The sequence below is a fragment of the Amphiura filiformis genome, chromosome 16 (genome assembly GCF_039555335.1).
Source record: "Amphiura filiformis chromosome 16, Afil_fr2py, whole genome shotgun sequence".
Classification (NCBI taxonomy): domain Eukaryota; kingdom Metazoa; phylum Echinodermata; class Ophiuroidea; order Amphilepidida; family Amphiuridae; genus Amphiura; species Amphiura filiformis.
The window spans coordinates 49,063,629-49,165,897 of NC_092643.1; the positions used below are offsets into that span (position 1 = coordinate 49,063,629).

Genomic DNA, 102,269 nt, shown 5'->3' on the forward strand with positions numbered 1-102,269 from the left:
CCAAATGAAGGAGCGCCCTCACATTACCCGGTACCCATGATATGGATTTATCTCAAAATGTCCAAATTTCAAGTTAGATCGTTTTACCAAATCAGGGCCGCCGGGGATACATCCTCCTTTGAATTTTTTTTTTACATTGAAATTGCACATTTTCGAAAAAACTTGGGTTAGGCCTACAGTTGTGAGGGGTGTCTTCAATCCGAAGAGCCAGGGGTGGTAAATGTTGCCATCAGCAAAAGGTAAATTTCTCGACATGAGAAAATGGTCTAGCGAGCGACGGTCCTGCCTTTTCTTTGGCCAAAGTTGGTAGGGCATATAGGCCTAGGCCTATGGATCTGAAATTTGGGGGTAAAGTAGGCCTAAATAATGGAAAGGGGGGACATAGGCCTATGGTAGGCCTTCTTTTTCTTTTTTTTTCTTTGACAATTACCGTAAAATGGGGTAACTTCGGTCAGCGGGGTAACTTTGGTCGGTCAAATATATTTTTTTAAATGGTCATATTTTCGTAGGCCTACAGCAATATTGTTTTTAGTCATATTTGGTGTCAATTTGTTAAGAAATATGTTTGGAAGAAATAATAGTCACTCATGTGTAATTTCCTTGAAATTTTCACAAAAAAAAGCGGGATTTTTGACCAAAAATCAGCATTTTTTTCTTTTTTTTCAGAAAAAATAAAAATCGATATTTGTGAGCAAGGATGTGTGTTTGATTAATTTTGCAAGGTGTCAAATGTCACAAAAAACAACAACTTGCCCATATTCAGCGAAGATCAATTTTTTTGATTTTTTTCCTTCATGGAATGTAATACTGTGACCAAAGTTGCCCCAAAGGCGGGGTAACTTTGGTCAGGTCATTTTGAACCCCTAGGGCACCCTTACAAAATTATTAAAAAATCTTTTTCAACTTCAAGGTGTAGAAGGGAACCCTAATGTCACAAAAAAGAGTTAATTAGAAATATAGGGCCTAATTGGTTTTGTTTGGAAGCAGTGGTTTAAAAACTCTGAAAAGTGCCCAAAGTTACCCCATTTTACGGTAGCTAATTTAGCTGGCCTGAAAGTTTTTGTAGGGCCTAACGGTCATGAAATTCTCGACCGCACCCAAAGACCTATTTCAGGGATCGTTCACAAACACTTGTAGGGGGGGGCTGATGCAAAAAAAAATGCACACATTTTCGGACCCCTCTCGGACCTAAAATCATTTTTAGCCCCGCCGCCCCTTTCGGCCATGAAAAATGTACGTCAACCCCATAGAAAATAGTGTAAACTCATGTTCTAAGAGAAAAATTGAGGTGATTTTTTAAAGGCCTCCCTATGAATTCTCAGCACCCCCTTCTTTTTTAAGGCCGTGTAAAATTAATATTTTGGTTCTCGTCCCTCCCTCCTCAATTTCTGGGATTTGTCAGATTTTTTTTTTTTTTTTTTAGATTTTTCAATTTTTTAGACTTTGGAATGATTTATGAAATCTTCATACATATAAATAAGTTTATTAGAGAACAAGCATCACTTCCAAGTCTTTTTGTGGTACTCTAGGGGGTTTATCCTTCAGAATCTAACATTTAAAAAAAAAAAAAAAGGGCCTCATCGTTTCCTCGAGCACTGTTGGAGAAGACCGAAAACTACTGACAATGCTAATTTTACATTGAAAAAAAAAAAAAAAAAAAAAAACACACCTCCCTCCCTCATCAATTCATGAAAATCCTCTGGACGAGAACCAAAACATTAATTTTATACGGCCTAATCAGGTCCCCTCTTTACAAGTGTTGAACGGTCCCTCATGTGGGCAATGTGGGTTTTCAAAAATAAATTTCATCTGACTGAAAAGTACTATTTAATAATAGCAATAAATTTAATCTAAACGTTGTATAATTTATCATTCATCTTCAACATCAAACAATTGTGATTTTCCGGTTTTTTCCCATATATAGGCCTATTTTTCCCATATATAGGCCTATTTTTGAAGAGAAATTTAAATAAGTTTTCATAAGATTATTTTTATATTAGCGCGCGGCGGAGTGATTTATGTAATTAGGTCTGCTAAGCGACCAGTGAAGAAATTTCGTACACAGAGCAGACTCACTTAGCGACACGATAATCTGAGAGCAGGACGACGTTACGGCAACGGGCAATAATTTTCTTCTTTTTTAGCACATTAACTCAGCAAAATGTTCAAAAATACATTTCAAAGTGGATTTTTATCAATATTATATTCAATAGGTAGTAAACCGCTGCAAATATGGGACAAAAAGGTGAGTTTTCAGCCTTTTCTTGCATTGTTGACATCGTATCTTGATCGTGCATGTGTATGCTATACAGTATACGCACATGTTGACACTTGTACTTTGCTTGGTAACACGGTAGAAATATCTTGGTTACAGGTTTAATTGATCGTTTTATGTGAATTTATATCCAACAAGAGGTATGTAAGGAGGTTCGAGTAACATAATATGCAACAATTTTGAAGTGAAATTGTTGTTAAGTAAGAAATGTCACCTTCTGTTTCCTTGACAACTGCAACTGGACTTGAATTTGAAGATCTTGGATTTCCAGAGGCAGAGCCTCACATGACTAGAGCCTGGTCCAACATCATGACAGACACGCTCATGCCATGGACAACATGGACAAAGCATATGGTTACTCACTTTAAAAAAAAAAAGATTTAGTCCGTCTCTTAGTATTACATGGCTTACTATGAATTTGCACACAATTCTCTTGGTCGACATGGTCGGGCTGACGTCACAAAGGCAAAGCCGGGGAAATAGGCTTGTAAAACCAGAGTGCGCTTGTGGTGCAGTTTCCCTTTCTCGAGCTGGTTGCTATGCGCGCGCTTGTGCGAAGGGGACAATGTTCCCGGATGTCCGACCGAGTGAATGGTTACGCATGATAATTGAGCACCATTGTTTTTTGGTCGATCAGCGTTGTTGAGTCAACTTCCTTTTTGGAGTAATGTTGCCTGTTTTGATCAGTGCTATAACATTACAATGCAATCGCTCGTTCTGACTGAACTTCTATACTTTACATGGTCATGACTTGTTTCATGCTTCGACGATTTCGGATGCTATGGCATGCCTCTAGCATGTCTAGCCTCCACAATTGTGAACTTGAGCAGTCGCTGAGCAAATTTGTGGCTAGACTTTTTCAAAAACAGCTTTTTATATATATCCGAAATGTTATAAAAATCAGTATGTGTATGTATGAATCCATTTGCGTAATGTAAATGTACACTTGCCATATTTGTAAGGGCAATCGGCAGTACTTGTACTTCCAAGATTTCACCACAAGCGTCACCATTATTGTGCATGATTTCAGCTATTGCATGATGGGTACTAATGAACAATAAGTCAGAGTTGTTAGTTGGTCGTGGCCAGATGCTGGATGGGAGACCGATATTGACTGTTCTGTTCAAAATTGGCAAAAGATACAATTGACTCATCAAAATAACTTTCATCCAAATTTCAACATTTAACAGAATGCAAAAAATAGAGTTCTCAAGTAACTTGAGGCCAACACCAGCAATCCAGCATGACCAGAGATGATTAAAACCACATGCTTCACCAAGAATCACGATGTCACACAGATCTGAATGAATGCATGTTAAAAACTTTTTTTCCCCATTCTTTTTACAGGTGCGGAATGGTCACATCAAGAGAATTACAGACAATGATATTCAGTCACTAGTTATAGAAATTTGTGGAACTAATGTTAGGTGAGTGAGTGGATTTTTTGTTGTTGACAAGTTTTCTTGATTTATTTGCAATTTTGTTGAGTTTTTACAGGTTTAAAATCAGTGTTGTTAATTTACCGGTAAATTAAAAATGGCGGTAAATTGCGGGTAAAAATTCAGAAGCGTATTTATTTCTGACTTTAAAAAGTTTCTGTTTTCACATTGTTCCCAATACAATTATTGCATTTGTTTACAAACCGTGAAACAACAAATTCTCGATCGTGAGAGGATGTTACGATGTACCTTCTGCATCAGCGTACTTTTCATAGAATAACACGATCGCGCGACCTGCATGACTTGACCTTGCCTAGCAACGACCGTGTGATTGGTCAATTTTTGGAAGCCGTGTTTGCGCTGTAAGCGCCGGTATTTGCGTAGTACATTCAGCGCAAATAGCCGTGCGTACCCAAGTTGGCTCTCATGAATCATGATCGAGAATTAATTATTTTGGCTATAGTATCTTAAAAGTCCTGTCCATCAAAATGGAGCAAGATTACACACATCCTCACAGGATTACTTCAATACTCTACATGTACTTTAGTCTTAACACATGTTGTAACCAAGCAGTTGCCCAACTGACACAACCGCAAAATGCACTAACATGGAACAGCTTCCTTGACCACATGTCACAGCCCATTGCCTCACTAAAATAACACTCATACCCAACGAACATCATCACACCCCGGCAAACATGTGCGCCTCAACACTCTCTCACAAATACCTTAACCTTTGACTTTTTCATGTGCCTTAAACTGTAGGCCTATGTTGCCGAAATTTCCAGACTGTGACATGTGATATAGTACATTTTAGAGTAGAGTAATCTTGTGTATAATTTTGGTTCATTTCTATTTGAATGAACACAGACTAACATAGTGTGGTGATTTTTTCGATACACTGCGCGCTATATATATAAGCGTGTGCGTTTTGTGGAAGTGAATTCAATATTCCATCAACTTGTGATTGGTTCGTATTTAATGGTAATGGTATCCAAGGTCATGCATTCATGTTGTAGTTTTAAATACACAATCTACGATCGTGGTTGTATTGCATACGGCTGTTGAAAGCTGTGTTCATTCAAGTGATTATTGAAATTTTGAGATTGAATAAGTCAGGGGTGTGATTTATCCTATTTTTCAGGATTTTTTATTAGTTTCAGGATTTTTCCTGAAAAGCTAATCACACCCCTGATAAGTGCTATTTTGAGATTTCTTGAATTTTGGCTATGCTGTCCAGTCCTGATTTTCATTACTGCAAAATACAATGTAGGCAAGCTTCAAATTCAGCAGTATGTACATTATACATGCTTTACTGTTTGATTGTGAAATGTGATGTGATCGAGCAAAATGAGTCGGATGTCGGGAATATTGATTTTGAGATATCTAGCCAATAATAGTAATTCAACTTCCTTTGTATTTTTATATTGTTCTGAGCCACACTAAACTGGCCATATTTCTGGAACCGTAAGTCTATATATTGTGATGGGGTTTTGAGCAAAATAAAGCGCTAAGAATGACTCATTTAACGAAATTGATAACCAAATTTTGATTTTGATCGGCATTAGACTCATTTTGCTTGATCGTATCACAAATGTGATGGATACAGCGAGAATGTTATTATTTACCAACTTTTACTATTTTTGTTTTCAATCAACAGTACAACATACATCAAATGTCCAGATCAGAAGAACAACAAACTAGGAATCAAATTACCCTTCCTAGTTATGATCATCAAGAACATGAAGAAATATTTCACATTTGAAGTGACGGTGCTTGACGATAAGAACGTAAGGAGGAGATTCAGGGCGAGTAACTATCAGAGCACAACGAGAGTAAAACCGTTTATCTGCACAATGCCTATGAGATTGGATGACGGATGGAATCAAATTCAGGTGAGTCAACAAGCTTTTATGAATCTGATTGTGCAGGGTTAGACTTATAAATGTGTGATTTATGGCAGCAAAAAACATGTCATTTTCTACACAAAAAAAAGCAAGAACCTGCGATAAGCTTAAAAATTCCATTTTATTGTTTGTGTTAAATGCCCCCCCCCTTCTAATAAATGCCCCCTCCAAGGCTTATATTAAGCAGGCACCCAGGCTTTTTTTACCCCATGGTTGCCCAGTTTTGGCTCCTGGTGTGTCCAATATTTTACACTACAAACTATAGGACCAGGAGCCATCTTTGGGACCAGGAGCTCATTTTAGCTCCTGGTCCAGGCATACTTAATATATTATAAGGCCTGGCCCCCTCCAATTTTTCAATGAAAAATTGACAAAAATGCAATTTTAAATTTCCATGCCATATCATATGAGTAAGCCTACAACTTGCATCATAATGTCAGTGACAATCGTTAAATTACATGGACTAAACCTTTTAAGGGGTTTTTGACTCAAACTTCCATCCAGTTCATTGTTTAAATGAAATTGCGTAAATATCATGTTCCACGCAATTCTGTGGGCGTCGCTTTCAGTAGTAGTTTTAGAATAGTCGTAAATCCCTCCTTTCTACAGGAGCACCATCAGGGATTTGAATGTTATTCAAAATAGTGGATATTTTGTCAAACATGTACATGTAGGTGGGCAGTTGGAAACATTTGTTTTATTTCTGTTTATTTCTGTTGTACAATGTACATGCTTCATTCAGTCTTCTAATATTTTGATATTCTTTATAGATAATAATTGTGCAAATTGTTTTTCTATCCTTCTGTGTGCAGTTCAACTTATCAGATTTCACAAGGCGTGCTTACGGTACCAACTACATTGAGACTATCAACGTACAGGTGAGTAGTAGCATGTTATCCTAGCCATCAATTGAACTTCCAACAACTTTAAAAAAAGGTTATTTCCAGCGGCCGAACTTCTTGGATGATACCGTAAAGATTTGCCTAATGGTGCACTTGGCCTCCTTTGCCTTGGGGTAAATTTCATGTGCAAATAGAGAGTTCCCTCCTCTGAAATCCCCAGCAAGAATTAAGGATCTGTGCCCTTATTTGCTGGTGGGAATTTTATGGGAGGGCACTTTTAGGTTGTGCATTAAATATCATGTCAAGTGAACCCATAGCGCCATTAGGCGAATCTTTAGGGTACACATATTCTTCTAGTTCTATCAGGCCCATGGCACCCTGTACAAAATGCATATACCGATTAGGAGTATAGTACAGCTGCTAAACTAAAGCAATGTGTACATACTTCCTGTTAAAAATGCTTTTTTTGGAACAAATCATAAGATTTTCCCTTCAGTCCACACACATCCTATATAATTTTCAAGGAATTCTGTCACCATAGCCGATAAAACCACCCTAATACTGTAAAAATATTTTAGAGGACAAAATTTTATGCCTCCACCATGAGACATACATACTGTTTTAAATTACCTTGCTCATCCAAATGATTTTAACCTTTTACATATTTCATTTTAATTATCAATGTTGTTTCCTCTTTGTAACCTTGACAGATCCATGCCAACTGCAGAATCCGACGGGTATACTTCAGTGACAGACTCTACTCAGAAGATGAACTCCCCGCAGAATTCAAATTGTACTTGCCAGTACAGAACAGAGGTGTAGCCCAGTACCAACAATGATAGACTTTTCTGTGTATATACAAATATATGAACCATATTTCTACAAGTCAGTGACATTTGACGAGATTATTGAAGACTTTTCAGGAGTTGGGTCACTTGACTTCTTTTAATGACAGTTGGACATAGAATTGCCACAAGTGTTGTTACGGTTATCATTTTTATACCAACTTGACTTGCATTTTGCATGTTGACACGTAACAACATCATGTATTTGAAATATTGTTTTTTTATCTACTAATTGATGAATAAATCTGACGTCAATGACTCGTCAACTTGAGTACATCTCACTCGAGAATAGCAATCAGTAATTGAATTTTAGAGGCGGGCTTTTAATATAAGCCTCCGTTTGTTGAACGTATGTTGGAACAAGTTGGTTGCTTCACTGTAAGTTAAACAGTTTTAAATAGATGTACCTTTTTACTCAGTAGCATTCATTTTCTGTTAAACTCAAAGAAGCTGTTTAAGTTACAGTGTAGCTGAATATCAACTCAGGTGTTACTTTGTTCAGCTTGTTATAGGTGAAGACATTGGGTATTCAATGGTGTATACGCACTGGGCGCAGCACCTAATCAAAGTGCATGTTGCATGACTGACATACCGTTGTCAATTTGCGAGAGTATTGATGTGCGCACTGCGCAATAACAAAAACCAAATAATTTTCCCCTGTTGATAGAAGTATATAAAACTCATGGTATTATGGTATGAGTTTTATAATGGTTGTGTTTAGAGATTGACAGTGTAACCCGCACCTGTGAAGGGGGTACTACACCCCTGCCCAATTTTGTGCCTATTTTTGCATTTTTCTCAAAAATTATAGTGCATTGATGACAAGTAAGATATGTATATTATAGGGGCAAGGACTACAACTATTGCACTGAAAATTTTATTTCAGCACAGACAACAGTTGTGGAGTTACAGTCAAAAATGAGGGAAACCACTATTTGATCAATAAATCAATAACTACTTGCCTTGAGTTGTTGATGCGCTATCATTTTTGAGAAAAATGCAAAAATAGGCACAAAATTGGCCAGGGGTGTAGTACCCCCTTTACAGTATAGATTGGACTCTTCCAGTTGAAATCCATACATCTATGGAAGATATGACCTTAATCTCCCGCACAGAGGGTGTGAATTTTAAATGAATTTACCTGAATGGACAACTGTATTTGAAATCTACACCCCCTGTGTGGGAGATTAATGTCATGTTTTCCTTAGGGGGTGTATGGATTTCAACTGGAATAAACCATAGATGGCATGCTGGGGTGAAACATCAAATCTTTGCCTTTTGTTGGTCAGGATTTGGTGTTCAATCTTTAAATATTGGATAAGAAAACTACAGGGAATGACATTCATGCAAACAAACAAATTAATCTGGGAACTAATATTGATCAGGAATTTGTTTTTACATTAACACATGATCCATGTACTGTAGTAGTGAAGACAAATCAGAAAATTATTTATTATGAAAATTGCTAAAAATGTGAGAGGTGTCTTCGGAATATTTAATTGGGTGCAAAATGTTTTTTTGTTTTTTCCAAATCCTTCAGTATATAATACTGCCCATAACTCTAGTAGGACAAGGAAGAAATATTCATCCTTGACTGAGATTTGAACCTGGGACCCCATCAGCAGTAAATACACCTGTCAGCAGTTAATAATACTAGTGATACGGTATTTGATTTTGGCAAAGATGCAAGACATGTGACATGTATGCATTTTGCGTGATCATCAATTTTTTTGACTTGGCTAACAGCTTGTATTTTGCAGTCAACCTCAAGTTTTACTCATAATTTGGTCAAAGCTTTGAAAATTTTTTTAATGAAATTGGATTTATGTATTCTTGATGAGACAAAATGGGTATTTAAAATAATTTATTATATTTGTTTCTGTTCTTGGCATTTTAGTTGTTTGTAATTGGGCAGGAACCATTGTTTAGGTCGGCTGAAACTAAGCCTTGTAAACTAAGTTACTATGTAGTTATGGTACCTCATTAAATGTATTCTGATATGAAGCAACATCTACATTTCTTTCTGCTATGACTTTCCTAATAAGTGCAAATGCAGGTATGCGTATTATAGGCAAAATATCCAATTCTCGATCATGAGAGCCAACTTGGGTACGCACAGTTATTTGCGTCGAGCGTATTACGCAAAGACCGGCGCTTACGGCGCACACAGCTTTTGACAATTGACCAATCACATGGTCGTTGCTAGGCAAGGTCAAGATTCGGTCATGAAAATTATGCTGACACAGAAGGTACATCCTCTCATGGTCGACAATTAGTTATTTTGCCTATAGTTAACAATTCTTCAGTGCTTTTACAACAATGACATCCAAGATGTGATATTTAGATACCATCTATGATCGTCAACTGTGTAGTTTCTCTTGGTCATACAAATGTTATGTAGCAACTTAATAAGCTTATTGAAATGTACAGATTACAGGCCTAAACTACTGTGTGCATTTAATCATGGGGTACTTTTGAAGTCCATGAAATAGCCAGTTTTGTATTCAAGGCACATTGTATCCGAGCTGTACATCCTTGGCAAAAGAATGCACTTACCATCTGCTACATGTGTGTAATTTTACACAATAGCTACATCTAGGATAAATACCAGATTCATCTCAAGTGGAGGTCACTTCAATTCACCCCCAAGTCAAACATTTTAGAAATATTCTCTGTATTCCTAAACCATGTGACTTGATGATTTGAAAGGACTCGTCCACTTGAGATGAGTCTGGTTATTTATTACTAGTTTTTATGTAAAAAGAGATATATTTAGCAGCGGACTTCCTTTTGATATGGATGTACACATAATGTACTAGATTGGGATTTGAAAATTTGTTATGAATCTTAACGTAAAAACTTAATGAGGATATCCCTATTTTAATTTACCATGTATATAATGAAAGATAATATGAAATGGGGGTTTGGTAATTTTAAGGAAAACTTAAGTCTAAACACTACCATGTGCTGAATCAGGATAGGTTTCTCGTACCACCGATATAGATTTTTCCATAGAATAGACTTGACAATTCATACCTTTTTCTCGTAGATTCTGTACATGTTTTTCGGTTGGTACCAGGGCCTTTTCCTGGATGTGTATATGTTATTATTATGTTCGTTCACACATTAATTTTGTATTATGTTGCATATTATTAATAATAATATTAAATTTTCTTGTAGATATTGTGTAATTTGTTATTTATTGATTCCAGTTAGGAAAGACTAGGGGAGCTCACATTTGTATTCTTTGGCCCAAGTTCCGTAGTGACATCAATGCTTTTCATGATTGCACTGCAATTTTTTTTTTTCAGAAAAAAAATTTGAACATAACTACCTGCATCAAAATTGTGGACAGATTTTGTTTTAAACACTATGTAATCTTAAATATGGAAAACTGCTTTGACATTCCTTCCCAAAGTATTTAGCAAAAACATTATAGTTCCATTTACAACATCATTTCCAGCTATTTAAAAAAAAGAGGCCATTGGCTTCAACATAACATTGCTGATGTGGTCGCCACAAACAACACCCAAATTTGACTTGGGACTTTCAAAATAATGCAGCCGAATTTGCCAAAACTATACTATTCACCAAGGTCCTTCAGCTGTGTCTGACTGCTCTTTCTAATTACTGTGTTAAAAGCTCTGTTGCGCGTTGCTACACAGCTTAAATTGGTGAATGACATGATTCAATTTGCCATTCAGAACCCCACTTCTGCGTTATGCTATAAACGGCACCAAATCGATACACCACTGAAGAACCTTGCTGAAAAATAAAGAACATTTAGCAAATTTGAAAAATTAAACAAATTTTTGAATTAATTTGAAAAGGCACCCGTTTAAATCAAATTCCGATTGAAACACTATGGAGCGATACAAATGCATATTTCTTATCAGATTCTGTAAGTGACACACAAATTGCTTGGTTTGTTTTCATGTGCTGTTCCAACATCTCTCCAGGTTGACAGTGTCATTACTGAGGGGGTTGAGATTCTGCTTTATTTCTGTAGAATGTAGTCAGAGCAAATTTGATGCGCATTTACATTAAATGCAAGGGTTTTGGGTCTTGACCGTTGACTGAAATAAGGAAGGAATATGGATAACTAGCAGATCTCTTCCTGGCCATGCTAACGATACAATAAAGCTATGAACTGCTTAGTGTGGACTTCAGGTATAGATATAGGTTACTTCAAATGTGTGCGAAATAACTCACTCTACGACAAACCCCGGGGCGACAAACGCTAGACCCAAGCGCTATTGACTGGCCAAAATAACCAAACATTGTGGCAGATTTTGGACAATAATTTGAATTTACAGCTGGCTAAGACCAATGTTGAATAAGAAAGAATGGACAGTTTACCAACCCAAAGTGTTACAATTAAACATGACAACAAATAAACACAAATCCCGACCGGCACACAACCCAACTTGAAAAAAAAAAGCAAGGGAATGTGCCGGCATGGGAATCGAACCCACAACCTTCCAATCTCTAGACGGATGCCTTATCCATTAGGCTACCAGCTCCCACTGATAAACGGTGATTCAAGCTAGGTCTAATGTTATAGCAGTCATGGTATACAATACACACAAACAAATATTACGCAAGTGCACAAGTGAAGGAGATCATGACTTAATTGTTTCCCCAGTATAATTTTAAGTAAAGTAGGTAATGGGGATACACATCCTGCACAAGAACAAATAAACACAATGGGGAACGATTGCTCGCTTCAAGTGTTGAATAATTATGTTGTGCAACAAACATATTAAAGCCATGTAGTATTCAAAATGATATTTTTTTTTGGCATATTTGTAATGTTTACACATGTCCCAACTTACAGTTTGATCTGCTCATAATCAGCGGGAATTGTTAGGCTTAAGGTTAAACAAAGTGTTGAAGGGCTTTACCTCCAGAAAAAATATATTATTACCTTATACGTAAGAAAATATGTCTACTTATCATGTGAAATAAAAAATCCGGAAAAATTTGTGAAAATATGTTTTTAGCCTATTTTTTTAGCTGTTATCAAGCACTATTATTCGATTTGTTTACAAGCGCCAAGCAACTGTCGTCTGGGAGAGTGATTGACATCTTTATTATTAGAGAAGAATGGAATCTGTATAGTTCATGAATATTCATGTAGTATTTACACAACCTGTATCCCAGCCATTTTTGCCTAGTTATCGTAATCGTTCATATAAGACGCCCATATGATCCATGGTGTTAAACTGATATTCAACAACTTTATATCTCTCGATCTTTGCGATCCGAAATATTGAATTTCAACTTTAGGCACATCTCTAGCAAGGTAATAAATACCTGTCACAAATAGAGGTCTTGAAATGTTACTTGCAACGTTAAAAATGTGAATAGAGAACAAATCGGGTTCAAACATGCTTCAAAAATATGAAGGTAATTGTCAACGCCTACTACCAGAATAGCCGGAAGAGGGCAGACTTCATAAGGGAGTGTTCATATATTTTAGTGGGGGACAAAGAATTTGGAACTTATTTCGGGAAATTTCCTGGGTTTTTGTTTTTGTTTTTTTATTTTATCTTCCTGTTCGGGTGTTTCGGTTGGCACATTTTCGGGGCATTTTCATGCACTTTACAGGAGTTTTTCGTGGTTTCTCTGTAGCTGCCGTGTGTACTTTTCCCCACGTAGGCCTACAGGGTATAAATCCCGGGGTATAAATAAATAAATGAATAATAACATATAAAAAAAAGAATCTGGAACTTCAACGTCAAAAAACAAGACAAATTGTACCCTGCTAAAAATATCAACCCATATCCTCTCTGAGAATAAAAATAATAAGACTCCAATCTCACCTGCAAAAAAATATTTGTTCGGGGGATAATTTGAGATAAGTTCGGGCCTATTTTATTGCGACAATTTTCAAAATCTATAAGGTGAAATGTGTCGTGGGGATGTGCGGCAGATTTGGGGTGCATTTTCAGCCATTTAGTTTAGACTCTGTTGTATTTTTAGCCATGATTTTATTGACCCTCAGTGTCATGAAAATTAGGTTCAAGAAGGGTATTTTCAATAATTTTCTCGAAAAAGTAAATATTTGCGAAAACTTTCAGTCCAAAAGTTGATACAATTTTGGGTCTGTTTTCTTCAAATTTGGTTTAAAATCGTACCGTAGTTTTTCGGAGTCACAGCCTCACATCCTTACCCAAACCAGCTTGAGAAGGTTCCCCGGTGTGTGCAAATTTGTAATTTATAGGCCTACACTCGTTATTTAAGCCTAAAATCAAAGTGTTAATACCATTAACACTGCCATGGCCCGTTTTGTCGTGATGACTGGCTTCCAAAATGTAGGCCTATTTTAAATTATAAATCTGGTCCCGCTAGAGGTGTGTTTTTACCCGCGGAGGTCTCTCCCTCGGGTTCGTGGATGTGCCACAGTTTTGGGGTAGGCCTACCTTTTCAACGACTATGATGGGTGGGTTTACAGCGAAGACCAACTTTTGGGCGCATTTTGGCAAAAGTGCCCTTAAAAAAGCGTCAAATTAGGCCAAATTTGGATGACTTTGATCCCCATGGTACAAATGTTTAGAAGAGACCCGCCCGAGGTGTTTTTATTTAAAAAAATGGTCGGGCCTGCTAAAAAACCTCCCGGAATCAAGCATGGGTAGGCCTACCAAAATGCCTTGAGACCCCCCCCAACCCAGCGCCGGGACCTACATGACATGATATTCTCCGCGAGTCCACCAGAAAATATAAATACTACTATAGCCTATTTGTCTGTATAAAGAGCTAGGCGTACCGGGATTTGCCGACTCCAATGTTCATTTTGAACCATTAATATTTGAGCCACGGCGCTCGGGAATGTGAAAAGCGGGGGGGTAGGAGCAACAAATGTAGGCGTGAGATTATACTACCTTGGCGTGAGACCGTGAGAAAGTGACCCAATGCGTGAGACTCACGGCCAATGCGTGAGAGTTGACAGCCCTGCTTGTAGGCCTACCGCGTATGTCTACCGTGATGACAGTAGCGTAGCTGCCGGGGGGGGGCAATTGCAAAAAGTGCCTATTTGGGCCCCCGCCCCCCAGTGCAAGGGAAAAAGAGGGAAAGGGGGGGAGAAAGAGGAAAAAGAGAGGAGAGGGTGAGAGGAGGGGCAGAATCCAAACGATATGCAATACAGCTCAATAGGCCTACCATATACGATTATGATAAGCCTGGCAAAATTGTCTATTTGGGCCCCCCCGCCCCCAGTGGGAAATTTGGTGGATATTTGGGCCCCTCCCCATAGGGCCTACAGTCTTGCCCCTCCTGGAAAAAATCCCAGCTACGCCGCTGCGTGATGATGTTGCAAAGTTGCGGAAGTTCATTCATAAATTTCCCATTTCCACTCGACAACAACAGACCAGCACGCAGCGCGCAGTAGCTAATCCCCGAGCTAATCAGAGACATGTGCGTTTCTCTTTCAACAGAAAATAATGTGACCATGTGACTGACACGATGTACGCTTCAAATAATTATGCTCTCGGCGTCAAAAGTTAAATGGAAAATATTTATAATGAACACTCCTTATTTAGCCACACCTTTCTCGTGTTGCCTGGTATATCAGCAAAATCCTACACTATCGCCTTCCCTTGGTAAAATCCTGATAAAAACTCGGGATATTGAAATTGAATTTCAGCGCCAGAACTTCCGTCATTTTAGCATAGGCTATGCAGTGGCGCCGCTGGGGGGGGGCAGTATTTCCCCCAATGTTTTTTCTTTCTCATCCAGTTTTTAGGCAAAATCCCCACAATTATGTAATTTTCCACTTTTTGCGGCAATTTCAAGTGCAATAAGTGCCCCGTCTCAAATTCACTTCCCCCCCGGGCCCCATGCCCGGAAAAAAATTCTGGTTCCGCCACTACGGGTATGGCCATAGCTAGGGGCGTCCCCCCGTTGCCCTTGGTTATGCTGGACGTATGAGAAATTTAGAGCTTGTTCAATTCCGCCAATTTTAGAAATTTTAAAGGTAGGCCTATATACAGTGTAGGCATGTATATAGCCTATAGAAAAACGGATCACAGTCAAATAAAATATAAAAATCGTAGGCCTAATAATTTTACTAATGGCATTTATTGAGCTGCTCACTTCTTGAAAATCCTATGGTTTAATATTGATATTATATAATTGAGCTCCTTGTCAAGCTCCTCAGTAGGCCTACACATAGGAGAGTGACTAACTGAGCTCCCGCTATTTTCAGAAATGAAGGCCTGGCCTATTAAATGAATAATTAGGATTGAGGCAGCCTTTTGTTTCATTTTACAGAACTTTTTAATCCCCAAAATTAGTGGGTTTTTTTAATGGGGAGTAGGCTTTTAAAACGAAATTCAAATTTGGCAATATTTTCCATTGCTTATTGAATTGATCTGCGTGAAAATGCCTAAACATGTGGCCAGAGCAGGATGACTGGTATAAAATCTTAACTTGTGAGAAAGGACGTAGGCCTATGGGGTTGTATGAGGCTGTGGATCACGAAATGCCCCTTTAATGTGTGCTAGGTAAAGTCAGTCTTCCTTTCGACCTGCCAAAATTTAATTTTATTCCCTCCCCCGGCCCCGGCTTGCCAAAAAATTGCTTTCTCGAAAGGCTGTGCAATCAGTACCGGTATTAGCCTACTAATTATAAGCCAAAATTTCCAAGCGACGTGCTAAAACTCGCTGGCATCCCGTCTCAGCCAGCCGAAAATCGCTTGTCCGCACCCCCTGGACTGCCAAATTTTTGTGGCCCCTCCCCTTGGCCTGCCAAAATGCCCCATCCCTTTGCATATAGCCTATATATAGGCATATGCCAATTTTTGGGATCCCCAATTTCCATACCCATACCCATACCTTAAATGGATTTCTAAATATCTACCTGTTGCAAGCGCAGCATTGGCGCTGGATTTTAAGCTAGAAAATACCTAAATATTTTAAAATCCAAACTCGGCAACACCACTTGCCCTCGGCAACACCACTTGGCAAATACAGCCCGTCGTAACAATGTCGTACGTAAACATGTGTTTTAAAAAGAAATGAGAGTGTCACTTCTGTCCAAAAAATTTCGAATTTTGGCCTTGAGCAGCGACAATCAGAGGTAAGAAAAACACAGTATGACGCAGCTTGAAATATAGAATCACTATATCAATTTTGAAGTTTGTACTTCAAAGCACAAGCCGAAACGAGGTGAAATGGTTCGAAAAAAAAATTGATTTCGCTGTATCTTTTTATCGCGAAACTAGACAATTTGGCAGCAGCGAGTCGGAAAAATAGCAAATATCTCAATTTTCTGCTATCGAAATGAAAATTTAAATAGCACCTGCATGCAGAAGAGGGTTTATAGAAATAATGTAGGTCAGAATTTTGTCTATGAAATCTTGCACGGAATTATTATTACTGGTTACAAAACGACATACAAGTGGAGGCCATTTTACTTCAAATTCGGCCAACATTTTAAGCTTACATAAAAATCGAGACAACCAATATCAAGAATGAATATGCACATTCTTTTATTGACTTGTTTGTAATGTGCGTCGAAGTTCCCAACAAAATCGCCACTTCCAATGAGAAATTATGGCCGTGTTCCCAAAAATCTTGATGCTCCGGATATTGAAAAAAATTTGAAATGTTTGAAAAGTACATTTCATTTTGAGCCAAGTGGAAAATTCAAGCATAATAATGACCCTTACACTTTCAGCTTTTAGACGTAGTTTGCGTTTTCTCTCTCCGATATTTATTTCCAGAAATAGATAAGTTTAAAGGGGGCTACGTGCATCCCATTTTGCTTCTGAAAATGGCAAAATTGTGTATAACCTTAATACCACTATGCCAAAAAAGGAGACCCATGTTTAATAAGAGTGATAAAGTTGACCTGTCTAGACTATAATGCATGTTAAATAAAGTAGATAAAAGTATAGGACTTGAATTGAATAATTTGTGATACTTCTGGTGAGGTGTCTCAAGACAGTTCTCAAAAGAAAGTATATTGATATTAATCCGCGATGTTATAAGGCCCGCCAATTACAAGCTGATCAAACTATACACCTTTATTGGTTTCAGCCAAATTCATTGTATTTTTAAAGGAGTATTTCGTGATCCTAGCATCCTCTTTTTATGACATTTTTCAGTACATATCCACGAAAAATGAATATTCCCAAAATTTCAGTTGATTCCGATTTTGCGTCTGCGAGTTATGCATGATTATGTGTATTACACTGCTCCATAGACAATACGTTGTAATTTCGTTCTGGTGCACCAGAACGAAATTCAAATTTCAAGCGATATCTTTGCTAAACGAATTAATCTGCAAGAAATATTTTGTACATAAACATTATGTAGCCAGAGTATTCCAATGATATAAAAATCTCAACTTTTTTTGAGAAAAGTGGGGGGATGAGGCTGTGGATCACGAAATGCCCTTTAAGACAAGAGCAAGTTTGAATAAAAAGTCATATCATGACTTTGAATCCCCACAGAACGCCACAGTTAGCAGCTAAGATAGGTTTCTTTTCATTTTACCCTATTACTTAAAATGACCAGAACAAAAGTTACTAATGTTTCATATATTTCACAAAAAGTTACCAAAGTAAAATTTGACCGAAATCATATATTAAGGGGGTACTACACCCCTGGCCAAGTTTATGCCTATTTTTTTAATTTTTTCAACAATTATAGCGCATTGGTGACAAGTAGGATATGTATTTTATAGGGGCAAGGACTACAACTACTGCACTGAAAATTAAGCAACTCAAGGCAAGTAGTTATTGATTTATTGATCAAATATTGGTTTTCCCTCATTTTTGACTGTAAAGTGCGCTTCAGACTCCAGTATTGTACGTACAATATTGTATGTACTGTATATATAAGTTATTTAATCTATTGCCATTCTATTTCCAGTAATGTTTAAGTTCTAACGAATGTTTGATGACGAAAAATCGATAATATGTTACATACAATATCTAGCAGAAATATATTATCGATTTTACGTCATCAAACATTCGTTAGAACTTAAACATTACTGGAAATAGAATGGCAATAGATTAAATAACGTATATATTGTACATACAATATTGTACGCATAATAAAAAAGTCTGTATACTGCTTAACTCCACAACTGTTGTCTGTGCTGAAATAAAATTTCCAGTGCAGTAGTTGTAGTCCTTGCCCCTATAATATACATATCTTACTTGGCACCAATGCGCTATAATTTTTGAAAAAAATGCAAAAATAGGCACAAAATTGGGCAGGGGTGTAGTACCCCCTTAAGGCTTTAAAGGTCCGTTCATACTACGCTGCACTTGCATTGCATTGTGTTCCCAACATAGCAATTACTTTTTGTCGCAACTTGTTGCATTTCCAAGTTAAAATGTATTTAACTTTATTATGATACCGCAATGCAGTATTTTTTGCATTATGATGAAGTGCATAAAGCAATTGCAGCGTAGTATGAACAGACCTTTACCCACACAAGTCACATCAAGGAAGAATACTTCGTATTGTCAGATTCAGAATGGCAAAATGGAATATAAGCCTTCAGAATGGTGGGCATCAGAATTTCATCCAATTATGTTCTCCGGTTGACCGCCGCGGCGGTTTCTGTTGTTCTAAACAATGGAAACCGGATGGAACCGGCTGTCAACAGCTGGTCGAGTTTTTATTTCATCCCCTAGTGCTAGTAATTATGCAGCTTAACGCTTTTTAAGGTTATGCTATGTCAATTTTATCAGAGGCGTGAATTGTAAATGGAATAGCGCCATCAAAGACCCGAGTAAATAAGAATAAGGGTGTCAATTTCTACATTTTTAAATGTTGAAAATTTTGAAATAGGACAAATGTGATGCGCTGAAGCAATATCAGTCCGATTCAGTCGGAATTAGGAAATATTGATTTTGAGATATAGCCAAACAAAGGTAATATTTCCTTTTGTTTTGGAAACTCTTTGATTGATCATATCCTTGGAACTGGTTGTTCAATTTTAATGGGGTTTTCTGGAAAATGCAGATATAAACACAGCACAAGAAATTATAAGTCCCCCTCTTAACATTTCGTCATAACATTGTAAGGTTTCGTTTTGTACCAATAAAACTAACTTTGAAATAATTATATGACTGTTTACTAAGTGTTGTGTGAAAATGAGATATTTCCATGACTTCAGGGCTGAGTGAGCCTAAATTGAAGGCAAAAACTGCCCTTTTCAAAAGTCACAAAGTAGGCCTATGCTTAAATCCCCTTGGTGCAGAGCTCAGCACTGCGAGTTGTAAGATGGTCAGTTTCATTCCTTGTCCCATTACGCCTTGCAGTTAACAAGCATAGGCCCACTTTGTGACTTTTGGAAAGGGCAGTTTTTGTCTTCAATTTGGGTTCATTCAGCCATGAAGTCATTGACATCTTTCATTTTCACACACTTAGTAAACAATCATAATTATTTCTAAGTCAGTTTTATTGGTACAAAGTTTAACTTTACGATGTTATGACGAAATTTTAAGAGGGGGACTTATTTCTTGTGATGTGTTTATATACATACTATAAGAAAGTGAAAATTTAATATTTCTGAGTTCCGACTGATTTTGCTTGCTCGCATCACAAATGTTCCTATATTATGTCCCATTTCCCGGTCCAGTTTGACTTTCATAATGGGGTAAATAATCAACAGCAGAGATGCCAAGTAAATAAAATCCAGTAATTGCATGGAAAGTCATGTTTTAGGAGTCTTTCAAAAGTTAAATAACCCCACAGCTACTTCCATGATACTAACATAAGCAAATAAACACACAGTAACAACATAATAAGGTCAAATTATTGACATGAATTCAAAATTGAGAATCCATGTTTTAGGTTTTTTTTAATATTAACATCAATACAAAGTAACACATGCAGGCTGGTCAGGTTCTTACAAACAAAATTTGGCAACATATTCCAGTTCATTGTTTTCTTCGTAATACTTGAAACAAATACTATGTTAGCACGTAATACTCTTTGCCACTGTGTAAACGTAATGATGAACTCAACCTTAAACTTGGAACTATGAATAAATTTGGGATTTGCATACTTCTGAATATGCCACAAAAATAGGACTGAAGATGTGGCTTTCTTTCAAGTTAAACCTTAGCATACATAGACAAAGACATTTCATTAGTGTTGGCTGCTATATAATTGTGTTGGTGTATACAACATGGCAATTATATTATACACAGCCAGATCCCTATTGCTGCTGCCTTATGGGTACTGTAGCTACACTTTCCCTTATTCTAGAGCACCAGTACAGCACCAGCCTGTGTACTGTACATGTGATTCTGATGTGTATACTCGCCCACACTAGAAGAAGCTGCATGGCAGTTGCCCTAATTTGGTAAGACTCAAAGATACACTTTTTACCTAGAGCTGTCCTGAAATTGTTTGAAAAGCTTTAGTGTCTTTTTTCTCTCAAAGTATCCAGCTCATAAACATGTATCATAAGTTAAATGTTTTCACCAAATTAGAGCTGAATATTTGCAGCACATCCTTAACTAGGTAAAAGGTCTATCTTTGAGTTAGATCATTTTACCAAATTAGGGCTCTCAGGGGGTGGCAGCAACAACAATCTGATATGTGTAGTCTATATGCTCCAAATTTCACAGGATCAAAAAGTAAAAAAATGTCAGTTAATCATGGTTTATTTAAACTGAAAACATTTTACTTTCACTTGCTTCCGTGATTCACATTGGTAGGCGTACCTACATGGAAATCAAGTTGTACCGAAATTCTTTCCCACAATAAAATGTGCGTATTCCAATAACAAAGCAGATGGATCAACCTCAGAGCTGTATCTATTGTTATTATTTCAGAATAAACTGACTTCTAGTAGAAACCACCGGAGCCATGTATTGTGATCTTTCAGCATATATTTGCACCCATGGGAGAATATGTACTACCTACCCTATCCTTACTTGTTATGAAAGCATCCCTGAATGTTTTTGAAATTTAAATACTGCAACAAAACATATAGAACTATCCAAAATAATATTAAGTTAAAAAACAAAAGGAGTAATTTTCAGATATAAGATGAGTAATATTAAACAATAATTTTGACCATATTCTTCTTCAACTCACAAAGCATCTTCCATTCAGTGTTTTTGAACAAATTATTACCTGTAGATTAGAAATTATAAAATCTACCATGTTTTATTACCCAGTTGTTTTTGGAGCAAATTAATAATAGTCTAATCTGATCCCTTTCAGACACCCTCTGAAGCAATCTACACTTTCAAAAGAACAAGGAATCACAAATGTGCCGAAAGGTGGCTGAAATCTAGCCCCATTTCTTTCTGGGCCAATTCCATGGTCATTAGACACCTGTTTTGTAAGCACTGAGGTATAGGCAGGGTTGTATGTAGCCACGATGGTCAGCGCTGGTCGGCAGTAACCAGTACTCGGCCCGACCGACCGACCAGTACTCAAGAGAATTATAGGTCTTGCCGACCAGCACTAAAATTACAAATTGTCCTCAAAACAGTTGTCAAATTTGGCACTCTGATTCAATTTTCTCTTAATTTTGGCTTAAAATTTGGCTTGCTACAAACCTAGGTATAGGATATTCATTTTTGAGGTTTTAATTGGTGAAATATTGCATGACATACCCCTCTATTTTTAAAGCATATATTGCGCACATTTTATGAAAAACAAAATGCTCCTCTTTTTTTACAACAAGACTAAAACTGAATGAAACCCAAGTAAAGGTAATAGTGCCATCAATTAACACACTCTCCATAGATGTACATGTAAACCATGATGTACACTCTTTTTACAAAATGCCCAGAAATTATAAACAAGCATGTTGTGTTTCATAAAATTTGCATGTTTTTCAAACAAAGGGGTATATCATGTCACTTGAATTAACAAGCCCTTGTCCTTTAAATCAGAAAATATGGTTTGAAACAAAAGTGAAGAGCGTATGTGTGAATCTCTACTAAAATAAATAATACTTTGGCTATCCCTTACAAACTTTTCTCATGCCCTCAATGGCCCAATTATGATCTCGCAGTATATGCCAACCTCCAGTCCATTTTCTCTATCCGTCCATTCATCCATTAATTTCAAACACCCTGATTGGTAGCATAATGAACACATTCACTTACAAGGCATTTACAAAACTGGTGGCTAACATAATATTTACACACAAAAACACAACTCAAAATATTGTCACGCATTATTTGTTGTAATTGTACAAAAAATGTTATGTGTTCCATTTTGTAGCTGGTGTTAAGAACTATCAATTGTTTCTTGATAGGAGGATACAGTATCAAAAGTTTAGGCTTACTAGTAAATAAACACTAAGAAATTGTCATTTATACAAAGCCTATCGAGAACAAAAAAATCATAGGTAGGATAAAATAATAAAACATATTACTTTGAAAAAAAAAATCATATTTAAAACGATCACATCCATCAGTAATATTTCACTAAATGGTTCTCATATTGTACATGGTTTTATAAAATAGAAACACTTCACAGGCAGCCACAAGATGGAACATGCAAGATCACATTATGGGCGATTCCAATTGAATTCCATACACCCCTATGGAAAACATGACCTTAATCTTTCAAAGAGTGTGAACACCCCCCTGTATGGGAGATTAATGTAGTCTTCCATAAGGGGTATGGATTTCAACTGGAATAGCCCACTGAATAATGAACATGTAGTACTTCTTCGATTTCCATTTCATTATAAAAGAAATAATGTAAGACTGGCTCGACTTTCTTTCCCCTTCGTTATCAACTTCTCATGAAACTTAAAAATGACACTTGTTATTAACACTTATTAGTCAGTAAACAGGCTATAAATAAACTGGTCCCAAAAAGTAACTTACCAGGTAAGAAATTCGTCTGTCAAGTTCAAACGACAAATCGTATTATACTGAATAGCATATGAGTGGAAGCGGTGTACATTTACGCCGAGTTTGACACCTCATTTGTCGCAAACAGATCAAAACTTTTGAAGTTATGCTCATTTGAACAAGCCTACTATCAAATTTGAAAGTTGCAGGTCCGCCCCAATGAATTCACACAATAAACAGACACATGAAAGGATGTTCACAAGAAGCAATAGGAAAGTTAGTCATGCAAAGAAGAAGAGGAGAGCACTGATTACACCTGTATACTGCCAACCATCTCAAGTGGTATGAGTGCAACTTTCATTCCAGTGGATAGGTTCGGTTAAATAAGCATAACTTCCAAAATACTCATCCGTTTGCAACAAATGAGGTGTAAAAATTCGCGTCAATTAACACTGCTTCCACTCATATCCCATTTAGTGTAACACAATTTGTCGTTTGAATTTGACAGACAAATTTCTTACCTGGTAAGTTTCTTTTTTGGAGCAGTTTATTAATGGGCAATATCCTAAGAGCCAAAGTAGATAATATTCTGAATGTTTTCGCTCATGTAACAGCTGTTTGTCGCTTCTGTCGCACAACTGCCTGTTTCTATGTACAGTCGTATAGTGCAGAATATTGCAGTGAAGAACTTAAACTGGAGAAATGGCAACGTGCAGCTGCTTAAGTGATGTGTTTGTCACAATGGGAAAAAACTTTTGCATATTCTGTTCCTTTAACTATACTTTGAGGACTCAGTGCAACAAAGCCTTATGTCCATTAGTTCCTCTAGGTAATATTGTGTATATATATATGCAATCATGCTTGTGAATAGCATTACCCAGGGGGAGCTAATGGAAGACGAGGCTTTGTAGCACTTGCAATGGACAGTAACAAAATATCAAAGAAACCCCCCCCCCCCCAATTTTCTTATCTCAAATTTCGAATGACTGCTCAAAATGATCTTGTGCTCAATGACCCAACCAATTAAAATTTGATTTAATACTGACAATTTAGTTGTGCAAGCCTGAGCATAATTCTTCCAAATGGTACAAAATAATAAAAGAACCATTTTCCTCCTGTTCTTAGCCTCATGCAATATTTACTTGAATACTTGTGTTTCATTCTGTTGAAACCTTCATCAACATATCTGCAACATTTAGAGCAAAAACAAAATGAGGCAAGGTCTGAACAGTTTACTGACTGAGTTTTCAAGTTCTATTCAACCAACTGCCATTCGTGACTTCATGATATGGGGTGCATTTTACTAACATTTACGATGCATCAAAAGTCCTTTAACCCATGAGAACTACCTGCCGATTGGCCAAAATAAACATTGTGTTCAATTTTGAACCAATCAAGGAGGGTATCAATAAGATCATCTGCAAATGCAAGTTTGACCATAAATAGTTTAAAGCCTAGTCCTAATTGGCAATTGAAATGAGCATTTCAAGTTATCAACCAATCAGAAATGCTGTTAGATGACCAGTAGTGTCCAGGGGGTTAACCCATGGTAACACCGACATGTAAAGCCTATGGAAGAGTTACAATGAGTTTGAGACTAACGATGGGTTTAGGAATGCACCCCTGGCTAGTAAGGGCCGCTAGGTTAATGCCTTTTCTTGCTAGCAGCTTAAGCCAATTTATAACTCTCTTGAATAATGAAAAATAATATGATCATAAAAGAAAAGCCATGTATCCCCCCCTGCAAGACACATGACAAGCCGTTTATAGTAATTAAACCACAGCGAGTCATGTACCATAACTCAAGTTACCATAGCAACTACCTGTCCATCACAATTTTAACATGAAAAACGTACGACAGACAGGAAATATCGTAGCTACCATTAAAACTTAAAATTCTGCCTGACAATAGAATGTACTGGTCTTGTCAGCCAATTCCCATTTTTCAAATATTTCTTCACGAAATAAAAATACATATCTCACCTATCTAATCAAAAAAACAAAGGAATCGTAACCTAAGATGGCATCAAGATAACAGAAATCTCCCAAAAGGTCACTTTATTAAAAATAAAGTCACCTTATGAGAATCAAAGTCCCATTATGAGAAATAAAGTCACTTTATGAGAAATAAAGTCATCTTATGAGAAATAAAGTCACTTTATGAGAAAGTTGATGCGTCCTAATCAATTTTAGGATTTTACAAAATGCAATATTTAAGCATTTTTGTTTAAAGGATACATGATAGGGCACACAAAACACAAGAGTTAACCACTAAGTAAATATAGATCAGATATGTGTGCTTACAATAAAGCAATTTTGCACCAAAATCAATGCTTTTTAATTTCGTTGCATAGCTACCTTCCAAGCCTACAACTCTTCAATCCAGCCTGTTTTAAATCTTGCCACACATGGCTATTTTATTTTTTGTACACAGCATGTTTATTTTTAGTCATCATCTACAAATCACACACTTGAAAGTTGCGCACAATTCCGTAGCGATGAGACAACTTTTCAATTGCGTTAAGATTTACAAATTATTGTAGAGCACTGACTTGCAAAGCTGTTATTTATTTTTCACCGTCACTGCCTTACGTTTATGGTTAATATTTTTTGTGATACAAATAACATTACATGTTTTTTATCTTTCATCATTTTTTTAATCACTGTGATAATAGTTTACAAATATGAAAAGTGTGGGTTATGTGATGCTACATTTTGGTTTAACCCCATGAGAACTACCTGCCGATCTAATATTGCCTCTGATTGGTCAATTACATGACATCTTCACTTTAATCACCAATCAGAATGGAGCTCTGCAAATAATTCACCCCATTTTTTTTGTGTGGTGAAATTATTCTAACAATGTTGCTGATTGGGCCAATTGATAATGAAAACTTCTTTTTGGCCAATTGCCAGGTAGTTTTCATGGGGTTAAAAGGGTCATTTGTGTTAACTTGTGAATTGTATGTAATCCAGCTTCAGTATCATATTTGTACAGCCCTCTGTGGCTATTCCTCTTGGAAATCTATACACCCCCTATGAAAAACATGACCTTACAACTTAATCCTTCCACACAGGGAGTAAGAATTTCAAACCGGTTACCTGAATGGATGACTCCATTTGAAATCTACACTCCCTGTGTGGAGAGCAAGGTCATGTTTTCCATAGGGGGTATATGAATTTCAACTGGAATAGCCCTGTCTAGCCTTCATGCAAGATTACGCCAAATGAGCCTATAGTCAAGACTTCATTGAGGGATTATATAATACAGGAGCAACATTATCCCTGTGTTGACAGGCAAATTCAGGAGTCTTACATGAAATACCATGAAGTACCTAAATTACATTCATCCGAATCATGCTTGCCTCAATTTGGGACACCTATATTCTGTTACTTTCTCAAGTGAAATCGATATAACCTCTACAGAAATTGCACAGTGCAACTTGTTTTTCATCCTATTCATAATAGCTAGATAAGATGCCATGTCAGTAAGTATCTCAGATAAGTAGATAGGCTTTCTCGACAGGAATTCATAAGAAGTTATAACATTTCTACAAGTACACCGCTAGTTATCACAGTACTGGTGCAGCAGGTTGAGCTTTCATCAGATACGTCTCTGTCTTCATCAGGACACATTGAAGTCTCTCATCTCTGACTTCATCAGGACACATTGAAGTCTGAGACACATCTGACAAAAGCTTGACCACTCACACAGGGACCAGCTGAACGGGTACTGTGATAATTGCTGCTGTACTCATAGAAATACTATATGTGACACGATCATGGGAAATGAGTCAGATGTCGCTTATATTGATTTTGAGATATTGGCAAAGAAAGTGTTAAAATTCTTTTGTTTTCTATTGTTTTCAGCGATTGATGTAACTTCGCAATGAAAAGTCTCATCAACATGGGGTTTTCAGTTTCTGAAAGCTATAAATGTCCTCTTTAGAAACATATGTAAAACTCATTTTCGACCAGGGTCGACTTGTGCTTCATTCCCCTTGATCCTGTCACATATAATCTCAGCTTCATTTACTGAAGTCTGTTACGCTGAATCTATTAATATCCCAGTATTATGATAAATGATCCCTTGAACTTGATTAGAAAGATAGTACTTAGAGATACACAGTGTAATTCATTTCACACTATTCAATTCATTGTACTTGGCAAAATCACTGGCGATACATTTTCATTTTGTGAAGGTTACAAAATAATGATGTCCACACTCGAGCAAAAGCATATATGACGACAGACAAGTTACTGGTACACCTTCATACTGTGTAGATGGTAGACTGTTACGAAGGAAAGTCACATACTATATCCCGACTCCTTCAATTATGAATTTACAGAAGCAGTTGCCGTAGTAGATCCAGGGGTAGAAATCATCATTGCCCGTGTCAAAATGTAGTGTTACAACTTAACGGCAACCATACGTGAATGTAAGGTTGCATGATTTACGTAGTAATAATGGGTTAAGTTAAGTACCATGCCTCAGCAACATCAAAATTCATTTCTAAGATAAAAGTAATCAACATATACTTTTCCTCCAATGTATTTTGTTTAAATTTCACTCTGGAATAGGCATTTGTATTGTTGTTTGGATAGTTTCATTTGAAACTGTTTTGTTGGGCTGGTTCCACTTTTAACTGAGAATTGTCAAAGCAGTGCTAATGATAATTTCCACACCTCACATTGAAACCAAAGTTTACAGTAGTTGTAGTAGATCCTATATTCACAGGCCATATCATTGATGCCAAATGTGTGATAACTTCTGCACTAGGTATAGTGCTTGCTTGTGGGTAGTACAGTAGAAGTGGCAAATAGCTGGTTTCTACATTTTATATCTTTTTATTTTAAGTCTACATGTATGTTATCGGCCAGGTGACCTACTGACCCGGCCTCATGGCGCTACTGGTGCTGCTGGACTTGGGTTGGGTAATGGGGATATTGTCTGCGGTGTGGGTGCTGTTATTACTGGCGATCCTGGGACGGCTGTCAGTATTTTCGTTTTATTGGTGGCTGTTTGAAAGAGAGAAAACAAACATATGATCAGCATTAAGCATCAACAATCTGCAAGGAAACCACTTCAGTAATGAAACATGACAGCACAGTTGCCGCAGAGTCAACTGCAACACCACATTGGTGAGCGATGTGTGTGTATGCTTTCACATCAGGTATTTTTCCTTCCTTTTTTTCCCCTGATACTGAACTACACTACTCAAATTATTTAAAGGATCAGGTTTTTCAAAACCTGATCATATTTAGGCAACTGAACACTTGCACTACCAAGTACTGAAGTCCCATGACACAGAAAATCACTTTCGTCAGGACCATGGGAACAGAAAAGAATGAAGCCATTTCAAGGTTGTCAATTTTTGATCCTTTAAATATTTTAAATGGGTAGTGTTGTTGAAATTCGTATCTCAGTCCAAGAACTGATTCTACGTGCATTACTAAATATTGTACATTAGGGCTCAACTGAAAAGACTTTTGTCTACCGATCCGATATCCGATCCAATATCGGTAAACAATTTTTTATTTTTTTTTATTTTGGTTTTCCATGCATAATATGTGATAGATGAAGAGGTAAACACACAGGTAACAATTTTTTTCAAATTGAATGTGAATGATCCTAGCACTTCAGAATAGGTCCAGTGATTCTCCAAACTTCCAAAGTAGCCCAAAATTAAAAACAAAAACCAAAAAAAAAAACCACCATTTTTTTATATTTATTTTACCGATATCCGATATCGCAAATATTGGGCCGATACGATATCCGATATGATATCCAATACGATTATCCGTTGAGCCCTAGTGTACATGAATAGTTGAGTGCCAGTCATAAAAACAATATTTGCACTTATATTTTGGGATGGGACTCATCTATTGGAGCATGCTGACAACCGCAGTGTGTAGTTCTTCACTTGCAGAGGTCAGCACTACAAGGAAGGATGGAAGGAATGTTGGATTGCTTTATATTGTGACACTCTCAGGATAGGAAATCACATTTTTTAATAATGTTACATCTTAGGCCATCTTAATTTAATAGTTTGTCTCAAAGCCCCAGTGCGCAATAATAAATTTGCCCGCTTTTTGCGCGTTATTACCGTTGAAGTTAATTTCATTTTTTTCCGCTGTTTTATTTTTTTCCAAATCCAAAAATACACATTTCAATCAAATTCTTCATCTCAATAAAATTCTTCATCTTGACTACAGTGAAACCTCTTTGGGAGATGAAAGGTGGTCTATTTCTGTCAAACAGCTCATCCTACAGATAAAAATAAAAGACCATTAAAAAAAATGAATTCCGCATTAGGTTTTCAACATGGGAAGGGCTTTGAGACAAACTATTAAATTAAGATGGCCTTTTTTTAATCACCAAATGTTTGGATATGTATGACCTGACACCCCCTGAAGTTGACTGATATAGTCCAGCAGACAGACTTTGGTACTTACGGTACTTACTTGTGGTGGTGTTGCTGCATTCCGCATTAGGTTTTAAACATGGGAAGGGCTTTGAGACAAACTATTAAATTAAGATGGCCTTATTTTAATCACCAAATGTTTGGATATGTATGACCTCACACCCCCTGAAGTTGACTGATATAGTCCAGCAGACAGACTTTGGTACTTACGGTACTTACTTGTGGTGGTGTTGCTGCTAACTGGCGCTGTTGTGACTGGATTACTCAGCACTGGAGGCATTGACCTATTCTGTTCCTTCACAACTGGGTCTGTAGAATAGAGCACATATTTAAGGTTAGCAACTATTTTAAACTATTATGATTTGGTAGTTCACAGCATCTTGCGAATGGCAGTGAGCTTTGGCAAAAATTGTGTTGATCATTTCATAGCGAGTGTGTAGAGGAAGTCAAATATCACAGATATAGTTTTGTAGGTCCTGTGGTTATTGAGTTATGTTGTAAAGAGGGCTGAAACAACAACACTTTTGTAAAAGGTAAATATAATTCATTAGCAATAAATCAAGCCAAGTTTTCAAAGTATATGATTTGTAGAATGAACTATTGCAAAACATCGAAGTGTTATTTTCCAATACACTTCTAGTGCCCGTTTCTATTCATCGTTATGTATTCTTCTCCCGTGCATTATTTTCGCGAACTACCCTTCACAGCCCAAATTATATAAACCTGCACGCTAAACAATGCATTATCTAAAACCTGCACGCTAAACAATAGATTCTAAATAATACGTGCACGCTCAAATACTAGAAATACTACTTTCACATAACCATATAGTAGAGTTAGGTGACACAGAGGTCACATAACTATATAATTGTCTGTTCGATATATATACCATCAAAAAAGTACGAATATACATTCTGTGGTGTTAAAATGGTATAGTTACAAACGGTGTTCTATAATAGGGTACAATTACCGAATAAGGTGCAACTCGCTAGACTTGAGTCCAGTCCTCGTTCACGGAGTTTAGGGTTAGGGTTGGGGTAGGGCGGGCAAGGGAGAAGACTAGTAGAGTTGCACCCTATTATGCAAATAACGTTGTCATACATTATGATTAATGACCTCAAATAAATCAAACATCAAATGAGAATAATCGAGCTTCTATTAATTAAAAAGGGCCAAAAACAGGTGGATCATAATTATACAAGATGACACCATTGCAAAATATTCAGCATTTTACAAATGAAATACATGTAGGGCTATATCTAAAATAACATAGCCGGGCCCGGAAACACACACTAGCGCATAATATCATGATCATGCTTTATAATACCATAGGCCTTCAAACACATGTGTTTGAAGGCCTATGATAATACTGAACAAATTGTTAAATCCCAATGTCGTGTGTTTTAATATAAGTAGATTTTAAAGTTCAAATTATAGAGCTATAAAGTCCAGTTGATATTCACCGTAGTACTAGTCGGACATCTAAATCGATTGTTTCCAGATGAACTGGTTTAGTGTTCAGTGCTCTAAATGATCACAACATAAAGTCAATTGGTTACAAACCATGCGTGAATAAGTTACTAAAGTATGACGTATGGCGCAATCGATACCATTGATAGCTAACTTATACAGGAATTGATTTTCTTTACCAGTTAAATGCTACGTAGCTGGTCAATCTCCTGACGGTGTTTTTAAAATGTAAGATATTTTCCTAATATTAAAACTAATATAATGAATGCAGCAATTAATATTGCCTATTGTTTTAATAGGCCTACACTCAAAGTGTATGACGGATAATGTATCGTGCAAATGCATTCGTCAAGATAATTGCACTTGCCATGGAGTTATTGCATTTAGCTCTTGAGCCTATCGGCTCTCGAGCTAAATGCAATAACTCCACGGCACGTGCGATTATCTTGACGAATGCATTGCACTCAGTTCATTATCCTTATCATAATATATTGATTTAGATAATGAAAATCAATTTTTTTTTTGGCTGCTTCGACCAACAATACATCGTGTGCCCTTAAACAACATGCTTATGATATTTGATCACAATACAGGAACTGCAACTATATATTGCCTTCATTATTAACACACAAAGATACATGCAGATACCACACACACACTGAACTGAAATTTATTTCAGCAATTTGAACCAAAAATAATTTAAGTAAATGAATGAATGAATGAATGAATGAATGAATTTAAAACAAAATATGATTACGATGCTGTTGTTCATTTGGCTTCCTCGAGGTAGTGGTGACATCAGTGCATGAACTCAAAGAACTTATTATTTAATTATATCATTCCGCCGAAGCCAAGCAAAGCTCTATAGTTACTCAGAGGATACTAAATTACAGGGATGCCAACCAAATATAATGGGACAGTTATATAGGAAGCGGTCTAATTTAAAAAGCAGATTTTCCCAACATACAGATATGTCATCACTGGTGCTATTTAAGGCTTCATGTGTACTTTGCAAACCAATACTGGTTTTATCAACATACAGGTATGTCGTCACTGGCGCTATTTAGGGTTTCATGTGCAAACCGATAATTGTTTTACCAACAATAAGATACAGGTATGTCATCATGTATGGCTTCACATACAAACCAATAATTGTTTTACCAACATACAGGTATGTCGTCACTGGCGCTATTTAGGGTTTCATGTGCAAACCGATAATTGTTTTACCAACAATAACATACAGGTATGTCATCATGTATGGCTTCACATACAAACCAATTATTGTTTTACCAACATACAGGTATGTCGTCACTGGCGCTATTTAGGGTTTCATGTGCAAACCGATAATTGTTTTACCAACAATAACATACAGGTATGTCATCATGTATGGCTTCACATACAAACCAATAATTGTTTTACCAACATACAGGTATGTCGTCACTGGCGCTATTTAGGGTTTCATGTGCAAACCGATAATTGTTTTACCAGGTATGTCATCATGTATGGCTTCACATACAAACCAATAATTGTTTTACCAACATACAGGTATGTAATCACTGGCGCTATTTAGGGCTTCATTTGCAAACCAATACTTAACTTATCAAGGCAGATCAGGTCAACCCTTAATCATAGAATTTCTTGACCAGGGGTTCTCAATTATATTTACTCACAGGCCATGAGGACCAAACAAATTTCAAAGACCTGTTTAATGGCCAAATACATCTATAATCAAATTAAGTAATTCTTGGCCAAACTGGAACATGCGCGTTGCGGTCATGTAGTGTACTAAGCGTGTACCACAGAGGTCGGTATACACAAGAGTCGCATTAGTGTACATGTTCACGTAACCACCTTCAACTCATTTGCATAAAATTGGATACCAGGATCGTATTCTGATTCGTCGTGCCTTCTAACCTGTTCTAATTAGCATACTTTTGGATACCTCCATATTTGGTATTACCTAATTAATTATTTATACCTCTATGTTGTTTACATAGTGACGCTATTAGAGCTGGTCACTTCACAAACATCCGACGAACGAACGCTTATAGTTTTCTTTCTATTACTGTTATATCGTGAAATACCATATAGCTGACGTGTTAGTCGAATATGATAGGAAAATATTTCTGGTGATGACCCCATGTTCACATTGGCTAAATAAGCTGTATTTTCGCTGGAAAGGGGCCGGGACGAGCCGGCCATTTTGTTTGCAAAACGCACGTTCTCCCCCCGCGCTACCCGGAAGTGGCAGCACCAGAACAAATGACGCCATTTATGGATTTCAGCCGAACGTTACGTTCACTGCCGTGCATCAGTATACGCATCAGCGTATCTAGGTTTTACTAAAGTAAAACATCTTTGGTGTGTACGCAGTGTAAGGCGTGTGTATATTTTCTTCTGTACCACCCTCTATTCGTGTGTGTTTATCGCGGAGCCACTAGCGTTCACAGTGTTCCAGTTTGGCCAAGAATTACTTAATTTGATTATAGTGTTGCTATGTTTACTGCTCAAAGGCCAACCACAATTGGTCTGCTGGCTGTATATGGCCTGCAGGCCGCCTAATGAGAACCACTGTCCTAGACACACAGATAAATACTTACAAAAGTAGGGATGTTCCATGGCTTCCCTGGCCGTGAGTCTTTCTTGGTGGTCATAGCGCAATAACTTGTCCAAGTAATCTAATGCTTCTGGGCTCACCAAATGCTGATTCTCACTGTGTACAAATCGCTCCCAACGTTTCCGTGAATGCCTGTAGATGGTTGACAAACAAATCACAAAGATGTTAGAAACTTAATAAAAATACAATGTAATGTGAATTTATAATGCGCAACATCTCCACCAGTGTTATATGCCTCTAAAAAGTTACATTGAAACTTTTTAGAGCATTTAAACAGGATATTAAGCAGGGAGTTTGATTCGGGATTAAAATAATTAAACAATTTTGTAAATTATGCAAATTAGCTCATTATAATATTCATATAATACACCCCACATGCATCATCCATTTAATATCAAACGCCACAGAAAGTTTAAAGGCAATCAACCAACCCATTAAACCCAAAAGGGTGATCGGTACCATAAAATCAGATCTCAAACCACCAGATGTTTGCTACCATTTAGCAATTCACAATTCAGTCAACTAGGGACCATTCAGTTGGTGTGATAAAGAGAGTCACCACAATAGAGCTGTAAGGGAGAGGATCCCAGGGGCAATGACAACTTCAAAAATTTCATCAGGTGAAGCTCCTCCATATGCTACATTTCACCAGTTTTTTCCAAACCATATGCCTTACCAGTTCTGTTAAAATATTGCTCAAGAGTTTTGAATTGTAATGCAAATGGATTACCTAGATAGCATATATTGCGATGCACGTCTAATGAAATATGAAGACCGCCAATTGCTAATTCTACACCAAGTCACATCACTATACGCCTTACCAGTTCCGAGAAATCATGCTCACAAGCTCGGATGGATTGAGTGACGGACTAACCACCAGGAAACATAATGCCTCCGGTGGAGGCATAAAAATAATAAACAAATATTAGTTTCATGAAACTTCATGCTGATAGAAACATGAATAGCAAAGTGCAAATAATAGTTTTCATGAAAGTTGAAGGAAAAAATTAAAAAGTTGTAGAAAATGTTCACAATAGTCCCAAACAAAAATGTTTGGTAGACTCATAACCGGTGCGATCTTACCTTTCCGATGTTGATTAAGATACTTCTTGCATCGATCCCGAGATGCGGAAAAACCAATAGTCATTTTGTCCCACATAAATGAATAAATAACAAAACCCCCGATCCCCGAGTGGACTCACCCATCCGGTGACGTCACACACGATAATCATCCCTTATCCGACTTGGGCAGCCCCTACTCGCCAAACTTGTAGGGGCGGCGGGTCGGGATAATCAACATCGAAAGGTAAGATCGCACCGGTTATGAGTCTACCAAACATTTTTGTTTGGGACTAGACTCAGTACACCGGTCGATCTTACCGCTTCCGATGTTGATTAAGATACTTCTTGCATCAACATCTTAAAGATCGAACTAGCAAGTAACCGACGGATGGAGGTACAAGATTGGCCAGCATCTGATAAGGATCGGGAGTGGGTAGCATGGTAATCGCGAGGTCAAACTATTTCCCCCGGCCGGAAACAGAAAGACTACGTGAACAGACAAAAACCCCTGAACTGAAAGTGCAGTGGTTAAGAATAGAAACACTGGTTCTTACCATGTTGGAATTCTGATTGTCCGCGAAAACACCTGATACCCAACCACCATGTTATCTCCCCAGAACAGCCCTGGTGAACTTATCGCCTGGTCGCTGGTTTACGCTTTTGTAGTAAACCGTGGAAAAGGACGACGGGTTCTTCCAGGACACAGCCTGACAAATCTCTTCAATGGGGACCCCCTATGGTAGGCCCACGATGATGAGATAGATCTGGTTGAGTGGGCCTTGGGGCGGCGTCTTTTTTACCGCCCCGAGTCCACTAACACCTGGACCAGCCACCGTGCCAGAGTCTGCTTAGCGGCTGGACCGTGCGGTTCTGCGTGGGTGATAAATAAGCGGTCATGAGCCCCTCTTAAGGTTTGTGTTCGGCCAAGGTAGTGCTGTAGCGCCCTCACCGGGCACCACAACCTGTCTTCGGCTATTGACGAACCCTGCCCAATACTGGGTAGGAAGAGGGGCGAGTGTCGGAATGTACTTCGCTCATTTTTTGCAAGGAAATCCGGGCGAAGAAACAGCGTCGCTCCGTTGTTAGTAAATACGGAGGCTGACTTTGAGACTGCGTGCAACTCCGAGCAGCGCCGTCCGGCCAACGCCAGAAGAAAGGCCGCCTTAAGAGTGACGTATTTAAGGGTCGCTTTTGACAGGGGCTCAAAAGGGGACCCTTAATATACTCCAAGACTGTGTTGAGGTCCCATGGAGGGACCACCTTCCTTTCGGGCGGGCGCTCGTTGAACATACCGTCGAGAAGAAGACTTAGGGACCCATCTGAATTGATAGTCGACCCGTCTTCAAATCCCCGATGAATCGAGAGAATGGCTGACTTATAGTTGGCTATCGTTGCCTGCTGAAGTCCTGACCTGAACTTTTCTGTCAGAAAATCTGCCACTAGAGGCACAGGGGCTCTAGTGGGAGATGTATTTCTCTCATCGCACCATGCGTAGTAGGGAGCCAAACGCTGACTATACGTGCGGAGGGTAGACTCGTCTACCCCGGCGATGAGAGAAGCAGCTTCTGATGAAAAGCCTCCCTCCGCCGCACGCTCCCTGATAAGGGCCATGCAGCTAACTGCAGGTGCTCTGGTGGTAGACGTGGTACCTCTCCTTCGTGCATCCGGAGTAGATTTGGTAACTCGGGGAGGACTCGCGGCTGTGCCGCTAGTAGAACCACCATCGGTCGAAACCACAGGTGCTTCGGCCAGAACGCTGCTATCAGAATCACGTTGCAATCCTCCCTCCCGATCTTGGTCACCACCCTTGCGAGCAGTGAGATCGGGGAAAGCGAAGCAGTCATTCCTCCCCAGTCTCACGGACAGAGCGCCCACGGCGAATGCCTGTGGGTCTGCGACCCTCGAGCAGTACACCGGCAGCTGATGATTTCGATGAGATGCGAACAAATCTATCGTGGGGTGGTACATCACCGCGAAGATCGCCTGGGCGACCTGCGGAGCAAGGGACCATTCTGTAGGTCCCGACACCTTTCCTCGTGACAGATCGTCCGCGAGGATGTTGGTGACTACCGCTATGTGCATCGCTCTCAACGTAATCTGCCTGGCCTTGCACCACCCTATCAGGCGTAGTGCGTGCAGGCACAACCGTGGTGACCTGGTGCCCCCTTGTCTGTTGAGGTAGGCCACCACGGTTGTGTTGTCTGTTTGGACAACGATATGAGATCCCACGATCACCTTCTCGAAATGCTGGAGAGTTCTCTCCACTGCCCAAAGTTCGAGAAGGTTGATATGGAACTCCGTCTCCGTGGCCGACCATAGGCCCGAGACTGAGTCCCCGTGGATGTGGCCCCCTCAGCCCAGCTTTGACGCGTCGGTCGTCACTACGTGACGCACCGCTGGTGCAGGAAACCTGACACCTTGAGTCAAATTGGGCTGATGGGTCCACCACCAGAGTTCCTCTCGCGCGATCTCCGTCTACCGTAGCGCAAAAGGCCTGTCCAAAGAGTAGCCCCTGTCCCACCGAGTCTGACTTCTTCATTGCTTCAGCAAAGTCGGAGCCGTAAGTTGACTGGAGGGACAGACAGGCATTCTCCGGCGGCGAGATGACATCCTATGGGCTAGGCCCATAGAACTCTCGTTGAGGTTAGCTGTTAGCACCGCTAACAGATTAACCTCGCGAAGAGTTCCGACGCTGCCCGTGGTCGTTCGCTACCTTCCTACCGAGGTGCTCGGCAAGCGTGGTAGCGACGCTAGAGACTCTGATAAGCGAGCGTGCTCGCTTAGATCGATGAGCTTTAGCTCCTCCTCCCACTGGGGGGAGAACGACCCGTGCGCCTTGGCCGCTAGCGGCAGGCGCTTGGCAACGTCTGGATCCATGTCAGGGACCCTGAGGTAGGTTTCAGTAGTCCTCCTGCGAAACACGCAGTGGAAGCGCAAGCACGCGGCGTCGAAGCTCCAGCGAGCCTGACAGCCCTACGAAACCTACCCTTGAGGTCCGCCGGGAATGCAAGTGCGGGCGACCCTTGTGTGGACGCGCTAGCTGGGCATCCTACTGAAAAGATGCCCTGGTCCTCCTGAACGGACTCCTCCTGAGAGAAAGCCAGGCCCAAACCTTGGGCCACACAGCTCATCACCTCAGCGGTGTCCGCAGGCAGACCATTGCTAGCGAGTTCCTCACGGGGAAGCGGGGGAAGGATACCTGAAGCTACCTGCACAGCCTCATCAGACTGTGAGTCGCTACTGGTTTCATCTTCCGACTCCTTTCCCTCGCCTTCAGACTCTGACTCACTCTCTGATGAGGAAGAGATCTGACGACGGGCATCTGAAGGTGGACAGGAGGTGTCGCCACCGTGTGGCTAGCCAACTGAACACCAGCAGAAGAGGGAGTACTCCGCCAGACCCCGAGATGCTAGCCATAGCACCCGGGATCCGCGACGCTCTCGCTGCTGTCGCCTAGCCATAGCAGCGCGCGGCCTACCTGAGCTGTATCAGGGTTAGCCACTCGCCGCCCAGCCTGGGTAACAGCTGGTGGTACTGCTTGCCCATCGCTAGGCGGCACTTGCCACGGTGCTAGACCGTGGAAGAAACCACCCTGCGGCGGATACCACGGGCATACCCTGTCGGTAGCTGACCCTGAAAGGATCCGCCACCAGGGAAACCCCATGGAACGGTAGTACCAGTACCGCCTCCCCCTGTTGCCACAGAGACTGTGGCAACCAGGACGAGTACTGCGGTACCTGCGTGGTTGTAGCGTAGGTGCCCGGTAGGGCTCCCGGCTGCGTACCACTGTACCCCTGCCTCACAGCGTTCCCCCGCTAGGGGATCAGGCCGTGTGTATGGGTACCCCGCTATACTGGCTGTCCCTTGGCTAAAAGGAGCTTGCCTAGTATCACGGGTAGCTGAGCGTGTATACCCTCGATCAGTCACCTCGCTACCTGAATAGGCAGTATCAATCAATGGAGCCATGCTCCGCTGAATAGATAGTGATCGATCATAAGAGGGTAATCGACCCATTGACTGTAATGGATCACCCACGCTCTGCTGGCTCTCGAGGACATAAGTGGGTTGTTGATCAGCCAGGCTGTTCAAACTACCTACCCTAACCTCTTGAGCCTCGCCCAAGGTCGCTGTGTGTGGCGGACCACTCACGGCAGCTATGGGCGCGTGCATAGTGGCTACCACTGAAGTCGAGCCGTAGCTCGCCTCGGTAGCTGCCACCGCTTGCACTTGGGTCGCTGTCCCGTGAGAGACTGCGAGCCCAACCCCGGTATAGCCGCTTAGCCAGTCCCGGAGGACAGCCGGCAGCCATTCCAAGGCCCAGGGTGTCACTCGGCGGTCCCGCCATGGAACGCTGCCGGGTGACAACCCCAGTTGGTTCTGCTAAGACGACACCCGGAGCGGTAGCCCCGGTATCGTCTCTGCTAAACCCATGCACGCGTTTCATTCGACCCTTGCGGGAACGAAAGCGTGCTGCGTGCGTGGATCAACCCAGGCAAGCCCGGGTTCCACTGGCACGCTGCGTGCGTGACCGCCGAGGCAAGCCCGGAGGTCCGTTCGCACGCTGTATGCTAGATTCAACCCAGGCAAGCCCGGGTACCCTTTTGGCATACTGTCCGTCGCCGGCTACTTCGCGGGTGCTAGACCCGCTGTTCGCCAGCAATAGACGGGTGTCCACCTGCAAGAAACTCGCTAGAGATCTCACTGGTAGACTGGTACTCGCCTGTTAGGGCAAGTACCGCCCTGCTGCCTGCTAGTTACTAGCTTAGACGTTAAGTCAGTGCTTTCGCTGGCTGCTAGGCCTTCGGGCTCGCTAGCAGTCCCCGGAGGGTCCGCCTGCTTGCCCGGGACCGGAGCCCCAGAGGTTACCTTTTAGCGTGGCCCTTGCCCGTCCGCTAGTACCTACCATATCAATCTTACCTGTAGGCTTCTGTTTCTTGGTCTTCGCTTTTCTGTCTGTGTCAAGACCCAAACGAGCGCTACTTTCTAAACCCTCGAAGTGGATGTCCGATAAGCCTATGCAAAAGGAAGCACACTTATTTGATTTAGAGCAATCCCTGTGGGTGTAGCAGAGTGGATGCGGGTCCCACTCTGCCACAAGGGAAGGGCATGATTGACAAGGCCTGGACATTGTAGTAATCGGGAGCGTATAGCACTACCCCCCCCGAACACAAGCTCAAGCCCAATAAACAGACCCACACGCACAGTGGCTGACGCTGATGTAGTGGTATGATATAAAAATATATGTACAAAGGGATGAAAAACTGAAAACCTTTTGGTATAGATTTGTCAGGCTGGTCCTTCGAAACCCACGAACTCTTAGCAGTAACTCGTCATCAGACGCGCACTGAAAGATATAACGATAGAGCACACCATAAACATAGCGATAATCACTCACCATACATGTATACACAGTACTGTACAAACATCTATTGTAACTTACTAGTCTGCTATAGTTGTTTTACGTGAGAACAAAAATAAAATGGCGTCCTAAGGGCGGCCATTTTGAAAACGTGTGTCCCGTATATGAACGGAAACACTCATACAAGCTAAGTTTTTGGATCGGTGTTGTCACTTTTCTAGCCGAAAAATGTCGTCAAAACTATCTCCCTAGCGTACTATACTGGTTGGTTTTTACCTCAGGTGTAACAAACAAACTGTATATCTCGTCCTTTGGTTCGTAATGATACTTAGCGTTGGTAAAGAAAAATCCACACGTCTATCTCATCTAGAAACCAAGGAGGATAAGGGATGATTATCGTGTGTGACGCCACCGGATGGGTGAGTCCACTGGGGATCGGGTTTTTTGTTATTTATTCATTTATGTGGGACAAAATGACTATTGGTTTTTCCGCATCTCGGGATCGATGCAAGAAGTATCTTAATCAACATCGGAAACGGTAAGATCGACCGGTGTACTGAGTCGGTATAATATGCAAACTTATCAAGAGAAATGGGCTAGTATTCCAGTTGAAATCCACACACCCCTTATGCAATATATTTCTTGTTTATGAATAAAACCAATAAATATTGAAAGACAAAAAAAATACATGACCACACATACATCTCCCACACAGGGAGTGTGAATTTCAAATGGGACTACCTGAATAGGTGAATCAATTTGAAATTCACACTTTCAAGGTCATGTCTTCCATAGGGAGCATGTGGATTTTGACTGGAATAGCCCAATGAGGCTAATGTTGCTAATATTGATTGAGTCATTGATAAAAACAGCTGATGCATTTTAATGGTTTACTTTTTTTTTAATGTCTAACATCATTGGCCAGGTTTGTGCAATAGCTAAATACCAGCAATTACTAAATGTTTATACTAGGATTTGGGCAGGTAAGCTTGTCCTTACATATCACAATGTTCTGTTAGACTGGTCAGGAAACTGGCCCGAGAAGACTACCATGGTGTTAACCTTCTGTCCAAGGAGACACTCACCTTCCTAATATATCATTGAATCTGGGGTCCAATTCTATCTGGTATTTGTCGAGGTACTCATATAGCTCGTCTGTACCCAGCACTTTGGCGATACGCACCAGCTGATCGTAGTTGTCATGACCATGGAAGAAAGGTTCTTTCCGGAATATCATGCTAGCCAACATGCACCCAAGGCTCCACATGTCCAGCGAGTAGTCGTACAACTGTGAAGGGGGCAAAATATCAAAATAATTAAAATATTAGTCTCTTACACAGCTAAGAATCTAAGTGAAAGGAATAGTTTAACACAGCATGCAAATGTTGATAGCAGACTATTAAGACTGGGAGTAATACTGGGGAAATCAAGTCCTGCTTGAAATTGTGATACTGATTACTGGGTACACAAACCAGCTGCCTGATACCTGAAGGGATATATTTACTTGCCCTGGACCAATCTGGGTGAAAAGTTTGCCTGAAAAGATATAAACCTGGTCCTTGTGGTCCCTAGCCACAAAATTATAAGAGGCCAGATATCAGTGCTACATATACACAACTGTTCGGAGACCATTAAAAAATAAGTGCATATTTCGCACTCCACTTTGACTTGGTCCCTGATGATACTTGTACCCCGGGTACCCGCCCATAAATTACATGTACCCAGGCACAAAATTACCCAAAAATCACAGCCTTACTGATTATTCATGTTCATTGAAATGAATTAAACAAATAAAAAGTTGTGGCAAGATTTTAAAATATTGGCTGCCATCCAGAACGTTTAGGATTAGGATATAAGCAGTAGGATTATGTCAGGAGTATTGTAGTGTTGAAATCAGCCCTCGAATTAAGGATCTGAAGGGGCACGGCAACTTTTTTAGGGCAAGTTGATAATTGCCGTGGATTTTCACTGAAAAGGCAAGGCAGCACGGCAATTTGTAATATTTCAAAAGGGCATCAAGGCAACTGTTGAAAATTTGAGAAGGGCACCAAGGCAATTTTTCAAAAGCGAATAGATGCATTACCGTCAGCTGAATTCGACACCAAAGTAAAATTCGACTCTCAACTTTACACTAAAACTAACCTGATTGCTTAAAAACCTGCTTTATAATACAGTTTAATTTACTTAAATTTTGCGATCCCTAGTTCTGAGCTGCAAAACTGACTCGAAATGTAGCGATGAAACAGCTGTAACTTTGGTAATAATATTGATCAAATTCGCCGGGATAAAAACTATTTCGTGCAAAACATATCTAGAGATGGGCTCACATGTACAAGATAAGACGATACCGGAAGGGTATCGCCATCGGTTTGCAATGGGAAGTCAATGTTTGATAATCGAGAGAACAATTGATTTGCCCAGCGCTCAGATTTTGTTCATGACACGAGGTCAAGGACGCTATAGTTACTAACAGCGTTTCTGATTGGTCGATAGTATGTTGAAGGTATTTCTCTGACCAATCGAGAAAATGAAATCAGATTTCTAGTAACCAGATAATGTATAAGCCGATGTGATTGGCTGAATATGTAAGCTTACGTAGGGGTAATGAATATTAATTCACAACAAACTATTGTGTATACTGTGATTGATAGCTGGGTTACGATGCTCAAAATAGCGATCGTGTTCAAGATTTTCGATTTAATTTTCCACAATTTTGCTGGGATTTAACCAGTACTTGTTAATGATTTTATAATGAAGGGGCAGGGCTGGCCGGCCAGGGCACCCACGGCAACTTCGTTTAGGGGCACGGCAAGTGACTGCCGTCGGTAAAGGACATATTTTGAGGGCATTGCGGCAATGGGGGTGGGCACCCACGGCAATATGCCGTCGGTGCCGTGGGTTAATTCGAGGGCTGGTTGAAATAAGGTAGGATTGAGATAAGAATTGTCAATAGAATGCCTAATTATTAAGATGTTACTTTTTACTTATTCCACACAACAAAATGGAATCTTTATTTATTCAAGGTTTATTCGCTAAGTGCTATTATTTGAAAGCAAAGGCTATTTAAAACATAATAAGTTACACAACTTGGAACACACAGGGGTGCACATGAACGGGTGGGCATACAATCATTCTCCAGTTTATAAAATACAAGTCATATTGACTCATCTGCCATTGTACTCACCTGATAATCGACAAGTAGTTCTGGACCTTTGAAGTACCTTGATGCTACTCTCACATTATATTCTTGACCTGGATGGTAGAACTCTGCTAAACCCCAATCAATTAGCCGTAGCTGTTAAATGAGTAACAAATTATATACATGCTTAAATACTGGGTATTACTTGATTTACACATAGATTTATGGCGAAGAATAGAAACTAGTACTTCCAAAACTTAAATACATCTACCGTATTCGTTCCAATAAGCGCCCATGTCCCAATAAGTGCCCACCCAGGGCATTTTCAATTTACTAAAGGGTACCATTAATGTTGAAGTGACAGATAGATGTCGATACAGTGAAATAGCTGCAGGACTACCGGTACAAGTCCTGCGTAAACTTGTAATACATTTTCTGCATCAGAAAAGATATTAGAATGTCTCAGGACCCTTATTGGAATGAATACGGTACATGAATCCATTGCATCTGATGGAAAACTAGACTAAAGTCAGACTATCTTCACTAATATCATGCACGATGCCAAGAAATTACCACTTCAAATAAGCATTATTACGCATATTTAGTGGAAATTTTGCATTTTTTCCAAGCTGAATGAACATTAAATTATTGGGCAAGTAAGATTAATAAAATGAATCAGATGGGTGCTTAACCCCAAAAGTTGAAATCTGTCGTCTGCAGGCAACCTCCGCATGGTGGAGAGAGTTAAGTGGACCTACCTTCCTATTTTCGTGATCTATCATAACATTATGTGGTTTGACATCTCGATGCATGATACCCATACTATGACTGTAGTCGAGTGCCTGATGGAAACAATACAGAAAATCAATGAAGTTTTTAATATTTGTTGTCAGTTTACAAGTGAAACATTTTATAATTCATGTAAGCATGTCTTACTAGCAAAATTAAAACAATGTATAAACACTTGTGTTTAATTTGTTATTGTAATAGGTTATTTACATCACATACATGCAAGTCTATAGAGAAAGTGGTCATTGAGTGTGCTATTCAATTGTAGCTTTAAAGTAAAAAACAAGCGTTTTGCTTTTCATAAAATTACTTTAACACATCTCTTAGATATGACATCCCGGCTAAAACAGAATTAAAGTTAATACAAACAGAAAAATTTGTTAATAAATTTGAAGTTAATTAAATACTGCTTGATAATTTACACTTGCTGGCAGAGAAGAATGGCGCTTGTTTACATTTTGAGAGAGTAAACAACTTAAACACAGAAGAGGGGTTCTGATTACCCGATTCAATCATCTGACAATCATAACAACAAACCGATAATCTGATTGACCAATTACATGTCAAAGCTCATACAACAACAAGCTCAGCATATGTTGCTCGTTAACAGGACGCTCATATCAATCAGAGAAAAAGACTGCCATACTTCTCTGATAGCTAGTGTAGATTGTACTTACTTTGAGTAGTTCAAATAAGTAGTATCTGATTTCATAGTCTGTTAATGTTTGGTACAGTTGCTGGAAAATAAATATAGCGAATTAGCGGTTTAACTACAAATGCATTCACAGAAAGTGATTGACCTGACTGAAATGAAAGTCATTAAATTAGGAACAATATATTTACATTGAAATTTATTTGAAACAGAAAACGAAGGAAAACAGATTCTTGATGATTAAAGTCATAATGTACAATTTTTTTAAAATGATTTCTTAATTTTTTTTTTTTCCCAACCTAATTTTTCGGTATATTTGTAATGTTCACTCATGACCCAACTTAATTGGAATCGGCTGAATTTGTTTGTTTGTAGGACAAATTTGAATTAATGCTGTAATTATGATATTAAATGAAATCCAAGCTCCAAAGTTAAGTAGCCAAGATAATAAGTGGGTTTCTTCAATTTTACCACATTATTTCGGTTTAAATTGGACAAAAAATTTCTGACAAGCTGTTACGAATATTATTTCATAATTTTTGGCAAAGAATAGCAATTTATATCACCGAAATTGTATATATTAGGCCTATGGCTATACATCTGATATTTACAATCACCTAGATTCACTGTCCTTCTTTCTATATTTAAAAATGTCTCTCTTCCTTTCCTTTCCATCTTAACATTACGTGGTTTGACACCTTGCCCCTTTCCTCATTCCCCATATCCTCATTCAGCTTTTCATTTTCATTTAAACATGTCATGTCAAAGCCCATTAAGATATAATTTGTGTATGATGCTTGATGCGATTGGAAACCTTTGGACCTCCTTCAAGTTACCATTCATTCATTTATATGTCTCTATATTTATGATGTTTGTATCAATTCCAGTGATTACGGCACATCAAATTTAAAACTGGTCAAGTCATGCAACTTACCTTGAAATCTGTGTTGTTGACATACTCAAATATAAGTGCCGGTGTCCGTGACTGAAAAAGGAAAACAAAACACGATGTCAGAATGTTTGAGGCAGTTTCAGCGTTCGAAATAGGGCAGGTCAGCCGGCCATTGGCCTGTAACTTTTTGGCCTGGCCGGTAACTTTTCTGACTGGCATCTAGTTGCCGGCCCGGCTGGCCGGTAACTTTTTAAGATGAAGCCCGGCTGGCCTGTAACTTTTTGAGGCATATTTCGAACACTGGGCAGTTTATACTACATGTATGCAGCGGTTACCTTGGCACTAGATTTATATGGATTTTTGGATGGCGGGTGCCTGTCTGTGCCAAGTTGTTAACTAGTAATCACCAATAAGACACTATGCTATAATAATAATCATCACTTAATCACATAATGCCTATTAAGTACTACACACAGACAGTAACAGCTGAGCTGTATATATGCCAATTTCTTGGAACCATGTGTTCAGACAGAATTAATTCTAATAATGACGAAGCCAGATCAAGTTTTTTCAGATTCAAACTCAACCATGCAACATACATATAGACTTCTCCAAGTCCACAGGCGCAGGCTGTCTGTAAAATGCATTTTCTTTCAGTTGATCATTTAAATAACAATCATATCCATTGCTAAGGACTATAGATCATTTTCTAGTATCAATAAATGCATACAACATAATTATATAGACCATCGTACAGTCATGCCTCTATAGCTGCCAAGCTGAAATGTGGGTGGCCTTTAGTGTGCGAGTACTAATTGGATCTTTTGTCACTGCTTTTAAGTACAGAATGTAATGTGCTTCATTGTATGGCATCACATCCAATTTGGACCTATAGAACTATCGGCGCCCGGTTAGGTACCGATGACTCTTAACATCACTCCACTGGTAGTGGTACATCTTCGGGCAACAATGTTGCTATAGGACCAAAAAAGATGTGCCAATAGATATGCCACTTACATGTGTACTTGTTGCCAAAAAACCTGAAAACTAAATAACCCAGTGAAAATGCCAGCGAAGTGAGAGAAGCGGCAATGACCGGTGGTTTAAATGCCCCTTTAATGTAACATGAACTTGAACATGAATTTGAACTTGAGCAGTTAACTCCCAAAACTTTTTTTCTTTTTTTTAAAGAGCTACTTACCACTGGATCTTTAACAATTGCCTGTAGATTGATGATGTTGGGTCCTCCTCGTAGGTTCTCCAAGATTTTGATTTCTCTTTTAATTTTCTTCTTTTTGACAGGCTGTAAAGATAGAAAAGAAAATATACAATTTCATATATGATTTAACTAGATGCGAGTACAAATCCCCAATGACATTCAATTCATCATTACAATTAAAAGCCAAAAAGATCGAAATCGGTAATACATGTGAATAAAAAAAAAATAACTTAAGGTGGTACTACACCCTTTGATAAATTTGTGACTATTTTTGCATTTTTCTCAAAAACTAATAAAACACTGGTAACAAAAGTTATGTATATTATAGGGGCAAGGAATCCAGTTACTACACTGGAATTTCAGTGACTCAAGACAAGTAGTTATTGATTTATTGATCAAATATTGGTTTTCCCTCATTTTTGACTGTAACTCCACAACTGTTGTCTGTGCTGAAATAAAATTTCCAGTGCAGTAGTTGTAGTCCTTGCCCCTATAATATACATATCATACTTGTCATCAATGCGCTATCATTTTTGAGAAAAATGCAAAAATAGGCACAAAATTGGCCAGGGGTGTAGTACCCCCTTAAGGTTACTCTTTATTCAGAAACTTACTCCAAATCCAAATCCGAGGGAAACAAATACAAAGTATTTTTGTGTTAAAATGACTTGTAATAATAAGTTATTGTGATAATTTCTCTAGTGCAACCTAGAAGCCTTCAACCAGGAATACAAATTTCAAAATATCAAGATGCAATCAAAACAAACTCAGTAACTAGCTCTACAAATGTAGCTCAGTACATATATTTCCTAGCCTACGTTCATTTACTTTGATACAATATTATTCTCTCATCTCAAGAAGTCCACACATTAATTCGATAAGATACAGCGATCTCACTTTGCATCTTCCTATAACAACACACAATCATTCTGACATTTTCATGATCTTTGCAGCAATTAATTCACTCGCTGCTATTTATGGCGCAGTAATTTTGTTATGTACACTGATGCAGCGTTTTCCATCATCTCAGTTGTGTGAAAGCCACAAACATGAATTATGTAGAAGCATTGCACACACATGTCATTATACTCAACATGAAGAGAAGAGTCATCTAGAATCATATGTTCTTGGGATAATTACATCGCTTGCAAAACAGTGTCTTTTGATAAATTTACCAGGAATCTAATAATATTAATATTAAACATGTATATGTACAGCTTAAGGTTGGAAATTGGAAATTAGACCCAAATATAAAATTTAGCCTGTTATTGCAAAACTCCATTTTATACTTGGAATTCTATGAAATGTTTCCTTAAAAACAGATAACTTTGGGCTCTAGTTTTCCATGTACATGTACAGCGTAAGGTGACTAAGGTCTATGGTTTGTGTTGTGTGTTGAATCAGAATGATCACAGTAAGTTAGACCAGAATATAAAATTTTGCCTGTTGTTGCAAAACTCTATTTTCTACTTTTTTTACTTATTCTGTGAAATATTTCCCAGAGATGCCAACATTAACATCCAGAAAATAGAAAGGATTCAAACAAAAGATCCAGTAGGGGAAGTTTTCAAAATTACATGCAACTTCAAAAAGGCACAAAACTTGCCACAAATAGGGAGGTTGCCAAATTTGGGTGTCAAAATGGACAAAATCTTGCTATAATTCACACTCTTCCTTGTTTTCATTTTCCTTTTCAGCTGTACAAGTATTTAAATCCAAAAGAATTATGTCATAAATTATGTGATGCTGATATCAATGTACATGTATAAAATTGTCTGTCATGTTTGTTAGTATCCATAAAATTAATAATATTTTCGTTTTAAAAAACAAATAAATCTGCGAGAAATTTGTTTGTACATGTAAACAATCTCGATTTTTTTTGGAGAAAAGTGGGGGGATGAGGCTGTGGATCAATACCCCTCTAATGAGCTTAAAATTGAGCTAATTCAAAAACTACCAATTTCAAATGTTCTAATTTAAGCCTATTTATAATTACTAGCGGGACACCCGCGCTACGCGCGGGTCCCCGCTAGATGAGTAAATGGGAGCGTTCACTAAAACAGGAGGAATTACTGAACAGGTAGAATCATTGAAAAGGTAAATTTTATTTATCTGAACCTGACCCTCTTTAAGCCTACGTTTCCATTTTAACTTCTTTCTTTCTTTTTAGTTTTTTCTACATGGGCCAATTTTGTTCCATTTAAAAAAAAATTCTGCTGCTATAAAGCTTCCGATTTTCCGTTACCATGTTTTTTTATTTATTCAACCCCGTTCCCGTTATTTTCTAAATCTGTCCTTTCTTACATTTCCATTTTAGCTTCTATTTTATTTGCTGCATAGCTTGTGATTTCCGCTTTCATGTTATTTATTTAATTCTGTCCTCAGTTTAATAGCTTTTTTATTTAAACTTCCTGATTTTATTATAGCTTTTTTTTTTTTTACATTTCCTGAAGAGCTTCTTTCTTTCCTTCTTTAGCCTATTTTATTCCCGGTTTCATTTTGTGACTAAGTATAACCCACTTACTCGTACAGCCTGTTTGTCCTCATTTTGTTTTCTTTTTTATTTATAGTAGGCCTACCTCTTCATGTTGTTTGTACTTTTTAACACACATCTGTTTCCCGTATTTATTACGCTACGGTCGTTCACCCGTAATATCATTCACTACGTGACTCTGCGTCGTTTACGCGTACCATGGTGTAGTGCTGCGTTACCCGCGCGCAATCGCTGCGCTACGCGAGCGGCTTGGCATTAGATACGCCCGTGTGACGCGCAGGCCTAGCTTAGTAACTGACTCCTGTTTTTGTTTACCTTGGATAGCAACGGACCACATTTTCACTGATTTTGAGGCCAATTCTTGACCGTTTTCAACCAAATAAAGTTTAAACACGTTCCCGTATATTCATCGATCTCCCATATGAATTTGGCGACATTTGGATCGAAACTGACGGAGCCTTTCCATGATACATAGATACATAGATAGATAGATACATACAACATTCCCCTATTTATAGTAAGACTAGCGGGATACCAGCGCTTCAGCTGGTCCCCGCTAGATGGGAGCGTTCACCATAACAGGAATAATTACTGAACAGGTAGAATCATTGAAAAGGTACATTTTATTTTTCTAAACCTGTCTCTTCTTACACTTTCTTTTTTTAGTTTCTTTTGCTTAGCTTGTGATTTTCCGTTTCCATGTTATTTATTTATTTAACCTCGCTCCCATTATTTTCTAAATCTGTTCTTTCTTACATTTCCCTTTAGCTTCTTTGTTTATTTGCTGCTTGTGATTTGCCGTTTCCATGTTTTTTATTTAATTCTGTTCTCATTATTTTAGCTTCTTTTTTCTTACATTTCCTGATTAGTTTCTTTCCTTCTTTGTTTCGTTCCCGTTTCATTTAGTTACTTTAACTCGTTAGCCTATTATTCGTACTTTTTTGTCCTCATTTTAATTTAATTTTTCTTTATAGTACCGCTTCATGTTGTTTATACAACAAACATCTTTTTTTTTTTTTTTTACGTCCTCTCATAGCGTGTTTGCGGACGTGTTTACCCGTTATCATAATCCTGTGACCCGTCCATGTACCTTTTTGTCCTTTATTTTTCCTTCTTTCCGTATTATCATGTCCACTGGTCTCTGGCTCGCAGTCGCGTGGCTCTGCGCCGTTTACCCGCCCATAGGGTATATTGCTGATCCATTGATTATCCTTTTCTGGTGCATTGTGGGATTGAAAAGGGGGCAAATCGATCGCTAATTTGCTCCCTTTTCTATCCCACAATGCACCAGAAAAGGATAATCAATGGATCAGCAATATACCTATTAATAATGCGATACGCACGCAGGCGCCGACGCTGCTTGACCAGCTGCAGTGACGCGTGAGGCTGACAACCGATTTTCATAACAAAAACCCGTTTTTACCCATATTTTCACTGTTTTTGCAGCCAATTCTTGACCGCTTTTCAACCAAATAAAGTTCAAACACGTTCCCGTATATTCATCGATCTCCCGTATGAATTTGGCGACATTTGGATCGAAACTGACGGAGCCTTTATAGGCATACATAGATAGATAGATAGATACATACAACATTCCCCTATTTATAGTAAGATGAGATTCAGAACTTGGCCCTTTAGGCAAAATATTCTTAATTACTACCTTGGCACGTAAATTAATGTCAGCTTAATTTGTTGTTTTGATCGTTAATTTAGAAGAGGAACTGTTGTTCAATTCTATGGCCAGTCATAACGTATCAGACTTTACCTCTTCTGTCTTGATTGAAGTGGATGTCCATTTATTTAAAAACAGGTTGAATCAGGCCTCAAATTTTTTTGGGGGGATACCTATTTTCAAGGTACTGGGCAAAGTCAAAGAAGGGCATTAAAGACCAACAAGTGACGATAAATGCCTTGAAAGATCCCAGGGGCACCAAGGCAGACCATCATTTTTGAAGAGCTCAATTGCAAAAAAAAAGGAAGGTTACAACAGAAACTGCTCTTTGTTCACTTGGTACCCCCGGGATTCGAACCTTAGACCTCTCGCATGCCAAGCACACAATCACCCACGGGTAGCCACAGGGGTTCCGCTGGCCCGGCCAGCGATTCCCCTGAGCATATAGCACTTCGGTGATTACGTCATCAGATCACCTGGGATTCATGCATGCGCAGTGGTTATCCTCATGGTATTTTGTGCAGGGTTCGCAGGTTTTTGCCGCAGGTGGAAAAAACCGTGGTTTTAACCGCTTATAAAAACAATTTTTGCCAGCAAAATGGCAAAAACTAAAAAGTGATTTATAGTTCAGTTTTTTCATCTCAAAACAAATTATTAAGTTACAAAAATCATTTCCCGAGTGTAACAAAGCCAGATTTTGTAATTATAAGCAATATATTAAGAAATTAAAGGCATGCGTTTTCATTCCTCAAGTGCATTTAACCGAAATGTGGCATATATCAGATTCAAAACTTTTTCATTTTAAGGACTTGATGAGACAGAAATTATGTTGAATGATTCATTAAAAGTTGTGTGCTGCTGTTTATGAGCTTTCTGTGTTATTTTGTAATATTTGAGTGACTATATGCGAGTTTTTGCCAAAAACAGGTTTTTGCCGGCAAAAACCGAACCCTGATTTTGTGTTATTTTTGGGAGTTAGGGTTAACACAGGCCTCAATATAGGAAAATACAAAAATAACGCTAACACCGGACACTGCTTTTTGCTATCGGAAGATGAACAAAGAAGTCACTTGGTACCCCAGGATTCGAACCTTATACCCCACGCATGCCAAGCACACGATCAGTCGATCACCCACGGGTAGCACAGGGGATTCCCTTAGCATATAGCACTTAAGGTGATTGTGTCATCGCATCACCTGGGATTCATCCATGCGCAGTGGTTATCCTTGTGGTATTTTCGGGAGTTAGGGTTAATATTATTTTACTAGATTTCCTGTATGGTAATATATTTGAAAAGAAAGAGAAAAACAATGTAACAAACAAACTAAACAGGAATAATATGAAATGCAATTCAAATTTGTATTATATCGCAAATTTAAAACAAAAATCAAAATGAATGGCAAGTTGTTTAAATTGTTTTCATCCTATTTCCTACCAGCATTTTATAGGAAAGATCTAAAGGCTATAGCATTCATGTGCACGTACCACTTCCTGGACTTAATTTATCTGTCACTTTGCTGGGATTACAATGTTGAGCATTGTGGGTTAAGTCACTAGTTTCCTTTCATCCATCAGATGCACTTTGACTTTGACAAGTGAGACATACACTGTACACACTATGGACCACAAGAGCATCATCCCAATGGCATAGTCCAATAACCTCAATTACATAATCATAGTGCAAAATTTGACCTCAAGTAGCAGATTATGAGTTTTTTGTACCTAAATCTTCAAAGGTCATTCAATGAATGTACAAATGTATTTGGGTTTAAGAACTGTTTCCCTGAGATGTAGATGAGCATGTTGTGGATCCTAGTGACAGCTCACAACCTTTGTTGCAAGCCAGATTCTGAATCATACTTATGTTCAGGGTTCGAATTCAGTCAATTTTTTTGCATAGCTGTTTGCGCTATGCAAAACACATGTTTGCATAGCAGTTTCCAAATTTTGCATCGCAGTTATTTTGCTATGCAAAAAAAATGTGTAGCATTTGGCGATGCAATATTGTGTTTGCGTAGCGAATCTACAACTTCTGTCATTGTCATCAAATCTCGGTTATCACTGCTGCCGCCAATATTGTATTCGCGCATCACACACATTTCCCAAACTCACCTTGTTGCTAATAAAATATTAAATATATCCAAGAAAATACAGGTGGTATGTGTTTATCATTTATTTATCATCAATAAATTCATGTTTGTGCTGGATTTTATGCTTAAAAGCCATCAGAATGCACGATTGTTTTCAAAAAGTCAAAATTTACGTGTAATATCAACATTGACATTTCCCACATCAATTATTCATGAGCTCATTATCGCGACGTAAAGTGCGTGTTTTGAAACCGATGCCCAGTAAACATATAAACAATTTTTTTATGCGCAGTTGGTATACAGCTTCAGGTCTTGAAACTACTTGAAAACATCTCCTAGCAACGGTCAGAGGTCAGGTTTTTTGCTGATAGCCGTTTATTTGACCGTTGTAATTTTGCTATTTCAAGAGCTTGACAGATTCGGGAACCACCAAAATTACCTGGGACTTTACATTGCTAGCTTGAGGGATATCCCCACGTGATTTGTGTCAAAATGCCAAAAACAAGAGAGTTAACCGAGTCCGAAAAAGGGCAAATTTCTGCCCTTTCGGAGGATGCGTTAGGGAACTTTTGAGGTAAATACGACGTGGAATTTAGCTCAAATTTATGTATAGCACTTTTAGCTATGCATTTTGGAAATGTGCATAGCAGTTGATGGAAATTGCATCGCATCGCAAAATTCAAATTCAACCGCTGCTTTTGTTTGATGAGCGTCTGAGCGTATGTGTGATGTGATCAAGCAAAATCAGTTGGAAGTTGGATATTGATTTGCAGATATAGCAAAACAAAGACGATAATTTCTTTTGTTGCATATTGTTTTGGAAACACTTTAATGCTGGTTTCATACTTTCTGCCGCTGAGCGGCATGACGCTTCATCATGCCGCTTGCACTTGTCTGCAAGCGGAGCAGCAGCGGCATGACTCTGAAAGTGACTCTTGCCACTAAGCACCGCTCCGAGTTGACTTGAATTCAACTCCCAGCGGTGTCGCCGCCACGGCAAAGCGATGGAGTGATCGATATATCGGCTTGCCACGACTGCGCAGTGAAGTAAAATCATCTTCAGAGCAGCAAAGCGGCAGGAAAGTATTAAACCAGCACAAGTGTTCATATCTTTGGAACTAAATGTTCAATTTCTGCAAAATGTAGCTATTAAGGGCTGGGGTATGAACGTTTGGACAGTATTTATTTTGGGACATCAGAGCACATCAGACATATCGAATTGCATTCTGAATGCGAAGAATGTCATTCTGATCAAATAATTTTGATTTTTGAAATTCGCAATTTAATACACATTTTATGGCAAATCATTAAAAATTGATATTTTTGATATTTAACAGTACTTGAAGTAAACTTTATAAATCTGATGATTTATACTTAAAGTGTATGTAGGTGGGATGAAAAACCCGACGATCAATTGATAATTTTGACCTTTCGTATTGAAGATATGGATTTTTTTCCCCAAAACACCAAAAAAAAAAATAGGTCTTTTTGGGAAAAAAATCCATATCTTCAATATGAAAGGTCAAAATTTTCAATTGACCGTCGGCTTTTCCTCCCTGCTACATACACTTTAAGAATATATCATTAGATTAATTATATAATTTACTTCGAGGACTGTTATATATCAAAAATTTGAAAAATATCAAATGAAAATTATTTGATATCAGAAAGACATGCTTCGTATTCATAATGCAATTCGATAGGTCCGAGGTGCTCTCATGTCCCACAAAAAATACTATCGAAACGCAATAAACGCTCATTTTAGATCCCTTAAGGGTGTGAGTGAGTCCCGGGAATTCGAGTCCCGCCCGAGAATGCTGTTACTTTTGCAATTTCGGGTACCCGGTTACCCGCCCCAAAAACGCGCCGGGTACCCGGGCACAAAATTACCCGAAAATCACACCCCTAGTAGCTATGCAAATGCTTTTATGTAAAAACTGAAAATTGAATATGCCCAACTTCAGACTGATTTTGCTTGATCACACCAGAAATATCCTTTCTCTTTGGCAGGGTTTTTTTGCAGGAGGAAAAATCATGGTTTTAAGGGGCATTTTGTAATCCACAGCCTCATCCTCCACTTCTCTCAAAAAAAATTGAGATTTTTATACCACTGTAAAGCTCTAGCTACATTGTACATTACATAATGGAAATGTACAAAAAATTTCTTGCAGATTAATCTGTTTATCAAAAACATGGTCAAAAATACATGCATCCCTTCTCTGTTGATCTACATGTACATGTATGATGAGAACTCAACAACAACAACAACAACAACAACAACAACAACAACAACAACAACAACAACAACAACAACCCAGGTATTTAGGATGCTATTCACAAGGTACCATAGTGTTTACAACGAATTACAAAGTTCTTAAAATAGAAGTCTTAAGATTTCCCTTGAATATTTCTGTAGATCCAGCAGTCCGAAGTTGTATCGGCAACTCTCTCGCTCTCTTTCCACCTTGAACTTTGTTTGATAAGAGTACTACACGTACATGTAGTCATGTAGACCCTTTCTTCTTCTCTGATCTACAGAATGTTTCTGGTTGATCTGCCTACAGTACTGGTGTGGGTATTCTGTTTATCTTGCAGCATTCTGCTGATAAGACTGTTTTATAATTAAATTAGCACATGCTTGGTGATCCAAGAAGGCTGTTCTTTATCTTGCAACAGAAAATATTCAGAAAGCTGGACCAGCAAATGTATTAAGGGTCAGTAGCTTTAACAGTCTCAATGGCCCAGATGACCATGACATGTGCAAGTACAAGCATGTGCGTAAAGTAGACAGCACTAAGTGAACGAATGTGAGTGTGGCACAAATGTGCGATGTCGTCACTCAATCTGCGTGTTTCTACTGGGGAACGGTTGGTGGGTAATGTGCTCAGTGGAAACAGATCGGTTCAGAGTGATGCGGTGTGGACACCCGGCAACCGTGATCCACCTCATGAGGTAGACCATGTGGTGTGACACCCGGTACTGGGTGTTGAACTTCTTTATGTACATTTCATGTATCACATCGTGACCTTAAAAGCAGCTTTTTTGGGGGGGGTCAGGAAAATATTTTCAGTACTTCCGGTACACACCACATGACCCTTATTTTAAGCATCTGTAGAAACGTGCTGGTTGTTGCCTGAATCGGATTGTGGGTTACCAGGTAATACCGGGTAAAAATACTGAGTGCTCAGTGTTAAACACGCAGATTGTAACCAATTGACACCAAATTGACATCCATCACATCAGTTTCACAAACCACATCCATTCACCTACAGTAGTGTGTTTATTGTATTTGGGTTCATGAGAGGATAGAGCCTTCTCTTTTGGCATGTTTGTACTGAGCACCTCACATTACTGCCCTTTCACCTTCACTCGAATTTTAAACCTCTCACCTTCATCGGGTCGTTTTTGTGACATTCAAGGTCAGATTTTGAATGCTCACACTGTATTGTAGTAGGCTATGAACTTCCAGTGTCACCTGCAAAACAAGGCTTTAGCCAGAGGGGTGTCCAGGTGTCATTTGGACACCCTGTTTTCAATTTGGACACCCTAAAATTCTTATTTTTATAATGGAGTGAATAGGAAGTGGACACCCTGATTTTTGACCATTTTGGACACCCTAAAGACACCCCTCTGGATAATGCCTTGCTGCAAAATTGTCACCCAAACTGTTTCTACTGCGAACACTACCGCGATCACCACTATTAACCACCTCAATAGATGGTTGACGGTAGAACTAGTTCTAGTTCCTTGAGGGGGGTGCGTGCTAAGTGCGCATTTCAGCAAGGCGGCCAACGAGGCGCGCAGCACCGGGGACTGGTGGCTGTTGTAAGCAGTGGCGTAGATTTCTTTTTGACATTGGGGGGGATGGGGTTGGAAAAAATTCTTGAAGTATAGTGAAAGCAGCACCTTTTGGCGACAGAATAAGTTAATGGTACATGTGCGCGCTAAGAAAGCAAAAAATTTTGCTATTTTTAAGCTAAACTGATGAAATATGGTGCAAAAGTGGAATAAATGCTGCAAGCCTTGCCAAAATTTGTACTTTTGGGGCTAAAATGGGCAAATATGAGGTTAATTTGGTCAGAAACTTATATTCAGGCGTCAACATTGGGGGGGATGATTGTATGGAGCATCCCCCTGGCAATATTGGGGGGATAAATCCCCCATCCCCCGGATCTACGCCTATGGTTGTAAGGTTAGAAAGGACCTGTCATGGTCCTCTATGCACTGAACAAGTGCTAGGTTAACGGATTCACTCGCATTACAGTGCATTCACCTTCACCCGATCGGTCTCTGCTGGGCCGTTACTGCACATTCCTCGCATCACCCCGAATTCACCCGCAACCGTTTGCTCAGTAGAAACACGTGTGCACGCTATTTGATCTACAAGCATGACGTACAGCAGAAAGAATTCAAAGAAATAACGAAATGAATCTGCACTCTACTCACCTTGAGAATTTTGATTACACACTTTTCATTATTGGTGATATTGACAGCTTCGAATACTTCACTGTATTTGCCCCTGCCTAGTTTTCTCACTATCTGATAATCGTCTTGTTGACTGTAAAACAAAAGCAAGACATTTCTGATTAAGTACCAGAATACTTAGATCTGAAAAAGAACCTTTTCTACTTTTTAATGAACTATGAACAATCCCGACATACTTGCCTCAAAAGCGAGACATAAAAAGACAATGAGAACAAGTGCACATATGAGGACTATAACTTAATAGTTACACTGAAAAAGTATTGGTACAATATGAAAGTTGCCATGATTTAGAAACCAAAATAGTATTGAGCAAATTGATTGAACTCATTGACTGCAGCATTTCATACTTCATATTTTGACACCTCATTTGTTGCTCTGCGATTCTGCATAGATTACTGGATGAGACAAATGATAACGCGCATGGCAGCTTTGAGATTTGGGTTTTAATTATGGTGGCCTTATCATGATACTGGATGACATTTATTATTTCAAATTTGTCACTTTGGAATCAATGTTTTTTAATCAATAAACAAAGTAGGCCTACTCAATAGGCCTACATGTAGATATCAAAAGAAAAATGAACATTTTCCCAAATTTGTCACTCAAATCTGCTTTGGATGCATTGTGTCTATCACAGTCATACATTTACCATCAATTTTGTACCACAAGATACTTTTTGAAATTATATCAGATATGTAGCAATAACACCCTATCCGATCACATGCATGACTAGACCATCTTTAGTTGGTTTCTCTGTTGTGGTAAACAAGAAGATAGTTGATAAGCACCAGTGTGCGATTTTGTTGCCTTCATGATGAATGTTTTTTAGTAGCACTCTGAGACAATACTGCCCTTTAATTGTGTAAATTGCCCTTTATAATCATGCTCAGTGCTGTACAGTGCGACCATTTTAGGCGCATTGGCGACAAGATTTTTGCTGATGGCGACTAAATATTCAATCCCTGGCGCCAATGGCGACCAACTGCTGAAGCTTTTAATCACCAAAAACAAAACACGTATGTAATGTAGCATTCAAGAGTACGAATGTATGCTATGAATATGCATTTATCATCATGTCTCAATGAGGAATTCCTGGAAAACATATAGGCCTACACTGTACATACTGCGTATGAAGTATGTAGCGTTCAATGGGAATATGTAGATCAGAGTACAGAAGCTATGAACATTCAACACAAGTGGCTGTTCAGTTTACGTTGGCACCTCAGATTTTTTACCTGGGAGCAAAATTTGGGCGCCTAAATTTATAAAGTTAGGAGCCATTGGCTCCTCAATCAGTTTTTGCACCGTACAGCACTGATCATGCTAATGGTGGTTGTTATTAGTTTACAACATGAAACTGAAAGAAAGATGCCATGATCCATCCAAAAACACAGGTGTATCATGGTACATGTAGGCTTCCCATTAGAGTGGCCGCGCGCATCCTTGCGTCTGGACTCTGGACGCATTTTTGAAAATTTGGACACATTTTTGATCGCTCTTCATGTAGGCCCTACCGTACGGTTTCTGTATCTTAAATCAAAAAAAAATTTTACACTCAAAACTGGTTGATGACAATCCTCGGTTTTAGGGGGTCTATTTATTTGGCATATTTTAGGGTTAGGGTTTAGTTAGCTTAGTTAGGGTGAAGGTTGGAATTAGGGTTAGGGCGAAGATTTTGGGTTAGGGTTAGCGTTTGGGACAAATAATTTAGACCCCTAAAACCGAGGAGTGCCCTGTTGATTACTGCTTCAAACTTGTCCGGCCTTGGTGACGGCTGCTTACTTTATTTTGTTGCATATCATGAACTATAATAGTAGAAATTCAAATTGAATGAACGCAGCTTTCAACAGCTGTACTCGATCCAACCGCAACCGTATATCTCATATTTCAAACTACAACGCGAACGCACGACCTTGGATACAATGCTAACAAATCACGAGTGCGTTGCCGTTGGCATGGTTGGATTCACTTCCGCGTTTGCTCACGCAGCTAGTCGCACATGCTGGCGTACATCGCGCAGTATACGCAAAAAGTCACGCTATTGAAAGCTGCGTTCATTCAATTGGAATTCCTACTTGAAATACATGTAGCGTGATTGAAATTCTATTTAGTCGTGGGTAGTTTTCCAACATCATGCATCATACATTGTGCACTTGACTTGTGGATTGCATGACATTCATCATGACCATCATGATGACAGGACACCGACACTGTGACATGAATAATTTCACCTTTTCTGTAAATCCCATAATAACTTTGGCCTGTGCTCTGCTCATCGGTACTGACACCGGCTGACGATATCATCAATGCCAATGGTCCAAACGCAAACAACATTGGCAAAGGCTTACATATCATGGCTTATGACATTTACTTTGTTTTAGCAAACACTGTTGCTGCGCATTTCAATGCTGTGAACAGTCAGAGGTGAAGTGAAGTGTGTCCGTGAAGGGGTCCCCAATTTGGGGCCCAAACATTACCAAACAGTAACACAAAAGCTTAAAATCAAAATGGGATTTACAAGGACAATGGTCATCACAAGAAGACAAACAAATCTTCTTACCCCCATTCTACTACATGGGATTCATAATCCCAATATTCTCTAGGTCTATGTGTATTAACATCAGCATAAACTCTTGCTCTACTCATTGCCATCTTCATATAATTTGAGTCCAACTGTTGTTTCCAACGTCTGTATGATGTATGAGTTTTAAGTGGACGTAAAAAATTGCTGTCAGAACTGCAAATCGCCCTGACCCCTACAAAAGGGCGAAAGGAAGTTGCACAAAGTACTCTGGAAAACACCGTTGCTTTTATATGTCTTACAAATTCTTGGAATAGTACTACAAAACCCAATCCGTCGGGATTGGGTTTTTGTTACACCGTCGTCAAACACAACAGCAAATGCAAGGTGACGAAACCGCTTGTGACAAATCCTGCCTCGTGCATGTAACTTCCATGAATGCCTGGCAAGAAAAGATTCACACCCAAATTCACATTGGCGTAAATGACCAGTTTTCCAATAGGTTATGTATTTTAAACCAAGCCGGAATGAAAAGCAGGAATTTCAAGAATACGATGAAACTATCCACGGGTTCATTTGTGTTGATTTAGTCGTTAACTTTGTGAATTTCTTGACACTATCCTTCACAGCCTGTCGTATTTCTCTTCGTTAAAATGGCGAAAAATGGCCGCACGATTCATCGACCACACCGAGTGTTTGTCGCCCTCTGTTGTTGAACTACTAATTACCGCATAATCCAAAAATAAAAATTCTTTTGAGTTGACCGTACATTGATAAAACATTGTTGACCGGTCAAGGGCAATAATATCATGAGGAACTTCGGTGTGAGGAACTAAAAACACTAGAGAAACGGGTTTAAACAAAAGAAATCACCTAAAATGGTTAAAAAAAGAAAAAAAACCTGACAGCATCAGCAGGAAAAAGCAAAACCAACTTGAGCAAAACCTATTTCAATTCAAAATCTCAATGCACTGATGCATTTATATCTGCAAATAAGATATAACCAAGTTCAAGTTGTTTTATTACTCTTTTGTGAAAATTATTATCATTTTTTAAATAATTATATATAGATGCTTAAAATAATTATCAAGCATATAAATTGCTTTTCATGTATCATCAGTCACGTTATTTTGTTTGTTTTTTTAAAATAAAAATTAATAGGCAGTTTATCATTTTAATAGCTAATTCAGAATGCTATCTACTGTAGATAGCTCAAATTGCCAAAAAATCCGGGGAAACGTATAGCGTACGGTATACGGGGATGTGCTGCTGTAATGGGTCTCTTGTTTGCAAGAAAAATTCCTAAAGTTGGGTCCCGATAAAATTGTCAAAAACTCACTATCAGCCGTCTTTTTTTTTTTTTTTTTTTTTTTTTTTAATGAACAAGGATCCGGGGATTTCCAAAACGGCTCGCCAAAATTGCTTGCCCCCCCCTCGTCCGGCACAAATCGCTTCTCCTCTCGGGAAGTTGGTTTACCAGTCTCAGAATATACATAACTTTTGTTGCCTATATAGTATAGTGTGTTATTATTTTTTGAGAAAAATGCAAAATAGTCACAAATTTATCAAGGGGTGTACTGTTAGTGTCCAGTGTCCATAATTTTAGCGCCAATGTCACGGGACAACTGTCAAAAAGTGGTTGAAAAGAACAAAAAATGGGCCATTTTCCGAAAGGTGGGGATAAGGCCCCGGGTATGGACACCCGGTACCCATGCTTGTGTAATGTTTACTATTTGCACATTTATTTGCAAGTTTGTAAATAAACCTTTATTATTTACCTTTTGACCACCGAACTGCATAATTCTTTTTAAACAGCAGAGCCTGGGGCAAAGTGGAATTTTGTCATTGGACAGAACAGGATTACAAAACACGGGAAGGTAGGCCTATTAAGCTTTGGTTGATATTCTTACCTTATGACTGCAACTACTCCCCATTCCAGAAAAATACAGAACTAACTTTTTGGGCTTAAAAAAATATTATAAAGTTCTGCCAAATGAAACATAGCGCAATCATAATCAATCATTCATTTAGTCTATAAACTGGAGATAAAAGAAAAAGTTCACTATTTTACTAATTTCTTGAAAAAAGAGCCAACTGCATTTTCGGCATGTTTTCTGACAATTGAGTCAAAAAAATCACAGACTTGGAACAAGTCTAAGCATTCAAAATCTTGAGTATATGCTGAAATTTTGCTCTAATTTTCACTTTTTTGGGTTACTTTAATTAAATGGTTGTAAGTTAAGAATGAAACATTATGGCTTTTCAAAAATTTAGAATGCATAAACTGAAATTAGTCTTAGTACAAGTCTTTGGGCTTGATTGTCACAACATACTAAAAACACCCTAAAACGCATATTTTTGGCCTTTATTTCCAAAAATTGGCTAAATATTAAAATTTAATGTTTATTGCTAGTTAGGACTAACTAAAGGATTAGGATTTAGCTATGTTTCATTTGTGTACATCCATATCAAAACGATGCACTTGTCGGCTGCTACATGTGTCTCATTTCACATAATTAGCTTGGAATAAATACCAGACTCATCTTAGTGGAGGTCACTTCAAATCATCTCCAAAGTCACATATGGTCAAGGAGTGTCCTCTATTCCTAAAATATGCGACTTGGGAATGATTTGAAGTGATCTCCACTTGAGATGAGTCTGGTATTTAATCCTAGCTATTATCATTAAGAGACACATGTAGCAGCCGACAAGTGCATCGTTTTGATATGGATGTACACATTTGACAAAACAGGATAATATTTTTTTATTCAAAATTAGTTCTGTATTTTTCTGGAATAGGGAGTAACAAATGACAAGAACTTCACAGTTTTATTATTTTCTTTTCTCTCATGCTCCAAATATCATGAACCTGCGACATTCGCGACAATCTATGGCGACTTGAACCCAAATGACCAATGACCTTGACATTCTTTGTCTCACTTTAATAGGTGGTAATTCCCCGCCACCAAATTTCATGAATCTGTGACAATCTATGGCGATTTGAGCCCTAATGACCTTGAATGACCCCAAAATGACCTTGACATTGTTTGTCACCAAATTTCATGAACCTGTGACAATCTATGCCGATTGACCTTGGATAACCCTGTACCGGTAGGTCCCCAAAATGACCTTCACATTTTTTGTCTTTTTTTTTCGGTGGTTGTTCGTACTAAATATCATGAACCTACATGTTTGACAATCTATGAAGATTTGAACCTGGATGACCCCAAATGACTCCAAATGATTTTGACATTCCTCTGTCTCCCCTTACAAATTATGGTCATTCCCACCAAATATCATGAACATGTGACAATCTAAAGCGATTTGACCTTGGATGACCCCAAAATGACTGAGGTGGTCGTTCATTTTAAATGTTATAAACCTGTGACAATCTATGGCGATTTGACCCCGGGTAATCCAAAATGACCCCAAAATGACCTTGACATTCTTAGGTGGTCATTTCCACCAACCTGTGATAACCTATATCAATTTGACCTTAGATGACCCCAAAAATGACCTTTACAATTTTTGCCTTACTTTGGTGGTCATTCTCAGTGCACCAAATATTAAATTATGAAACTGCGATAATCTCTGGGATAATCTATGGCAATTTGACATTTTTTGTATTGCTTCAGTGGTTATTCTCACCAAATATCATGAACCTGTAGCAATCAATGACAATTTGACCCTGGATGACCTTGAATTACCCCAAAATGACCATTACATTCTTTGTCTTAGGCCTACTTTAGGTGGTAATTCCCACCAAATATCATTACTTGTGGCGATCTATAGCTTTTTGACCTGATGACCCTGTATGACCCCTTTACAATTTTTGGCTTACTTTGGTGGTCATTCACACAAACTATTGAATTATGAGCCTGCGACAATCTATGGCGATTTGACCCTGCATGACCCTGAGTGACCCCAACATGATCTTGACATTCTTTAGGTGGTCATTCCCACCAAATATCATGAACCTGTGACAATCTATGGCGATTTGACCTCAGATTACCCCGGATGACACCAGAAGGACCTTGACATTCTTTTGTTTTGCTTCAGTAATCAGTGGTATTTCATACTAAACAGGGTCTAAAGGGGGTCTTTGAAAGATATGGTAACTCCCATGGTCACCAACTTTTGTGTCAGTGAGTTGGGGGGGGGGGGTGGGTATGGTCATTACCACCAAATATCAAGAACCTGTCACAATCTAAGGCGATTTGCCCTTGGATGACCCCCAAATGACCTTGACATTTTTTGTCTTGCTGGGATTGTCGTTCATACTCAATTTCACAAACATGCTAAAAGCTATTCTAGTGAATTGACCCTGGATGACCCCAAAATGACCTCAGTCGACTTTTGTTGGCCTTGCTTCAGTGGTCGTTCCCACCAAATTTTATAAACCTGCAACAATCTATAGCGATTTGACCCCGGGTAACCCTGAATGACTCCAAAATTACCTTGACATTCTTGATCTCAATTAGGTGGTCATAGTCTCCTCTGCAGCCAGGCCATTTCTGAGAGGGTGACAATTAAAATGCAAAGTCTATGAGAACCTTATCAGAAGCGATGCCGCCGGGAACTTGATGTGGGCTTGATTGCCAGTGGGTTGAACTCCTGGCTGAATCAAATACATGAGCAGCATGTGCTGGATGACGTCATGGGAAAAGTGCTAGCCAATCAAAAACCTGTTCGTTATCATTGGCAGACTGTTTTTGTGGAGCAAGCGGAACCAAACTGGCTGCTGTGGAGACTACGGTGGGCATTCTCACCAAATTTCACGAACCTGTAACACTTATGGCAATTTAACTTTGGATGACCCTGGTTGACCTTGACAATTACAGATTTATATAAATGTCTTATTTTGCCTTTAATGCAAGGCTTTTGGCTTAACCACTGGCAATTTTCTAAATTTTGAGATCGATTTGGGAGGCCCTATACCCGGGGCCCTATAACGTAACGCCACTGATGTTAGCACATCTATTATAGTTTTATCAGCCCGTAAGGGACCGTTCACAAACACTTGTTAGGGGGGCCTGATGCAAAAAAAAATCATCACTTTTTTGGGGCTCCCCTTTTCAGATCTCAAAAATGTAAGGGGCCCCCTTTTTGACATGAAATATATGGGTCAACCCCATAGAAAAGCATATAAACTCAATTTTCCCAGGAAAATTTGTGGTCATTTTTCTGGGCCCCCCTTAGGAGGGTCAAAACTTTTAAGGGCCCCCCTTTTTGCATCAGGCCCCCCAACAAGTGTTTGTGAACGGTCCCCAATTGGCCGAAATTGTTATTATGACACTAACAAAGGCGAATTTTGATAATTTTTACTCTGACGATCCTCCGGATGAGCAAATCACCGAACAGGCCTTTTAATGTTACACTGGTCCACATTCTCTGACACTTGATAATAGACTCGCATTATCAACAACAGGCAATGTCGGCCCTGCATTGAAGCCGTACATCTTACTGAATTTGGTGACAAAATGTCATTTATTTTCATTGTATTTTGGCCAGTCAGAGGGCCTGCCTTACTTATCTTTGACAGAAACATAAATAAAATTTTAAAATGGCTAATTGAATCAACAAAACTGAAACCCAAGACGACTTAAATTTGTTTTATTTAATATCATTTTTTTATATTTTATTACATTTTCATGAACATTTGAAATATTAGTTAGTTATTAATTCTATACTTAAAAGGTATATATTTCTGGACGGATAACCAATAAAAGTACATACTTTCTGGACGGATAACCAATAAAAGTACATACTTTCTGGACGGATAACCAATAAAAGTACATACTTTCTGGACGGATAACCAATAAAAGTACATACTTTCTGGACGGATAAACATTATAACAGGATAGTTACAAAATATTTATAACACTCAAATGAGGTTATAATGATACATATGTATAATTTTTCCCTTTTTTAGTTTAGTCTCTTTGTTAATATTGGACGGAAAACATTAAAGTTCATTAGAACAAAACAAACATCAATGTATTGTTGGTATTTGGATGTCTGGTTTCTATTCCCAACTGCATGAAAAGGTCACTGAATAAAATGCTGGAGAACAGTTTTGGATAAACATCAACATAATCATTAATCAATCAAGTAGTCAGTGGTGATACCATGAATTTTTCCAGTAGAGGGGGATTTGAAAATTTATTATTTATGATTTTTAGTTCTAACTGGGGGTAAGGCTATGGGAGGGCAAAGCTCAAGGGGGGGGGGGGGGTCCAAATCTTATTTCGGCCTGGGTATTTTGGTCCGAATGAGCAACAATTTAATACAGGAATATCCCACTCCCAATCCCATTACAAAATAATTTGTATTATTATTAAATACAATTATAAAATGACACAACTTTAGCCTGATTGGATCATATCATATTTTTTAAAAGTTTGGACCAAATTGTGAACAACATGCTTTTAAATTAACTTAACAAAAAGTCTGGTCTTGATTTTGATATGTCCTTACCAAAATTGCCCTTATACAAAGTGTCCCTGTTACCTTTGTAACCAACTGCAAACATGAATGTATCTTTGCATAGAGAAAACTTGTGCAATTATTTTGACACCAAATTTGACATAATGCCGTGTAAACCTACAGATAAAATAAATATACTATGGGCATATTAAATACAAAACCATACAATAAGTTTACAACACCACATATTCAAAACAAATTTTTGATTGGTCTTGTATGTCAAACAAGGAATGATAATGTATCATGTTTGGGTATCCAAATAATTGTATCTTGATTTCTCCTTGGCCAATCTTTATGAAATATATGAAATTTCAAAACGGTAAAGAAACTTTTAGGACACCCTACACCTCAAATTTGTCAAAATGCGAGGTTTGTCAAAATGCCTCTTTCATTTTAAACCTCATCATTCCCATTTCATGATGATTGCTCAAATAATACAGACAATACATAACATATCTTCTTCCAAACAAGGTTATTCAATATCACATTTAACTGAACATACATCAATTCATATAAAAATATTATACATCCATCCATAAATCATATATAAATTTAGCATACATTCTTATTTTAGATAAGACGGTCATGCTCCGAAGTCCGATACCCAATTACATACCATGGTATCTATACACATTGTGGATGATATTAAGGCCACAAAAAAATAAAGGTTTGTCTCAAAGCTCACAAGTGGTTTGAAAACAAATGCGAAATGCGATTTTTTTCTTCCTTTTTCTTTGTCCCCCAACTTGGTATTTTTATGGTATTTTAAGAAAAATAATCTGATTTTCGCCAAATTTTCTGGGAAAAATGAAAATTTTTTTTTTAAATAAAAAAATGTCTGCATTTCATTTTTATCAAATCGCACGATTTTACAAATGCGCACGCGAGCTTTGTGACAAACCTTTTTTTTTGGCCTAATCAAAATCAAGACAAAATCTAATACAACTTCCACTGGTCATTGTTGCTGTTGCTGACAACCTATACAACTTCCATAGATCACCCTTGCTGTTGCTGACAATCTATATAGCTTCCATAGGCCATCCTTGCTGTTGCTGATGACTCGCCATCTTCATCTGTTGCCATGTCTTTCTATGTGTCTTCAATGCCATCTAACAACAATAAAATAAGAAACAACGGATAGTATTAATAATACCCTTTTTAAAGAGCTTTTTTAGGACTAGCGGGTCCCCGCTAGATGAGTAAATGGGAGCGTTCACTATAACAGGAAAAATTACTGAACAGGTAGAATCATTGAAAAGGTACATTTTTTATTTATCTAAATCTGTCTCTTCTAACATTTTCTTTTTTAGTTTCCTCTGCTTAGCTTGTGATTTTCTGTTTCCATGTTATTTATTTATTTAACCCAGTTCCCATTATTTTCTAAATCTGTTCTTTCTTACATTTCCCTTTTAGCATCTTTTTTTTATTTGCTGCTTGTGATTTCCCGTTTCCATGTTTTTTATTTAATTCTGTTCTCATTATTTTAGCTTCTTTTTTTCTTACATTTCCTGGATAGTTTCTCTCCTTCATTGTTTCGTTCCCGTTTCATTTAGTTACTTTAACCCGTTGGTCTAATTACTTGTACCTTTTTGTCCTCATTTTAATTTAATTTTTCTTTATAGTACCGCTTCATCCTGTGACCCGTCCATGTACCTTTTTGTCCTTTATTATTTTTCCTTCTTTCCGTATTATCATGTCCACTGGTCTCTGGCTCGCAAATCGTGTGGCTCTGCGCCGTTCTTACGCGTGCATTGGCGTAATCGCGCATTACGCACGCCTGACGCCGACCCAGCTGCAGTAACGCGTAGGCTGGTAACCGATTTTCATAACAAAAACCCAGTTTTTACCCATATTTTCACTGTTTTTGCAGCCAATTCTTGACCGGTTTCAACCAAATTTTCGCATTATCCTCTCGGTATATTCCTCGATCTCCCGTATGAATTTGGCAACATTTGGATCGAAACTGACGGAGCCTTTATACGCATACATAGATAGATAGATACATACATACCAGTGTTGTAGTCGAGGACCTCATGTCCGAGGCCAAGGCCAAGGCCAAGGACTTGGTGTCCGAGGCCAAGGCCAAGGCCAAGGACATGGTGTCCGAGGCCAAGGACAACCCTCCGAGGCCAAGGACTTTTGTCTCCGAGGCCAAGGCCAAGGACCAAGGACTTTCATAATAATGAACCATACTAAACCACGCCCGATCGGGAATCATATTATGCGTCAACATAAGGCAATTTTATATGTACTTTAAATAACGCTGCACAGTAAGCCTATTTATAGAACTTTATAAAATAAACATGCCTAAAATGGACTCTTTATCCTAGTTTCAACCAACAAAACTCAACTTGTTCACTATATCGATTTGTTTCTTAGTCTTATAGGGAACAACCCAAAAGTTCGATGAAGTCCTTTCGCTAGAGCTACCCCCTCCACTCTAACGCAAGTGTCAAATATCGAAAACTCCCAACCTGTATTCATAGGATACAGTGCCGTCGCTATGGTGGATGGGGGTGCGACAATGCTAGGATACTAGTGATCACGTTTATGGAAGAAACAAATATTCTTTTTTATTTCAGTATAGCGAATACCATGATATCGTATATTTCCTTCGTACAAAAAAAATAATTAGGACTTGCTGGATTTTCAAATAAAAAATAATCAGCTGCTTACAAAATTAACTTACAAGTTGCAGGTTGCGAGTACTGTACCGGTACACTATATTGATTTAAAATCATTTGAAGCAACCACTGTAAAATTTCAATATCGTAGGCCTACTTCAGAAAATACTGAAATTTTATATTAAATCCTTAAAAAAAAAATCAATTTTGACCAATGTTTTAACGACTTTTTTACAAACGTAATCTGACTTTTCGACCCCCCTCCCTCCCTAAGGCTGCGATCACATAGAAATATCGATATACGGTATTCACTATCTGAAATACACTTTCGTTCGATCAGGGTGAGTTCACATAGGAGTATACTATGTGAACTCAGCCTGATCGAATGAGCGTATTTCGTATACTTCTATGTGATCGCAGCCTAACGGAAGAACTTTCGCAAATAAGACTTCAACTTTTGGGCTGTTCCCTTATCTAGACAAGTAGATTACAATATAACACACTTATGTGTTTGATCCGCATACCTACCATTTTGATGTCAAAAGCTACACAGTTATGTGGTATATAATAATGTGCGACAAAGCAGTCTAAAATGGACACTGATCTATCTTAAGATCAAACGCAGCAAAATGTAGCTGATGAGATTAACCGAATTATAGATAAAATTCATATGATCACAGTTAGGCCTACCCGGTAATCGAAACATGTCCTACAGTAGCGTCCAATGAGTTTTTTAAAATATCTAAAGAACCTCTTGTGTCTATTCGATATTCCAATTTTAGGAATCATATTGGCTGAGTGGAATTTTAATATAAAACCACATATTTGGCCTCCATATGTGCATGTTTTGCAAAGAGCAAAGATGATAGTTAAGAGTGCACCAAAATATTGACAAACTGTTTTGTATTTCAATCAGGTACAATAAAAAGCTATCCTTGTCATGTTTCTCTAAAAAGTTTTACAGCAGATAGTACTCTTTCACTCTTTAAACATTTGCCTGCATTTTTGATGATTTTGCCTGTCCTTGTCGGGTCCTTGTTGTCGAGGACCAAGGACTTTGGGGGTCCGAGGCCAAGGCCAAGGCCAAGGACTACATGTCCGAGGCCAAGGACTACATGTCCGAGGACCAAGGACTTCAAAATCTGTCCTCGAGGAGTCCTCGAGGCCGAGGACTGTACTCAAGGACTACAACACTGATACATACATACATACATACATACATACAACATTCCCCTATTTATAGTAATATAAACATATGTGACACAATCAAGGGAAATGAGTTGGATGTCCCTAATATTGATTTTGAGATATTGTAAAGAAAGTGTTACAATTCTTTTGTTTTATATTGTTTTCAGCGATAGATAAATTGACGTAACTTCACAAAGAAAGGTTTTATCAACATGGGGTTTTCAGTTTCTGAAAGCACTTAATGTCCTCTTTAGAAACATGTATAAAACTCATTTTCGACCAGGGCCGACATGTGACTCATTCCCCTTGATCATGTCACATATTTTGTTTCCCATAGGTTGTGTGCATTTTGTTTTTGGAGCAATTTTACCACCTTTTGGTTTTGATTTGAGATATCCAGGAAAAAATAATATTTTCAAGCAAAAAATTAATGAAAACATTTTCCTTACAAGCAATATGAAATCAATGAATATCAGTCTATAACTTTCCTAAAACTTACACTTTTCCTATCAAACATACCCTGCACTGATTTGACATTAAATATACACAATTTGAGGCACAGTATTATGTTACCTTTAATCCCGATTCCAAAAATTAAAAAACAAATTAAATAGTCCCAAACAAAAATGTTTGGTAGACTCATAACCGGTGCGATCTTACCTTTCCGATGTTGATTAAGATACTTCTTGCATCGATCCCGAGATGCGGAAAAAACCAATAGTGATTTTGTCCCCCATCAACGAAGAAACAACAAAAACCCCCCGATCCCCCGAGCGGACTCACCCATTCGGTGACGTCACACGATAATCATCCTTATCCGACTTGGGCAGCCCCTACTCGGCCAAACTTGTAGGGGCGGCCGGGGTCCGGATAATCAACATCGGAAATGTAAGATCGCACCGGTTATGAGTCTACCAAACATTTTTGTTTGGGACTAGACTCAGTACACCGGTCGATCTTACCGTTTCCGATGTTGATTAAGATACTTCTTGCATCAACATCTGAAAGATCGATCTAGCAAGTAACCGACGGATGGAGGTACAAGATTGGCCAGCATCTGATAAGGATCGGGAGAGTGGGTAGCATGGTAATCGCGAGGTCAAACTATTTCCCCCCCCTCACGGCCGGAAACAGAAAGACTACGTGAACAGACAAAAACCCTGAACTGAAAGTGCAGTGGTTAAGAATAGAAACACTGGTTCTTACCATGTTGGAATTCTGATTGTAGGCAAAAACACCTGATACCCAACCACCATGTTATCTCCCCAGAACAGCCCTGGTGAACTTATCGCCTCGTCGTTGGTTTACGTTTTTGTAGTAAACCGTGGAAAAGGACGACGGGTTCTTCCAGGACACAGCCTGACAAATCTCTTCAATGGGGACCCCCTATGGTAGGCCCACGAAGATGAGATAGATCTGGTTGAGTGGGCCTTGGGGCGGCGTCTTTTGCCGCCCCGAGTCCACCAACACCTGGACCAGCCACCGTGCCAGAGTCTGTTTAGCGGCTGGACCGTGCGGTTCTGCGTGGGTGATAAATAAGCGGTCATGAGCCCCTCTTAAGGTTTGTGTTCGGCCAAGGTAGTGCTGTAGCGCCCTCACGGGCACCACAACCTGTCTTCGACTATTGATGAACCCTGCCCAATACTGGGTAGGAAGAGGGCGAGTGTCGGAATGTACTTCGCTCATTTTTGCAAGGAAATCCGGGCGAAGAAACAGCGTCGCTCCGTTGTTAGTAATCACGGAGGCTGACTTGAGACTGCGTGCAACTCCGAGCAGCGCCGTCCGAAGCCAACGCCAGAAGAAAGGCCGCCTTAAGAGTGACGTATTTAAGGGTCGCTTTGACAGGGGCTCAAAGGGGACCCTAATATACTCCAAGACTGTGTTGAGGTCCCATGGAGGGACCACCTTCCTTTCCGGCGGGCGCTCGTTGAACATACCGTCGAGAAGAAGACTTAGGGACTCATCTGAATTGATAGTCGACCCGTCCTTCAAATCCCGATGAATCGAGAGAATGGCTGACTTGTAGTTGGCTATCGTTGCCTGCTGAAGTCCTGACCTGAACTTTTCTGTCAGAAAATCTGCCACTAGAGGCACAGGGGCTCTAGTGGGAGATGTATTTCTCTCATCGCACCATGCGTAGTAGGGACCCAAACGCTGACTATACGTACCGAGGGTAGACTCTCGTCGACCCCTGGCGATGAGAGAAGCAGCCTCTGATGAAAAGCCTCCCTCCGCCGCCGTTCCTGATAAGGGCCATGCAGCTAACTGCAGGTGCTCTAGTGGTAGACTTGGTACCTCTCCTCCGGGCATCCGGAGTAGATTTGGTAACTCGGGGAGTACTCGCGGCTGTGCCGCTAGTAGATCCACCATCGGTCGAAACCACAGGTGTTTCGGCCAGAACGGTGCTATCAGAATGACGTTGCAATCCTCCCTCCCGATCTTGGTCACCACCCTTGCGAGCAGTGAGATCGGGGGGAAAGCGTAAGCAGTCATTCCTCCCCAGTCTCCGGACAGAGCGTCCACGGCGAATGCCTGTGGGTCTGCGACCCTTGCGCAATACACCGGCAGCTGATGATTTCGATGAGATGCGAACAAATCTATCGAGGGTGGTACATCACCTCGAAGATCGTCTGGGCGACCTGCGGAGCAAGGGACCATTCTGTAGGTCCCGACACCTTTCCTCGTGACAGATCGTCCGCGAGGATGTTGGTGACTCCCGCTATGTGCATCGCTCTCAACGTAATCTGCCTGGCCTTGCACCACCCTATCAGGCGTGGTGCGTGCAGGCACAACCGTGGTGACCTGGTGCCCCCTTGTCTGTTGAGGTAGGCCACCACGGTTGTGTTGTCTGGTTGGACAACGATATGAGATCCCACGATCACCTTCTCGAAATGCTGGAGAGTTCTCTCCACTGCCCAAAGTTCGAGAAGGTTGATATGGAACTCCGTCTCCGTGGCCGACCATAGGCCCGAGACTGAGTCCCGTGGATGTGGCCCCCCAGCCCAGCTTTGATGCGTCGGTCGTCACTACGTGGCGCTGACCGCTGGTGCAGGAAACCTGACACCTTGAGTCAAATTGGGCTGATGGGTCCACCACCAGAGTTCTCTCGCGCGATCTCCGACATCGAACCGCGAGGGATATTGGGTGACGACTGGGCCTGTAAAAGGCTAGGTGTAGTTGTATAGGCCTCATGTGAAAGCGGCAGTGCAGTGCGAGGTCTACCATACTGGCCATAAGGCCCAAAACCTTCATCCATGCCACAGCGGGTGCCCCTCTGACTCGGCCAAGAGTCGGGCACACCTCGCCATGTTCGTCACCCTCTCGGTGAGGCGCCGCGATCCCTCCTTGAGGTTGATCTGGGCCCCTAAGAATAGTGGTGTCTCGTCGGGACCAAATTGGATTTCTTGGCGTTGATCAGAAATCCCAGGTCCCTTTACCGTCACGGACTACTAACTCCACGAGACACTGTGTCTCCAGTGGGGTGCGTCCGTAAATGAACCAATCGTCCAGGTAGCAACACATGTTGACTCCCCTGCGCTTCAGGTGCGCTGCCACCGCCCTGACCAGGAGTGTAAACACTCTGGGGAGGTGGACAAGCGAATGGCAGGCATCGAAACTGGTAAGTTTGACCCTGTACCTTGAAGCGTAGAAACCTCTGAGCTTGAGGCGCGACCGGAACATGCAGATATGCGTCCGAGAGATCTAGCGATGCCGCCCACATACCCTTGATGGGGCAGGCTAGCACCGGCGAGAGTCTCCATTCTGAACCTCTTGGGCCTGATGAACTCGTTCAACGGCTTGAGGTTCAGAATGGGCCTCAATCGCCGGTCTTCTTTGGAGCCAGAAAAGAAAGTGCTCCAAAACCCCTTGGTGAAAGGGGGGCAGACCGGGACAATCGCTTGCTTCGTGAGAAGCTGAGTGACCTCCGACAGTAGTGCCCGACGCTGGGGGCCGTCTGGCGGCACTACCGTGGACCTCTGAATCGTGCAGGCGCACGAGGGGTGGCTGGTAAATTCCAGCCTGTAACCCCCACTGACCACTGACAATACCCAGGCGCCCGGTGAGATGGCATGCCATCTCTGGGCGTGTCTGCACAGCGGCCGCCCACAGGGGAATCCTGTGGAAGTCCAAACCTGCCGGCATGGACTGTCGACCGCCGTGCCCTCAGGACCGATCTGGTTTGCCACCCTTAGAAGAACGGCTCTTCTTAGGGGCTTGCCATCTGATCCAGCACTACTCTTGCGCTTCCCAGATTTTTTGGGAGGTGCTGGAGTAGCCTCGGGCTCGGGTGTAGTCTGTGGTGCGCGTCCTGCTGAAGCCGGAGCTGGCGCTGAAGAACGCTTAGAAGACTTCTTCTTCTTGTGCTTCTTCTTCGCCTTACTGCCCTTCCCCTTGGTCAGGGCAGCCTCTGACTTCTTCAGAGTGCTCTCATTGGTGGCCTTCTTTGCCCGGTCCTCCACCGTGCGCAAAAGGCCTGTCCAAAGAGTAGCCCCTGTCCCACCGAGTCTGACTTCTTCATTGCTTCAGCAAAGTCGGAGCCGTAAGTTGACTGGAGGGACAGACAGGCATTCTCCGGCGGGCGAGATGACATCCTGCCCATAGAACTCTCGTTGAGGTTAGCTGTTAGCACCGCTAACAGATTAACCTCAAGGAAGAGTTCCGGCGTTGCCCGTGGTCGCTCGCTACCTTCCTACCGAGGTGCTCGGCAAGCGTGGTAGCGACGCTAGAGACTCTGATAAGCGGCGTGCTCGCTTATCGATGAGCTTTAGCTCCTCCTCCCACTGGGGGAGAACGACCCGTGCGCCTTGGCCGCTAGCGGCAGGCGCTATAACGTCTGGATCCATGTCAGGGACCCTGAGGTAGGTTTCGTAGTCCTCCTGCGAAACACGCAGTGGAAGCGTGCAAGCACGCGGCGTCAAGCTCCAGCGAGCCTGACAGCCCCACTGAAACCTACCCTTGAGGTCCGCCGGGAATGCAAGTGCGGGCGACCCTTGTGTGGGCCGCTAGCTGGGCATCCTACTGAAAAAGATGCCCTGGTCCTCCTGAACGGACTCCTCCTGAGAGAAAGCCAGGCCCAAACCTTGGGCCACACGGCTCATCACCTCAGCGGTGTCCGCAGGCAGACCATTGCTAGCGAGTTCCTCACGGGGAAGCGGGGGAAGGATACCTGAAGCTAGCTGCACAGCCTCATCAGACTGTGAGTCGCTACTGGTTTCATCTTCCGACTCCTTTCCCTCGCCTTCAGACTCTGACTCACTCTCTGATGAGGAAGAGATCTGACAACGGGCATCTGAAGGTGGACAGGGAGGTGTCGCCACCGTGTGGCTAGCCAACTGAACACCAGCAGAAGAGGGAGTACTCCCGCCAGACCCCGAGATGCTAGCTATAGCACCCGGGATCCGCACGCTCTCGCTGCTGTCGCCCTAGCCATAGCAGCGTGCGGCCTACCCTGAGCTGTATCAGGGTTAGCCACTCGCCGCCCAGCCTGGGTAACAGCTGGTGGTACTGCTTGCCCAACGCTAGGCGGCACTTGCCACGGTGCTGAACCGTGGAAGAAACCACCCTGCGGCGGATACCACGGGGCATACCCTGTCGGTAGCTGACCCTGAAAGGATCCGCCACCAGGGAAACCCCATGGAACGGCAGTACCAGTACCGCCTCCCCCCCCCCTGTTGCCACAGAGACTGTGGTAACCAGGACGAAGTACTGCGGTACCTGCGTGGTTGTAGCGTGGTGCCCGGTAGGGCTCCCGGCTGCGTACCACTGTACCCATGCCTCACAGCGTGCCCCGCTAGAGGATCAAGCCGTGTGTATGGGTACCCCGCTATACTGGCTGTCCCTTGGCTAAAAGGAGCTTGCCTAGTATCACGGGTAGCTGAGCGTGTATACCCTCGATCAGTCACCTCGCTACCTGAATAGGCAGTATCAATCAATGGAGCCATGCTCCGCTGAATAGATAGTGATCGATCATAAGAGGGTGTCGACCCATTGACTGTAATGGATCACCCACGCTCTGCTGGCTCTCGAGGACATAAGTGGGTTGTTGATCAGCCAGGCTGTTCAAACTACCTACCCTAACCTCTTGAGCCTCGCCCAAGGTCGCTGTGTGTGGCGGACCACTCACGGCAGCTATGGGCGCGTGCATAGTGGCTACCACTGAAGTCGAGCCGTGCTTCGTCTCGGTAGCTGCCACCGTTTGCACTTGGGTCGCTGTCCCGTGAGAGACTGCGAGCCCAACCCCGGTATAGCCGCTAGCCAGTCCCGGAGGACAGCCGGCAGCCATTCCAAGGCCCAGGGCATCACTCGGCGGTCCCGCCATGGAACGCTGCCGTGTGACAACCCCAGTTGGTTCTGCTAAGACTACACCCGAAGCGTTAGCCCTGGTATCGTCTCTGCTAAACCCATGCACGTTTTCATTACGACCCTTGCGGGGAGCGAAAGCGTGCTGCGTGCCGTGGATCAACCCAGGCAAGCCGGGTTCCACTGGCACGCTGCGTGCTACAGACCGGCGAGGCAAGCCGGAGGTCCGTTTGCACGCTGTATGCTAGGATTCAACCCAGGCAAGCCCGGGTACCCTTGGCATACTGTCCGTCGCCGGCTACTTCGCTGGTGCTAGACCCGCTCGTTCGCCAGCAATAGACGGGTGTCCACCTGCAAGAAACCCGCTAGAGATCTCACTGGTAGACTGGTCCTCGCCTGTTAGGGCAAGTACCGCCCTGCTGCCTGCTACTAGCTTAGACGCGTTAAGTCAGTGCTTTTACGCTGGCTGCTAGGCCTTCGGGCTCGCTAGCAGTCCCGGAGGGTCCGCCTGCTTGCCGGGACCGGAGCCCCAGAGGTTACCTTAGCGTGGCCCTTGCCGGCCGCGCTAGTACCTACCATATCAATCTTACCTGTAGGCTTCTGTTTCTTAGTCTTCGTCTTCTGTCTGTGTCGAAGACCCACACGAGCGCTACTTTCTAAATCCTCGAAGTGGATGTCCGATAAGCCTATGCAAAAGGAAGCACACTTATTTGATTTAGAGCAATCCCTGTGGGTGTAGCAGAGTGGATGCGGGTCCCACTCTGCCACAAGGGAAGGGCATGATTGACAAGGCCTGGACATCGTGGTAATCGGGGAGCGTACAGCACTACCCCCCCGAACACAAGCTCAAGCCCAATAAACAGACCCACACGCACAGTGGCTGTCGCTGATGTAGTGGTATGATATAAAAATATATGTACAAAGGGATGAAAAACTGAAAACCTTTTGGTACAGATTTGTCAGGCTGGTCCTTCGAAACCCACGAACTCTTAGCAGTAACTCGTCATCAGAGCGTACTGAAAGATATAACGATAGAGCACACCATAAACATAGCGATAATCACTCACCATACATGTATACACAGTACTGTACAAACATCTATTGTAACTTACTAGTCTGCTATAGTTGTTTTACGTGAGAACAAAAATAAAATGGCGTCCTAAGAGCGGCCATTTTGAAAATGTGTCCCGTGTATCTGACGGAAACACTCATACAAGCTAAGTTTTTGGATCGTTTTTGCCACTTTTCTAGCCGAAAAATGTCGTCAAAACTATCTCCCTAGCGTACTATACTGGTTGGTTTTTACCTCAGGTGTAACAAACAAACTGTATATCTCGTCCTTTGGTTCGTAATGATACTTAGCGTTGGTAAAGAAAAATCCACACGTCTATCTCATCTAGAAACCAAGGAGGATAAGGGATGATTATCGTGGGTGACGTCACCGAATGGGTGAGTCCAGTCGGGGGATCGGGGGGTTTTGTTATTTATTCATTTATGTGGGACAAAATGACTATTGGTTTTTTCCGCATCTCGGGATCGATGCAAGAAGTATCTTAATCAACATCGGAAACGGTAAGATCGACCGGTGTACTGAGTCATAAAAAACTGCTTGACATTTCGGTTTTCAGACTACCTACAGTAGACAAACTTGTTTTTGTTTGTTAGCTTTAGTTAAGGTCAATGCATGCTAGAGCAATGGTCACACAGGAAAGCACCCATCTCTCTTTCCTCGGCATTTGTGCCACACCTCTTACTAGTGTAACTGGCTATATATGGGTTGATTGTAATTTCTCCTGCAAAACAAGTTTTACACCTCAAAAACAAAAACCACAAAAACTAGCAATAGTTATTAAAAACTTGTACACCCCGCCCACCCCATCCCTGTAACCTTTTTCTCATTCCAAATAAGAGCTTCAATAAATTTTCCAACTTCCTTTTATTTCCTGTTTCTTTTTATTTACTTTTTACCAAATTTGGGACATTACTGGTTCTTGGGCCTTGGCCCATCTGGCCTTACTTGAAAATTGCCTAAAAATTTATTCTGTTATGTAAATGAAAAATTTTCTTACATCGGCAATTTCTACTTTTCTCTCCCAGCTCTTGACGGTTTTTGATAGCTCATAGAGCTCTGCTTTTTCCTTGACATATTCCACTACTTCTGGCACCCTATAATCATCCAGCTGTTGTCTCAGTCTTCTGTTAGCTTCCTCTGCTTTAATTCTTTCCTGATAAGAGAAAAATAATATGTTTCAATCAGTGCTATCTTGGTGTGCTCTTTTTAAGAGCGGATTGGGACAGAGAAGATATCTTACTCTTCCCAGAATCCTTTGCAACATGACACATCACCTCAGTTCATCAAATGACACTCTATTACTTCGTACAGGTTCCATTTGTTTTCAAGTTCAGAATAGACTTGCTAAACATGGGTAGATAGTCATGAAATAAACATAATTTGTAAGCTCTGGATGTGCTCTGTTTATTGAGGTACCTTTAACCACTATCAACCCATGTTGCACTGGATAGTAAATCAGTGCAGAAAATTGAACTGGAAGCAATGCATTATGGGAAGTGTAAGATATCTTCTTTTGGGTAAGGAGGGGGAGTGGTGGGTGAAGGATTGTGAATGTAACGATAACCCAAACAATGCTGACAAGATTATTCACAGGAATTTTGGGACTGCACTTTGGAAGTGAGGAGGATGTTGGGGCAGGAGTTCATAAATAGGGTCTTTTGGTAAGAGCTTTTTCAGTGACGGAGAGAGGGGAGAGATAGAAAAGGAGAAAGGGATGATTGCCCAGCAAACACACAAATGTTTTAAAATATCTCTTAAAAGCGTTTTGGTTTTGGTCAACACGTTTTAATAACATCGAAATGTCGGGTTATATAAAGATCATGAAAAAACAGTTCAACAACAAACAACATTTAAAATGTTGTTAAAATGTAATGCAAATTATTCATGTTTTCAGTGTCAAATTTGAAAAAAATTGTCAAATCCTAGCTACAACCATGACAGTGTGCAGCCACTCCCAGACATCAGATGTTTTCTTGCCAACCATTCAACTTACCTGTTCTACTGTCTCTGTCTCCTGGTCTATTTTCACCAGCAGTTCATTTCTGGACGAAATCTCACTCTTTAGGCGATCTGATTCTAACGTAAGTGTTTGTAGCTTTTTCTGAAAAAAAAATACACATTTTTTTTAAATGATAACGTCAGATTATTGCAATGGCTTGCTGGACATGGAAGACACTGTACAGCTTATTTGATTTAATTTGGGAGAATCCAACATTCCAACACTATTACCCAGTGAATAACTAGGATATTGAAGCCAGATTTCATAGGCTTGCTGCTAATCAGCTCACCACAGTGCAAGAAACCCATTCCAATAATATTGGTCACACTTTTATCCAAATGTGAATTCTCACCTGTGGAGACCTCATATACATGTATAAGAAGTGACATTTCAACCAAAAAGTTGTTCCTCTTCCAAAACTGGCGGTCTTTTTGATAACATGTAACATGTTACATTGAGTCTGTTGGTGATTGGATCTAAATGCCTGGTCTAAATGACAGGCAGATCTTTACTATGAAACACTATTCTTATTTTTATTAAAATAACAACAACAACCAGGAAAGATGAGGTCATTGGGTGATAAGTTTAACGTTAAATAAAGAAAGGATTTTCAGCAACAGATTCTTAAAGTATGAGTTCTTTTCGGGTGACAGCGGACTTAAAATAGGGGTCTTTTTGGTGGTACTTGGCATACTTCCATACTACATGAGTGCCCCCCCCCCTCCTCAGGTTTCTACCCACATTGGGTTATTATTCCATTTGGAATCCACACTACCCCTGTGGAAGATTTTGGAAATATCTTCCACAGGGGGAGTATGTTTTCAAATGTAATTGGTCAGGATTTACCTATATCTTCCACAACTGAGTGAGTATTTCAAATGGAAGTTACCCATCTCCCTGTTCTATTCAACACTCATACTCCCTCTGTGGAAGACCTTAGCTAAATCTTCCACATGGGGAGTGTGGATTTTAAATGAATAGTCCATTTCTTACCTTGTAAGCATTTAATACTTGAAGTGTATTTCCTGCCATCAATTTTAATCTCAGTAAGTCCTGATTCCTTTCATCAATCTTTTCTAGATACTGGCTATTCTCTATTTTTAATTGCTGGAAGTCAACTTCATGAAGCACCTCTCCCATCTCTTCTTTCTGTTACAGATAAAAAAGATTACAACAGATTTTGGTTTGACTTCTTTGTTGCATCAACAGCAAACAAAAATTTACAAGGATTTAAAAACTTACACAATGAAACATTTATATAATGAAAGTACATTAAAGCAGATATGCAAGAGGATTACCCTTTATAAGTCTTTAAAAGGTTTATTTCCAAAGGAGTCCTTTGATACAATAAAATACATTATAAAGTACTATGTGTACAAGCATCCATTGTTGCCAGTACATTAACATATAAAATGCAGAGGAACAAGAACCAAAAATGTATAGAAGTTGGAAAATTTTGATAGCCAAAAGTTACTACCAAAGCCCACAGAAGCAGGACTTTTTTTTTTGGTGGGGGGGTGCAGATTTTGAACAATTTAACATTTTTTCAAAGGGAGGGTGGCAATTTGGTAAAAAGTGTGGACCTTCTTCCCAAGAAGTTTTTTGACCAAAAAAGCATTAAAACCTGATTTTTTTTGCTAGCTACTCACACAAATTGGGATGTTTTGGAACTTTTTTTTGAGCTTCAATTTCTAGACCCAAATATTTAACTGAAGTAATAGCTTGAATGGTTTGCTAGTAAAGCAGGTTATTGAGTAATTCTCAAATTTCTTTAGTTTTTGCTCAAGTATCTTGAAACAGTTTCAATTTGTTTGTATAAGGACAATGAGTCATTTACTGCAGCTGTTTAAATTTTTGCTGCGAAGTTTACCAATTTATTATTATTTGTTTTGTTTTTTGTTTTTTTTATCTTTCGACAGCCATCATACTGAGTTGAGCAGGGTTCCTGTTTTTGCACGTCATTGCGTTCAGACGCGTCTATGTCACAAATTTGGATGCACCGCCAATCTTTCTGCATGTGTATCTTGCGTCTGTGTGTGCAAATAATGTTTCACACTCGGAAGTGATTGACTTGACTTAACCCGGGGACTTAACTCCATTCAAAAATCTACCATATTTCATGTGTAAAATCTTTAAAAAATTGTGCTATTTTTTCAGCATTATTTTACATCTTAGAATACAAAATAAAACCTGATATTGACCCTCCCTCTAATAAAAAATAAAAGAAGGAGATTAGAAACCAAGAAAGTAATATTACCTGTTTGAGCTGTAAATGGAGTTTCTTTTTCTGAACTTTCAGTGTAGAATTTTTCAGTCTTAATTTCTCAATCAATGCATCTCTGGCTCTATGTTTGTCCTCAAAGTATCGGATGATTTTTTCGCCTACAACCTTTCCTGAGCGCTGATTGACAGCTCCTTTTAAGATGTCCCTTTCAAACTCGTAAGAGGATTTCTTCAGTTCAGATAATCTCACATCTGCTTCCTCCATTCCTGCCTAAAGAGGGATAGAAAGAGAGAAAAAAGCACAAAGATATTTTATTACATGTTGAAGAAGTAGAGCTTACTGAGCTGTACTTAGTGGCAAAAAAGTTTAGTACCGTATCCAATATTAAATTTGGGAAGAAGACCTAACATTCAAGATTTCAAATGTAAACAAAATCTTGATCACTGTCAATCACTATCTCGCTTTTTTAGAAACTTCACAAGCAGTGACTATAAAAATGTTGCTTTATGCCATAAAAGTTTGCCGAATTCCGTGAAATGAAGTACCGTACTACTTTGGAAAAGTGCAGAATTCAACAGTCACCACCAGACTAGTACAAAAGCTGTGTGTTACTTTAAATAAAAAATTGTGTTTTTGTCTTTGCCTATCAATCACCTTTTATACAAACTTTAACTTAACCCCATGAGAAGGTAGTGCTCAGGGGGTTATGTAATGGAATTCAACCAATCCTCTGTCTGATTTTCAAATTCTACCAATCTTACCTTGTATGTGTCTATGATCTTCTCAGATTCTTCTTTCAGCTTTCCGATATCGTCTCTGAGCTCCTCAATCTCTCGCTGTGCAATATCACATTTCTGCTCTGCTGTCAGTTTCAAATGCCTATCCACACCGCTCCCCTTTGACTTGGACCTCTTACGCATGATCCGTGTGTCGTGGGTGGATTGACTAGGGGCGGGTGTTGTGTGCAACGTGGCTGCACCTGGTCCACCAATATTGGGCTCCACACGCTTGAGGTACTTATCAAACATGATGGTTTCATTCTTTAGGATTTCATTGCCTTGACTGGAACATGAAAAAGAAAGTAAAACAGTTAACATAACAAGGACATAAATGTGAAAATACTAAGCACTGTCCTTCCTTGAAATCATCTTGAAAAGAGGACCCTTAAGGGGTACTACACCCTCGATAAATTTGTGTCTATTTTTGCATTTTTCTCAAAACTAATAACACAGTGGTAACAAAAGTTATGTATATTATAGGGCAAGGAATCCAATTATTACACTGGAATTTCAGTGACCCATGACAAGCGGTTTGTTATTTATGATCAGAAATAAGGTACCGCTAGGATGTACCTCGTTTCCTATCATATTATACTGAACAGCTCGTCTTGAGTCACTGAAATTTCAGTGTAGTAATTGGATTCCTTGCCCCAATAATATACGTAACTTTTGTTACCAGTGTGTAATTATTTTTTGAGAAAAATGCAAAAATAGTCACAAATTTACCACATGGGTGTAGTACCCCCTTAACACTGATCAATGTTGTGGATAAAAGATTAATTGTTGGTCTGTATGTGACATTACAGGAGCCACAGATCATATTCGTCTCAGGTGAAAAGGGAGTACCGTATTCATTCCAATAAGCGCCCATGCCCCAATAAGCGCCCACCCAGGGTATTTTCAATTTACTAAAGGGTAGGGGCCTATCATCAATGTTGAAGTGACAGATAGACGTTGATACAGTGAAATAGCTGGAGGACTAGAAGTCCTGTGTAAACTTCCAATACATTTTTTACATCAGAAAAGCTACTAGAACGTCTCAGGACCCATTTATAACTTACATAAATTTGTCTCTAATAAACGTCCCCAACCAAAAAATTAGGTAAACTAGGTAAAAAATAAGCGCCCACCCAAAATGGCTTTGTTAAGCGCCCTGGGCGCTTATTAGAATGAATACGGTACCTCGTATTGGACAAACCACTTTATTTTAAAGCTCCCCTGAACGATGGTGGATTAATTTTTTTATCCTGGCAATAGGAGTAGCAAAACAATGTACAAAACAAGTAGACAATGCTCCATACAAATAGCATGATAGTGGCCTGAAGATCTTAAATTAGTACTCCTCACAGTACTCGTTTTGAAGTGGTTTGTCAAGAGCTGGTCGTTTTGAAGTGGTTTTGAAGTGGATTGTATTTCTAAATACATGTATAAAGGAGAGACAAAAGATAATTCCTCATACATGGAATTAAAAACGAGCTGCTTTGTCCAATACAAGAAACTTTTTTTCACGGTAAATGGGGACCCTAAACGAAAACCTTGTGATTGTGGGTGAAGTCACTACCCTTTGCTGTGAATTTCTGCTAGTCTGCACTGCTGAGCTAAAAATATTAAAACAAAAAAAAAAAGGGCGATTTCCTGATGTAAATCAAAAAAAAACCTCTGAAATTTTAAATTACAGGGGCGATTTTTAATAGAAAATAGCCCCCATTTTTTGTGACTTTTTCAGGAAATAATATTATTTTGTCATTTTTTTAAAAATCAAGACTTGTGCATTTTTTGGCTTCCAAAATCGTGTTTTCCTCCTGCGCTAATGTGCTCAAGATAATTAAATGTAGTGTTTACATCTTACTTTCTGTTTTTAAGTACAGTAGATTAAAATCACCCCAATTTGTGTGATTATCAGTCTACACTTAATCAATTTAACCCATACCTGCGTAAAATAGCCCTAATGAATTGTCCCTTAGAACCCTGCTGTTTCAACCTACTATCCCGTTGTTTTTCATTCCCAACCCTCAAAATGGATTGTGATGGCTGTCTATGACCCAAATCAAAATTCCTGTACAAATGAAAAGCACTGTTCAGTAAAATGTAGGCCCTTACTGTACATAACAGTTTTTAAATATGCAATAATAATTTAATTGAATGGCTCTGAGTGGATACAAGAATATAATTGTTGCTAATATTTTTTTCAGTTCCAGCCAATTTTCTCTGCATAGAAAATACCAATTTGTGTTTTCTTTTGTAATTATTCAGAGTGTTTTTAATTGTTTTCACCAAGACATACGGTATTTATTTTATGGCATATGTATTGTTTTGGGATTTCTCTCAAGTGCAAAAAGTAGTGTGCCCTTCGTGTCAGAGGGTACGAGATGGAACAGCCAAATCCTGGCAAAAACAACCAATGCGAGGAAGCGCAGGGTCAGAATTTCATTTTGCACATGTGCAGTGCATTTTGGGGAATCATTTGCATGTTTGATTCTTGAAAATCAACTTCTGTGATGTGTAAAACTACAATGTTTGTAAGAATCAACTTACGCAAATCTGTTTACGAGAATCTTTGGGAGAATTGATTCTAAGATTCTTGTTGAAATTCTGACCCTGAAGCGGTCCATCGCAAGTAACATCATGCAGCTGGACCGAAAAAGTCGCAAATGCAAAATCGGAATCAAATGAACTAATTTTGGAATAGGCCGGGACGGAGCTAAAGTTTGTTCGGCTCATATAAGGTGGAAATTATTAGGCTTTTGTTACTGCGTGCGTCAATAAAGTCCCAACTCACGCTCGCGTAAATTCACATTTATAAGCGTGCGATAGTCACGCATTACGCAATGCACAACTAGCGTAAGCATTGTGCCCAACTGCGTGCATGCCATTCTATATCAATACACATTGTTATGAGTCTTATTTTTTCCACCTTATAAACAACTTGCGCAGATCCATCAAATTAGCTCACTGGACCCACGGGACTGGACCGTGCGCAATGCACTGCGCATCGCAAGCGTTACCCAAAGCCGTGGGCGTTGTACGCTTGACGCAATTGTCATTGCATGCCGATTGAGCTCTCAGGATCGTGAAATTATTATTTGATTATTCACAATGTAGGCCCTAATTCTGCAGGCTAGCATTTTCATACTTAAAAATGTAGTAAAACAGATGCGGGCTAGCCTAGAATACTCCTAAGTTATTAAATTAATTGTTAAATTTAGGTGAATAATGAGAACAATTATATTAAAGTTTACTGCCAGCTTTCTGTGTGACACATTTAATGTATATTCCTGTCACTCATTCAATAAACTGGGGGTGTGTGTGTGGCAGTGGAGTGCCAGTCAATGAGTGTTGTCACAAATGGTGAAGTACTTACGACAAATCCTCCCACAAGTTCTGGAGTTCCTCATCCGTCTTATCGTTCATCATGGGCTCATCACCAGCAACGGAAGACGCAGCAATACTCTCAGAATCTGCCATGGTCAGATGGTGGTTACTACTCTTATTTTGGCAAGTTTTGTAGCTTCCAAAAGTTCCACCTCTGCTCTGCTAAATTTTACTTGGCGTTCGTTTCCATAACATTATAATGCATTATGGGGAAAATAGTCGCATTGTCCTTTCTAATGTCATAAAATACACGGTATTTGAGGAACTTTACCATTGCAACGCTACTGTACAAGGTCAAAGGTTAAATATCTCCGGTACAAACGAACGTAAAAGTTGATACACGGTTTCTTTTTGTGGCGATATTTCTGTCTTTTATAATATTGTAAGTATACTTTTACTGATATACATAACAGAAGAAGATCTAAGGAGTTAATATGTTTGACATCTAGAGAAATATGACTTCTATTCATGTTTTTAATACAGGTGTTAAAATTAGAACAGGGGTGAAAAGCTGCCGAATTCGGCACCACTGCACTGCTGGGAGTTTGCACTGCATAACTGGTAGTGCACTGCACCAGTGCATTTTAGCAAAGGCAAACCCCCGGGGTGGCACTTAACACAATTGACCATACGGGTATGTTCCCCCGGAAAGATCCAAAAGACCCCTATATTTTGACAGTCAATGATTTGACGTTTGACCAAACTTAATAATTTTAATTTAGCCTCCGAAAGACCCCCCTGCCCTGCTCTTATTAGGTAACCCAGGCAAACCTTAGTTAACGCATTTGCTAGTCAGTCAAATTCGCCGACAATGTCAATGCATTTTTACATAGAAATTTAAAACAAGTGCCCGAAGAAAAGAAACCTACATAAATATGTTTTCTATACTTCACTTGACCCAAATATATGATTTTTTATGGTGATAAGTCACCCGCACATGGAATTTTAGAGGATTTGGATAGCATTTCCATTAAAAAAGCTGCTATCATAATGAGACTAAGATCTAGAAACACCCCGAAATGCCGTTTTGGGGAATTTTGCTAGCTGAAACTTTTTGATGAAAGTCAATCTTTGACAAGATGTAACTTTGCTATGGAAAGTGCTATGAAAAAATGGTTTTCAGTTTTGGCTTTGTTTACTCAAGGGCTTTAATTTGATATATAAAATGATGCAGTTTGATGGCAAATTTAAATTCACCTAGCATACCTACTCTTATGACTTGACCCTGATTTTGATAATTTTAGCTCTAGGGGCCCTGCAATAATTATGAGCCACCGGGGGTAAGGGGTCAATTTTGGGATCCCAATTTGCAAACTTTAATAAATTTCGAGCTCAGCAAGCAGGAAAATTTGCATATTAAAGCGTTTCCGTACTGTTTTCCTAAGCCTTTTGAGCGTTTATTTAAAAGGTGCCCCATGAATGTGTGCCAACAATCGCTTGCTTCCCACCCCCCTCGGCTGGCCAAAAATTGCTTGTCCCCGGTCCCCCCTTTCGTTTTGCCAAAATTTCTTGCCCCCTTCCCAATTTACCCTCCCCCAGGGCTCATAATTATTGTACAGCCCCTAAAAGACCTCAAAATTACTCATTCCTCATATTTCTGGGTTTTTTTTTTTTTCGATTTGCAACCAAAAAGCAGAGAAAGACCCTTGATTTTGACTGTTCGCAGCTCCAAAAGTCTCAATTTTACTTGTTCACAGCTCCAAAAGACCCCTTTTAGTACCGGTACGCCGTCAGCTCCCACCACCTCAAAATACCAGGGGAACTTACCCACCAAAATTTGTTGATTCCATTAAGGTGGTATTGAAGGCAGTTTGGAAGTGCTCTGTTCATGTTGTAAACAGTTAAAATTGAGTAGAGCAAAGCACGCTTATCAATATGCATATATGCAAATTAGCTCATCAATTATGCTAATTAGAGGTCGGCTTCACTATATAATACATTAGAACATACGGTATTACAAACACTTTGATGAAGTTTCAAGGAAAGATTATGCAAAATAAATGTACCCTGAACATTTATGCACAGATTTTTAGAAAAATATTGCCAAAAATGACCTATTATTGAGCCTTGTTACAACAGTCATTTTAGCTCATTAACTACATCGATTATTGATAAAACAATAAGATACAAAGAAAATATAAATATTTTGAAAACCGTATGTCTGATTTGCTTCAAACAAAAGGCATATTGGTCAATGTACTTTGCCCTACTTTATTAAGCTGTTTAAAACATGCTTAAAGACCATTTTCTGGTTTCCAGAAAATGCCTCCATTAATACCACCTTTAATATACAGCTCATGCCCCTATAGGGCCCACCCAGCGACTTTACAAACACAATGTGAAATTATAAACTGCCTATTCAATGTTGTCAAAATACTTCCATTTAGCTTACCATACTTGGCAGTGGGGTTTGACCCCCACCCTTTTTATTTTACCCCCACCCTTTTTATTGAGGCACCCTTTATATTGAAAATTCCTGACCCCCATGCTTTTTGCTGAGGCACCCTTTATACTGAAAATTCCTGACCCCCACCACTTTTTGCTTTTCCCCCTATTTGTATACATTGATGAAGTCACAGGCAGTTTGGTTCGAAGTAAATCAAGTACGCCGAATCTGCACCTATCATCACACGATAGCCTAGTGGATGTAAACATGCATCAAATGGAATTTTATATGGTTTGCTGGCAGTGGTTTGGCACTTATTCTTGTGGTTTGGCACTTATTCTAGGATAATTTTATCATTCAATGAAAATATATTGTAAAAAATGTAAGCTGGCACTCCCACCCTTTTTATTTTACTCCCACCCTTTATATCAATCCACCCTTTTTACCAACAAAGTTTAAACTCCCACCCTTTTAAGGATTTTCCAAATTTCCAAGTGGCACCCTTTAAAAAGCGTGCCCTGCCAACAGTGTTACCTGTTGAGCATGTCGAGTGACTATACATTCATGCATGTGGGAGATTGAGCATCAAAATTATCAAAAATGCACCAAAATTAAATTATGACTCTATTTTATAGTGGGAAGATCGATGTATACTTCACAATAACCATCTGCAAATGCCTTTAAGCCAAGTTTGAGGTGATTCATAATTTCATATGACCTGATTAAATAGCACCATTATACATGTAAACGTTCATTTTCTTCTGAAAATTCTACAGGAATACAACGTACAACAGAGTTATCATCAATTCAAAAGTTACCGGTATCACCAATTCATCATGAATCCAAGAGATTTGGATGCCAGGGCAAGGTATGTATACATACCTACCAGTCAGCATCATGCATTTATGCACCTGCTGCCTGGCGTAGGAAAAACTTCCACATGGCCCGGTCCTTGGTTGCAACTTCAGCTTCGTCCACAGACCACCTTGTGCCAAGTCTATCCAAGTCCCTTTGAATAACACTTTTCCAAGTTGTCCTACATGTACAGCATCTACATGTACATGTATATAGTTTATTTGGTGTTGCTGGCAAAAGAACAAGACTCATAACATTGTGTGATGATATAGGCCTACAATGGTGTACATCGGACACATAGTTGCAGTAACAAAAACCGAATAATTTTTGCCAGTTATAAGCCAAAAAAACTTCAGTAATCAGGGCAGTTAATTGACGCCAGTCTCACACATAAACCGAATAATATAATAAGCCGAACAAACTTTAGTAATCAGGGCTGTATTTCTCTGTCAAATGTTTCAAGCCCAACTGGAAATTTTTCAGCCCAACAGCCTGAATGAAAGCCTGATGTGAAGTTGATGTTCAGAGCTGGAAAAAGTGAAAATTTCCCTCCAAATTCTTTAGTATTTCTCTGTTTAAGGACCTTAATTTCCAAATTTCCCAGGAAGGAGCTTCCTACTTTCCACATTTTTCCAGGCCTGTTGATGTTTGCCAATGATTATTTGTAAGAATTAAAATAATTTGATTATTTGGATGGTAAAGAAATCAATGAATCCTAAATTGTGTTAACCAGAGATCTATAACAAGGTGGAAAATATTTACCTTACTTTCTACATTTCATTTTCTCTCTCTCACAATAACAGGGAGAACCAAACCAAGTATGTGCAGACCAGAATCAACCATGTGGAGAAACATTTTGCACTAATGTGCCAAGAGTTTGCTGCTTACACACATAAAACTGCACGGTTCTGAGACAAAGGAGATGAGTTGTCAAAATCTATCATAGCCTACGCAGATTCAGAAGCGCCCTCTACCAAGACTGGGCTGACAGGGTTTGCTGAAAAGTTGTCTTCTGTTCAGGACTACAGACAAGCGCAGGTATGTGCTGTAAAGACGTGGAAGCTTATTGTTGCCTCATCTGAAAACCTTTTACTGTGGCGACATTTAAATCTTTTGTATTACATGATAATAGTTTTTGTAACTCTTACTGCTGGAGTCGTGAGTTACTAGACAAGGCCCATTGTTGTGCTTGTATGCATAAAACATCTCAATTGTGAAAAATTTATGGTCTTAACCCTTGAATTATGGAAACTTTTGGGCCTCATAACTGCTAAACTGTTGGACTTCATTAATTCATTTGTGAGGTCAAATTTGGGCCCAAATGCTCATTTTTGAAGAAAATTCCAAAAAATGTTGTTGTTTTTTAAATTTTTTATTAATTTTTAGATAAAAATATCCAGGAACTGTTTTTTATTTTTTTGAATTTTGACCAACTTCACCAAAAATATCTGTAATTTGGGCGAAAATCAACCTTTTTTATGATATTTTTGGTGCAAATTTCTCGAAGTTTTCAAATTTTGAGTTGCATTGTTCCAGTGGTCTTGCTACAAGATTCAAAAACATGTATTGCAATGCCTCGTAGGATAGTACCTACACTTCCAGTGTGGTTATCACAAATCACTACATTTTGTTCACACCATTTAACCAAAAAATATCTCGGGCGTTAAATTTCACTGGAGTAATGAGAAAAATATGAGCTTTCTTCTGATACCAAAATCTCAAATTTGATGAAGAAAAATGGGAGAAGAAGCTGTCGAATGGGTCAAGGACCTTTAATTATCATCATTATTATTTGTATTTTGCATCTTACATGTTTGTTTTTATGTGTGTTTAAACAAATCTTGTTCAGGTGGATAGGTTGGAGTATAAAGTTGTACAGCCGCTGACATTATATGGAACAACCTGCAAACATAAAAGAGTGAGTAAACTATATACTTATTCTCTATTCCAGACTAACTTTTTAGAATTAAAAAGATACTATCTTGTTTTGCCAAATGAAACATAGCTAAATCCCAATCCTTTAGAAAGTTCTTACTGACAATAAAAGTCAATTTTCAATATGTTGGCAACTTGAATGAAATGAAAATGGGCCACAAGCATGCAATTTTGCATGTTTGCTTACAACTGTAGTTACAAAATTCTAAGACTTGGCACAAGTCTAAGCAATCAAAATCTTGGGTATAGGCTAATTATAATTTTAATATTTTATGTTATATTTGATAATTGGTTATGAAAAAGATTACATAATGTGTTTTCCAAAAATAAATTGTGAATCTGAATAACAGGTAATCTAGAATATATGTGACATGATCAAGGGGAATGAGTCACATGTCGACTCTGGTCGAAAATGAGGTTTACATATTACATAAGAAGACAATTAGAGCTTTCAGAAACTGAAAACCCCATGTTGATATGACTTTTCTTGGCAAAGTTACGTCAATTTATCAATCGCTAAAAACAATATAAAACATAAGAATTTTAACACTTTCTTTGCCAATATCTCAAAATCAATATTAGCGACATCCGACTCATTTCCCTTGATCGTGTCACATATGTTGTTTTTCATAATTCTTAATTTGATCACTATCGAAAAGTGGACCAATGTTGATCATAAAGTTCAGGCTGCATAACATGACATTGCACTAAAAATGCCTCTTCAATTTTTTATATGGATTTTATCATCATCATCAGTCGGCTGCAGAGCAGGCGACTACAAGCTTTCTCTTACTATTGCGATCTTGGGCAAGCGAAACAATTTTGTTTGGCTGCAGCTTCCCTTCAGTATCTCTCAGGAGGTGCTGTACATACTATAAGTACAGTGTGCACGGCCATCCCAGTTTCCTCTTCCCATGTTGTGGAATATAAAGGGCATATTCTTTCACAAGCTCGTCGTCTTCAAGACGCAGTATATGGACAAGAAATTTGAGTTGATGAATCTTGACTCTGGCAACCAGTGGAGTGGTGTTGGTCCGATTGAAGATGGTTTCATTTGGAATCTGATCCACACGCTTGATGTTTAAAATGACTCTGTAGCAAGATGTTGCAAAGTCTTTGATCTTGTTTTCCATGTCCTTGATGATTACCCATGACTCGCACTCATACAGAAGGACAGTAACACAAGTTGTCTCAAACAGCTTGATTTTTGTTTCGATGGCAGGGATGGGCTTGGATTTTATTATCATTCGTTAATATTGTTTTATTACTCCCTTTTCCCAAAGGATGATCTAAAAGCAGCATTTGCAGCCAGGAATAAAGAAGTAAACCAACAGAAGAAGCTTGAGAAAGTGAGGCAGAAAAACCCTGGTGACAGGCAGCAAATTGTATCCTTTAGAGTTTTCGACACAAATACATTACCCTATATGTTACTGTGTAAACTGACATTCTGTATGCTATGTAAGTTGTGAAACAATGGTTACTTAAAGGCAGAGTGATGAGAGAGAACATAGACCTTTTCGGACTTTATTATTTCCTAAGTTTATTACCGTAACCACTCGGGTATAAGCCCACCCCCCTAGGTGGCAGATTTCACTTAAAAATGGGGTGGGCTTATAACCGGGAAGGGCTAGTGCTTGAATTTAAAAATCAGAACAATCACCCCGCATTTGTATATGCCCAATGTACCAGTAATTTCTATCATCTATGACTATTTCTTAAAATTATATGTGTAGAATGTTAATTATCAACTGATATTTTTTATATTTGTTCTTAAATATGAGAGCAAAGCATTGATTTGATATACAAACTTGGCCAAAATTTAGTACTGGGCTTATACCTGAGTGCACCCTTGTTCCCAGAATGTTTTGAAAAATAGGGGGTGGGCTTATAGCCGAAGGTGGGCTTATACCCGGGTGGTTACGGTACTAGCATATATAAAACTGTTTATTTTTAGAAAGGAAATACATCAAGGAATCCTGAGGTAAATATTTTTTAAGTTCTGCTTTAACAAAAATACACTTTTTTACCCTAACTTTTTTTGTTTTGTGGCAACATACAAAAATCAGCTTGGAGTAGGATTTTTCTGTTCAGTTTTTCATAAATTAAGGTCATAAGCGTAGACAGTGTCCGAAATAAGGAAAATATGGAGGTTATCCCGAGGATAACTAAAGCATAAATTCTGCTTGTCCTCAATACATTTTGGTTGTATCTAAAATGTGTTATACTTTTGGTTGTAAAATATGGTGGTTATCCAGGGGATAAGTACATAGCTCCATATGGTTGTCCCCAGTGATTTTTGGACAAGAGGACAAGAGGATAAGTGCTTATTTCGAACACTGAGCGTAGAGCCCGGGGGTGGGGGGTTATAAATCGCCCCAATATTTTGCCGTGGGGGGGTGATCCATACAATCATCCCCCAATGTTGATGGCTGTATGTGGGTTTCTGACCAAATTGACCTCATATTTTGTCATTTTAGGCCCAAAAGTGCTAATTTTTGTGCGCTTTGCATGAATTTATTCCACATTTGCACCATATTTCAACAGTTTAGCTTCAAAATGGCAAAAAATTTTGCATGCTACGCGCGCATTTGTACCATAAACTTATTCTGTTGCTATAAGGTGATGGATTCACTATATACTTCAAGACATTTTTTCCAACCCCATCCCCCATTGTCAAATAGAAATCTACGCCACTGATGAAGGTGTCTCCCCTTAATCCTGCTTTAAAAGTTTTGTGCAAGCACTCATGATTCCAAAACATTTTCCTTAATAAGTTGAGTGCTTAGTCTCAAGCAGAGTCTCAACTACAGAAAGCTACTGTGGATGCTACCAGATCTAACAAGGCACTAGAAGATGAGATGGATGCTTTTGAAAGGAAGAGGTTGCAGGACTTAAAGGTATTCATTGTTGTGATTTTCTCAAGACTCGATTTTGGACTTGACTTTGACAAGGGGGTATCATCCATGAACATGGGACTTTCAAAAAGTACCCTAAACACATTGATCTGAAAATGCAGATATTGATTCTGAGTAATGGATCACTTAAAATGAAAACAGCCCTCTAGTCCGAATTCAGAGTAGCAGGCCTTCTGAGTAACAGGTGTCCTGACTGACAGGTGACATAGATCATGCAAAATACACAAATCTTATAACAGAAAACATGGCTTGAGTCCACCACTCGACATGCCATGCGTTTCCACTCGGCATGCCACCTGGGTCCACTCGACACCTAAAAAGGTATGGCAAGTGTAATTTTTATACCCAAAATAAGAAGTACCTTCTTCATAGTCAAGTAAATTATCAATTTTTCTTTACTTGTCAAGCATTCCTTAGAAATGTAAGGGATAAGGACTCAAAATTTGCGGTGACCCCTTTCCAGAAATTGATTAGTTGAATGATATTCAAAACATATGTTTTGATGGACAGGACAGTCGTGCATGATTGGTGTTTTTCATATAAAGTCCTGAAAAGGTTTATTTTGAGCAAAAACTCAAATGTATTTACATAATTTATTTTGTTTGCTTGCTTTGGATTTTTCAGTCTATTTTTACAGAATTCATGAAGGTTGAGATGTTATTCCACAGTCGCGTTCTTGAGGTGTATACAGAAGCTTGGCACAGTTTAAATTCCATCAGCGATGAAGACGATTTGGAGGTGAGCATTGTGATATGGCCCAGCTTAACCCCATGAGAACTCCCTGCCATTGGCCAAAAAGAAGTTTTCATTATCAATTGGTCCAAATAGCATCATTGTTAGAATAATTTCCCTACACAAAAAAAATTGGGGTGCATTATTTGCAAAGCTCCATTCTGATTGGTGAATAAAGTGAAAATATCATGTAATTGACCAATCAGAGGCAATGTTAGATCGGCATGTTGTGCTCAGGAGGTTAATTTGCCCAGCAAGTTGAGAAATTGCCCAGAAGAATTTGGGAAAAGTAAAGAAAATTATATAAAAGAATAAAATTTTGATTTTTATGTTTCATTGGGTCAATTTTGGGGCAAAATTACCAAATGACCCAAGTTGAAAATCGTTTATAGTGCAAAACTGGATATGAGGTTTTGAGCCTAGTTGTTGATTGCATATCAGCAGATTTCTAGGTGCACTTGCCCAATGGACAAGTGGTAATTTTAAAATTCTGCGTGTCCTGGGCCACTGTGGACATGCTTAGTATTAACCAACAGAAGAATGTATGGGGTATTTGTTTTTGAGGAGTATGTAATTTTAATCAGATCTGTCGTTTTAAATCTTAGTTGCCTGCTGGGCTGATGCCAGTGTTTTTGGTTGCCCAACATCAAATTTTAGTTGTCCCAAGCTGTCGGGCATGGTATTCAACAAGACCTACAATTACTTTGTACTGCTGCATGTGATTTGTTTTTGTAAAAAATTAAGCACAAAAATGGCAGACAGTGTCTTCTGTATGGCAATTGGATAATTGTGTGCATGGTCCTCACACAGTGTCAACAGCCAGTGTTATAAATATAAACTTAATACTCCGTTGGTGAGCGACAGGCGATTGGTATTTCACGAGCGCAAGAAAAAAGGAGGCCTACCGTATCTGATTGGCTAGAAATCGATCGCTTGATCACTCAGAGGTGTAGTACAAACTCAAAATGGAGACATGTATTCAATTCAATTGAAATCGATTAATATTCTCGATATATAATCGATATAATTATTTATTTCTCAAATAGTTGAATATATCACAATTTTTACTTTGGATTTCAAAATCTTTACTTATAAAATACAGTAAAATATATCCACAGCAAACAGCAAGGCCCCGCTAATTAGTGTATTGCTTTTCGAGTTGTGTACTGGAAACAAAACCTGCGTTTTACCTGACAAAAAATCAAATTTTCTATAATGGCAACACCATATGTGGTACTGATCATGCACAAATCGTAGAATAGAAACTATGCGGCAGGCTCTGTGTGATATCTCATATCATGTTTGGTATGCTTAGCCTGAGTCGCTCGGCCTATCTCGAACAAAATCGCCATGCGTAGCTTTTGAAAAACGAGAGGATTCGCAGTACTATCACAGCAATTTTTGACACAAAGATATAGGGATGATGACGATGTGCCTCATTTGATGGCAAACTTGTGGGGTGTGTTTTTGTCTGATAGCAACAGCAAAACTAAGTGTGGCTCAGTGGGACCAATAATCGCATGCTGCTGTAATTACTATTGTCCATTATATATGAACTTCAATCTGAAAGTGACAATTTCACTGAGAGATTGTAATTTCAATAGGGTATACAAACTGGAATACAAATTAAAACTTTAAATTGACTGACAAACAGTCTCAGTAGAGTGATTTTGAATTATTTGTCCCCACCGAACGAGACAGGGACTATGCAATGAACACTGTCTGTATGTATCACAGTGTATGTAAAGTGTTCACAAGTTCTAAGTTCCCCCAAAGATAACTTTTGAAAATATTTTAACAATTTTGGCCCGTGGTACCTTACGGAGGGGCATACTTTTATTTAAATGAGGATGACTAATGTCATGAGTGATGTTGCATTGCATACCCTCTATCACATTGCAATCCCCAAATTATCTTTGTAATCACTTACCCCTATTGGTACTATCTTCTCTCTTTCACAGGAGTTCCGAAACTCACTGAGGCCTCTACATGGCACAACCAGCACGTCACATCTAAATCGTCACAACTCCAAAACCTCACTGAATTCAACCGACAACAGTAGAGTTGCTGTGCCATATAGCAGCAGTAAATCCTCAAGTCGTCATGACACCCAATTGCAAGACTTTAATGATGATGATGATGATGATGACGAAGATGAGGAGGAAGAAAGTGATGAGGATGAAGATGATCGTTGAGTTTGGATGTATTGGGCTATTCAATTTGAAATCTCCCATACCCCTGTGAAAGATTTGAGAAAAGTCTTCCACAGAGGGAGTATGATTTATAATGGAACTGGCTTATTCGTGTGTAGCTTCCACAACTGGAGTATTTCAAATGGAAGTTGCACAAATATATAATCCATATTCTGTGGAAGACTAGCTAAATCTTCCACAGAGGGAGTGTGGATTTCACATAGAATAGCCCTTTGCATGCCTTCTATAGGTGCTACCTTGCTGTAACTTATTCAACTTCAGAGGGTGATCAAGAACTTTCAGTCCCACAAATCCTTGCAAAAGTGTTATCACCTGGGGTCCATTTCAATAAACATTCAGGCTGTTGTAACTCAAGTAACAGTTCATAAAGTTGCGAATACCCAATACTAGAAGTAACTTTACGAAGAGTCCCTATTACTTAAAGGAGTATTTACGTGATCCTAGCATCCTCTTTTTATGACATTTTTCAGTACATATCCACGAAAAAAGCCTATTCCCAAAATTTCAGTTGATTCCGATTTTGCGTTTGCGAGTTATGCATGATTATGTGTATTACACTGCTCCATAGACAATGCGTTGTAATTTCGTTCTGGTGCACCAGAACGAAATTCAAATTTCACGATATCTTTGCAAAACGAATTAATCTGCAAGAAATATTTTGTACATAAACATTATGTAGCCAGAGGTTTCCAGTGATATAAAAATCTCAACTTTTTTTGAGAAAAGTGGGGGATGAGGCTGTGGATCACGAAATGCCCCTTTAAAAAGGGTACATTCGTAAGTAAGTTTAGTGAAATGGAACTTTCTACTCATTGTTAGTTACAAACGATTTCGAGACTTATGAAATGGACCCCAGAGGATTCCAAAACCTGACCAAACTGTTAATCTCATTACGGCATTGAGTTTGAGATTGTTTATCACATGATCAAAGTTGGTCCCGGAAGCATCTCATGTCTGACTACCTCCAGAGTTGATGCCTTACCAGTGCTACATAAACGGCAAAAGGCAGGTATTGCACATACATAATATGCAATACCAGCTAATATGGGACAGTCACCTTTGATATCGCTTGTGGCAGTTAAGACATAGGGTCCAGTCGAAAAATATTTTACAGAATGTAAAAATGTATGTATAACCGTATTCGTTTTACACTGGACCAATGAATTTATAGCATCACACACATTGCGTTCAGTCACAATGGTTAATTGTGTAAGAAAAGAGGCTGTTTTAAAAGGCCACAGCAGTCAGGTTTTCTTAACAAACACATGAATAGACATTGCTGACTTTGTTGTTTGAGAGTTGATTCCTATGGACTCAGATGCAACTTTTAACACTGTTAAAAACTGTATCTTTTTTTACATAATGAACCATTGTGACTGAACGCAATGATGTGTGACGCTATAATTTGGTCTACCCATACCTTTTGACACATTTGCATAAAATTTTCGATTTATTTAGTATTTAGGGGAACTATAAGTTTGTGTGCTATCATGAAATAACTTAACTTGAAATTCTCCTGGTTTAAGAGCTTATGCTATTAATTGTTCTATTCAAGGCAAAAAAAAAGGGTTGTCTCTCAAATCTGTGTGCATAATTATGTGAAAGCCATCCTATAATTGAAGATCGAATTAAGACGACTAGTTTGCATCTGACGTCAGGGCAAACGCGTGATGCGATTGATTGCTGACCTGCACAGTATGGCATTTTTGGTCTGGTTGACAGAACGTCATACACAAACTAGTCTTTTTAATTCAGTCTTCAATTATAGCACATCTCCCTATGCGCTGGGACTTTTTCAATGGCTTTTGTTTTTTTAGTTATTAACAAAAATGGCCACTATGTGGCAAAAAAACAGAAAAAGGTGGACTAAAAACAGCTTGAGTTTCTAAATAATAATAATAAACATAGCACATCGATTCTTGCAAAATGTTTGAGAGACAAGCTTTTTTTTTACCAAACCTATCAAGAAAATGAGAGCTGATCCTAGCTGGCTCTCATGTCAAATGGGATTGAATGGTGATAAGAAGCTACATGTAGTATAGATGGGGTGTGGGGGTCACAAGCATTCAACCAAGGTGAAATGTATGAAATAAAATCACACTTTCTGAATTTACATGCAACCATTTTATATAGAAAAACTAATCATATGCATGCTTTATGTTTATGTCCATCTTCAGAGCATGAAGCCGGTCGATCAATACCCATGGCTTTTGCAAAAACGATTGAAAAATTTGAACTCCAAAGTGATGTTGCATGTCACATGAACTGCACTGAGCAATTACAGGCTGTATGATTGGTACTCATCAATTTGATGTTTATTGAAAAGCCTCCCTCTTTCAAATGTCACATAGGATACTCTAGAAATGTCCAGAATGTATAGTTTATGACTTTGTTATACAATTAATCTAGCATTTGGATCATATGTTGAATTTTGATGTGTCAGATGCATCCATTATCATTAAAAACTGATGGGTACTAATCATTTTGATACAGCTTGTACTGCATACCAGCATATTTTTTTCAGCTTTATCCTCCTTAAATGATAGAGATGCAAGCCTGGTAAAGATGGATAGGTGGAACCACTTAAGATTTCATACCAAATATGATGAAAATAGTACTAAATGGAAATAGTTTGTTTTAAATTTGTATGTTATGTAAGTATATGTCAAATAGTTATTAAATAAATTATAAGATGTACGTTAAAGTTTGAGGATTGTTATTTGGTCATCTGTGTATTTTCAAATTGAGTTCATCTGTGTATATTCAAATACAGATTCATCTGTGTATTTTTAAATTCAACATTTCCAAATGTGTGATGTGATCGCGCAAAGTTGAATGTTAACCTGCTAATTGGTTAAGCAAAGATTATTATTTATTGAGTCAATCAGCAACATAAGAATGGAGGATTGAGTTAAATATTTAGAAGCTGCATTTCATTGGTCACTCGGATAAAATTATTGTGTCATTTACCAATCACAAATGCTTTAAGAAAGGCAATAGGTCTCTGTTGAAAATTTAAAATAAGTTTTGAGATATAAAAATGGCCATAAGAAGCGTGTAAGTTCCAGTAATGAAATGTGTTACAAAAACCCTGTTTTGGAAAACCTCAAAACACCTGCATCAGATTTCTAATCATAAGTACATGAGCCTGGCCCCTCAGATGGGGTGTTTGGTACCACTGTAAAACAGCTCTCTAGTCCGAATTCAGAGTAGCAGGCCTTCTGAGCAACAGGTTTCCTGACTGAGAGGTGACATATATCATGCAAAATACACAAATCATTTAACAGAAAACATGGCTTGAGGAAAACTGGTCTTGGGAAAAAAACTCTGAAAACCATATGTTTTACCATTTTCTGTGAATTTGATTCAAAAATAGGCTGGAAAACAATAACCAAAAACGCTGAACATTTTAATGCCTATGGCATGCCATACGTTTCCACTATGCATGCCATGTGGTTCCACTCAACATGTCACACAGTTCCACTTGGCATGCCATGCAGTTCCACTTGGCATGCCATGCAGTTCCACCCAGCATGCCATGTAGTTCCACTTGGCATGCCATGCATTTCCACTTGGCATGCCATGCAGTTCCACCCAGCATGCCATGTAGTTCCACTTGGCATGGTAGTTCCACTTGGCATGGTAGTTCCACTTTGCATGCCATGCAGTTCCACCCAGCATGCCATGCAGTTCCACCCAGCATGCCATGCAGTTCCACTTGGCATGCCATGTACTTCCACCCAGCATGCAGTTCCACCCAGCATGCCATGCAGTTCCACCCAGCATGCCATGCAGTTCCACTTGACATGGTAGTTCCACTTGGCATGCCATGCAGTTCCACCCAGCATGCCATGTAGTTCCACCCAGCATAACATGTACTTCCACCCAGCATGCCATGTAGTTCCACCCAGCATGCCATGCAGTTCCACTTGGCATGCCACACAGTTCCACTTGGTATGCATGGTTCCATTCTGCATACCACTGGCACATGATTCCACTCAGCATGCCATGTGGCCCACATGGCATGCTGAGTGGAACCATGTGATGTGGGTTCAGTTGGTATGCCACATGGTTCCACTCGGCATGCCACAAAAACAAAAATAACATGGACATAATGAGTAGTCAAATCTGATACATACTTTCTTGAAATCATTTATTTATAATCATGAGTTAAATGTACCGGTAGTATACATTTTATCATACATTTACATTGTGAACATGAGTAGTCAAAAGTAACCAAGACACTTTATACAGTCATAGATATTTACATTACAATTGGTTTAGTAATCATCAATATTTAATTATTAAACCTCTCTAAACGGGTGCTGACTGCCAGGGCATAATTTAGTGTCAGAATTTTGCATAGCAAAATTGTGATGAAGTTTTATTTCTATAGCAATAATTATGTATAACGATGACATATGTTTGCGCGATTGCATAGCAATTTGGCTAGATTGTGTAGCAAAATACGATGCGATACCGGTTATATTATGCCCTGCCGACTGAAAACAACAAGTTCCAAATTTTTCAACTGATACCATGTTATTTTATGTTCCCGCAACAGTGACACTTCATGACATCACCCTGAACAGGTTTGTGGGTGTGACTGCAATGTAGCATTAAATCTAATCAATACAGCCTTGATTTGCTAAGAATTGAACAGGACACCTGTCACATCATATCATCAAAGTTGGAATAGATAATAATTAGCTTGTTCAAACTGTAAAAACTTTGAAAAAATTCAGAAAAAATTGATCTTTTTTTTTAAATTTTCACCTTTGTATTGTGCATCATATTAATGTCCTATCGGTCACGTAGGCCTTGTTATAAAGCCAAAAAAACGCTTCAACGAATGATCGTTATGTACAAAAGTATAGGAAACTGCATTTTTAAAAGCACATTTTCTGTGTGAAGGAAGCATATTTTTCAACTTATAAAAACAGGTCCCAGAATGTTTTTTCAGATTTTTTTCAAAGGTTGTAGTCATCAAATATGTGTTGAAATTGTTGCTAGATATGGAGTATAAATCCCTCCTCAAAGTGTATAAAAGCCTAGGGCTTCATTTTCTATAAAATTTATTGTTGTTTTTCTATAAAATGTGTCTTCTGTGAAGGGGCTTATAAGGCGATACTACGGGCGCCCTACGTTCGCCAGGTACTCTGTTTTCTAGGTTTTCAATGTTGGCAGGTATGCCTCTGGGTTA

At 39.4% G+C, this 102,269-nt stretch overlaps 4 protein-coding genes across 5 annotated transcripts; 2 read left to right on the forward strand and 2 right to left on the reverse strand.

The window, feature by feature from the left end:
- Positions 1 to 2,059: 2,059 nt before the first annotated feature.
- On the forward strand, positions 2,060 to 10,486 carry LOC140136120 (cilia- and flagella-associated protein 20). Its single transcript, XM_072157826.1, has 5 exons — positions 2,060 to 2,245; positions 3,623 to 3,702; positions 5,374 to 5,608; positions 6,433 to 6,498; positions 7,173 to 10,486. Exons 1-5 carry the CDS (start codon positions 2,162 to 2,164, stop codon positions 7,299 to 7,301), a joined length of 594 nt encoding a protein of 197 aa, XP_072013927.1. The 5' UTR covers positions 2,060 to 2,161; the 3' UTR covers positions 7,302 to 10,486.
- Positions 10,487 to 20,073: 9,587 nt separating this feature from the next.
- Positions 20,074 to 60,663, reverse strand: LOC140136138 (casein kinase II subunit alpha). Of its 2 annotated transcripts, none has more exons than XM_072157843.1 (11): positions 60,026 to 60,663; positions 57,427 to 57,538; positions 46,707 to 46,808; positions 45,548 to 45,598; positions 44,639 to 44,698; positions 43,931 to 44,014; positions 43,218 to 43,328; positions 41,119 to 41,321; positions 33,596 to 33,744; positions 29,736 to 29,834; positions 20,074 to 28,119 (listed from the first exon to the last, which is right to left on the reverse strand). In XM_072157843.1, exons 1-11 carry the CDS (start codon positions 60,121 to 60,123, stop codon positions 28,001 to 28,003), a joined length of 1,188 nt encoding a protein of 395 aa, XP_072013944.1. In that variant the 5' UTR covers positions 60,124 to 60,663; the 3' UTR covers positions 20,074 to 28,000. The 2 variants fall into 2 exon arrangements, with proteins under 2 accessions (XP_072013944.1, XP_072013945.1); XM_072157844.1 differs by having other exon boundaries at positions 29,745 to 29,834; positions 60,026 to 60,662.
- A 6,638-nt stretch (positions 60,664 to 67,301) lies between these two features.
- LOC140136121 (cilia- and flagella-associated protein 263-like) lies at positions 67,302 to 86,221 on the reverse strand. Its single transcript, XM_072157827.1, has 7 exons — positions 86,020 to 86,221; positions 82,641 to 82,941; positions 81,913 to 82,149; positions 80,649 to 80,804; positions 79,650 to 79,757; positions 78,654 to 78,809; positions 67,302 to 67,581 (listed from the first exon to the last, which is right to left on the reverse strand). Exons 1-7 carry the CDS (start codon positions 86,121 to 86,123, stop codon positions 67,492 to 67,494), a joined length of 1,152 nt encoding a protein of 383 aa, XP_072013928.1. The 5' UTR covers positions 86,124 to 86,221; the 3' UTR covers positions 67,302 to 67,491.
- A 95-nt stretch (positions 86,222 to 86,316) lies between these two features.
- Positions 86,317 to 100,147, forward strand: LOC140136123 (CBY1-interacting BAR domain-containing protein 1-A-like). Its single transcript, XM_072157828.1, is given in 8 exon segments — positions 86,317 to 86,412; positions 89,193 to 89,284; positions 90,075 to 90,309; positions 91,121 to 91,189; positions 92,490 to 92,591; positions 93,993 to 94,103; positions 94,746 to 94,859; positions 96,815 to 100,147. Coding segments are annotated over 7 exon segments (897 nt in total). The 5' UTR covers positions 86,317 to 86,412; positions 89,193 to 89,252; the 3' UTR covers positions 97,049 to 100,147.
- The last annotated feature ends 2,122 nt before the right edge of the window (positions 100,148 to 102,269 follow it).

Excerpts from the sequence above, each read along its gene's own strand:
- LOC140136121 (XM_072157827.1), bottom strand. The coding sequence starts at position 86,123 with ATGGCAGATTCTGAGAGTATTGCTGCGTCTTCCGTTGCTGGTGATGAG. Across the intron at positions 82,150-82,640 it reads AGATCATAGACACATACAAG|GCAGGAATGGAGGAAGCAGA; the intron begins GTAAGATTGGTA and ends ATCCCTCTTTAG. Across the intron at positions 80,805-81,912 it reads TCCATTTACAGCTCAAACAG|AAAGAAGAGATGGGAGAGGT; the intron begins GTAATATTACTT and ends TATCTGTAACAG.
- LOC140136138 (XM_072157843.1), bottom strand. The coding sequence starts at position 60,123 with ATGAAGATGGCAATGAGTAGAGCAAGAGTTTATGCTGATGTTAATACA. Across the intron at positions 29,835-33,595 it reads CATGGAACATCCCTACTTTT|ACCCAGTTGTGAAGGAACAG; the intron begins GTAAGTATTTAT and ends TCTATTCTACAG. Across the intron at positions 28,120-29,735 it reads CACCACCACAAGTAAGTACC|CCACCAATAAAACGAAAATA; the intron begins GTAAGTACCAAA and ends TCTTTCAAACAG.
- LOC140136120 (XM_072157826.1), top strand. The coding sequence starts at position 2,162 with ATGTTCAAAAATACATTTCAAAGTGGATTTTTATCAATATTATATTCA. Across the intron at positions 3,703-5,373 it reads ATTTGTGGAACTAATGTTAG|TACAACATACATCAAATGTC; the intron begins GTGAGTGAGTGG and ends TTCAATCAACAG. Across the intron at positions 5,609-6,432 it reads ACGGATGGAATCAAATTCAG|TTCAACTTATCAGATTTCAC; the intron begins GTGAGTCAACAA and ends TTCTGTGTGCAG.